The sequence below is a fragment of the Chenopodium quinoa genome, unplaced genomic scaffold (genome assembly GCF_001683475.1).
Source record: "Chenopodium quinoa cultivar QQ74 unplaced genomic scaffold, ASM168347v1, whole genome shotgun sequence".
In the NCBI taxonomy this organism is placed as follows: Eukaryota; Viridiplantae; Streptophyta; class Magnoliopsida; order Caryophyllales; family Amaranthaceae; genus Chenopodium; species Chenopodium quinoa.
Genome location: NW_018744239.1, coordinates 3779022 through 3923200, shown reverse-complemented (window position 1 = coordinate 3923200; position 144179 = coordinate 3779022). Strand labels below are relative to the sequence as shown.

Below are 144179 nucleotides of genomic sequence, written 5' to 3'. Positions count from 1 at the left end.
AAGTTGTTGATCCATCTAGACAAATTCGAGATGATGCCCTGCAGATGCTTGAAACGCTTTCTGTCCGTACATGGGCAGAAGATGGAATGGAGGGCACAGGAAGTTATAGAGCTGCTGTTGTTGGCAATCTCCCTGATTCTTACCAACAATTCCAGTATAAGCTTTCCTGCAAACTTGCCAAGGATCATCCTGAGCTGAGTCAGCTTCTTTGCGAGGAAATTATGCAAAGGCAGCTTGATGCTGTTGACATAATTGCTCAACATCAAGTCTTAACCTGCATGGCACCCTGGATTGAAAATCTTAATTTCTGGAAACTGAAGGATGGCTGGACTGAACGCTTGTTAAAAAGTCTGTACTATGTTACTTGGCGGCACGGTGATCAGTTTCCTGATGAAATTGAGAAGCTTTGGAGTACAATTGCTAGCAAATATAGGAACATTAGTCCAGTTCTGGACTTCTTAATCACCAAAGGTATAGAAGATTGTGATTCCAATGCTTCTGCAGAAATAAGTGGTGCTTTTGCTACATATTTCTCAGTTGCAAAAAGGGTGAGCTTATACCTGGCAAGGATTTGTCCACAGCGAACAATAGATCATCTTGTTTATCAGTTGGCGCAGCGGATGCTTGAGGATAGTGTTGAGCCTCTTAGGCCTAGCACCAGCAAGGCTGATGTCAATGGGAATGTTATATTGGAGTTTTCTCAAGGCCCTGCAGCTCCACAGATTGCATCTAATGTTGACAGCCAACCACATATGTCACCTTTGCTTGTTCGAGGCTCTCTTGATGTCCCTCTGAGGAGCACTAGTGGGAGCCTGAGCTGGCGCACTGCTGGTGTGGCTGGGCGCAGTGCCTCAGGTCCCCTGAGTCCTATGCCCTCAGAGATGAATGTTGTGCCTGTAACTCCTGCTGGCCGTTCAGGTCAGCTTCTTCCATCTTTAGTAAACATGTCAGGGCCTTTGATGGGGGTGCGAAGCTCTACTGGAAGCATACGCAGTCGTCATGTGTCCAGGGACAGTGGAGATTACTTCATTGACACCCCAAACTCTGGTGACGATGGCTTGCATTTCAGTGTCTCTGGAATGCATGGTGTCAATGCAAAAGAGCTTCAGTCAGCTTTGCAGGGTCACCAACAGCATTCGCTTACTCAAGCAGACATTGCTTTGATTCTACTTGCTGAAATTGCCTATGAAAATGATGAAGATTTTAGGGAGCACTTGCCTTTGTTGTTTCATGTTACTTTTGTTTCAATGGACAGTTCAGAAGATATTGTTCTTGAGCACTGCCAACACCTTCTAGTTAATTTGTTGTACTCACTGGCTGGAAGGCATTTAGAGCTGTATGAAGTTGAAAACAGTGATGGAGAGAACAAACAGCAGGTTGTCAGCTTAATTAAGTATGTGCAGTCTAAGCGTGGAAGCATGATGTGGGAAAATGAGGACCCTAGTGTTGTAAGGCCTGATGTCCCTAGTTCAGCACTTTTGTCTGCCCTAGTTCAAAGCATGGTTGATGCTATTTTTTTCCAAGGAGACCTTCGGGAGACTTGGGGAACAGAAGCGTCAAAATGGGCCATGGAGTGTACTTCAAGGCACCTTGCATGCCGGTCCCACCAGATATACCGAGCACTGAGGCCAAAGGTAACTAGTGATGCTTGTGTTTCACTTCTTCGTTGCTTGCACAGGTGTTTAACTAATCCTCAGCCTGAAGTTCTGGGCTTTATTATGGAGATTCTGTTAACACTGCAAGTGATGGTAGAGAACATGGAACCTGAAAAGGTCATACTTTTCCCCCAGCTTTTTTGGGGCTGTGTTGCGATGATGCACACAGACTTTGTGCATGTTTATTGCCAGGTGCTCGAGCTTTTCTTGCGTGTGATAGATCGTTTGTCCTTTTGGGAAAGAACATCGGAAAATGTTCTCCTATCTAGCATGCCTCGTGATGAGCTGGATACTAGTGTATCTGAGGTGGGGGATTTCCAGCACATGGAGTCAAGGACAGGTGTTGATCTCGGTGGGAAGGTTCCTGCTTTTGAAGGTGTGCAGCCTCTTGTTCTGAAAGGGCTCATGTCAACTGTTAGCCATGGCGTTTCTATTGAGGTCCTCTCACGCATCACATTCCCGTCATGTGATTCTATTTTTGGGGATCCAGGAACGAGGCTTCTCATGCATATTACTGGCTTGCTACCCTGGCTGTGTTTACAGCTCAGCAAGGATCCCATTGGGCTCGCCTCACCTCTCCATCAGCAGTATCAGAAAGCTTGCTCTGTTGCTGCCAACATCGCTCACTGGTGTCGGGTAAAATCCCTTGAGGGGTTGGCCACAGTATTTTTGGCATACTCGCAAGGTGAGTTCAAGACTATAAACAATTTACTTGCCTGCATAGCTCCATTATTGTGCAATGAGTGGTTCCCAAAACACTCGGCATTAGCTTTTGGTCATCTGCTAAGATTACTAGAGAGAGGCCGTGTTGAATATCAACGTGTGATTCTGCTTTTGCTGAAAGAACTACTACAGCATACTCCAGTTGATGCTGCCCAAAATCCGCATATGTATGCAATTGTGTCCCAGTTGGTGGAAAGCTCTTTGGGGTGTGACGCACTTAGTGTATTGGAAGCCCTTTTGCAAAGTTGCAGCTCTTTAAGTGGTTCCCATTTGCACGAGCCTGGTGGTTATGAGAATGGCCAAGTTGGGGCTGAAGAAAAGCAGCTTGCACCTCAAACCTCATTTAAGGCTCGTAGTGGACCCCTACCATATCTGCTGGGTTCAGGATATGGAACAGCTTTAATGTCTCATGGGCAAGGGGGAGCAGTAGAATCAGGAATGCCCCCTAAGGAAGTTGCCTTGCAGAATACACGGTTGATTATGGGAAGGGTTCTGGATAACTGTGCTATTGGAAGGAAGAAGGATCACAAAAGGCTGGTGCCTTTTGTGTCAAATGCGGGAAATCCCTGAGCGTCTTATTCACTGTATATAACACCATTTTTGCTGCATCTCGTGTATGTAGTATGTATGCTGCTTGTACGTCACGTATAATATTTTTTGTTAGCATTGCTCTTGAAGATGCAAGGATAGTTAGAACGTAATTTCTGTATATAGCAGTAGACTACTAATCAGCATGTATGTATCTGGATCGGATATGTACAGATTCCCGCTTACTTGCAAGGCTTTGTAATTCGTGTTAGAAGTATAATTGCATTTGACAACCTTTCACATTTTAAATACTTGAATACACTAATTTTCGAGTGAGGGAGATGACAAAAAGTCTTGTTATTAAAATCTGTAACTCAAATACTCCGTTAAATCACTCTAAAAAATTAAGTTCTTTACTTTTTTGTAACCCAAAAATTTATGACCTTAAGCGGATTTTTAATTCAAAAATTATGTATAATACTTAGAGTTGTCAAAAGCTGACCCGACCCGAAAATTTTACCCGAATTCGATCATGACCTGACCTATTTGAACCCGAAAAATTGGTGACCCGAACCCGATATGACCCGACTTGAAACCAACCCGAGACTAGAGTTAACCTTGTGATTCATGACTCAAACCCGAACATGACCTGACCTGAGATGACCTGATACCCGAACATAACCCGTCAATTATTGACCTAAACCGAACCCGACCCGAACTCATGATTGACCCAAACCCGTTGAAACCCGAAATCAACCCGACCTGTTACTAATCTCACCCGAATTCAACCTGACCTGGATTCAACCCGACCTGTTACTAATCCGACTCGAATTCAACCCGACCTGTTTTTAACCCGACCAAAACCTGATGTAACCTGACCTGAATAGTAATGCAATTAACTCAAATTGATCCGAACTGAGCTAACTCGACCCAAACACTCAAATTGACAAATCTATCTTTAACATTGCTTACACATTGATTCCTTAAATCAACTTTCCCACACCACACACATATCTTAACTCTTAACTCTTAACTCTTATCTAATATAGATACTAATGTAGTTTAGCACATTAATGCTTTAAAATGTTTCCCTCAATGAAGCTAGTTAATTGAGAAGGATTGTAATCCGAATCATCACAAAGCTAATAATAAAGAATTCTGAACAAGCATCTAAACAAAGTTAAGAGCTTAAACTAGAATTCTAAAAAAGACAGTAATATAAAAAAAAAATTAATTAAAAAAAAAAAAAAATTTGAGGCAGGCAGCACACTTGAACGTTTTTGAGGTCTTATCTTAAATTTATATGAACTCATTAGTTCGAACCAAAACTTATATGAAATTATTATCCTAAAATAAGTAAGAAAAAAAAAACATGTAGTTTAAACTTATTAGCCCGTATATGAACTTATCTGAAATTATTTCTCTTATAATAAATGAAGAAATTGATAATGATTAAACGTGAACGTCAATACATGAACTGTTAACAAACCAACCTAAAAAAAGTACCCGAACTCGATATGACTCGACCTGAAATCAACCCAAGACTCGGATTAACCCAATATTTGAGACCCAAACCTGAATATGACCCGACTTGATTATAACCCGCAAATTATTGACTTGAACCGAACCCGACTCGAACCCGAGAATGACTCTAACTCGCTTTAATCCGTTAAAACCCGAATTAACCCGACCTATTATTCACCCAACCCGAATGTAACCCAACTTGTTATTGACCCGACTTAAACCTGACCCAAACCCGAAAAGATGTATGACCCGGCATGACCTGACTCGAGTATGACCCGACCCACATAGGTTACGACATTAACCTGAATTGACCCGACCCGAACTGACCTAACCCATACTAACCCGACCTGTTTACCTGAATTGACAGCTCTAATAACACTCATTTTAGGACACCTATATGCACTGTTTTATACTTTTATTGACGATGTTTTAATTATTTATAATTATACTAGATTAATACTCATGCGATACACGATTTAAAATTAAAAAATCAAAGTTTTTCAATAAAATATTGGAAAAATTGTCAAAAATAATACGACCTTTCAGCGGTCCACCAATAATAAGTCAACCTTTTGATTATTTCTGAATAATACGACCTTTGGGGCTTATCCTCTATAACAAGTTATAACCGGTTAGTGACCTATTTAACAAGTTGTATAGGACACGTGCCATTATCTTATTCGTTAGAAATTTAATTTTTTTTTATTTTTATTTTAAATAAAAAAACTCCCTTCCCTTTCTCTTTCCCCTTCCCCCTTCCATAATTTCCGGCAGGAGTACCACCAAGCTGCACCCACCAACCGCCATTTTTTGCCCAGCTCAACTAAAAACCACCAATTTGGCCGCCTTCACATCACCGTCTGCCAGCCTTCATCACCACAAAAACGACATCCCTCCTTCCTCCAGCGTTGTTCGCTGCCACCAAACCCTTTCTTCACCTCCCACCTCCACTTTATCCCTCGCTTTTACTCCTTTGCCGATCTCCCATCTCTCTCTTATGGTGCCCAAACTCCTACTCTCTTCCCTGACAACTCTTTTTACATTACTTCCTTTAATTTCGATGACGATGTCGCCATTAATGGTGTCAAGCTCAACAACTCCCATGTCCTCGACGATGGTACGTTTCTTTGTCATCTTCCAAATCGATCTCACTGTGGCCGGCATCAGAAACGTCGATAGCCCACGCCGGCAGTCCTCCCCCATCCAGTAAAACTCCCACAACCCTCGATTCCAGCCACCTCCTCCCTTCCCTCACTTGAATTCATTTTTTCGATCCCAAATTTCGCAAAATCCCTAGGGTTTACAGTTGCACCAATTTGTAAAATTATGTCGCAAATTATCATCAAATGGCGGAGGAAGATGGCGAGGAGAGAGAAATTCCGGTGAAAGCGGATTCAATGGAGTCTCGTTGGAAGATGATGGAGATGATTCAGAATAAGGGAGGGGGTGGCTGGAATCAGGGGATGCGGTTAGGGGAGAGGGGAGTTTTACGTGATGGTGGAAGGGTTGCCGGCGTTTTCTGCGGGCGGGGGAACGGCGAGATGGTGCTCAGGAGTTTCTGGCGGAGGAAAGGGAGGGGATGTGGGTGTTTTCTGGTGGAGGTTGAGCTGATGGTGGTTTTTTTCATTTTTTATTTTTAAGAATTTTTTTTAAAATTATTAATTATTAATAATTGATAATTAAAGTTGTTATTAAGAGTTAATTACATTATTAAATTAATTTATTACCGGTTATTCAGGTTGTAGGTAAAATAACTTGTTTAAAGCGGACACCATTAAAAGGTCGTATTATTCAGAAATAATCAAAAGGTTGACTTATTTTTGGCGGACCGCTGAAAGGTCGTATTATTTTTGAAAATTTTTCCTAAAATATTTTGACCTATTTTGTTAATTGAGTTTTCATAAATTCTTATATGTGGCTCTTATCATTCCGTATATACGAGAACATTTAAATAAAAACTCAATAATTTCGTATATACGAGTACATTAAAAAGAAAAATTATGGACTTTAGATACGGAGTATATTTCCATTTTTGCAACTTCGTCGTCAAAATTAAAGATGCCCTATAGACTGAATTAAAATTAGGGGAATAATTAACTCAAATGAGAAACTATTTAATTTATTGACTTTTGAAAGTTTTAAATGTGAAGAGATTATATATCTACTTATCTACTTTTTTTTTAAACCATCTACTTATCTACTTCATTGGTGAAGAGATTATCTATTCTAATTTTAGGACCCGTGCCACGCACGGTAAGTTCAAAAACAATAACTTATTAATTTTTAAATATAAAAAAAAAAAAAAATTGCTATGTATATGTATCAAAAATCAAACATAAAAAATAAATTTTGATACCTATTCTAATTTGAGATATAAAACAACATCTAATACATAAAATTCATAAAAAAAAAATAAGATTAAATTATAATACATAAAATAAATAAGATAATAAAATAGAATTTTATTAAATAATACATAAGATCAATAAGATAATAAAATAGAATTTTTTTTATAGATAAAAAAATTGCTAACTATTAGAGGTTTTATCAAATTTTGCTTTTACATTTTTTTTACGAAGTATCTAAGCATTAAAAACCGAGGGAGCCCAGGTTAATCTCTTAGATTAACATTTTAATTTATCTCCTCTCACAACTTTATGCATTGATTTCTGCACCACTTTATTATTTCACTTTTATTATTTAAAAAAGGGATATTCTCAACGGTGACCCCCAACTTCTGCTACGCACCAACGGTAACCCCCTTTTTTTGGATTATACAAAATGACATTACTTATCTTTTTTCTCCTAATGATGACATTAATGATGGTGTTTTAACATAAATATCATAAATAAAGTTAACCATGGTTAACTTTTTCCCCCCAAAAGTTAGACAACAGGTTATAAAAACCCTTTATCCCTTAATTCCCCCAACTTCCTCCATTGTTGTCTTCTTCGTCATCCAATTTTACGCAGCCACCATGGGAAGAGCTCGAGCAATCAAGCTTTGCTACTGCGACTGTTCATTTAAGCGATTTCTAGATGTGCGTTTTTCTGACACACGCTCTAATCCAGACAGGCCCTACTACAAATGCAGTAGCTGTCACTTTTTTGCATGGGTTTCTGAAGAAAATATTGTGAGGATTGTTGATGAGGTCAATGATGAAGGTTATTTCGATGGCTTTGGCAAGTAGATGATATCGATGAAGATTACAATTGGATGTTTTTAATTTGATTTAATTAAGTGAATGAATTGGTAAACCCTAGAAAGATAATTTGGGGGAAATTAGTTGAAATTAGGGTTTCATGTAAGGGCAATTGGGATGTTTGTACTTAGTCCTTAACAATCTAAGTAGTTGAATAATGTACTGATCATCTGGATTAAATAAAAATCAGAACTTTGTTCAAATTCAATTTCTTTTGTTTTGTTGCTCTGTTATTCAACTGTATCAATGAACTATAATAAATCATGGCTGGACACAGTATAAACATAAAGGAACAATACTTGGAGATTAAAACTTAAGCAATTGTTCACAATCCAAATTGATAATTCCCAAAAAAAATCAGTTTCTAGTGCTATTTCCATAAGATGCCCTGTTCCCCCCAAAATACCCAAAATAAACTAATTCAAATACCCAAAAAAATCAGTTTTTAGTGCTATTTACTTATGCTAATTACAACCAACACATTCATCTACTGAGGCTGGGTTGAGAACCCAATTCCACTAAGCTTCCTCATTTTTGGAGCAGGCAGTGAATAAGACATGGGTCCTTTGCCTTTAGCCTTTGCAGAAGCTAAAGCAGTAGAGCCTTTATCCTTTGCAGCAGCAGAAGCAACAACAGCTTGCTTCTCTTTACCCTTTGTAGAGGAAAAAGCAGCAGCAACTTGTTTTGCAGTAGGGCCTCCTTTACATGTTGTTGAGTTGTGCCCATAGAATTGACAGTTGCTGCACTTAATGGTTTTGCTTCTCTTGCCCTTCCTTTCTTCATCTTCATCCCTTCTTCTCTCTTTACAAGGCCTGCCAACTCCTCTTTTCATGGCAGGAGGTTCAATTTTAGGCATGTCAAAGTCTGACCATTGATCACTGTTAGGGATAGAGTTGATTCCACCAGCATATGCAGCTTTGTACCTTCTCACAGAGTACCATTCATGTACAAACTGTTTTGGATCAAGCCTTGCATGCAGGATGGCTCTCATGCCATGCCTGCAAGGAATTCCAAAAATCTTCCATACCCAACATAGGCACCCTTTTTTAGCAAAACTGACAAGGAGCACTGATTTTCCATCAGTGACCTCATACCCATCAGCATTAGGGTATGCCTTGCAACACCTGGACTCTTGAGTTATCACTTTAAGTCTAGCCTTGATGCTTGGACATATATCATCATCTATCCAGTTTGCAGAAGCTTGCTTACTAGTTCACATCCTAACCATTGTTGTTCTCCTAAATCCTAACATTAATCACCACAAATGTTAATGCTACATTCACCAATATAGACACATTACATGTACATAACAAAGAATATGTTACCTTCTAAGAAAGTCAAAATAGGTCTTGCTCTGTCCGTACCCAATGTGGCATTAAAGCTTTCCACAAAGTTGCTTTTGTTTACATCACATTTGATAGCCTCATTGAATTTGTGCTTGGTCCATGTTGATTGGTCCCCAACTTTAAACAAGCATATCAAAGCAACTGGATTAACCTTCTGCAGCTGTTCCATGGCTTTCTTGAATGTGAACTTAGAATAGGCCCCACAAGCCCACCAGAACAGGCTAAACATCAAAGGACCAGGGAATGGTTTCTTCCAATTCTTTACCAAGTGCTTGTAGCAATATCTTCTTCAAGCCTTTGGCCATAATTCAGTTAATGCAGCATCAATACCCTACACAAAAAAAGATAGATGTAAGACAAAGAAATGCTCAAGGAAGTTAAATAATAAAATTGAGGCTAAGTTTCATACCTTCTGTCTGTCTGAGATAATGCACCACTCATCACCTCTCCCACTGTCTTTGAGAAAGTTCTTCAAATGCCACACAAAGAGGTTCCAATTATCTGTGTCCTCAACTGATACAATTGCCCAAGCAAAGGGGAATAGCTCATTGTTTGCATCCAATGCTACTGTAGATAATAGGACACCACCATAATTCCCCTTTAAGTGAGCCCCATCCACACCTATGAAGCTCCTATAGCCAGCTAGCAACCCATCTATACAACCTTTGAATGATATGAAGATACTTAGGAACTGTGGAATCATGTCAATATGATCTTGAGGTGTCCAAGCATAGAATGCAGAAGAACCTAGGTTTGTTGATCTCACCATTTCACAATAGTCAGGAAGCTGGGCATATAAGATGTCATGACCCCCATTAGAATCCCTTAGAGCCTTTGACCTCATCCTGTATAGAGTACTTGCAGACATTTGTACTCCATATCTTTGCCAGAGTAACTGATTCAATGATTTGGCAGGGATATCATTGTTGGCTCTGATATCTTCCAACAACACTCTTGTAGCCCACTTGGTAGACACCATAGGATTCTTCACCTCTAAACCAGAACAAGTGTGCTCCATGTTCTGTATGGACTTGATTTCCCATGTGACACCATTAGGAAGCCTAGATGCATGCAGCCTCCACTCACAGTTACTTGCAGAACATTTAACTGTCCACCTCAAATTAGATGCCTTGAGCACAACTACTAAAAACCCACTTTGTATGCAGTAATCCCTCACAACATCTCTCAAATGTTGTTTATTTGTTAATAATTGCCATGGTTTGATGACAATTTTGCCAAACTCCTCATCATTGTACAACTCTCCATTTTTGTACATTTTTTCAAAGTAATATTCTATAACACCCCAATAATTCTCTCTTTAAAAACCTGTAAATACCTTTAACAATCTGCAAGAGAATTACTGACGTGCTACCGCCATGTGTTCAAACGTTAAGGCTAGTTCATAATTTAGCAGCGGAAAACTAACTCAGTTATAAATAATTTTCCAAAACCAATAATCAAAACAAAATTTAGTCTTACTAGCTGGAACCATTACGGCCCTGATTCAAACCCAATCAAAAGTAGTAAATAAACCAAATCAGAGTTAAAATAAATCCAACTTAAGAGTTGCAATAAACTGTGAAAATATTTAACACTCCACTCAAAATCCCACCACCTTGATGCAAGTTCTGATTATGTATAAACCTGTGATTAATCTACTCCCTAATATTACAAGTGTAAAAATTGGATCATTACAGGGTCATTGAAAAGGCAAAGACCATGACCAAGAAAAAGACATACAAAAGCACGCAATCAGCAACACTGAGTACATACAAGTTACGAAATATAACAAAGAATTCCTAGCATACTACTAATAAGCAATCAACACACAAAATTTAATTACTTACTCAGGCACATGTCTCAACTATTAACATTACTAAGACTTCCCCAATTAATAATAAATAATTCATTTCATTCACTGATTGGATTAAGCAATAGACCAGGTTGTCCCCCTTATGCTCCATTTCAGAACATTAATAAAAGAAAACCCTATGCCTCCTTTCGGAAACATTAATAAACATCCAATGGCAGACGGGCGCGACTCCGTGGCCATAGCTAGTATGAGATCTCATCTAACTCCTTATAATTTAAAGAAAACATTTGTAAACAAGACGGATAAGACAGCCTCTACAAAGTACACAGCTAATACCCCGTGAACCCCAACCATTGATTGTCAATAATCCAGATGTGCACAAATCCAGAGTTTTATTGCTCATCCTTCTTGCACTTTACGTGATTTTCCAGTTTAAACTTGGTGATGACTCAATGCAAAACAATACAACCAACATACATCAATCATTCAAACAATTCAAATTTCTAATTCAATTCTTGATTTATTAGTGACAAACAATATTTAGTATTGAATCCTTTAACTACCTCGGTGTATAAACACCTTAAGTGGATAAGGCACCTCAAATCCTCGACCTCGTCTTATAAGACTTTAAATCTCCCTTTACTCATTCCATTTCATTAATCATGAACGAGTAATAAAATAATTTATTCCACATATTCACGTACCTTTTCTTCTAAGCTCATCTTGCAAGTTAATGCATAAATAATGCTTACAAGATAAATTAATACGCAATTCTCATACATGAAACAAAAACAATCATCACATTATTCACCAATCAAACTTACTACCATACAATTCCAACCAATCCACAAGTTTCCTAACATGATTCTAAGGTTTTCCAAGTCCTTAAACATGCTTCTAAAGTCAAGGTTTTCGTATCCTTGTACGTACCTTGAGTAAACGAGTTGGTTGGCCACTTTAGGAACTAAAAATTGTCTTCTACAAAGTCCTCTCCTAAACCAAACAATAATAATCCAATCAATACCCAAGCGATATAATTTACAGCAATACTAACTTACTTTAAAACCCCTTAAACCTTTGAAATAATGCTTTTAAATTACTCACAATAGTCAAAGTTAATAATTCAATAGTTCAACTATAAGTCTATATGTTAAAATCATGAAAATCTAGTTTATAACATAAAATTCCAGCAACTTTAAAGTAAGGATTATAATTTGAAATTTTAGTTTAAGATTATAAAACAACCTCATAAACATCTCTACTTGAAATAATCATTATATAGTAGGTTAGTATGTTAAAAACCTAAAAATCCATCATAAAACCATGATTTAAAACCTTTAAAACCAAGATTAAAAATCTGAAAATTTAATTTAATAGTAGAATGACCACTGAGCTACTGAGGAACAACGGGAGACTCGATCTGATAGAGTTCCATTCCCGTTCTCAAACCATGACCAATATGAGCTCGAAGCTTCTTTCGTAACTCCCGGAACTTCTTCGTAGTGGCTCCCTTCCATGCCTCATTTAATAGGGAACCTCAAAGTGGCTCTATTTCATTATATTCCATCCATATCCCAATTCCATTCATTTAATATCCCTTTGGTGTCATCAACATAAGAGATGTGGGTTCTAGTCTATCTCTTTCCTATATATGGAAAGTTAAAAAATCATCATATAATAATCCAGAAATTGCAATACAAAAGAAAAAGGGAGGTTTGTGATGATTTTTCAATCTTTTCTACTAGGTAATCTAGTATCCTTATGCATGAAGATAATCAATTCGGTCGTTGTGGTCGGACTCTATTATGGATTTCTGACCACATTCTCCATAGGGCCCTCTTATCTCTTCCTTCTCCGAACTCAGGTTATGGAAGAAGGAGAAGAAGGAATCGAGAAGAAGGTATCAGCAACAACTGGTTTTATTATGGGACAGCTCATGATGTTCATATCGATCTATTATACGCCCCTGCATCTAGCATTGGGTAGACCTCATACAATAACTGTCCTAGCTCTACCCTATCTTTTGTTTCATTTCTTCTGGAACAATCACAAACACTTTTTTGATTATGGATCGACTAGCAGAAATTCAATGCGTAATCTCAGCATTCAATGTGTATTCCTGAATAATCTCATTTTTCAATTATTCAACTATTTCATTTTACCAAGTTCAATGTTAGCCCGATTAGTCAACATTTATATGTTTCGATGCAACAACAAGATGCTATTTGTAACAAGTAGTTTTGTTGGTTGGTTAATTGGTCACATTTTATTCATGAAATGGGTTGGATTGGTATTAGTCTGGATACAGCAAAATCATTCTATTAGATCTAATAAGTACCTTGTGTCAGAATTGAGAAATTCTATGGCTCGAATCTTTAGTATTCTCTTCTTTATTACCTGTGTCTACTATTTAGGCAGAATGCCGTCACCTATTTTTACTAAGAAACTGAACGAAACTCCAGAAACGAAAGAAAGTGAGGAAGAAACAGATGTAGAAATAGAAAAAACTTCCGAAACGAAGGAGACTAAACAGGAAGAAGAGGGATTCACCGAAGAAGATCCTTCTCCTTCCCTTTTTTCGGAAGAAAAGAAGGATCCGGACAAAATAAAAATGGATGAAATGGGAAAGATCCGAGTGAATGGAAAGGACAAAACAAAGGATGAATTTCACTTGCACTTAAAAGAAGCATACTATAAAAATAACCCAACTTCTTATTCTGGGAATCAAGATATTTCGAAGTTCGAAATACTTAAAGAAGAAAATAAAAACCTATTCTGGTTTCAAAAACCCCTTCTTTTTCTTCTTTTCGACTATAAACGTTGGAATCGTCCAACGCGATATATAAAAAGCAATCGGTTTGAAAATGCGGTAAGAAATGAAATGTCACAATATTTTTTTTATACATGTCAAAATGATGGAAAACAAAGAATTTCTTTTACATATCCACCTAGTTTATCCATTTTCTGGGAAATGATAAAAAGAAAGATTTCTTTGGCTACAACAGAAAAATTCTTATATGATGATGAACTATACAATTATTGGATTTATACGAACGAACAAAAAAAAAACAGCTTAAGCAATGAATTTGCTAATAGAATTACAGTTCTAGACAAAGGACTTTTTTATATAGATGTACTCGATAAAAAAACTAGATTATGCAATGATAAAACTAAAAATAAAATTGAATATTTGCAAAAAAAAGAAATAAAATTGATACATAAAAAAAATACCAAAAAAGATAAGAGGAGATTCGCCCGCCCCCTACATATTTGATACCCTCACCTACAAAAAAGCTTGTAACACCAAAACCATTCGGAATTCCATCAATTATTCGTCTATCAAAAAATGAAACTAGTTCAGCCAAACCTCTTACACCCTTAATTAAAAATTTTGCGTAAAAAGCATCGATATAACCACGGTTAGCAGACCAATTATATATAATATTTATCAGCTTGTCCCCCAAAATTCTTTTTTGCCCTCTTTTATCAAATAAATTAATTAAGTCAAAATTTTTTAACGATGAATAAGCGGGTTTATAAAACAAAAAAGCTATAAATATTCCAAAAAAAGCTATACTAACAGACAAAGTTGCATTTATCAAAAATTCATACGAGTCAACAGAATTTTCGGAATTTGAATCTAAAAGATTCATAGATGAGGTTAACCATTTCGTTAATATATCCAAAGCTATTCCTTCTTGATTGAATGGAATTCCTATGATTCCAATGAAGAAAGTAAACAGAATCAATAAAATCAGAGGAAATAACATAGTATTATCGGATTCATGAGGATAGGCAGAAATATTCTTATTGTCAAAATCAATAATAGTAATAAAAGATCGAAGCATTTTTCTTAAATTTCCATTAATTTGATTTTGATATGGTTTTTTCGAAAAAAAAGAAACCCTTTCCTTCTTATTCATTGTTAATAAGGTTAATAAAAGAAATTTTTGATTAATGCTTTTCAATCCTTCTTGACCCCATAAAGATATTGAATAAAAAGAACTGCTTTTTTTTCCACTATAATTTTTTAAAAAAGCGTTTAAATGCCCTTCAAACGTAAGTAAATAGATTCTAAACATATAAAAAGCGGTTAATCCGGCTGTGAAATAAGCTATTATTGCAAAAATTGGTGAATATATCCAACTATCATTAAGAATTTCGTCTTTGGACCAAAAACAAGCAAGAGGCGGAATACCACAAAGCGAAAGTGTACCTATTAAAAAAGAGGTTTTTGTAATTGGTACATGTTTTGTTAAACCCCCCATAAGAACCATATTCTGACTTTTATTCGGAGAATATCCAACAACAGTTTCCATTGAATGAATAAGAGATCCAGATCCTAAAAACAATAATGCTTTTGAATAAGCATGAGTAATCAAATGAAATAAAGCAGCTCGATAAGAACCCATACCTAGAGCTAACATCATATAACCCAACTGAGACATTGTAGAATAAGCTAAACTTATCTTAATGTCTTTTTGAGCAAGAGCTAAGGTTCCTCCTAGTAGTACTGTTATTATACCTATAAAAGAAATTCCATACATTATGGAAGGTAGAATTAGGAAAAGAGGCAGCAGTCGAGCAACTAAAAAAATTCCCGCGGCGACCATGGTAGCAGCATGGATGAGAGCTGAAATAGGAGTAGGCCCCTCCATAGCATCAGGTAACCATACATGAAGGGGAAATTGGGCCGATTTAGCAACTGCACCGGCAAATAACAAGAAAGCACATAAAATACAAAATAAGGAATTCACCTCGTTATTATTAATTAAATTTTTAAATATTTCAAACAAATCTCGAAACTCGAAACTGCCTGTTATCCAATAAAAACCTAAAATTCCTAATAATAAGCCAAAATCTCCTACACGATTAGTCACAAACGCTTTTTGACAAGCATTTGCGGCAATAGGGCGTGTGAACCAAAAACCTATTAATAGATATGAGCACATTCCAACTAATTCCCAAAAAATATAAATTTGGATTAAATTCGAACTAGTAACTAATCCCAGCATAGAAGTATTGAAAAAACTCATATACGCAAAAAATCTCAAATATCCTTGATCATGAGACATATAATTATCACTATAAATAAGAACCAGAATTGCAACAGTAGTTATTAACATTGACATAATAGAAGTAAGTGGATCTATTAAGTAGCCAAATTCTAAAGAAAAATCATTATTAATCGTCCAAGACCATAAATATTGATAAATAGAATTATTATTTATTTGTTGAATAGCCAGCTTCATGGAAAAAAGCATAACTATACTTAATAACAAAATACTCGAAAAAGCCCATATACGTCGAAGATTTTTTGTTGCCATCGGAAAAAATAAAAGTCCAGATCCTATTAACAAAGGAACTAGAAGTGGAAGGAAAGGTATAATCCATGCATATTGGTATATATGTTCCATAATATACTAGAATAGAAAATTTTTCTATTTAATTAATTTAAATTATTTTGTTTACCATTCACTGGCTCTTGTCTCTTTTGAAAGAAGTCGGTCAATAAACAGAACTTTTCGAAGCCTATGAAGTAGGAAACTAAAAAAAATTTCCCTTTTATTTCCATTTAAGTTATTTCAAATATATATTTAAAACATTCAAATTCGACTAAAAAAGACTATGAATCAGAAAATCGACTAAATATCTACTAAAGTCAATAATGAAAAAAATAAATTAATTATTAATTAAATTAAAATAATTTATTTATTCTGTAGTTTATTTCGAATTATTACCTGATTTTTTGCAAAATGGTTTAATTGTCTTTCATTCCAACCAAAACTGTAGAAAAAAGTCTTTTTAGTAATTATTTCTTTTTTTCGATATTCTTTTTTAGAATATCTGTTACTTTACTTTTTAGTTTCTATAACATAGAATAAAAAAATGCCTCAAATTATAGATCTTTTAAACAAATTCATTTATTGGGATCATTTCACTTTGCAAAGAAATAAATAAAAGTTTTTCAATTAAGATAGGGGTGCATCAAATTTTGAATGTGATTTATCACGTACATCGAAATTGAATCCAACACATGAAAAATAAACAGGGATATAACTCGAAATTAGTATTCATTATTAAATTTTAATTAATCTTACTCGATTTCATACGAATTTTTTTATGGACATTCTAGGCAGGAGAATTTTTAGTTTCTCCTAATCAAATATTTTCGATTAGTTCTATCGAAATATAGAAAATTTATTTCTAGTTTCTATTTATAGTTATCCTTGTCAATTTTTTTATTAAAAAAAAGATATCACCTAGAATCTAAATACATAGATAATTAATAGAAAATACGAATTCATTTGAACAATAGATGTCTTTCACATCCAACTATAACACTGAATAATGAATTTTTTCAATTTTAAATGGCAGTTCCAAAAAAACGTACTTCAATTTACAAAAAGCGTATTCGTAAAAATATTTGGAAAAAAGGGGGGTATTGGGCGGCATTAAGAGCCTTTTCGTTAGCAAAATCTCTTTCTACCGGGAATTCGAAAAGTTTTTTTGTACGAAAAATAAGTAATCAAACCTTGGAATAATCGAAATCGACCTGACTAAAAAAAATGGTATAACAAATTCGAAAAAATTCCATTTTTCGTTTAGAATCAAAAAATCGAAAATAAAGGATTTAGGGAGGTTTGTATTTATAAATTACTATTTTTTTGAACTAGAAAATTTTGTAACTTTTTCTTATGATATGGAGAATAAGAAATCTTATTGACAACACTAACATAGTACTTTATGTTTTTTGTTGAAAAACTATCGATATATAGATTATATATCGAAGATTTCATCAACTTCTTTTTTTATTTTAGTTTATTATTTAAAAGATAAAAGATGGGGATTTTTTTCCCCATCAACCTCATTTTTTTGACAAAAAAATGAAAAGTTTTCTCGACTTATAGAATTTGTAGATTTTATAAAAAAGGGCAAATCAAAAACGGTTAAACGTTAACTTACAGAAGCATTATTTCTCGAAATTGCTTTATTATATATTCGTCCGGTTTAAATCAATCAAAAAATCCTTTCGTTTTTTTAGACGCAAATTTTTTTTAATACGTTTCCATAGGGATCAAAACTTTTTTATATGAAATATTCAGTTCAATACTTAAGAAGAAAAATTCTACCGATTAATTGCTTTTTTTGGATAAAAAACTATCTATTTACAGAAAAGAAAGTCCCTCGATCTCGTGTTGAAATTGAGAGCTAAAATATTCGATTTTTATGTATTGAAAGGGTCTATATATTTGTTATTTTTGAAATCCGCTAAAAAATTTAATTTATCTCATTACTAACTGAAAAGAAAATGAGAAAGAACTTTGTTGAGGTCTATCCTGGAATGCAAGGAAGAATTTTCTAGTTAGAGAGGTTTCAGTTCATGAAAACATAAACTACATGAGAGTCCATTGACAGATTAAAGCAGTCTTATGAAAAAAAATTCACGAAAAATAACAAAAAACCTTAAGTAATATATAATTATTACTATGAATATGAACCATTTCAATTCGTGAATAAAAAAGAATTTGCAAACCGAACTGGTTCGAAAAAAATGTTGGATTGAATTAATCTCGACGATTGACTAAAAACGGGTTATTATGATTTCAAACAAGCCGCTATGGTGAAATCGGTAGACACGCTGCTCTTAGGAAGCAGTGCGAGAGCATCTCGGTTCGAGTCCGAGTGGCGGCATGCCATCTTACAAATTCTCACAAAATTTCAGAAGTCCTATAACCTAAAATAAATAATGAAAATGAAATAATTTTTTTTCTTAATTTCCGTTTCATAATTTGTAATTGAAGGATTTTTTTATTTATATATTCTATATGATATTATCGACTTTAGAGCAGATTTTAACTCATATTTCCTTTTCGATGGTTTCCGCAGTAATTATACTCCATTTGATAACTTTATTCGTCAATGAAATAGTAGGACTATATAATTCATTAGAAAAAGGCATGATAGTTACTTTTTTCTCTATAACAGGGTTATTAGTTACTCGTTGGGTTTATTGGAAGCATTTGCCATTAAGTGATCTATATGAATCATTAATATTCCTTTCTTGGAGTTTATACCTTATTTATATGATTCCCCTTTTTTTAAAAAAAGAGAAAAACTCTTTAAGTACAATAACCGCACCAAGTGCTATTTTTACCCAAGGATTCGCTACATCGGGTCTCTTAACTGAAATGCATCAATCCGGAATATTAGTACCCGCTCTCCAATCCCAGTGGTTGATGATGCATGTAAGTATGATGGTATTGGGTTATGCAGCTCTTTTATTCGGATCATTATTATCTGTAACACTTCTAATCATTCTATTTCAAAAAGATATTATAAGGGTTTTTGATAAACGAAACCTTTTATTAAATGAGTCATTTTTCTTCAGTGAGGTTCAATACATAAATGAAAAAGGCAATATTGTACAAAATGTTTCGCCCTCCTCTGTTCGAAATTATTACAGGTCCCAATTGATTGAACAACTGGATCATTGGAGTTATCGTGTTATTAGTCTAGGATTTATCTTTTTAACCATAGGTATTCTTTCAGGAGCAGTATGGGCCAATGAGGCATGGGGATCATATTGGAATTGGGACCCAAAGGAAACTTGGGCATTTATTACTTGGACCATATTTGCAATTTATTTACATATTCGAACAAATAAAAATTTTCGAGGTGCAAATTCTGCAATTGTGGCTTTTATAGGCTTTCTTATAATTTGGATATGCTATTTTGGGGTTAATCTATTAGGAATAGGGCTACATAGTTATGGCTCATTTACATTAACGCTTAATTAAATGGAAGAAAGGACCTTATGAATACAGATTATAGTACAAGTCATAAGCAAGTTTCTTAGAAACAGGTGAGAACCATTTAAATCATGATTTAAATGGTTCTCACAAACATCAAAAATGACTGATTAGAATTCCAATTTTGTCTTCCTTCGTCTTATGTAAAGAAGACTGCTTTTTTCATTTCATTAAATGAAAGGAAATCTATCTATAAAAATAATTGGATAAAATAGCTTCTACTTTTTCAACTGATAGTGAGAGAACGAAATCCGGGTAAATCCCAATACCTATTACTGGTAAAAAGATAGCAGTCGAAACAAACAACTCTCGCGGCCCAGAATCAAAAAAAAAAGAGTTGGAAATGTTAAATAATTTATATCCATAGAACATTTGACGTGACATAGATAATGAATAAATAGGAGTTAATATGATTCCAATTGCCATTCCAAAAGTAATTAGTATTTTTGGTATTAAAAGATATTTTTGGCTGGTAATTAGTCCAAAAAATACTATTAATTCCGCAATGAAACCACTCATGCCGGGTAATGCAAGAGATGCCATTGAAAAGCTACTGAAGAGTGTGAATATTTTTGGCATTGGAATCGCTATTCCACCCATTTCATCGAGAAAAACAAGGCGTATTCTATCGTAACTAGTTCCTGCTAAGAAAAAAAGCGCAGCACCAATAAATCCATGCGAAATTATTTGTAAAATGGCCCCATTAAGGCCGGTATCGGTTATAGAACTAATTCCTATAATTATGAAACCCATGTGAGATACGGAAGAATAGGCTATTCTTTTTTTTTAAATTACGTTGCCCAGGAGATGTTGAAGCTGCATAGATTATTTGTATTGTGCCTATTATCATCAACGAAGGAGAAAATATAGAATGAGCGTGAGGTAATAATTCCATATTGATCCGAACCAACCCATACGCTCCCATTTTTAATAAGATTCCGGCTAGCAGCATACAAGTACTATAATGTGCTTCTCCGTGGGTATCGGGTAACCATGTATGTAAAGGTATAATCGGTAATTTGACAGCAAACGCAATAAAAAATCCAATATAGAATATTATTTCTAATGACACAGGATACGATTGATTAACTAATGTTTCTAAATTTAATGTTGGTTCATTGGAACCATATAAACCAACACCCAGAACTCCCATTAATAGAAAAATAGAACCCCCCGCAGTATACAAAATAAATTTCGTAGCGGAGTAGAGACGTTTCTTTCCCCCCCACATGGAATACAACAATTTAAACTTGAAATATATATTTAGAATTCAATTAGTTTCATAAAAACTCAATCAAACCTTCAAAATTCAATTAAATTATATTTTAAAACCTTCCTTTTTGCTAGAATTAAAAGCTTATATATTATTCTTAAAATTTTCTACATAAAAACATTAAAATACATACTTATTCATAAAATTACAACAAGTTTAGAGCTTTATAAAAATCTGAAAATTTATTTTAAACATTAAACTTTCGTTAAAAATCAAAAACTGCCCGAAAACCATATTTAGAGGCTGAATTTGGCCATGAGAGAGTGGTTTTCACTACCAAAGGTGGTGAGTTTTGATTAAAACGTCGTTCACACACGAAAAACACTATTTTTTGTAAAAATCGGACGAGTTAAAATCTAAACGTGATTAAAAAAAATTAAGAACGGAGATCAAAGTTGATTACGGAAAACTGAAAATTTATTTTTATGCTTAATTAATCATTAGAAATTCAATAGGAACAAAAGCCACAAATTAATTGATCATTAGAACCCTAAAATCCCAATTTAACTAAATTAAAACCCTAGGTTTAAAATTACAAAATCTGAAAATTAAAACAACAATTATAATCTGAAATTTATTAGTTTAAAACATCAAAAACATGATTTTGATACTAAATAAACTAATTTCAAGCAATAAAAACCAAAACTCAAAAATCAATTGCATAAGCTTTATGAAAATAATAAGAAATAAAGGAGGAAGAAAATAAGACTAACCTTTTTGTGTGGGGAAAATTTGGGGGTTCATGGGGTATTTATAGGAGAGCATTGTAGGGTAGAATTGGGCCTCATGAAAATAATGGGCCAATTAAATAAACAAATGGGTTAGGCTTTGTTTTTTTATAATAATGGATTGTAGAATATAGGTTCATCAAAATAATTTAGCCTAGAATAATTTTTGACCGAAATTAATAATTTGAAAATTAAATTCTGGAAAAATACAAATAAATATTATAAATAAAATAAAATTTCATTTATAAAATATTTAAAAATACGGGGGATTACATCTTCAGCTTCATTGTCATTCTCCTACACAGGGCCTTCCCAAGGAACAAAGTTGTCAACAACTGGTCCTACATCATCTTCATCCATTTCATCTTCATTTTCATTTTCCTGATCTACATTATCATCTTCCTGATCTTCAACTTCTTTAGAATCAAATTCACCACCATCCCCTTCATCCCCTTCATCACTCATAATAGCTTCATCTTCACCCAAACTCACAGTAAGTTGGTTTGATGGCTCAATTGCTTCATCATAACTTGTTCTGATAATTAATCCCCTCCTCTTAGCTGTAGTCCTTGGAATTCTTTTACCAAATGTGTTAGATGTCTTGGAAGATTTAGAAGATGTCACTATCTCCCCAGAGGGCCCTGAAGCTTGCCTTGTGATAACATTCATCTCAGACAATGGTGGTGCAATCACATCTATCCTAGCTTCTGTCTGACCCTCACTTTGGAACCTTTTTCTTGGACTTCTTCTAAGTACCTGGACTGGTTTGGCTTGTTCTATAGGTGGTAACCCTAATTCTTTCCTCATCTCTTCTTCTCTCTTCTCATACCTCTGCCTAGCCAACCTCTCAGCCTCAGTCTCTACATTCTCCAGTTGCTTCCAATACCATGCCTTCAAGTCTTTTCCAGGTCCACTATGCCATATCCTACCTTCTATCAGCTTGACAGGTGCTTCTTCCCCCTTAGCTCTACCCCCACCTCTCCCTCTAGGTATCCCCCTCCCTCTTCCTCTCCCCCTACTCATGTATTCTTTTTCTTTTTCCATTTCCCTCATCAAATGACCCCAGGTATCATCACTAGGTACTGCATTATATATTTCAACTATATGGTTTTCAACAGGTCCACCATCACTTTCATCATCAGCTTCATTATCTCCCTCATTAACAAGTTCAGGAATAGGGTCTGGAACTGAGTCTACAAGTTCTCTGACATTGGATGAAGTGTTTCTCCTACGGGTTATTTTCTTATGTCTCTCAACATCTATCACAAGTTGACTTGAGCTACCCTCTAGCTTCCTTAGACTTCTCCTAGGGATTCCCTTTTCAGGATCACATTCTGCCTGACCCAACTGTCCCACACTTTGTTTCAACTCAGCAGCTATCCTACTTGCCCTCAAAGTCCTAGCAGCCTTCAGTAACTCATTTGGTGAATTAGCCTCACCCACCTATATATATATAAGGTCTTTTCCATTTAAGTTAGTAAACATTTTCATCAAGTCTTGATCATTAATCAAGTCCACATGTTTCATTTTGTGAACATAAGCAAAACTAGCATGTTTTGGAATTGGTTTCTTACTCTCAACAGCCTTATCCCAATACTCTATCACTAGTTCAACTAGATTAACTGTGTCAATATCCTCAACTACCACATCAACCTCAACACCCTTATAGTGAAACCTCAACACCACCGCATCACTCATTCTAACACCATACCATATTCCAAGCACAAACACAGACAAGCAAGTCCATAACACAAAATCAGTAAACAAGACAACAAAAGATTTCATTTTAGGGCATAATACTTCAATACAACCACATAAAACATGCAACAAAACGATCATGCCAAAAAAGAGTACATAACATGCACAACTCAAACATTATATAAAAATCAGGGTTTTGGATGCATACTTGAACTACTTTTTAGCAAGATGATGCAAAAAGATTCGATCTTTCACCAAGCACCCCCGATTCTTAGCCCAAACTTGAATAACCTAGTCGCAATTTTTGAAATCAAAAAAGTTTGAATCCCCCTTTACTTCAACCCAGAAGAAAAATGGCTATCACCGTCTATTTTTGATGGTATTATAGAGTTCGCATTCAATGCTCTGCGTTTTTTTTTTGTCTCGATGAACCTTTTGATGGGAAAGCTACCAAAAGAAAGAAGATGAAGAGTAATGAAGAAGGAGAAAGAAGGAGATAGGGATAAATGGAGGGAATTAAAATCGGATGGTTGGGTGAAATAAAAAGGGGGCATTTCTGTCATTTCGCTATTTTGGTTAACCATGGTTTAATTTTATGTTAAAACACCATAACTAATGTCGTCATTTGGGGAAAAAAAAGATAAGTAATGTCATTTTGTATAATCCAAAAAAAGGGGGTTACCGTTGGTGCGTAGTAGAAGTTGGGGGTCACTGTTGAGAATATCCCTTTAAAACATAAAAGAAAAACATTATATTGTGAGAGGAGATATATTTACGGATTTATCTCATAGATCAACTTAGATTTTCCCAAACCCTTTATACTACCTCCGGTTACTTTTATATGCAACTTTGGAGTATTATTTAAGAGATGTAAAATATTCCAAAGTTGCATATAAAAGTAATCAGAGGTAGTATTAGAAAAATACTTGAAGATTAGTTCAACCTAGAGAAAGTTGCAACCGTGTACACTATTATAAAAAGTCAAAATCTAGTTTCCTTCTAAGTAAGCCTATGTTTAGTTCATCTTATTATACTATTTTACTTATTCAAACCTGATCAGAAAAAATAAGTTCAAATTAGAAATATAAAGTTTTGGATCATACTTAATAGTTAACCTAATATGTGCGATTTTTGTCTCTAAAATATCTTTAAGTTAACAATGAAAATTGTAATAACACTATTTTGCATAGTGTGCGATTATTCTCAGCAATTTACAAAATTGAATGTTTACTATCTCTTAAAAATATTTTAACTTATATAAGATATTTATAGGACAATTTTGCAATAACCACACAATGATAAAGTTGTTATCTAATGAAAAATGAAATGTATTCAATATACATTCCAAAAAAAAAAAAAAAAAAATATTGCTCAATGTTCTTTCCATAATTTGGTAAATTAAAATTGTCCAAATTATATCATGATTTGGTAATTACTTGAAGTACAATGTGAATCTTGTGTAATAATCTTTATATGGTAATTGACATTAAAAAGAAATTAAAAAAAAAAAAAAAGTAAATTTGGAGGGAAAAACAGCACCTTTTCGGTGTCTGTTTTAGTATTATGTTATTGATGATATGGTAAATATATTTGAAGAATATTTGACAAATAAAAAAAAAAAAAAAAAGGTAGTTTTGGAGGGAAAAAAACCGGCTATTTCATAAAATGCCACCGAGTACTTAAAAAATTCACCAAATGCTATCGCGTTTTTCAGAATTCACCAAATGCCACTGAGGTTTAATATAATATCACCAAATGTCATTTCCGTTAGTTGACCCCACCACTTGCCACGTGTCACCTTTTGATTGGTCCGTTTTAAAAAAAATATACAAATATTAATTTTTTTTTAAAAAAACCAAAAAAATTTACAAAAATTAAAAAAAAAAAAGAAAAAGAAAAACCCAAACCCCATCCACCACCCTAGCAGCCACTAGACCAGCCATCCCTTGCCGCCAAAGCCAACACCAAAAGGCGCGCCGGCGACCCCCACCCCTTTCCCCGTCGCGCCACCCACCCTAGCTCAAACCCCTAACCCGCGAAACCCCACCCCCTTTCCTCCACCACCCCGAAACCCCACCCCCCTTCCTCTCCCTTTTAGATTTCCGGCCACTCCACCCCAAACACCCTTCCCCTCCCCTTTTCGTTTTCGTCCACCCACCCACACAACCCGAAACCCCTTTTCGATTCGTGGGTGCTCGTTATTTGGCTCGAATTTCGCTGGTTTTCTTTGCAATTTGTGTGTAATTTCTTCTTCTCATTGCAATGTAAGTATTTCCATGTATAATCCTTGCTTCATTGTTGAATTTCATGCAAATTTGTGAAAAATTCGAAAACCCTCTTTGAAAAATCGATTTGGGCTTTCTCGTGTGTTGCTTGTTTGATGAAATTGTTTGTCCCATGTTATTACATTCTTGATTGTGAGCATTTTGATAGTAATTTTGTAGAAAATGGTGAATAAATGAGCAAGTTGTGTTCTTGCCTTCGAGCTTGAACGTGGGTTTTAATGGTGGTGGAAAGATGACGTAGAGGGAATGAGGTAGGGGCAGGGCCGCCGGCACGCCTTCCAGTGCGGGACGCCGACGGCAGGGGCTTCGGTATTCAGCGGCAGGGAGGGGCTTAGGGTGGGATGGGCGGCCTGCCGGTGAGGGTGGTAGAAGGGGTGGTGGGTGGGGATTTGGTGTTTTTTTTATTATTAATATTATTTTTTATAATTTTTTTAAATATTTTTGGTTTTTTTTTTTAATTTTTGTTTAAATATTTATTTTTTTAAAAACGGACTAATCAGAAGGTGACACGTGACAAGTAGTGTGGTCAACTAACGGACACTGACGGTCAACTAACGGAAATGACATTTGGTGATATTATACTAAACCTAAGTGACATTTGGTGAATTCTGAAAAACGCGATGGCATTTGGTGAATTTTTTAAGTACTCGGTGGCATTTGGTGAAATAGCCGGAAAAAAAAAAACACTAGAAAGTGACATGTGTCATTCCTGGTATCTGTTTTAGTATTATGTTATTGATATTGATGATGATTGTTACAATAAAAAGTCAAGTGAAAATAATGAAATCTTAATGTAATTTATTAAATAGTGTTCAAGAAAATAATTTAAAACAAATAAGGAAAATATTTAATGCTTTAAAGTAAAGTGAAGATATAATACAGAATATCTTCAAAATTTATTTTAATAAAGAATGTTGTAATTTTTTTAAATCATTTGATTATCGAAAGGATATTTTAGTTGAAATCAGTCAAAAGAACTACAAAAAAATTATTAAAATGATTAGCGTGCGATGAAAGTTATTCAGGAAAATGCCTGGAAAAAATAAAAAAGAATAACATTATAGTGTTGGCTACTTTTGAAAAGAATATTAAAACTTGGATATTAATTTAATATATACAATCTTGAATTAAAAGAAGTAATATTATAAGCAAAAATTTAAAACAATTACAAAAGAGATAAAAGGAAATAATAAGATTCTAGACAAATACAATAAAAACTTTCCTAGAAAACACACACACACAAAAAAAAGAAAAAAAAAATTGATTTGGAGGGAAAAAAACAGCACCAGGAAGTGACGTATGTCATTCCTAGTGTATATTTTAATATTATGTTATTGATGATTAGCAAAAAAGATTTGTATTAGGAGAACATAACATATAACATATTAACAGGCTTGGGTCACACTGTCATGGGTGTCCATTTTATAAGTCTAAGGTTTCACCTCAAAATCGTATAACAATAATAAGCCCCTTAGGCTTAAAGAGTAGACACTACTTTCTTTCTTTTTTCTTTAATGTCGGATATAGTGGAATACACCTCAACACTCCTCACTCTTATCATTCATTATAAATCTTTTAATGTATGACAACACTTCCATATAATTGAAACGTAACCGAAAACGTTTATAATGATAAATGTAACTCTCTTTTAGGGACATAGAGAGAATTATTTTATTATATTTTTTTAACATGTACAATTTGCCAATTATTATCCCAGTTGAAAAGGAATCATCACAACTTTTGATTTTCTATTTGTTCTTTATATCTTTACAGTATTTATTAATCTAATTTATGTCAGTGTTGCTGACTCCACATTGACTGTTTATGAGCCTACCACCATAACACGACGTCAACCAAAATTATCATCCATTAATTAATAATTTTAATTTAACATGTTTGACACGTGAAAATCTCTACGATTAACAGAAAAATATAAAATGTTTAATGTTAAAACACAATTTTCCAAAACAATAAAGCAAGAAAAACCCTATGCCCACTTGCCCACTTTTCATATTTGTTACGAGTAGTTCCTTTTAGTTATATACTCCGTATATACTTTACTACTTCATATTTTAATTTATTGTAGACATTCTTTTACTTTCTTTTTTGTTATACCAAGTATGAGAAATGCTCAACCTCTAGGCTCTAGCTTAAGTCTTCTTTGAATTAAATAATGTGTTAGGAAATAGATAAAGATCGATTAGTTTAGGTCATGTGTTTGATATGCGCGGAACATAGACAACAATTTATAAAACATAAATTTGAGAAATAAAGTAGAAAAATAAATGAGATGAATACACAAATATACGTAGTTCGGTCAACAAGACCTACGTCCACAAGGTAAGGGATATTATTTTCTTATTAGCTTTCATGGAGGATAAAGAAGAGATAACAAAGGAGATACAACACTCTCCATCTCACAAAATATCTCAATGGAGTTACATATTGGCTTGAATTGGTTAGGCTAATAAACTTTTAGCACTTCTAATTGTCCACCCAACAGCTCCTTATATAACATAAGAAAACCCTAAAGAAACTCTAAATTATTCCCCAAGGAATATCATTAGTAGCCGTCATAAGCGCACCCGAAAAAGGAAGCAAAATCGCCTTCACTCACCGGGCACAGGTGTGCTATGTAGGGCACGTCCGTGTCCCTTCCCCAGCTTTGACAGTCCTTCGTAAAATGGTCATAACTTTCTCGTTTCTTATCGGAATTGGGTATATGACCTATCGTTGGAAAGCTCTTGAAACAAGCTATAACATCCAATTTGAATCACTTCTGGATTGAGAGATATGTGCGTTTGAAGTTGACCCTTTGCCATTGTATTAGATTTCAAGTTATAATTAACAAATCTCCACCTTGAATTGAAATCTATCAACAAACCAAAAAACATGAAAGCATCTATCCATAACATAAATCAAATTACCAAAGAAGTCCCGGAAGGAACGGACTCCACCTAAAACAAATAATTTGAGCAGTAGTCTAAAGTTAAGAGACATCCAACAGGTAAACCAATAACATGTGAACCGGCGTATCTCCGATCACACAATCCCGTAACGCTAATATACGGTCTAATGAGAGCATAATGTCACAACACGTCAAACATACTCGAGATATGCATACAAAATTGAGCCATCTCTCTCCAAACCACCTTTCATCAAACATGTCTCTAGGAAGAACATAAAAAAAAATCCTAAGCACGCAATAGATACAAGGTGAGCACTTTTCCTTCATTGTGCATCTAATAATAATCAAGATTGCAAATTAAATCAAAAGCAATCATCAACCAAAAAAATCTCCAATCCTAAATATGGTTTCCCAAAATTCATCAACATCTCCAAAAAAATAATTCAACCAAAAAAGATCATTGAGAATTTGAAACCATGGCCAATCATCAAGTCTTCAATAACCATAAAGCAAATGAGACATAATCGAATTACCTTCAAGATCACAAAGATTATTCATCACCATAGTCTCTAAACCTGGGCACCGTGCCGGGCCGGGCCTGGCGGGCCACGGGCTGGTTCGTGTCGTGCCGTCGTGCCGGCGGGCCCAGGATTTCGTGCCGTGCCGTGCCGACCATTTTCACAGGCCAGCCCACGGCACGGCACGGCCCTCGTGCCTGGCGGGCTCGTGCCGTGCCGGCCACGTGCCGGCCTGCGGGCTGGCAGCGGGCTGGTGTAGTTTTCAAATAATATTTTTTTTATTTTTTATGACAACATTATAAATTAATAAGTTTATAATGTATATAAGTTATAAAATTATAATTATAAGTTTTATAAGGTTATAACTTATAAGTTTATAACTTATAAGTTATAAGTTATTAAGTTATGAATTTTATAATTATAAGTTGAATATTTATGTTTTATAATTTGTATATTCAATATTTATATTTATATATTTACTTTATACTATTACTTTAAAATTTAATGTTTATGATTTATTAGTAATTGGTATAATTTTATTTTTTTTTAATATGAATTTACAAATTGTAACAAAACGGGGAAAAAAGGCAAATTGGACTTTGGACGTGAATAATGCGTACTTTATATTATTATTACTTGAGTTGAGAAAATTGTACAATGATAACAATGATAAAAATCATACAATGATGGTATTAAACAAAAATTGAAAAATGATAAAATTGATATTTTTAAAATCGTACAATATACAATAATTGTCTATTCTTCTTCTCCTTCTTCTTGCTCGTCTTCGTCTTCGTCTTCGCCTTCGCCTTCAAGGTCATCGGCTAGTTGCATTGATTGGGAACTAGCCGAACCCGAACCGGAAGCGGAGGTTCCTTCTTCGTTGTCGTTGTGGTCGTAAGAACGGTCTTGTGAGCGATTTTCCGCATCCAACCAATCTTTGAAACACACGCACATTTCTAGTGTTTCGGGTTTTAGACTTGTTCTTCTATCGTCTAAAACCCTTCCGGATGCGCTGAAAGCTCGTTCGGAGGCGACGGAGGAAACTTGGATAGCAAGAATGTCTCGTGCCATTGCCGCCAAAGTTGGATGCTTCGAGCTTTGTTGTTTCCACCATGCAAGGAGGTCGAGCTAATAATTAATAACAACAATTTTAACAATAAAAATATCAATAATATTAATTAATAACAACAACTATAACAATAACAATAACAACAAAAATAAATAATAACAACAATTGTAACAATAATAATAATTAATAACAACAATTATAACAACAACAATAACAATTAACAACAATAATAATTAAACAAGATTATTCTAATAATAACAATAAAACAATAATAAATTTAAGATTAGTTTAGATCTTACAACCGTGCTTCAACGCTCCACTAATTACGATTACGAACTTTTTAATTTTTTTCGATATTAGGAAAATAATTAGAGAATTTAAGAGAATAATTAGAGAATTTAAGAAAATAAGGATTATTAGAGATTTAGAGAATATAAGAGATAAGAAGAAGAGATTGTGATTTTGTGATTTGGGAATGAAATGGAGGTGAGTATTTATAGAATTTTTGGGGAGCAAATTGGCAAAAAATAGCCGTTTTTTAGCCGTTTTTTTTTGCTTATTAAGGAGCTAGAAGAAACGGTAACATTACCGTTGGCCCGCGGGCCGTGCCTGCGGGCCGGCACGACGGGCCATGCCCGTGCTCGAGCCTGGGAATTCTCAACCCTGTCCGTGGCACGGGAGTTGAACTTCGTGCCGTGCCGTGCTTGAATTCGGGCCGTGCCGGGCGGCACGCGGGCCAACCCGGCCCGTGCCCAGGTTTAATAGTCTCCCAAACTATCCCCTTCAAAATCTGGAATAATATTATATTCAAACACCAAAATTCGAAACATTGACAAACCAAAATTTCTCAAAAAATAATCTGAATTTTGTTGTCAAACAAAATATCATACACTCCATAAAACTTAAAACTTAAAATTTCTATAACCAAGCTCTTGATACCAATTTGTTAGGAAATAGATGAGGATTGATTGATTGATTTAGGTCATGTGTTTGATATGCGCGGAACGCATAGACAACCATATATAAAACATAAATTTGAGAAATAAAGTAGAAAATAAATGAGATGAACACACAAATATACGTAGTTCGGTCAACACGACCTACGTCCACATGGTAAGGGATAATATTTTCTTATTAGCTTTCATGGAGGATAAAGAAGAGATAAAACAAAGGAGATACAACACTCTCCATCTCACAAAATATCTCAATGGAGTTACATATTAGCTTGAATCAGCTAGGCTTATTAATTTTTAGCACTTCTAATTGTCCACCCAACAGCTCCTTATATAACATAAGAAAACCTTAAAGAAACCCTAAATTATTCCCCAAGGAATATCATTAGTAGCCATCATAAGCGCACCCGAAAAAGGATGCAAAATCGCCATCAATCTCTCAGGCACGGGCGTGCTATGTAGGGCACGTCCGTGTCCCATCCCCAGCTTCGACAGTGCTTCATAAAACGGCCATAACTTTCTTGTTTCTTATCAGAATTGTGCATATGACCTATCGTTACAAAGCTCTTGAAACAAGATATAACCTCCAACTTGAATCACCTCATGATCACTTTTGGATTGATAGATATGTACGTTTGAAGTTGACCATTCGATTGTATTAGATTTCAAGTCATAATTAACATAATGTTTATTGTTATTACCCTAATATCAAAATAGTTCTTTATTAGCCAACAATTGTAAAAGTAGAATTTTAACTTTGGTTGGTATGAATAAAATTCTTTATTGGTATTAAAATGATAAAATTTAAGCGCAATATTTAATATCAACAAGTGTTAATAGAGTTATTGCTGACTCAAGTTAATTTATATATGTGAATTTCTCACCTAATTACTTATAATTATTTTTATTTTTTTTATTTTATACATTCTCATAGTTTCTTACATATATCCGTCTTTTTACATATTCCCCCCCCCCCCCCTATTTTAAGACATATAGTCTCTCACCTTTTATTTTCGAAATCCCTAAAATTACAAATATAAAGTAACCAAGTAGACATAAAAAATAAAAATAAATTAATAAATAAAAATAAAATTATAGGTATTATATTCTCTCCGTCCAAAATTATACATGTGCACCACTTTCTTTATGAAAGTCATTCTAATTTACTTGCATTAGGACATTTCAAAAGAGCATGATACACATTTTTTTCTCTCACATTGGGATCACATTACTATCTTATAAAAAAAAAAAAAAAATAGGGTTTTTCTACATAGTAACCTCGTTTTTTTCACTTTTCTACGATGTGACCTAACATATATGACTTTCTACGCTGTAACCCTAAAATACGAAAAGTCACTATATTGTGACCTTGCCGTTAAACTGCCGTTAGTTGCTTCCGTTAACTATTACTATTTCCGTTAATGGGGCCCAACCACCGTCCAGCCACCTTCCAACCACCCTACTGCCACCCCCTCCGTCAGCCACCCCTCCCCTAGCTGGCAGCCGGCACCCAAAGCTTCGGCCGGAGTCAGTGACCCCACCCCCCCTTTTCCCCCACCTACGCAGCCCCCACCGGCATCGACATTACCCTCAGCGGCATCAGCCCCCTCTCCATGAATTCAGCCCCTCCATTTCCGGCCAGCTCACCTCCCCGCTTGTACTTCCCTGTCCGGCCGCCCTTCCCCTGCTAACTTTTTTTCACCGCTCCCCCTTCACCTCATTCCTTCTTAATTTCCAGCCACCCCCAATAAGACCATTACTCATACAAATCTGAGCAACTCTTCTCAAAATTTGAGATTAAAAATTTAATAAATCAATGTGGAAATTCAGCAAACAATGGTTGCAGCGACATATAAGTGATATCTCTCAATTCAACATGTAACATCATCAAAGGTTAACACAATTGAAGCTAGAAAGGGGAGTAGTTGTTGCGCGCTTAGGTTGAAGGAAAGGCTGAGAGGAGATGGTGGCACGCAGCAGGTCGAACGGTTCGCCGGAGGCGATGGCGGCACGATGCAGCTGGTCGAACGGGAAAGAGGAGGGAGAGGATTCGGCAACCCAAAACGTCAGCGGTGAATGGCGGGAGGGGGCTAGCTATTGAGGGTAGTCGCGATTGATCTGCTCTGGTGGTTATGGAGGGAAGAAGGGAAGGGAAATGAAAAAAAAAATTTAATTTTTTCATTTTAACGGAAGCAACTAACGGCAATTTAACGGCAAGGTTATAATATAGTGACTTTTTGTACTTTAGGGTTACTGCGTAGAAAGTCGTAATGTTAGGTCATAATGTAGAAAAGTAAAAAAAAACGAGGTTACCACGTAGAAAAACCCAAGAAAATAACATAACATTAAAAAAATTATCACTAAAACTCTTTAAATTGTCAGTGACTTGTCAAAGTTCTGAAACTAAGTTATTTTTTTTTATTTTTTATTTATTTATTTTTAATATATAGTGTGACTAAGGTCTAAGTAGAATTTGAGTCTTATGGGTCAATGGGTATTGGGTAGAGTTTGGGTAGGGTAGAGTATAGGTCTGTATACTCAGACTTGTACCCTACTCTAATTCTCTCAGATCTCTCCCTTATCCAAACCCATACAATCTAAAAAAAATAAGACTCATCCTGGTATTTTAGGGTAGGGTCCTAGAACCATTGTCATCTCTTACGGTACTATGTATTTTTACTGTTTTTTTTGGTCCAGTTTTCATGGGCTAAGTACTTGAGAGTAGAGGGAAGGGTAAGGAAACCCCTATCCCCAAATACCCTCACTTAGTAGGATTCGAAACCCAAACCTCTAGAATCAGTTATGATAGTATGTATGGGACAGGGAAATATTAAACAAATAACATACTCCATACTCCGTATGATGTCCGCTCCTTAACTAATTGTTTCTCTCTAGTTGAAATCTTTTTGAGAGACAAAGATCTTTAAAAAAAAACGTGTCAATGATTTATAAGATATTTCGAAGCTACCTGCTACCGTATCAACCAAATCAAATCGCACGTTCTACTCTTAGCTAACTTTATTAAATATTTAACTATATCGAACAAGTTGCAGCCATACATTATTTAATGCCCCAAAATTATGGTGCATAACATTTACAATTCAAACTCTTTTTATTGAGAGAAAATTTGAGATTTTTTTGGTTGAAGTTGAGCAAATGGATTCAATTGATGTTCAAAACCAACCCCTTTTGAGCACTCAAAAATCAGCAATGTCCGATGACAATCTGCTGCAACAGTTGGGTTACAAGCAAGAGCTTAATCGAAGCCTCTCGTATGTTTCTTACTATCTAACTTATTATTCTTATTACAATGTCATTGTTTTGGTGTAAAAGTCATTAGCTCATAGAGGGGTGTAGACGAGATTCGTGATTTGATCCCGAGTCTTGAGTATCATTCCCCGAGACTTCACCAACTAACCTTACCTGACATTCTTTCTTTTGTTTATTTTTTTTTTCAATACTCCGTATTTCTTTTACAGTCTTACTATGCCAGCTAGTCAACTGGTGGAATTAAACTTTGTTTAAGGCTTACTTTTCTATATAAATACTAGGAAATGATTTATCACTTTTAATCTTAATTAGTTGGTACTCTATAAATTAATAAAATTTGATTAGTGCTTTTATTTTTAGTATAAGCAATAAAACATTCAAGATGTAATCATTCTCTGGCTAGTTTGATGATCATTTAGGTGAATGTTATGATGATTTATGAGAAGGTAAGTTAGATGGATTTACTGTCATTATAATTGTTGTTGTTTAGAGGATACTTGTTAAGTGTTTGGGGAGAAACTTTTAAGTTTTAATGCTTCTGAGGTAAACTGAATGTTATTTTGTGTTTTAATTATGGGAGTTGCAAAGAGATCGAATTAATAATGTAGACGAGATTAAAATTAAGGTCTTGGGTACCAAATCATTGAATGACCACATAATAAAACATGTTAATTAGTCCCTTGCTAACCATTTTGGTGATCCGAATTAGTATATAGTCATAGTGTTCAAATTCAATCTAACAATGCTATCATTTAATTTGGTAATGCAGGGCAATTGCAAATTTTGCAGTGACATTCTCCATCATATCAGTATTAACAGGTTTAACAACAATGTTTAATATGGGGTTAACATACGGCGGACCTGTAACCATGGTGTATGGCTGGCCTATTGTTGGTATTATGACTATGATGGTGGGTTTGTCCATGGCGGAGATTTGCTCCGCCTTCCCAACATCTGGTGGCCTTTACTTTTGGAGTGCCAAACTTTGTGGGAATCACTGGGGTCCCTTTGCTTCATGGCTCACTGGCTGGTACTTACCCCAACTGATCGCCCCTAGAGATCCTCTATTCCATTCCGTGTCTCATCTTATGTCCATTATCTCTTATGGCCGCGATTCCTCGATGTAATAAATGTTTTTTATCCACTTTTGCAGGTTCAATATAGTTGGTCAGGTAATGTTATGCTCTGAATTCACTAGTAAGAGCTGAGGGTTTTCTGTTTGTGTATATCTGATTAAATCTTCTGTAATTCGCAGTGGGCTGTTACAACTAGTGTAGACTACTCTCTGGCACAGTTGATACAAGTGATCATTCTACTCAGTACAGGTGGGAAAAATGGTGGTGGTTATGAAGCATCCAAATATGTCGTGATGGGTCTTCATGGCGGCCTACTTCTTATACATGCATTGTTGAATAGTCTCCCAATTTCATGGCTATCCTTCTTAGGACAGCTTTCTGCAGCTTGGAATGTTGCAGGTACTTCGAATTTCTTGGGCTCTGTTATGCTAGCTGTGAATTTTAGTCAATAATACCTGGCTTTGTATCTGACTGTTGTTCTTTTAGGTGTCTTTGTGCTTATGATACTTGTCCCCCTCGTTGCCAAGGAAAGAGCTAGTGCTGAGTTTGTATTTACTCACTTCAACACTGATAACGGCGAAGGGATCAAAAGTATAGTTTACATCTTTGTTCTTGGACTTCTAATGAGCCAATACACTATCCTTGGCTACGATGCATCTGCTCACATGGTAAGAACTAAGTAGATTTTCTAACTTTGTTAATCACATTGTTAGGCATCAAAACCAATAAATACCATCATTATGTGTTTTGTTAACTTTCAATGACAGACAGAGGAAACGAAGGATGCAGCCAAGAATGGACCGAAAGGAATAATTAGTGCCATTGTTATATCAATAATTGTTGGTTGGGGTTACATTGTTGGAATCACGTTTTCTGTCACTGATATCCCATACCTATTGAGTAGCGAAAATGATGCTGGTGGTTATGCTATAGCGGAAGTATTTTATCTAGCATTCAAGAGTAGATATGGGAGTGGGACTGGTGGAATCATATGCTTGTGTGTTGTTGCTGTTGCTGTATTTTTCTGTGGCATGAGTTCAATGACCAGCAACTCTAGGTGATTAACATTCTTAATCTTTTTCATAATCATAACCTTTTATACTTTGTATATATAAATATGTTTGATCTCTGACTTTACCTACATCATTTTTTCTTATACATAAGGATGGCTTATGCTTTCTCAAGAGACGGCGCCATGCCATTTTTCATCTGTTTGGCAAAAAGTGAATGATCAAGAAATTCCTATTTATTCAGTTTGGATGTCTGCCTTCATATCCTTTTCCATGGCATTAACGGTATACATCAGTTTATTACGATAGATTAGTCTATATTGTCCAACTCCTGCTCTTCCTTACAAAATTGTCTCTTTTTGTAGTCTCTTGGAAGCTTAGTAGCATTTGAAGCCATGGTATCAATAGCAACAATCGGATTGTACATATCATATGCGTTGCCCATATTCTTCAGAGTGACTATAGCTCGAAAATCCTTCGTGCCAGGACCCTTCAACTTGGGGCGATATGGGATACTTGTTGGATGGATTGCAGTGGTTTGGGTGATCGCGATCTCATTGCTGTTCTCACTGCCTGTTGCCTATCCTATCAACACCGAGACTCTCAATTATACACCCGTTGCTGTTGGTGGTCTATTGATTCTTATATTATCTTATTGGATTCTTAGTGCTAAAAACTGGTTCAAAGGTCCTCTAAAGAATGTAATTTTTTGAGCCGTACGTGAGATAATCATAAACATTGTGGCATGTAGAGGATTCTTTTACCCCATTTCACCATTTGTGACTGACCAATATATTGAAGAGAATTGATAGTTCCTGAAAACTGGCATCATTTGCTTATGTATAAGTGAAGTAATTAAGTATATGACTATAAACTTGTGCAATTTTGTGTCGGGTAAAAGTTATAACAAAAATTAATACTTTAAATAAATACCACGAAACTAATCCAGTTGATATTTAAAAAGTTATAATGGAAAGGAATTTTTATCAAATTACACCTATTAAAAATAAAACTAGTATGTGGTGTGAGCGATGCAGAACACTTGTAATTACATAGATATGTTCAATCTCTCTCTCTCTCTTTTTTTTTTTTTTGAAAGAAGTCCAAAAGGATACTAAATTTCATTAATTAATGTCCTACGACATCTACAATTGATAAATAACAATAATAAAAACAGATTTAACAAAATCAAACAAGAATTAATCGGAAAAGTGCTAAGAATCCAAATACATAGATATAACAATTCGGCATATTCTCGATTCGTTGTATCATATAACTTTTTGAGTGCATCCGCCGACGCTTCAATATTTTGTGAGGAAGAAATTTCTTGTGATGATTTTGTAACCCCAATTCGAGCAATAATCAATCGTAGCCCCGTAAAACTGGAGACTTTATCAAACGCAAATAACATCTGTCTTTTGAAGGAGTTCGAAAAACCTTTTCTTTTTAAGGAGATCGAAAAAATCTTGTCTTTCGAAGGAGATAAACCCTTCTTTCGAGGGAGACATTATTATAACCTAAAAATTAAAAAAACTTAAAAAAAAACAGTGATTAGGGGCTTTCCACCGGTGAAATATGATGGAAGCCCCTTCAAAATTTACAATGAAGGCTAAAGTTTAGCTAAGAGAAGAGAGAGAAAGGAGGCTAGGTTTTTTTTTTAGGTTTTTTTTTTTTTTTTTTTTTTTTTTTTTTTTTTTTTTTTTTTTTTGTAAGACAAGCATTAGTAACTTAGATATGTTCATTCTTCATTCTTTAGTATTTATTAACTCATTATTTGTTTATTTATAATAATTTTTCATAAAGCCTTTGAATAAATTAGTTATAGAAAGACTATGTACTAATTATATAAACATGTCATTCGTATGTAATTTATAATATAATAAAAAACAAAGACATGATTATTATCAAATTAAGGAAAAATTCGTAAATAAACTACCCTTCAGTATTACATATTAAGTATATTTTCACCTATAATCGATTAATTAGGGCTTGTTACTTCACCTTATAAAAATAAGGTCTAACAAGTTCGGATAAGTTACAAAAAGGTCCAATAAGTTTAATAAGGTCTAATAAGTTCAATAAGATCTAATAAATTCAATAAGATTTAAATAAGTTTCAATAAGTTCAATAAGATCTAATAAGTTCTAATCAATTCTAATAATAAGGTCCAATAAGTTCTAATAAGTTCATAAGGTCTAATAAGTTCAATAAGTTCTGTTAAGTTTAGATAAATTTAGTTCAAATATGTTCAGGTCCAATAAGATGAAAAAAACACACCCTTAATCAAGCCAGTTGACCAGATTGGTAAAAAAAAAAAGGCCCCTAGTGACAATTTGGTAAAAATAATTACTCTGGCGACAATTTGGTAAAAACAATAAACTCCGGCGACATTTACCCCAAAAAATCTAATTTTTTCCGACAAATTCTTCAAAAATCCTAATTTAATTTGTTTTTGTGTTTTAAAATTTATTTTTCCTTGTAAAATTTTGAATTAATATGTCATACCGGTTTTATTTTGCTAAATCCTGATACCAAATTTATTTCTAACCCCCTTTTTTTAAAAAAACTTCGTTAATAAGGGGTATGAAACTTAATTGAAATTTGATAAAACATTATTTTTTTCTTCAAATTGTTATTTCCATAAAAATAATGGTAAAAAAAAACCCGCAAAAACAAACTAAATTAAGCATTTGCATGTAATTTGTCGGAAATTTTTGTATTTTTTGGGTTAATTGATGCTTGAGATTATTTTATTTACCAAATTGTCACTTAGGGTTAGCTTTTTTTATTTTTCTATACCAAATTATCGTCGGAGTTATTTTTTTTACCAAATTGTCGCTAAGGGTCTTTTTATTTACCAATTTGGTCAATTGACCCCTTAATCATCTTATCTAACACGGCGTTTATTAGATTTTGCTTATCTATACTAATATTTTAAAACAAGAACTTTTGCAAGTCATACAAAGTGCCACGTGGCATCTCCCTAATATCCATTTGTAGTTACATATTTTTATATTTTTTTTTATTAATTTAAATGAAACCTTTTCATTTTTGTTTTTTCATCGTATAGTTAATTAGTTTTCTATTTCCTTGGATAAATGTACTTTCAATGTTTTTAGATATACTCTTTCAATGTTTATTATAAATCTTAATAACCTCCAATAATAGTTACTGAAAACTTCAGTTTCCAACTCTCATCCCAAATGATAGTCATTATAACTTAGAAATTCTCTTCTTTCTCCCCATTTTTGCATGTCAAAAATTTATTTTCCTTCCTATTTTTCTAATTTGAATTATGCAACCTTACACTGCAATTGAGTTGATTTCCTTTCTTCCAACGAAATATTTCTCTAATTTGAATTATACAACCTTACGTCGCAATTGAGTCGATTAATTTTGTAAGACAATTTGGCCAAATTTTGCATTGATCAGTTTCACACTTTCATCAAATTTGTCACAAAAAGGTTTGTTTTCTCTATGTTTAACTCCCTTTTTTCATTCAATTTGCTATTTCACTAATCTCAATTATAAATATTGTGATAAATTAAATTATTTGTATGAAGTATAAACCCTTTGTGTGTTTTTTAATATTATTTTTGCTAAAATTTGAAATAAATAGGCAAAACCAAATTTTATTTGTTGGCAGAGTTACTGTTTTTTGCTTAATGCAATTTGTATAACTTAATGTTACATATGATATGATGTATTTTTTTTTTTTTTTTTCCGTTAAGAATATATTGCATTACATTTATGTACGTATTATTACATTTTAATTTACTAAAAAAGTGTGATTTGTATTTACAAATGTTTTTGATTATCTTTTTTTTTAAAATTTTTTTTTGGTTTATAAAAGTCTAAATACATATATTTAGATAAAAAGATAATTTCGTGCATAGCATGAGCTAAGTACTAATTTTATCTTAAAATGCTGTTTCAAATGTCAAAACTCTCCATTCATAAATTCAAAACAAATTTAAAATTCAAAGTGCTATTCGACGTAGGATAGAGAAAGGGTTGCGCACTTGCGTTTTTAAGTTTCGGCGGGACTTGAAACTCATACAGTCATAACTCCAATTCCAAAAATCCCAGACCTAGATTTTTACCCTAATATGGTGAGTAATTTTCTTCTCCAAAACTCTTATTTTACAATTTCAATTTCAATCTCAATTTAATTTTGAATTCGATATCAATTTGATGTTTGATTATTCTCAATTTAATTTTGAATTCGATTTCAATTTGATTTTTGATTAATCATATAAAAAGGGGGATTCATATGAAGAGCTTGAACCATTGTTCGATTATCGCCGAGTTCAACCCGTTACTTTCGTCAACCTTGAAGGTTTCCGACCCTCATTCTCTCTCCTCTTCCTTTATTATTTTTCCTTAATATTTTTTTAATTTTTTATTTTTAAGTTATTTTTTTTGTTGAACAGATGATTCTGATTCTGATTCTGAGCCTTCCGTTTTGTCGAAGCGGAGAAAGATTTCTACTAATGGGGTATTTTTTGATGATTTTTTAATAATTTTTTTGGTACTTTGAGCTTTAATTTTAATTGGGGTTGCTTATTTAATTGTGAATTTTTGTGGGTATTGTAGAAAAACAAGGAAGACAACAGTAGTGATAAAGGGAAATCAGTTCAAGTAATTGACTGCGATGATGAAGATGAGGAAAAGGAGAATTTGTTGCCGCCGCCTCCAAAGAATGTAGCTGCTCCTCCAAAGGATTTTGAAGATCCCACTTACAAGAAATTGAGGTATAATTACTATAATTGCTGTAGATGTTTTCCTTCAGTTCAATTATTTGCTCATGCTTATTTTTTAATTTGAAAGTGTTTTTAGGGGATTTTGTTTCATGTTTGAAGTGGTTATGGATGGTTTTTGAAGGATGGTTTCTAGTTATTGTGAGTGGTCTGAGTAAGAATCCTAGACTATTTTGTAATACCTCATCTTAAGGGAATACCTTTTGCTATCCATGATTGACTGTTCTACAGGTGCATTCAATTCACCTGATATTAATCGTCAGTTTCCTTGGCAATGTCACATGTTGTATGTTAGTTAATTAACTGTATATGTGCTAATGTACATGGTCTTCAACAAACTTCCTATGCCGCTTATACTTTGTGAAGCAGAATGCAATCAGTGCTTTTGAATCGAAGGGTTTATTGAAAGCTTTGTGTGTGGTGGGAAGGCAGTGTAATTTACACCTGTTTTCTTTGGCTTGATGAATGGAACATGTGTAGATGGGATTTGTAATTATGTTTATGTTTATGCCACCCAAGGAGTTGTTTGGTATACAATTATAAAGGAACAAAATGGGTTAAGCTACTTGCGTAATAGTAGGTGAATGGACTGCAGTCAACAAAAGATCTTTCTGCATATTCTAGCTATTGAAACTCCTTGGGTTTGGAAATATACTGGAAACGTAACTTTCTTTTGTGACTAAGGCTTTGATATTGTTGTTATTTGCTGTTGTGGTGATTGGGAAATGTAACTCTCTAGGTACTAAGTGTGAGCAAGCTTTGTCTACAATTATTTTTCTTCTTCGTCTCTAAAGGGTCTCAAAGCTATAGATGAACGATTAGAAATCATGCCATTCTGGTACCACATTTATTTTTGAAGGATCTTTTGGACTTGGAATTGCAAGCAAAAATTGAATTTAGAAAATGAGCTGATTGTAATCAGTAAGATAGACGCGTGTAATTGGTGTTAGATATGTTGTAAAATTCAGGATATGTTTGTTTGTTTTAGATGTTTGTATCTTATCATCAAATTTGAGTATGTATCCTTTATACACTTGAAATCTTGTTTTGAAATTAATATGCAAAATTTGCTTCAACTAGACTGTGGCTCTCTAACTGTATCGATATGCAGGTTTTTTTTTTTTTTTTTGTTTTTTTTTCCCTTTCTGTAATGGTCTATTAGCCTATGTTGCTTGGCTAGGGTACTTAAGTGCAGGCGTGTAGCAGTATCAATAGCATCTATAAGAGGCTTCAAATGATATGTCTACCCTTAGCTTTAGTTGCCTCTTCCTCTTTTTTATATCTTTGACTAATTGTAGTTCCATTTAGTGTGGATTGTGGAACTTCTTCAGGTACATATCTTCAACAAGTGAGACAAATATAGTATTGCTTGAAATTGAAAGAGATTATCTGAGAGCAAGATATTTAACACTGTGTTTGGATAGAGAAAGAGGAAGGAAAAGAAGGGGAGGGAGGGGAAGGGGAGGGAGGGGAAGGGGTGGGAAAGGAAAAGGAGGGGAGGGAAGAATGATGAGTTTCCCATCCAAATCTCTCCATTGTTGGAGAGATCAATTTCTTACATTTTAATCCTTCCATTTCTCTCCCCTCCAATTCCCTTCCTTCCTCATATGCTATCCAAATGAAAGATACTCCATCCCTCCATTTCCTTTCCCTCCCTTTCCTTCAATCCAAACAATGAGCTCTTGTTATTAACTCCTGCTCAATAGTCGCCATGAAGCAGTGTTCTCACTTCTCCGATAGTTTTCTCTATTAATTTATAGTACCTAACTTAGGGTGCCTTAAGGATTGGGTCATCTAATTTTCTTATCTTTATGTTTTATATGACGGTTTTTTTTATATTTTATTTTATTTTTTTTGTTTTTAAAATCTTATGTGGGATTCTATTTCCATGGCAGATTAAAAAAGCAGGAGTATGAGTCATTCCTCCAGTCAACTGGACATGTTATACAAGCTGCTGATGAACCATTTACCTCTTTATCTCACTCTGTTGAAGAGGAAACTGCCGAGGAAGCACCAAAGCCTGCGGCTGATCGAACGAAGATAGTCATATCTATGCAAGATAAGGCTGGATCTAAACAATATCGAATATTTGCGGTACGTTTTATTACCTTTGATTATTTGACATAAGACTGCACGCAATTCATCAATTGTCTTAATATGTTGCGTCACCTAGTGTTTCATTATAAATTAATAGCTGCCAATTAGAGTTTCTTAGCTGCGTTGAAGATGAACATTATTCGGATTTTGTTTGAAACTTTGCTTTCACGTTTTAGTAGTCACTAATCAGAAGTTTGGCTAAAGGAAAATGCAATAGTAAAACTGGTAATATAGGAACTCTTCTTTAATTTGTAACGATCCTGGTTTTTATGGATTATCTGTGGCCTGATATAGTGTGGCTTGATAATGATGTTATGTTAGTGTCAATGTAGCTGTTAACCATTCAATATACCGGTCACTTTATGCTGCTAGTTGTATTGTTTGTCAATTAATGGTAGATTATGCACAGCTGACTATGCTTACTACACTGGTACGGTTTGATGTCCTAATTGTTTAGGAAAAAATTAGTTCAAATAAGGTTTTTAAGGGCTACGCAATTTATTCACTATTAAAAATAAGTTCTAATGTTTCAAAAAAAAAAGTTATAATAAGGATAAGTTCAGATAAGTGTAGGTAGGTTAAAATAAGTTACATTAAGTTCATTTAATTCAAGTAAAAATTTGGTAATGGAACGCATTCTTAGTTGTAAATCAAACTTGGGTAACCTTTTTTTAATCTTAATGTATCCTTAGTTGTATATTGAACTTGGGCAACCTTTTTTAACCTTTTTGAAAATTTATTAATTGAATGTGTATTATCTGAACTAATTTACCCTATTTGAACTTTTTTTTGAAAGAAGCATAGTCTAAAAGGTGAATGCAGTCATGACCTTGATAACAGTCATATTGTTGTGGAAACGGCTTGTAATAGACAATTAGAACAAAACGCAACCGTGTTGTGAATTATTTCAAAAAAAAAAAAAAAAAAATCACATTGATGAGTTTAAGCCTTGTTTAAAAAATATTCCTTTAACATAATATAACCAAACTTTACTTAAAATATCATGATTTATCAACTACCTAACTGTTTACTAATATATTTTTGTAACTTAAATAGAAAATGGATGTAATTGGTAAAATAAACGTTCTGTCACAACAAGTCACCTTTACGTAACGGATGACGCAGGGAAAAAGACGTGTTATTTATTGCAGCGTTATGTTAAGGAGTTTAGCGGAACGGCTAATCCACATTTGTTACATAATGGCCATTCTAAGGGCTGAGTTTTTATACCATAGAAATAAGGGGAAATAAGGTGAACAAAACAGGGCATAAGTAGTTTGTAAGGTACTTGCCTATAATTGCTGCTCAATGGTGACTTTTATCATGCGATAACCAAGTGTTCAGTACTATTTGTTTAGTTGTTGGCTGAGAGCTTGAGACTTCTAGGAAACTTTGTTGAAGAGTGATGCTGCTCACTGTTAATTCTGTGGGGTTTGAGAGTCCTCGCACAAGTCTCGACTAGATTTTATGCCATCCAAAAGGCTAATTCCAGTCATTGAAAGCCTCAGTTAATTCCTCTATATATATGGAACAACATAACTAAGTTTTTTGTTAGCGGTTTTGACTGAAGTCAGAGAAGCTAGTTGTATGAGGCATTTGGTTTAAATTGAACTCAAAATCAGTTATATATATATATATATTAAGCCCTGGAGCATGATGGGTTCCTTCAAACTGTTAAAATCCTGCCTTCTATATAACTTTGTATCAAGCTACATCTGCTGAAGAAGTAAGTCTATGAAGCTGAGAGATTATTAGTTAATAGCTATAAAGCTGCAGCTACATGTTAAATTTCGATTTCAAGGAGTGAGAAATACAGAGTAGACACCAGGGGATTGGGGACCTAAGGCTGTAGAGTTATAGAACCTTTGTTGTAACTCTTGTAGTAAGTGTACCTTTTTGAAATCATTAAACATTCTTAATTTACAAGGTTTAGGACAATGTGGACTACTTCAGGATATTTTTTTTTATTTATTTTTTGACAGCGGACTACTTCAGGATATCTGTTTGCTTTACTTTGCCATCTATACGATTTTTCAGCCATTTATACTTTGTTTATCTTTTTCCTTGGTATAGGATGAGAAATTTGAGCAGCTGTTCACAAAGTATGCGCAGAAGGTGAAGACTGATGTACATAACCTAGTATTTACTTTCGATGGTGACAAAATTAATCCAGCATCAACGCCTCAGACCCTTGGGATGGAGGATGATGATCTTATTGAAGTGCATGTGAAGTCGAGCTGACAAGATGATTTTTTTTTTTTTTTGAATTCCTTTGTTCATGTTTTGTGGTAAACTACAAAGTTTGGCATCCGCTTGGTGCTTTAATCAGTAGAGGAATTTGCAAAGCAAGTAGTGGAAAAGAAAAACAAAATCTTTTCTTTTTCCTTTCTATTTTGGAAATATTTTTGCTCAATTGTATTCCTCTTGTCCTGCGCAAATGATCCGCTTGCAGAAAAATCTGCTCCATCTGTATTTATACTGATTTTGTGCTTCTGAGTTTCACTGCACTCTTATATTTGCCAGGAAATGTGGATCAGCTAAAGTTATTCTTCCCTATCTGATGCTTAGGTTTAACGAGCTTTTCTGGTCTGATGGATGAAGTGAGAACCTCATAGTTCCGAACTGTACGGGACGAACAAATTTTGTTCATTATTCTAATAAAAACTTTTTCCCATGTTCCTCAAATTTTTAGGTACATGGCTGCATGCAAAGTGCTTTCCCAAAAAAAAAAAAAAAAAAAAAAAACAAAACCATGAATGATGAATAAAGCCTTTTCTAATTAATTTTTGTAAAATTGTATATAGGCGTGGAAAAGTGACAATCCTAAATATTAGGATATAGCATATGTTTTAATAATGTCAACAATGATCCAATTCAATCAAACTAAGAGTGATCCTATCTGATCATTAACTTGATTAAACCCGATATTTCCTGATTTCAATGTGATCTAATCCATCTATAACAACCAAACCTAAACTCGATTTGACAATGTTGCTTGCGCCCAACTAAAACTAGTGCTTATTACAAACGCCATCAATTTCCAAAAATGCTAAATTTTGACTAGCAATAAGATAGGACAACGTGATTGGGTAAGGAAGTGAACTTTTGGATGACATGAAAAGATTTTCCAATAAAACAGGATAACGTAAAATGGGACCCACATTTGCCAAGTGGGTCGACCCACGTCGGCATGGCTCTTGCCCATAACCCACATTCCACATCACCCTACAAAGTTGCAAAAAAGGGATAGATTTTAGATAAAAAGTGGACTCACCAAACCAAACACACCCCTATATTTTTATTTTTTATTTTTCAAAATATCAAAAAAAAAAATAAAAAAAGTTTCTTGTTTGCTGATAAATCACCTTGACTGTCTTTCAATGGCAGAAGTACAACACTCAAATCTTTGTTAGATTTTATCAAGATTCTTCTTCACTCTCAGGTTGGATTTTTCTTTGTCTGTTTCTATAACATGATATTTATTTTAATTTATTTTTTATCATATGATTCTTTGTTATTCATGTAAATGAATGGAACATGTTTAATAGCATAAGATGAAGTTTGTCTTTTATTAATACTCTGAATTCATTTTAGTTTGGATCGCGGTTATAAACAACACGCGAGTACAATAGTAGTAAATAATTGTACCCAAGTCTCGAGATTGAATTCTGTACATTTTTCATTGTGGTGTTGAATGGATCATTAGATCTAACCAAAATAAGTTTAGAAACTAGTGGGTCCTAAGTTAAATTTAAGTTCACCCTAAAAAGAAGTTACTAATGCTCATTATTTTATATTTTATATAATGAAAACAGAGATAGGATATCTTTTTATTCCCTCTATTAATTTGACTTATGTTTATTATCATTTAAAATATTAGTAAATAATAGTTGACATGATAGATAGTTATAAATTGTTTGTCAAGAGAAATTATGCAATCATATGAGTAGTTTTAGTTGGTTAAAGATATTCAAAATGTTTATGAGTTTATTAACCTATGAAGTTTAACTTGTATCGACAATCAACTCTGGATGAAATTAAATAGTAAGTTTGAAACTCGAGTTGTTCATTGGTTCCAAATTGGTCAAATGTAACCAAACTAAATGGAACTGAAATTCAAAACATTTAAAAGTTGCTAGATGACTAGACCAATTTAAAAATACTAAATCGATCGTTTGTGGCAAGACTAGGGACGGTTGAGGCAAACTACAACATTGTATTGACCTATATTAATATCAATGGTTATATACTATCTATAGACATTGTGGTTCTAATGTGTAGAGTCTTGTAAGAAGTAAGTCTTGTTTTAGATACTAAAGCTAATGTCAAAATTTTCATTTGGGACAATGTGACTATTAAAATGTGGACGAAGGAATACAATTAAAGGTTTGACAATCTATATATAATTTTCAGCCAATGAATAAAGGGACTCGAAAATGGAAAAAACATGTGAATTTTGTGGAGCGCCAGGGCCAGTTGTATACTGCCAAGCAGATGCAGCACTACTCTGCCTCTCCTGTGATGCTAAGGTGCATTCAGCTAATGCACTCTTTGGTCGTCACTCAAGGAGTCTTCTGTGTGATTCTTGCAAGGAAAATCCGGCCAGCGTTCGATGCTTAGACCATCTGATGCTGTTATGTCAGGATTGTGATTCATTCCTGCACAAGTGTTTCGCTCACCATAAGAAGCTGATGATTGGCAGTTTTACTGGATGTCCTTCAGTGAAGCAGTTTGCAGAATTATGGGGCTTTGATGTCAATGATCTCCATCAGTTTTCGACTGTAGAGTCTGCGACTTCTACTGCTAGTTTAGATACTGAACGAGGTTCTTGCAGCCAGCAACATAAGGTAACCTGAAATTTTCTGTCATTTCAGCTGATGTTATAACCGAATATGGACTAATTCACATCCTTATCTTTTCCTGCTTACCTGTAGAAGTTAACAGTTGATAAGTGCTAACCTATAAAAAAACCTATCTTTCAGAAGCCTAAAGTCCTCGAGTATCAATGACTAAATTAAAAGCCTCACCCATTTCGTAACAACGGCTTTTTGATTACATCTCCTGTCATTCAGTGATATGAGTTTGTCAGATTCTCCCTCCCCTGCAGTACAGATGATTCTGTTTTTTTTTTCCCTATATATATTTTTTTCTCATAGAGGCCGATCCATTTGATTAGTAAAATTTAAGAACTGTGGAGTCCATTATTGTTCTGAGTCGCAGAACTTGGTATAACTTATTCCGGTGTAGACTTTTAGGCACTCTGACATACATTACAAGGACCGGAATTCCCATTGTATGCTAATGCTAATGCTAATTATGCGTCAAATACAGTTCAGGTCTTCAAAAACTCAGAAGTGAAAACTTTGGAATGACAAAGTGCAAAACATAATTTCTATGAAGTGGATCAACACTTATATTAGATTATTTGCTATGCAGAAACTCAGCAATCATCAACGCGAGCAAAACAATGGTTTAATCCTGCATCAGCTTCTCGAGTTGAAAAATCTACAGCTTACTGAAGGAGATAATCAGAAAAAATCACTGCGTCATACTGGAGAGTATGTCACATCCTCCTCCATCAACAGTAATTCAGGAACAATATTGCTCAATGAAAGACTCAAACAACAGTCCAAGGAGTTCAATAAAATCACTAATGAACTTCAGAGCTTAGACAAATCAAATCAAGTGCTAAATGGAGAACATTTTCCTTCGCCTATTTCTCAGCTAGATATATCTTCATCTGTAGCAGACCCCTTTTGGCAGCACAATAAAAGTCCGGTAGACAACGATCAGGTTTGTAGATCCTGATAGCTTTTGCAAAATCTGGTTTACATTCTCAAAGAATATTTGGATGTGGCACTGCAGTTTTGGTCGCAAAATTTGCAAGATCTTGGAATATGTCAAGAATTCGGATCCATTGATGACTTCAACATGCCAGACGTTGATGTAACATTCCGCAACTTTGAAGACTTACTCACAGGTGATCCTGACCTAACCCGAGCTTTAATTGAAGACGATGATCCTATGAGTTCAGATACTGAGAAGGCATCGATGAATAAGTTAGACAATAGTCTTATTGAAACAACACAGGTTTTTATTATTTTTTTTATCATCCATTTATGTGTGTCATTATATATTCTGATGTATATATGAATGATTTATCTTATGTTTTACTAATGCATTGCCTTTTCAGGAAACGGCTGCTACATTAGAGTCCATCAATAAGCATGTTACTTTCATGAAAGAAGCAAATCCATCGGACCATGTTATTCGCGGGCTATCCAGAAGTGTGGGGAATTCACCACATCCTTTTAAATACTCACGGTCAGCTACATTTACTTGTTCACGGCTCTGTGCTGAAAGCTGTCGCAGTGACTTTCTAAACTCCGAAAGTTCAGGGAATTTCAGAAGAAGTGAATCATCAAACAATGTGGAAGAGTTACATGATTTAGAAATAATGGAAGGTTTGGAAAGTTCAATCAGAATATCAAAAGACAAAAAGAAGACTCAAATGTAAGTGAACAAATAGATTAAGAACATGCCACAAATCATTTGTTAAGTACTTTCTCCATTGGGAACAAATAGTCACATAATGTCTAAAATAGTGATAAACTTTCTGTAAATTCATTTTCAACCTCTGCTACTGGTGACCATCTGATTTACAGGTTTTCTGAATCAATAGTCGCGCAGCTTCTTTATCATTTTCACGCTATATTACACATATGACTACATTTCGACATATTGGATACTGTATTATATAATCCAAGATCTTGAGTGCACAACTTCACAACTTATAACTTTTTTTTTTTTTTTTTTTTTTTTGTTTGTTTTAACCTTTCCTGCCTTTTCGAGTTAGCGGGTCTCAATAAGCCCGAGATTCAGTAAAATCTTCTTCTGAATGCCTGCTATAGAACTAAGATTTCAGATTCCTCATCCCAGTGTTCTTCTAGGAGGAAAACAATATGTGGTGAATGTTGTGAATGCGTTTTCTTGCAGTGAATGTTGTGGTGAAATAATTCAGATTGGCAACGAGTTGTGATTATGCAGCCTCCCATAGTGCAAGATTGCTAAAGGACTGACTGATGTGATTTTGTATTACAGGCATGGTAAAAAAACTCAACTTGCACCACGTAAGGCTAGAACCGATTTGCATAAGAAGAACAAAAGCCGGTATGCTAAGTTACAAGGCTATGATTCCGATCAGTAACTGTAACAAAGAGCTGCTGAACTGAACTGAACTCGTCGACTTCCCTTGTTTTGATCTTTCCATGTTTATTTACAAGCCTGTACACTTACAAGTTTCAACTTATTCTTTTAGCATTGTCATAAGCCGAAGCCAGATTTGTTAACATTCGAGCTCCAGCATTTTCTTCATTTATTTCTGGTAATCAATTGCAAATTTATACCAAATTGAGAGTATTTACATCATGTCAACAGAATTAAAAGTAAGCTATAAGCATAATGACTGCAGGATGGATAAGAAGAAAAAAAATAAACTCTTTTAATTGTTTCAAATAAAAAAAAAATAAAAATAAAAATAATTGTTTATAGCAATGTATCGATCTTATGAATTATCATTCGAAACCACAAACAATATATCGACACATGTCACAATTAACCTACTTGTATTAAATAGGTTACTAACTGGTTATATTCTATTTTGGAAAAATATTAAAAGGTCTTTATATTTTTGGAAGACTGACAAGGTTTTTGATAATTTTTTTTCTAATTAATAGCCAAAATATTATTTGTCCCAATAATCTTAGGGTAAAAGCACAAAGTAATTAAGCTTATTTATACAAGTTCACAACAGTTAGGCCACGTTCTTTTGAGTTGTTATGTTCTGCTCAACTGAAATCTGTTCTGTTCTGCTGTGCTTAAATCCGCTCTGCTCTGCTTAAAATAATAATTAATAATAATAATAATTAATATTTAATAATAATAATAATGTGGTAATATTAATAATAACAATAATAATAAAAATAATAATAATAATAATAATAATAATAATAATTAGTAAATAACAATAATAATAAAAATAATAATAATAATAATAATAATAATAATAATAATAATAATAATTAGTAAATAAAGATAATAATAATAATAATAATAATAATAATAATAATAATAATAATAATAATGAAATCTGCTGTGCTCTGCTGAAATCTGCTCTGCTTTGTTGACCCCTGCTCTGCTCTGCTCTACTCTGCCCAGAAGCTCAAAAGAACAGGGTCTTATGAGCCTTGCATAACAAGCTAAACCTACAAAATTTTTGGAAACTAGTCAAAACCACTTAGCATTATAATCTTATCCTTTAATATCCCATATTATATTTATTATATCCTACTAATTCATAAGATCGGCACATATATTGCACTCTTATTATAAAAACCACCAAAAGCTTACCTTTATTATTCCATCAATTCTCTTTCAATATCACCAAAAAATTATTTTCGAGACTATAGTATTCTGGTACGGACATTGCACAACACAAACCACTTTCGATCATTAGCATAATTAGTTAAACAATGTCATCAATAAGCCATGATTATCAACAACTCGGTGAGCCATATTTTGATAATAATCCTGCCTTGGAAGATTTTCTCGTGTACATGGAAGATTTTATGGAAATCAGGTACAACAGAGTGTACCTTATGTCCTTGAGCGAGACGAGAAGAATTGCCACCACAAGTCGCTTCTTAGAGTTACACACATTTATCATAGATGGCCTCGGAGACATGCTTGAAGATAGAGTAATGATACCGACGGGTGTGGTGCCTGCGGACGAGTCATTCGTGGCAAGTTTGGAGATCAAGAAAGCTAGTGAAGAGTTGGCTAATAGCGGTGAAGTTTGTTCGGTTTGTCTTGAAGGGTGGAAAATAGGAGACGATGTTAAGTACTCGCCTTGTAAACATTGTTTTCATCCTGGTTGCGTTGATAAGTGGTTCAAAATCAATCACTTCTGTCCACTTTGTCGATTCGAGTTGCCGGCGGCGAAAAATGTTGAAGGTGTTTGATCTTAGAAACTTTGTACGTACAAAGACATACGAGTTAAACTAGTAGTACGTGGTCATTAATATTGTTTCTTTTCTTGTATTCGTCGATAAAACTTTTAATAGTAATTAGGTTTTACTCTTTCTTTAGTCCTAGCTTATTTAAGATAGATAAATTAAACTTTGTATTATTCATTTATATCATTAATGTGAAACCCAAAGCAAGCTTTCATTAAGCTTGAAGTAAACCGTTTCGGATGTAATATATCTCCAATTAATCTTTTTTTTTTTTTTTTTTTTTTTTTTTTTTTTTTTTTTTTTTTTGGGACAAGAACTCCAATTAGTCTTAGTATATGCTATGTATTTTTCAATCGATGTTACGAGTCAAATTATTGAATTGAAACAATAATTTTTATCGATGTTTTTCGTAAATTAATTGTGGCTATTCTCTTTCGGTAGAGGTTAACTTGTTATCCTTACTAATAGAATTTATTGTGTAATTAATCATATTCATATTATAAAATCAATTATTATAACATTAAATATTTATTTAAAAAATAATAATTGTGATTTTCTGACGTGTGCAATGTCCATAGACACAAATAATTCTACTCTTAAAATTTTCCTTATTATTAATAAAATTAATTTATTTTACAAATGAAATGAGAAGCTTTCCGTAATTAATCCAAGCTAGAGAGTACTCTTGCTAACGCAAGGGATATGTAATTCGCGAAATAAAATAACACAAAGTGAAATGCTGGTACATATTAGAGTCTCTTGAAAAAAAATAAAAGAAAATTAGTGGATAAGGTAATTATTAGTAATTTATTAAAAAAAATAATAATAAAAAAAGTGAAATGCATAAGAGTTGAGTATTGGGGTATTGGAAGATGGTGGTGAAGTGTTGTAAAAGAAATACTGTTAAATTATACTCCCTCCTTTTCAACTTGATAGTCTCATTTTGACTTTGCATAGTGTTTAAAATGCTCCTTTGACCATAAATATCTTTATTTATATATGTTAACAAAAATTATAAAAATTTGTTATTATAATTTTACGCATTCTATTCACCCGATTATTACTTATCTGAACTTATCTGAACTTATTTTAGTTATAAATTGAATTTGGGTAGCCTTGATTAACCCTTATCACAACTTATCTGAACTTAGTTTTTCTGAACTTATCTTATCTGAACTTAGTTTTTCTGAACTTATCTTATCTGAACTAATTAACCTTTATATGAACTTATTTTTCCTGAAATAAGTGGAAATAAGGTGAACAGAACAGGGTCTTAATGTATTAGGGTGCGTTCTATTCACCCGATTTTTACTTATCTGAACTTATCTGATCTTATCAGAACTTATTATCCCTTATTAGAACTTATTTTAGTTATAAATTGAACTTGGGTAACCTGATTAACCCTTATCACAACTTATCTGAACTTATTTTTCCTGAACTTATCTTATCTGAATTTATTAACCCTAATATGAACTTATTTTTTCTGAAATAAGTGGAAATAAGTTGAACAGAACATGACCTTAATGTGAGTTTTTGGTCAAAGTTTTAAAAGTTTGACTATAAACAAAAAAGTAAAAATAGGACTATCTTATTGAAACAAAGGTGTTTTTTTAAAAAAAAAAAAAAATATTAATACTCGAAAAGAATGTGCCGAAAACTATTTATTTTTGTAACTTACCATAATTTACAATAGGGGTCCTTTAGAAACAAAGATTTTCCTACCTTTACCCTTATCCTTAAAGATGTTGGCCAGGAATACTAAATTTGCATTAACAGTATTGATAAAATTGGGGAAATAAACGTATTTTTATGTAAGAAGAATTGTAAACATCCGAGCTCCATTATTTTTTTCATTTATTTTTGGTAAACATTAATCAATTGCAATTATACCAAATTGAGAGTAATTGCATCATGTCAACTGAAATAAAAGTAAACTATAAGCAAATTGAGTGAAGGGTGGATAATTAAAAAGAATATCTGTTTAAACAGGTTACCAATTGGTCACATTCTGTGTTGAGCAGGTTTGTTAAAGGTTATTTTATTTTGGAACAATATTAAAAGATCGTTTTATTTTTGAAAGAACGGTCCAAGGTCATTTTATTTTTCACAATTTTTTATTATTAAAATCTAAAATTATATTTGTAATATCCCATTAATCTTAAGATAAAAGCAAATAAGCATATTTATACAAGCCTTGCATATCAAGCTAAACCTACACAAATTTAGGAAACTAATTAATCAAAACTACTTAACATAATCCTATCATTTAATATCCTAAAATATACTATACCCTATCATAATCCACAAGATCGATACATTGTTTTCTTATTAATTTATTATTATATAAACCACCAAAAAAAAAGTGTATGCTCATTACTTTTAATTGCGAGACTATATAGTATTTTGATACGCACATCGTTCAACAAAAGACTTTAAACAATGTCATCATTAAGCCAAGATTATCAACAACTGGGTGACCCAATTCTTGATATTCCTGCCTTGGAGGATTTTATCATGGACATGGAAGATCTTACGGAACTCTGGTACGACGACAGTGAGGACCTTGTGTCCTTGAGCGAGACGAGAAGAATTGCCACCACAGCAAGCCGCATCTTAGAGATAATATATACATTACTCATAGATGGCCTCGAAGACGTGATTCGAGTTGCCGGCTGCGAGAGATGTTAGAGGTGTTTGATCTTTGAATCTTTGTAAGAACAAAGACATAGTAGTAACGTAATACTAGTAGTACGTGGTCATTTTATTGATTGTTTTCTTCTATTCGTCGTATAAACTTAGAGACAAAGAATATTTATTAGGTTAGTTTTAGCCGGTTTACTCTTTCTTTACTTAGCTGCTGTAATTAGCTTCTTCTTTACTCCGTAGCTTAAAATAAATTACAGTTTGTATTATTAGTTTATCTTATTAATGAGAAATCCAAAGCAAGTTTTCATTAAGCTTATAGTATATGCGTCACATATTATATAACTCTTATTAAAATTAGCCTTGTTATGCATTCTTTTTTCTTTCGTTCGAGTATTATTACTTGTCCCTTTTATCATTGTTTTTCATTAATTCCGGCAATTATCTTTTGGTAGAGGTTAACGAGTTATCGATATATACTAAATATAATTTTTTGATGTGTAATTAATTATATTCATAAAATGATCTAATATTATGATACTGATTGTATTTGTGATTTTCTAATGTGTGTACATGAACACTTAAAATAAAATACTCATAAAACATTTCTTATTAATTTAATTATTTAACCGAGTAACAAATAAAATGAGGATGCTTTCCAATATTATTATATTAATGAATTTTAAAAAGTGTCTTTAGGTTTCGTCATTCTCATAGTTTTTTTTTTTAGATTTTTTTATTTCTTTTTTTTCTTTTAATTGGCAGCTAATGTGCCAAAATATATATTTGTAACATAATATGAATCCATAATTTTTTAAATAATTTCTATACATTAACACCATGTATGTAATACCTTATTTATTGGTAAGAATTGTATGTATCTGTCGAAATTATTGAGACTAGTCCACACTTAGGGCCTTTTAGAAATAAATTACCTTTGAAATTGTTGGAATTTTGAAATTGAGAGTTTTCCTTCTAAAAGAAAGGTAGGCGTTGTAGTAATGGTTTTGATGGAATTTAGAAAATACAGAAATTAATTGTGTAAGAAGAATTGTGGCCCTAGAATTAACAACCGTTGACATTATTAACTAATATCATGAAATTTGGAAGACCTAAAAGAGATCAATGGACCATGCATGTTACCAAACACTTCCATTGTTTGTTATAGTTGTCATAGACAAGCAATTTACCCCCAAAACACATCAATATATACTCTTTCTGTCTTTCACGTACGTTGATCATTTGTCACAGTCAATCAATATATTCGATCGATGACTAATCAAGACAATATTTTTTGGTAGTTCCTTCGTAAATTAAACATACCATTGCTAAACCTTTTTTTTTTTTTTGGGCCGGGGGGGGGGGGGGTAGGGTTTTGGAATAGATAGAGTTTAAGTTATTTTAGCTAATTCGAGGTGAAGAGTTAATTGGATCAACAGATTATATAGGACATCGATCTTTAATATATAAGTAAGTTTTTTATGTCAACGTGATGAGTTAAGTCCTTGAATTATACTGTGAAGGTTTAAGGAATAAAGGAAATAAGAGATTCAATAAGAAAAATAGCCAAAAAAAAAAATGTCTTACATAGGAAATGTTTTTATATATATTGGTAAACCAACAACATTTACAATATTATACTCAATTATAGGTTTACCAAATAATGATTAACATTATTGTATAATTGTATTGATTCAATATTTACCAAGTCTAATCCAAATTATCATTTAAACAATAGAGAAAACGAAGAGGATCAAAGGTAGGGAAGTTATCCTTGTTAGAAACTTGGGTACAAATAAGCGTTTGGAATGGAGGATACATTGTAATTAATTATTAGAGAGACCTATCTTTGCAAAACACATCGAAGCACCGAGTAACCATATAATTATCATCTAACTTATTCGGTTACATAATTTACAATCATCACTCTTTACCGCTCGGAAAAAAAAAAAAAGTTATAATACCTCCTTAAGTTGACTTCCAAAGAAAGACAAGGACAATGCGGTAAAATTAAATCAAGAAAATTACAGTCTCGCTCATTAATTCACCATTGGCGGTAATTCTCATTCCGGCGTTGACAAATTGACTGAGGTCATAACAACCGACAAAATTCGGATTTTTCCCTTCTTTATATTTATATTCTTCCCGCCCATTTCCTTCTCTCTCATTCACCGCCACTCTCTTTCTCTCTCTTCCCTCGCCTCTTTCTCTCTCTAAAAATTTTCCTTCATTTTCTGAGAAGAAACTCTTCTCGCTACTCTTCATCTTAATTTCGAAGTAGATTATCAAGAATTTCATCCTGTAAGTGATCCTCTGCTACTTTTTTATTGTGATTTTCATAATCGTCGTTGAAATTTGTTGTTTAAGGTTGCTGAGAGTGCTTAATTCATTCTACCGTAGCAAATTTTTACGATAACTGAAACTTTTCGCTTATTTATGTATTGTTTTTATTGAATTTGATCACAATTTCAATTGTTTATGAATTTCAACGTGTAAGTGAGCCTCTGCTAATTACTGATTGTTAATTTCCTTTATCTTCGTTGAAATTCGAGGTTTTAGGTTATTAAGAGTATATAAATTTTAAAAAATGTATATGATAATTCAAGTATTTCGTTAAGTTTTGAATTCGTTTTTGTTGAATTTTATCACAATTTCAGATGTTCTATGATTTCGAGTTTTTGATTTTCCTACTAGCTCAGAATTCGCAATGTTGTAATTTTCTAGCTAAATTCGATCAATTAGTTTCTGATTACAATAATTAAATGCGAAATTGTGAATTTGTGATCATTTTTTTTGTGATTCGATCATCTGCATTGTGAAAAACCCTAAGAATTAATCACTGAAACATTTTTGCTCTGTTTTTTCTTCAATTTTTCCAGCAAATATCGGAAAATGCAGCAAGACACTTCCTCCTCTGCAAATATGATGTCATCGGCCGGAGATATCTTCACTCCACCGCCGTACTCCATTTTCTTCCACTCCGCTACTTCTCCGACAAGCTTCAACTCATCTCCAGTCAATTCCGACGGAAACTCCGGCAGAAACACAGACAACATCAGCGCTATGGCTTTGAGAAGCTTCCCTCGGATAGTGGCGGACCACAAGGAGCTGCTCAGTCGCCACTCTCTCTGCCTCGCTCAGCTTTGTAAGACGTTCAATGAAGCAGAGACTCTCCGGCAAGAGAACACTAACCTCCGACTCGAAAATCTTGACCTTAGCAACCAACTTAATCTCCTCATCCAGGATAATCTCCAGAGCCGATACCTAGCTATGTCGTTTTCTGATTATCCGGAGCAGCTCGGCTCTTCGTCTCTCTCCGCGGCTGCTGAGAAGTTAGGCGGCGGCAGTGGCAGCAGCGGCGGAAGCTTCCAGAAGGAGAGAGTAAGTGGAGATTGGGATGAAGGATTCTGCAGTAATAATCAGAATCGATCAACCGTGAATGAGAAGAGTCAAGAGGAGGATCACAAGGAGGAGAATGCTCGTGTTGCTCTGCCTAAGAGTATCTCAGTCAGGTCTAATGGATTCGTTAAGATGAATCAGATTGCTGCTGCTTCAGCTCAGAACAATTCGACTCCAACTCGGTCTGTGACTCCGCTTCAATCTTCAGGCAATGTGTCTGGACCGGTATGCTTCTAAACTCGATAATTACTTTTTAATTTCTGGATTATTTGTTTCTTTAATTATAATTATATTTGTTAAGTATTATTATATGGTTAATGCTCATGATTAATTGTTTGAAGTTGTGTAATGGTTGTTTGGTGCATGAATGGTTAAGTTGAATTTACATTGGTTGATTGTTGCTATGGTGGTTACGTGACCAAATTAGCTTTAGAATTGGTGATATGATTACATGATTTCGAATGTCCTGTCAAAAGAAAGAAAAAAGAAAAATATCAATTTCAATGTTAGGCAGTGGCTGTTGGTAACTTTATTTGTTGTTAAGGTGACTAAAAGTTGATACATTTATCTTGTTGCTGCTGTGATGGTGTTACTGTGACAAAACTAGGAATTTTTGTTGTTATAGTTGCTGTTGCTGTGCCTCGTTGCAAAAGGCCGCAAGTGAATGTCAAAATTTGAGATTTTGGATCAAATAACACAGGAATCACCTTTGTTATATACGGAGTATTTGATTGGCTAAGCGTTCATGCTAGTCAGTTCAAATTTTTTAACTAGCACACATCATTAGATGAACTTATGGTGTTAATTGTTGAATGAACTTATGGAGTATTCTATTTTACAAGTAGCAAAACATGTAAAGATTAGCTTAGTAGTTGACTAGTTTGTGATTTGCAGTTTAAGTTCTTGTGTGTGAAAGCCAGTTGGATGTCTTAAATCTAAATACGAAGTATTAATTTGTAAGCAATCATCAATTTGTACTTGATGATGCAGTACTTGTACTACTCATGCTTCTGAACTTGATAAACACAGAGCTTAGACTATTATACTTACAGTTCTGAAATGTAAATATCAAGTAAAATAATAAATATAGTTCACCAGTCCTTTTCTTTGATTTAACTGGCTTAAGTAGATATGTTAAGATCAGCTTTAGGTTGAAGTAAGTTATATAATTTACTAGCTCAAATTTATTTGTCTTTGGACCTCAAAGATAGTAGTGTTAGTCATTTTATACTGATTTTGAATTACTCTTTGTCATATTGCTTCAAAAGTCCAGTATTTTTAAGGACTGCATCCTGTGCATTACCCGTGTTTTGTAAAGTGTATACGATTAGCAACCAAATTCTTGTGCTGAACATTGTTGTTAAATTTACTCAAGTAGTATTGGCCCGAGGGCTGGGGTTATGATCCAAGCATCGCTTGAGAATTTTCAAGTAGTTGCAGGATTTCACTAAACTAAATTGATAATTTTAGTTATAAGAAAGAACATAGTAAGTCTGGTGATTAATTAGCATGCTGAAGATCTTCAGTTTGATTTTAAGACTCACCAAAAAGCTTTAATTAGTTGTAATTTGCTGTTGTTGCTGGGATAAGAGTATTTCTGAAGTTCTTACTGGATTTCAATTCTGCTTCTCATTTTGTCTTGAAACTATTGAGATTAAGTTGTTTGGCCCGAAAACTTTACCTTCCTAGATTATCAATTGTTATCTTGTACTTCTAGACTTCAGATCAGTATATAGCAGTAAAACACTTGCCTTTTAGATACCATCCGATTTATGTAAAACTCTAATTCCTGCATTATATTATAGATCTCATGACTGCAATATTTTGCTTAATTAACTTGTTCTGTGTGACAGCAAAAGGTATATGTGCGAGGAGGGAGCAACAAAAACGGACCAATTGAGCTGGAAGTTTACAATCAAGGCATGTTCAAGACTGAGCTATGCAACAAATGGCAAGAGACTAAGACCTGCCCTTATGGTGATCATTGCCAATTTGCTCATGGCATTGAGGAGCTTCGTCCTGTCATCCGTCACCCTCGCTACAAGACTGAGGTCTGTCGCATGGTCCTTGCTGGTGATCCCTGCCCTTATGGTCATCGCTGCCACTTCCGCCATGCCCTCACTGATGAGGAGAAGCTCATGCATTCACCCAGGCTTAACTAGCCAACTCTTTCCATGGTTGTCTAATTCCTCATTTGCTGGAATCTAGTTGAGGTATGATGACTTACAATATACCATAATGGGAGACTGAATGTTTATAGTTCCGTATGATAATACCTATGAGTGAAATATACTATATAGCATAAAATACATAAAAAGATATAAAAATTACATAATCAGGATTCAATTAGTAAGTATAGTGTCTGTAATTACCAAAAATTTAAGAAACAGGAAAGTAGATATCATTGTGGCTGAGAGAAGATGCTGATGGTTTGCTAGCTTTTTCTGATGCTGAAAGCGTCAGTCAAGACTCAAAGGAAAACTGAACTAGATTTTGTAATAAGTTCTATTAGTTCATGCTTCGTTCCACTAGCAACGTTTTGCCAGAGCTTGTTTGTAAATAAGTCATTGAGAATCTGAAACTGCAGAGGTTTTTGATTCATAGTATTGAATCTATTACTTTGTATATTGTGCATGGTTTAATTGCATAATATTCTAAGGATAATTGTATATAAGAGTACTTTTCAGTAGTGGTATCAAACAAGCCCTGTAACGGTTTGATTGCTTCCAAACATTCATCATTCATGTTTGAATTCTGAAGAGTCCTCACATTTTAAGTGGGGGGAAGAGGAGGGAAACGGGAGTAATCTAATGCCGTATAAGTAAGATTGTGTCATTATGTTGATGACTGATATGGTAACCTGAAAATTAGAATTCGGTCTGCTTAGTTCAAAAGTCACAGAAGCTAAACAATAATAGTTTGCCAGGATGACATTATAATGCCATTGTACCTCAGGATCAACCAAACAATTTCAAGACTAAGGAAGCTAAATATTCTAGCTACATATGAACAATGAACGCCACATTAATACACAGAGTGTCTGCTTCACCTTAGAGTCAGAGAATCAAGATAAAGGCCTGCTACTCAGAAAACTAGATTGCCATCCCCCAGTCAACTACTCGTAGCATTTTCTTTCATTCAATATTCCCGAAAGCATATCCACAACAATCAACAATAATGGCTGGTGAAGAAAAAGGACTTAGTTGTATTACAATACTTATATAGGTAAATCAGATCACATAGCAAAATCAAATACAATGCTGCACTTTTTTGATAACAAATATAGTATCGTGAATTACCCACAGAATAATATCGATATGAATTTATTATTTACAATCATACAAAAAGAGAGCTTTTTTTTTTTTTTTTTTTTTTTAAATATCTATAAGGACATGATTTGTGCTCAGCAACCTCAACTTTTAAATTATATATGTTGGACACTAATTCAATTGTACACTTTGACCAGAGTCCAATCATTGGAATAGGTTAAACATCTTAACTGAAGAAATCAGACAAATATACCTGATTCAACTGTGAATGCCAGTTGGGAAAATCCCAAACCAAGGCTATTTCCTGATAATTATCTCTTTGCTATAGCATCGTTCTTCAAAGTAAAATCCCAGAGTTCTCCGTATTTTTCATTAAAGTCCCAAATGTCCATAGTATTATAATCAGCGATCAACTTGTCACGAGCTCCTCTCTCCATGTTGTATATTTGGGGCTCAAAGTTGTGAGGTTTGTCTGGTTTATCCATCTCAATTATGCAAAATACGATTGTAAATAGACCTGCTCCGATGTACAGATACTCCCCCTACAAGTTGGACAAAACTTTAAGCTTAGTTTATCTATGAATATATCACTGTATGTGAGCTTTAATTGTAGGTAGTGAATTATCATTGCAGACAGTTTAGTACCGGAACATTGAAATACATCCCAGCAGCAACTGCTGGAAGGAACAGCCACGATATAAGACCTGCCAATCAAGATAAGTGTGAAGTTAACAGTTTATCATAAATCATATATAGAGAGTTGGATAATTAAAACAAACCTTGGAAACCAGTAGGTGGTTCCATGGAATTATATTCTTCAGCCACTGCTCCCCAAAATGTTCCTGAAATAGATCGCCAGGAAGTGCATTTATATGATCTTGTTAACTGGAATCAAAGTGGGTGTAAATATATGACACTTTGCTTAGGCAGCATGCAATTTATACATAAAACATGAAGTAAATTCATCCGTGAACTCTTGCAATTTGTACATATCCTCATGTTTTTAGGAAATGATGTCTAGTATTTCCTGTATAATTATCCCTGAAATTCTATTTCCAACTGCAACTTCCTGTATGAACTGATAACTCCATATTAGACAAACACTGATGCACATATCAATCCACATGTAACAACAAAATTTTGACATAACTGATACCTAAGCGCTATACAAGTATGTATTAGATAATTAGATGTGCTTTATAGAAAAACTGATATCTGTGATCTAAAGAATCTATACACTGCGACAAATATTTGCTTCGAAAAACAAGCAGTAAAGTCAACTTACAAGAGGAGATCAATCAACCAAGTGTTCCCTACCTTTCTCTGAAGTTTCAAAATATGTATGATGTCCATCATATTCTCCATATATAAAATCTTCCTACAGACAGCAGTAAAAACCAAATTCAACCAACATATTTTCTTACAGTAGTAAGAAACAAATCCAGTTAAAGACAATTTATACCTTCAACAAGTTAGTTTAAATAGGTTCCATAACTATCGTTAATACTATAATTGGGGCGGAGGATTGGAGCTACATTGATGTTAGTGAACCCACTTAGTCAAGAGTAAAAATGTAAAATCCCTTTTTCTCACTATACATTTATGTTATAATGCTTTGATAATCAAGTTTAGTGAACCCTCTAAATGACATCCCTACTTTTGCCACAATCACGGTATCTTAAACAAGATCATAGTACATACTACTCCACTGATTCGGATCATAATAAGAACTGCATTTGAGATTATAACAACTTTCTAGTCATGTAACATGCATATTGTATTCATATGCAGTAGTCACATTATATCATTTTCTCTGTTTTTCCTGATTTAATACTCAGTTTATCCCAAACACCTAATATCAAAGAATCACCACAATTTCACTATAGCACCCTTTCTTCTCTTCACCGCTTCTTTTAACTAGAGTTGTTCATGTATCGAACTGTATCTAGATCTGTTTTAGGAAACGCAACGACTGTTTTTCCAGACATACTCTATGTGGCTATTGATTTGGATATCAAAATACCCACATTTGTTCAATTAGTCCTTAACCTCTAATCAGTCAATCATCATACATCATACAATTTTAATGAAAATTAAAGAAGTAAGAGAGAAAGAGAGACAAACAGCATCAACTCCATTCGTAGCCCACCGGTCACCAGGATCTTCATTGAGGTCGGGTTCGATATCCGTTAAACCGGCTGCTCTCAACTTTGTAGACAACCTTGTTGTTGCTCTTGGATTATTGCTGCTAATCAAGACCTTATTATTACTATGATAAGGTGTTGGGGTTAAATTCATGCTGATTTTGGATGATGGATATCTGCAAATCACTGATGCAGCTGCAGTTGCAGGTAGCCAAGTAGAAGTACAAGTAGCTGCCATAGCTTTTGTCTTCAGATCAGTAACAATTGTTAAGAGTGGTGGAGGGTGTATATTTAATTTAACAATTTTAACAGATTGTACTCATATTGCCTATGGTGTTGCCACGTCAGCTTGTTCTATATCCAATCAATTCTATATCCTAAATGTTGGGGTATTATAAATTTTAATGTAATGGGTTATTGAACACATAAAAGAGAAATATACTTTACATTGTATGTAGAGTTGGGCATGGAGCGGGCTGACATAAGGGCCGACCAAGCATGAGATGCAAATGGCCTAATCCAGTGGAATCCCATTACAAGCACGACATGCAAATGATGGCCACTGGTCCACTGCACGCATGGGCATCATGTTCAAATTTTGGCACAAGTTCAAATTTTGGCACAAGCAAACCTATTAGGAGGGGCTACTAAACAGCATGACCCGATATGACACGACATATCGGTGAAAAGATACATTCGTTTAATACATAATTTTATTGAGACACACGACGTACTAGCTCGAAACGTTGGTTTACACGACCCGACTAATGCCTAGCTCTAGTTACATAAGAAATTAGTTAGAATAAATAAAATTATGGAAATTTTGTTAATAACTAACGTCTTTGTTGTTAATTATGAAAATAACTAACCTCGAAAAAAATTTATAAAACTACCAACTTTCCTTCAAAAGTTTTGGTAACACTACCTTACATAAATTTTTGTCCAAAAATTTGACAGTGCACGTTATAGGGCATCACATATTTGACATCCTGAAAAAAATGTCAGATGAATTCCCTTTATACCCTCATTTAATGTCATCACCCACCTCTATCCTTTTCTCTCTCCTCCCTCATTTCATCGTACCATGCAACCTTAATCACCATTTTAGCGCAAGAAAGCTACTTATAAAAATTGAAATGAAAACCCGAAAATCTTCTACAAAACTGAAATTGAAGAAATTTTAGGGTTCTTGTTGGAATCATTTCAATGAATAGATTATTAATTTTCAATTGTTATAATTTATAATTATTGATAATTAAAGATATTACTCCCTTCGTATTTTATTACTTACTCCACTTTTCTTTTGCACCCGTATTTTATTAGAACTCCATTTCCTTTTTGGAAAACCCTTCATAATATTTTACTAATTTCTTCTCTCCTAGTGGACCCCATAATACCATACTTTGATATTTCCAAATTCTCCCTCCTCCCAACTATCATAGTTTATTCTTCCACCAACCCCACTTCCTTCATACTCCATTTGTTCCCTTTTATTTTTTACGTTCTGAATCATGCGTGGTTATTAAGAAATTATCCCAAATCGAGGTATATTGATATAAATTCAATCATTGAAGGTACCATTTTAGTTTTTGAAAAAAAAAATGTTGTACATGTTAGGTAAAGAAAGTAGGAAGAAAGTAGAAGAGAGAAGAGAGAGAAATTAATAATGAGTATTGAAAACCCATTAAAATATTATAAATGGTACAATTTACATGAAAAGTGGAGAGCAATTGAGTATTTAAATTGCAAAGAAAGGGTAATTTCGTCCAAAATTAATGACTTAAAAAGGAAATATTCTAAATGTAAAAAATAAAAAGGAACAAATGGAAACATAAAAAACAAAAGGGAACGGAGGGTTTACGAAGTATTTTATTACTTTCTACTATTTCTCCTAAAACTTCGCGCATGGAAAAATGACACAAGTAATAAAATACGAAGGGAGTATTGATCAAATTTTTGCATCGACATATATGTCAAGGAGAAATGGAACAAGTAATAACATATGGATAGAGTACTAATGAGATTTAAAAGTTCTTATAGGGTCAAAACTTAAAAGCCCACACTTGAGGCATTTAAAAAAGAATCGGGAAGATTAAAATAGGAAGAAGGCACATTTGATATTAAGTTTTGGGGGATAATACTCAAGATTTGGGATGAAATTTCGTCTACATCATTGTCCTTGTTACTCTTTGTTGCCCTTATTATTTTGATGAACAAACTGACAAATTTGACTAATGAATGTTTTAAGTCTTTGGTAAATTGAAGGTTCACGCAACAAAAATCGTTCCGGAGTAGGAGCACTAAATCAGGAATGCGGAGTAGCATTCACACAAGTACAACGTGCAAACCCAGATTCTAGAATATTTAAAGTATTTAAAATATAAGTTGGCTTTTGGAACTCAGTGAGATACGTTATTATAAAGGTTAAAATAAAACGTTCAATTGGAATAAATAATGTTTTAATAAGGTTGTTTAATAAAAAAAATAGGATATTTTACATTATTGTTTTATAAATAAATTAATCAAATTAATTTATATATTAAATTATCTTTTTAAACAAAAAATATCTTTTTCTTAAACTAACCGTTATTTTTATCAAATATATCACAAACTTCATTCAGTTTTATCATGGCTAAAATATAGGATTATTGTTTAGGTAGTTGTGGATTGGTGAGCAAGCTTAGGAAGCTTCCCACGTTCACCACTTGTCATGATACTCCACAACATGTTAACATGTGTTAGTAGGAGTGATGACATGTGTACGTGCATATGATGGAAAGCTAATGATTAAGCTGCCACTCTATAAATACATGCAATTGATCTCAGCAAGAAATACACCTTGAACATTATTATTCCATTGAGCAAATTATCTAATAGCGTGAGAGAGTTCCTAAAATACTTCTTATATTCTCTTGTACGTTAGGTCTTGTATTACTTACTGTAATTGGGACTTTGGGGTATTTGTGAGAGTTGTAATTTGTGAGGTAAAGAAAGTTTCGGTGTTGAAATTTTTGAGAGAGTTGGGAACAAGTTCCGTTCTTGTGGAACATAGTCCGGGTTGATTATTCACATTGTAAAAGAGTTTGATTTACTTAGTGGAAATTTCAAAAAACTCATATCATTTCTCTTTATTGTTTTACATTATCTTAATTCCGCAAAAAAGTTTACTACTTCACCCACACTACAATTCACCCCCCCTCTTGTAGTAGCTATCTAGGATTTCATTTGGTATCAGAGCGGAAACTCAGAAATATCAGGCAACCCTGTTAAGCAAGTTCCTGGGAGGAAGGCACACAAAGAGGAAAGAGAATTTGGAAGTACATCAATTCAAAGGCCTCCATATTTTAATGGTAAGTAATACTCTTATTGGAAGGACAAGATGGAGATCTTCGCGCAGTCACAGAACTACTTGGTATGGAGAGTTATTCAATTAGGAGATACGAAGTTACTAAGACAAATGCCAACAATGAGGTAATCCCTAAACCTGTAGATGAATATGAAAGATCAGATTTCGAAAAACTTAATTTAAATGCTACAACCAAAAAGTATCTAATATGGGGACTTGGTCCTGATGAACATACACGTGTTAAAGGGTGCAAGACCGCCAAGGAAATCTGGGATTTACTGGAAGTAACACATGAAGGAACCTCTGATGTTAAACGTTCTAAAATTAATATTCTGTTATCACAATATGAACGTTTTGAAATGGGTAATAAAGAATCAATTAAAGATATGTTTACAAGATTCAAAAATATTACAAACGAGCTAACTACTCTTGGTAAGATCATTCCCATAGATGAACAGGTTCGTAAAGTCTTAAGGAGTCTTCCAGAAAATGAAAGATGGAGAGCAAGGTGGCAGCGGTTCAGGAATCCAAGGATTTCACTAAATTCAACCTTGAACAACTTGTTGGTTCACTGATAACCCATGAGATTCAAATGAACAATAGAACCCAAGAAACTGTCAAGAGTTAAGGACTAGCTTTAAGGGTTGATGAAGAATCCGAGGAGATCTCTGATATCGATGAAGAGGAAGCTGCTATGTTGGTGAGAAGGCTGAAGAAATTCTACCATAATAGTAAATTTGTAGATAAGAAGAAATTGAATATCAAGAAAAATCAAGATTGAAGAGACAAACCTTCTTGTCACAAGTGTGGTAGCACAAATCACTTCATCAAGGAGTGTCCCTTATGGGAATCTAAGAAAAGCAAAGGCAAGGAAATTGACCAAAGTAAAAACTTTAAGCCTAACTTTTCTAAAACCAATTTCAGGAAAGCTATGATTTCCACTTGGGATGACTCGTGTTCCGAAGGAGAGGAAGAGGAACAAATTAATGAAGAAACTGCCAATCTCTGTCTAATGGCAAAGCATGATGAAGAGGTAAGAATTCAACCTAGTAATTTGAAATCACTTTCAAAGGAAAAAGTAATCTCCCTACTATTAGAAACTTTAGATGACTATAAAGATATATGCCAAAAGCTAAGACAAGCCGAAAAGGCCACTGGAATATGTAGAGACCATGTCAAATATTTAAATAACTCAATAAATGATTTACAAGGTTGATTCTTTGATTTATTGGATAAAAACATTATGTTAAAAGAGTCTCTTGAAAGAGTCAAAAGTGAGAACATAATGCTAAATGTTGAATTGACTCAATCAATGTTGTTAAAATCGCGATCCGGATCGTAGGATCGTACGATCCTTATATCATCCAACGACTTGGTGAAAATTACCTATGAATTCTCTCAATCAAACCATAGAAAAGAAATCGTGAAGGAAGGGCTTATGGCTCAGGATTGGCTTAGGGTGGGTTATAATATTCAAGCAGGTTACATCTGGCTCATAGGTCCCTTACCCAACACATAGTGGATTGCTGTAATATGGAACATACTCACTATCCCCAAGCATAGGTTTGTTTTGTGGATTGTTATGCAGAACATACTCCAGACTAGAGGCAGATTGAAAAAACTTGATATTACAGCTAAAGACAGGTGCTTCTTGTGTGGAGATAAGGAGGAAAACCTTGATCATCTCTTATAAAATCAAAACAGTTTTGTAAAAATCTGATTGTGGAAAAACGTGGATTTTAAGTAAAAGTTGTTGAGAGATTTTAGGAACAAAAAAATCTACTTTTACTGGCTTGTTAAAAAGAGAATGTGGGATAATTGGAAGCATAACTCGTGCTACAAGCTTGCACTCTAAGTACCACTTATACATTATCTCCTATATTTGGGGAAATCATGTTAAGTGGGTGCTCTAATTTTATCTCACGCATAACTTAATCAATAAATACAAGTCTCAAGCATCATTACAAAATACACTTGAGCATCTTAACATTAAGCATCCACTGAGTCTTTACCTTACGCTCGAGTGCCAAATCTTAGAGTTGATCCAATTGAGTTGTAACTTCTTCTTTGAGTTAGAGTGTCAAGGGAGGTTTTGGGTTAGAGTCCCAAAATGGGCTTGTGAGTCTAAGAGAATTCATAAGTAAGGAATTTTAAGTGAAAGCTGTAAAGGAGAAAGTGAGTGCAATCGATAGTGGGATTGATTGCGGGGTTCTTAAGTTCGTGGAGGAACTTGAGAGCAGTCTTAGATTGTATTAGGTTCGAGTCCTTTTATAATATAAGATGAAATCATGTTCAAGTCAGGTCAGTTTTATCCCTTGACTGGGTCAAGGAGAGTTTCTGTGTTTTGGAAATCATTCATTCTTAGCTTTTCATTTGATTGGGTTTCGTTTCCGCTAAAAATGGGTCAAGTTCCCTCAATACAATTCACCCCTCTTGTATTGTCTAGTCAATCCAACACTAACAATTCTATTCAGCTTCTTATCAAGAGAATAAAATAATCCAATAGAACCAACAAATAAATTTTTTTCCTTAACGTGAAACATACAAATCCTTCCTTTACATCAACTTTTAGACATTGTGAAAAATTCAGATTCATACCAAATGATTTTAAGACCTGCAGCAGAAGAGATGGTTTTATCACTTCTATAATGCGCTTCTTAGAATCCTGAAAGTCGTTCCGGGCATTGCACACTGTACTAGAAATCCTCATTGGCTAACCTTGGATTTATTATCCTACAACCTGATTGTAATCTAAGCAAAAGATTCAAGTCAGCAACCATTATTCAGAAAGCCTTTTAGATAGAAACATCAAATTTTAGTTTTGACTTTATCAGCTGGAAACATCAAAGGCGAAAAAAAAGGGAATTAAGCACCATCAAAACCTTTTGCAGTTAAGCTAAAGTAAAATGTAGATTTCATTTTTCCAAGTCATTATGCAAGTTACATTAGTTGGGTCATAGCATTAAGAAAAAGATCTTAACAATTGCCTCATGATCATCAATAACAAATTGCTTTGGCATATATCAAGTTTTATTATTTGGTTCATGCTCATGGGATGTTACAAAGTTTTACAACCATCTTTTTATCCAAGTTTGGTATTCTAAGATAACTAAGTGATTGGATTTATATACAAGTTTTATTATTTTAAGCTTTAGAGAGATCAAGCCAAAAAAGATGCTAAGATGTCTCTCTCACACGCACACGCGCGGGCACACACACAAACAACCTGTTGAGGGTAGAAAGAAGCTTCAATTCGGAGCATCAAATAGCATCACACGAGAACTTCAAAAATTAATGTCCTTCTACTTAATAGGGTAAAAAAAAGAAGCATTTACTAGAAGCACACTAAGAAACAAAAAAAGTTAATAAAAAACTGACACAATTGGTAAGAATTATTTGGTTTCTCTCAGACTTTTCAGGAAACAATGACAGCAGGCAGATAGGAAGCACCAAAACACAATGAAAGTGCAAGAGTTTATATAAATAAAAAAAATGGAGAATATATCATCCCTATATTTAGGGGAAAAACGATTTGTAATGAACAATCTAAAAGAAAATTTTTGATTCAAAAGAAAAAAACGCTTGAAAAAAAATTAAACCGACTAACTGACTTGTTACCGAAGCAAGCGGGTTTTGAACAAGAAAATTCGACCCTTGACCAAAAAATTATTGACATGAAAAAGAATGAAACTCGTCTCAGACCGGTCGCAACTGACCCGACCGACCGATTTGCCAAGCCTACTTCTAATATAGTGAAATGGTGAGGAATTTGTTGTATTAGAGTATGTAAACAATTTAGTCAACGTTAACAAATTCACATTTACTGCATAATTTTTTCGGATTTTTCACCAAATACCACTGAGTTATTTCGTAATTCATCATATACCCCACAAAATTTTCTAATACACCAAATACCACTGAGTTTTTGGTAGATGTCACAACATACCATTAATGGCTAACGGACGTTAACACCGTTAGTCATTAAGGTTAATAATGCCACGTGGCAGCTTGTGATTGGTTCCCTTCTAAATTATTTAATTTTAGAATAATTATTTAATTAATTATCAGATAAAAAAAATAAAAACCAAAAAATAACAAAAAATAATAAAAAGTAACAAAAATTAATTAAAAAAAACAAAACCTGCTGCCACCAGCCTATTCCGGCCACCTTACCGCCAAACCCTTGCCGCCGAGGACAAAACCGACAGGCGCGCCGGTGGCCTCCCACCCCTTCCCTCCCCTTTTCGATTCTAGCCACCCCACCCAAAACCCCCTTCCCCATCCCTTTTCGATTTCCGGCCACCCCACCCAAAACCCTCTTCCCCTTCCCTTTCCGATTTTGGGGGCCACCCTACCCAAAACCCCCTTCCCCATCCCTTTTCGACTATTTCCGGCCAACCCACCATCCCAGGAAACCCTTCCCCTTCCTATTTCTGGCTGCCGAAACCCCCAAAATCCTCTCTAAAGCCTCTATCTTCTTTCTTGCGAAACAGAGCAGTTATCCACTCCTCCATTTCCAAAGATTCAATGAATTCTTCCGCCATGGATTTAGACGATGAACTTGAAGATCATCACCAGCAGCAACAAGACGACATCGATCCATTTATCAAATTCATCAATTAGGTAAACTCTATGGGTGGGGTTTCGAGGTGGTGGAGGAAGGGGGGAGGGGTTTCGGCCGGATTTTGGGTTTAAATGGGTGAGTGGGTCGCGACGGGAAATAGGAGGGGAAGGGGATGGTCGCCGGCCGGCCGGGAAGTGGACCAGGCGGCAAGCCGGGGGTTGAGGTTAGGGCTGGGCTGGTGGCAAAAGTGGCTGAGTTGGCAGTGTTTTATTTTTTTTATTTTTTATTTTTTTTGACGTTAGTTAATTAAATAAATAACAGTAATAATCACCAATTACAAGCCGTCATGTGGCATAATTAACGTTAATGACTAACACCGTTAACGAAAATGGTATGTTGTGACATTTACTAAAAACTCAGTGGTATTTGGTGTATTAGAAAATTTTGTGTGGTATATGATGAATTACGAAATAACTTAGTGATATTTGGTGAAAAATTCGTAATTTTTTTTATTTTTACAATTATTGTTCACTCTTTTAACCAAATTACCACTATCTATCCCTAATTTCCCAACTAAATGCAAGTATTCAGTCATTCTTGTACTCGTATTTCTATTAGGGAATTGTGCCTTCTCAATATTCTACACTTGTAATAAGAGGAAAAAAAAAAGTAAACAACCCTTTCAAAATACCCTTTCCATATTTGAAACTTCAGACCTCTTCTTCTTCCCGCCAATTTCCTCTAAGATTTGAAAATGGCAGATCCAAAATCCAATGATGGTGGAGAATCTTGTTTGATCGAATTACTTAGGAAGAAGATGACAAGCAGGGATCTCAGTCATAGTCGTTTCTAATATTTTCGTGGCCTAGGGAAAAATGATAATACTTTTGTTGAATAAATTATTTGTTTTTATAATTATAAATATTTATATAATTTGTTAATTCATAAATAATTTTATGTAATTTGTTAATTCATAAATAGTTTTATGTAATTTGTTAATTATTTCACCCATTATTTTAATTGCATTATTTACACTTTTCCACTATTCACTCACCTCTTTTGAATTTCTTTTGTGATTTATCCATTAAAATATTATATTTTTAAATTTCATATTTTTAAATATTTATATGTAATAATTTATTGCATTTTCCCATTAATTTCATGATTAATCAATTTATTATATGGTTATGACCAATGTTGTTAAAACGCGATCCAGATCGTAGGATCATACGATCCTACGATCCTTATATCATCCAACGACTTGGATCGTGCTTAAGATCGGATTTGCAAAGAATCGGCTATAGGATCGTTAGAATTGTATAGGATCAGTGGGATCGCGATTCTATGTCGATTCCAACGATCCTACCCAAAAGTCTAACAATGTGTGTTTGGTCAGCCAAACAAACTATGGGCTGGCCCCATTAATGTTAAAAACTAAAAACCCTTTTCCTACCCACCTTTTCCCATCCACTTTCAACCTCACTTTCACGACGTTCAACATTATTCAACCCCATTTTCACCATTTTTGCTATTTTCACTTTGCACGACATTCATCTCCTACTCCAAATCCCCTTTTTCACCATTATCATATTTAAGCACAAGCATAAACTTATCTTTTTGCTACAAGCTTGCAAATAACTATCTGCAAATCGGTATGTCGTATGTTTCTAAAGTATATCCTAAATTATGAATTTTTCAATTTTTCTTTTTTTTTGCTTGGTAATTTAGGGATTGTTTTTGGTAAATTTGCATGTTGTTTGTTCGATTTTCTATTGCTATTCTATGTCAATATTTTGTTTAGACTTTAGATTTTGTATCGAATTCTTTTTTGTACTGCTATTCAATTTAGGGATTTTCTAGTTTCTACTGCTATTCAATTTAGCCAATTTTGGGGTTTTCTAATTTCTACTGCATACTGCTACTCAATTCTTTTTTGTATCGAATTTTCCCTTTATATTTGTAGGTTGGTATTATTTATGCGCCTCTGTTAAATTGATCCTTCGAATTATGTCAACCACTGCAAGCTCTGTTAAAAAGAAAAGAAAAAATTCTCCTGGTAATAGAACTGACCCAGGCTGGGAACATGGTACTGAGATAGATAGTGAAAGTAAGAAAGTAAGATGCAAATATTGTGGTGTTGTGCGTGCTGGTGGTGTTTATAGGCTTAAACATCACCTTGCTGGGACTGGTTGTAATGTTGAGAGATGTTTGCAAGTTCCGGATGATGTGAAACATAAATTTAGAGACCTATTACAAGCTAATGCAGAACAATCTAGTAGAAAAAAAGAAAAAATTTAATGATATAGGTGAGGATGATGATACTTATGAATATCAACAAAGTATTAATTTGAACAGGAGGGGGGAATGGATGCTTTTGTGAGTAGAAACAAACCTGGAGTTCAAACAACACTTAATCAGAAATATAAAAAGGAAGAAAGAGAAGAAGTTTGTCAACAAATAGCTCATTTTTTTTACACTAGTGCAATTCCATTCAATGTCGTTAACAATCCCGAATTTCCTATCATGGTTGAAAAAATTGCAAAGTATGGGATTGGACTTAAACCACCAAGCTATCATGAAATAAGGGTGAGATTTTTGAGTAAAGAAGTGAAAAATGTAGTGACCATGCTTGAGGAGTTCAAAGAAGAATGGAAAAAAACAGGTTGCACCATTATGTCAGATGGATGGAGTGATAGAAAAAGACGCTCCATTTGTAATTTCTTAGTGAATAGCCCTAAGGGGTCTGTGTTCTTATCTTCAATTGATACATCTGAGATCTCTAAAACAGCTGACAAAGTTCTTGAAATGTTAGATGCGGTTGTAGAAAAGGTTGGTGAAGAGAATGTTGTGGAAGTTGTCATAGATAATGCTGCAAACTACAAAGCTGCTGGAGAAAAATTGATGGAGAAAAGGACTAAATTATTTTGGACGCCATGTGCTGCTCACTATATTGATCTAATGCTTGAGGATTTTGATAAGAAGATTAAGGTCCATAGTGTTACCATCGGTAAGGCTAGGAAGATAACAACTTACATATACTCTAGAATCATACTCCTCACTTGGATGAAAGAGTTTACCAAAGATAGAGAGCTTATTAGACCTGGTGTCACACGATTTGCTACATCTTACCTGACATTGAGGTGCTTAAATGAGCATAAAGGATCATTACTTGCTTGTTTTCATCTAATAAATGGATATCAAGTAAGTTTTCTAAATCTGTTGAAGGGAAAAAAGTTTAGAGAATTGTCTTGGATACCAGGGGATTTTGGCAGAGTGTTATAATGTGTTTGAAAGCTGCATTGCCACTTGTAAAAGTTCTACAAATGGTGGTTTCTGATGAGAACCCGACTATGGGATTTATCTATGAATTGATGGCCCAAGATAAAAACCAAATCAAGGAAAATTTTAACAATGTTGAAAGAAAGTAAGTAAGCTGTTAAGTTTCTTATAATTCATTTTGTTTTATGTTGTTACATGTTACTTGTTACTTTGTTAGTGACTAATTTTAAATATATACAAACCAATCTTAGATATTGTTGATGAGCGTTGGGAGAATCAACTTCATAAGCCTCTCCATGCAGCAGCTTATTTTTTATATCCACAATTTCAATATAAGCCTGTTTTCAAGCCAATGCTGACATTAAAATAGGCTTATATAATTGTCTGCAAAGAATGGTTTCTGATCCGGACGAAAGAATGATGATTGATTTACAAATGGATGCCTTTAAAAATGCCAGAGGGCTTTTTGGGTTGCCTACTGCTGTTATGACAAGAACAAAAAAAACTCCAGGTTTGTATTTTTGGGTATAAAATTACATATTATTTTTATTACATTCCTAACATACTATTCTGATTTCTAAATGTGCCTTAATTCATGAAGCTGACTGGTGGGATTCATATGGGGATGAATGTCCAGAGCTTAAAAACTTTGCCATAAGAATTTTAAGCCTCACTTGTAGTTCCTCGGGCTGTGAACGAAATTGGAGTGCCTTTGAAACGGTAAAATACTATTGAATTTTTTGGTACTTTATATTATACAATTTTGGGTAATTTGACGTCTTCTAAATTTTTTATTTATATGTAATTTAAACAGGTTCATACAAAGAAAAGAAATCGATTGCATCAACAAAAAATGAACGATTTGGTTTTTGTGATGTATAATTTGAAATTAAAGCGAAGGCATGAGAAACGAGCAAGCAAGCCAATCAAACAACCAATATTTTTGGAAGAGTTGCCGTCTGATGATGAGTCGATAGCAGAGGTAGAAGAACTTGTTCTTCCAACAAATGATGCATGGTTCACTAATCTTGATAGAGCAGCTAGGAGATTTGCTAGAGAAGCTACAAGAAAGGGAGATGAAATTCATGAAGACCATGATGGTGAGCAACTGAGCACAATCTTTTTAGTTTCCTTTTCATTCAATTTTCAGTACTTATAAAATCTTATCTTCTCCTCTTTCACCTTTTTAATTATTTTTGCCACATATTGTGTAGATGAAATCGATGAAGTAACAAATTTGAGCGACAATGATGATGAGAATCATGAGATTGCAGCAACTTATATAGGCTCAAATGATTTTAATGATGATGATGATTTTGGTGATGTCAACAACTTTGAAAATGAGCCAGCTAGTACAGGAGGAACTGATGTTAGAAGTGATGATGTTGATTATGGTAATTTGAGTTTTGGATATGATGATTGATGAATATATTTTAATTAAAACTAAGATCTAAGTGTTTTGTAATCAAAACTATTTTATGTCATTATGTGTATTATTTTGTCATTGAACTCATAAGTATAAATTTATTGAGAAAAATGTCGATATATTAGCTATAATTAGCTTTTTAATGAAGTATCGCCTTTTTAATGAGTAAATCACCAAATATTTGCATTATTAGTCTTTTTTTAACAAAAAATATGATCCCACAACAATTTTATACATGTACTATGTCTTAAAATTGAAAATTGGTAGGATCGTACGATCCCACGATTCGATCCTGATAGGCCTTTTTGATCCAAAGTAGAATCCCGATCCTGATAACGTTGGACTCAATACAAAATGTTGTGCACCAATATCGATTCTTGTCACCAACACCCACTATCAACCCCACTTTTATTTCACCTTTTAATTCTCCTCTTCAACACTCCACCATAAATCCACTACTTCAAAACCGTCATCTCTCCTCCATAAACCATCACTTCCTAAAACCGTGTTCCCTCTCTAAAATCACCCATCTCCCTCCTTCACCCCAACAACCATGAAAAGGAATTTAAACACACAACCCAAACCCAAAACTTCATCCACTCATAAAAAACACATTGGCACCAATGGAGAAGGATCCCTCACCGGAACCAGTTCTTGTTTTTATCCTTTCCCTTGTTTTTTTTCATCGATATCCCTTTTTTCCTCTTTTCTTTTTCTTTTTGACGATCTAATAATGTCTAGGAGACTCGAGATACAGAATAAGGAGACATGGAATTTTAGAGGCTAACAGGTCATCAACCAGGTTATGGTTTTTTGGTTGTTACATTCTTTACACGTGATGCTCAAGTCATGCTCCAATTTTTTATTTGCTGTGGATTATAGCCATATTAATTTATTATTATATAAACTAGGGAGTATACATAAATTTTATGTATTTATTGATAGTGATATGAGAAAAAGAATGTTGCAAAGCTTAATCATGCATTTAGAATACACAGTTAATTCATATTTCGTACATATGGTTGTTCTCTAATTAATTGAACAGTTTCACATCACATTATTATTTTACGGTTATTCATCCTACTTCAACACCGAAAAAGAAGGCAACCACCACAAGAGACGGAGAACAGAAACGACGAAAGGCATCCTCTGCTCAGCAATGGAATTACTCTCTGGGCTACCATATAAATTATGAATGGTGCAGTGAAAGTAAGTTCTCTGAATTCCTCAATTTGGTTAAATGTCAAAATTGGGTATATTTGCTCCACAAATGTTCAAAATCTCCTGTTTATCCCAAATTGTTGTTTGATTTCAAGAAAACCTTTAAGTATAATGATGGTGTGTGTTCTGCTACGAAGAAGGGAAAGAGAATTCAATTTGATGCCCAGTATTTAGGAAATCTGTTTCAAGTTCCTAACCATGGCCATTGTTCTTATATTAAGCATAAACAATCAATTAATTAAAGTAGGTAAGTACAATGAGTCACATTTCCTACAATTCATTGGGGGAAATCCAAGAGTTGTTACTTCACACCACAAAATTCTATCTCCACTTCATAAATTACTTTTCACTTTTACTTGGAAAGTTATTATTCCTAGGTTGCAAAAGCGTAGCACGGCTTCACTTCTTGATGCAACAATTATCTTTTGCCTTGCTAAGAAAATTCAAATTAATTTTCCACAGTTAATGATAGAACATCTTATCTTTTATGACGAAAAGGCCACAATTCCCTATGGTTCTCTCCTTACTGTTATTTTTCAATCTTTTGGCATGAATGTTGAATCCGAAGCTTCCTTACTTAGACTAAGTTTGGAAATTGTTAATGGGAAAATTCAATTTATACCCCGTTCAAATACACATAATTAAGAAAGATGGAAAGGGGAAAATGAAAAATAAGGGGAAAGCAAAAGTTGATGAGAGTGAAGAGGCTACTTTTAAAACAATTAAGTTTGACACAACTGAGGGAGATGAGGGGGAAGAAAGCAGTGAGGACTCTATGAATGAAAAAGAAAAAACCCCTTCTCCTGTTGCTAGGAGAGGTATAAGAAAGAGTGCCACATTAGTCTCCCAAGAAAAATCAACTACCCCTTCCTTTCCTTCTAAGCCTATACATGTTGAGGATACAAGCTCCTCTAAAGACACTGCCTCAAATATTCCCACTGAGTAGGTTCCCTTTGTAACATCCTAGAAATTCCTTTCCTTTAAAATACCAAATTTGCCCTTTTAAAATACGAAATAGGAAAATCTAAGACATTACCGCCACCGTGAAAACGGTTAAGGCAAATATCGAAGACTCACTCACAGAAGATCATCTTAAAAACCATTTAAAAACAAGTCATCTTAAAAAGTCAAACCAAATGAAAGTAAAGTCAAACTAAGTCAAAAAAAGTCAACCTACAACTCGAAACCACTGTAGGCCCTTAAAACCAAACGATATTAAAACCCTTTGCGTAAGTCTCATGAGCAGAATAAAATATATAATATACAAAGCAAATAAAACACATCATATTCCTATGAGAACTAAGCATGATTCGCTCTTCACTCATGCCCTTCATGAAAATGCTTCATCACCTGAAAAACTTCTCTCTACTTGTCCCAACTACTCGTCATTAGAAATGGGTCGTCGTAGGGCCAAGGTAAAGACAAGGTCAAATAAACATACAAACACACAATCAGCAACCCTGAGTACATAAGCGTAATAAAACACACTAACATGCTTTCATCCTACAATCACACAACTTACCGTGCTGCACCTGTTTACAAGAATACAATACATTCAACACCTAACTAGACCAATACCAATATTCATTTAATTTTGATTACACATCGAACGGGTTTCCAACCAAATCTCTACCTCAAATAAATTGAGGTAAACTACACCGGGAGCTAACCGGGTAGGCAAATGTCACATGAAGTGACTGGACGTCCTGCGCATGAGATAAATATAAAGAAAAATATTGCGTCCTGTACTCCCAGTAGAAGTCATGGTTAAATAAAAAACCCCATAACTCCCATCATATATTCATACTCAAGGTATATACGTTCCAAGAGTTTTGGTGTGTATTCTCTTTTACTTTACGTTGTTTACATATTATTATACTTGGTGATGACTCTCAATCATAATACAATCAAACATTATAATTCATTCGAGCAATCAAACACACCAATTTAATTCTTGAACAATTAGTGACCACATAAATTTAATAGTTGAACCCTTTTTAATCTACCTCAGTGTCAAAGACACCTTAAACGCATAATGCGTCGCAATCCTATCCCTCGGTGTTAGAAACACCTTAAGTGCACATAAGCACCGCAATATTGTGTACTAAGACACTTAAATAGCTCAAATCCCATGCTTAAAGCATTAATAAAAATTATATGAACCATAAAAAAATTCTCTTTTCATATTCCAAACCAAATTAGACATTTAGTTTAATTAAACATGCTCTCTAACATGCCAGTAATAAAAGTGTGGTTCATAACCAACATGCCAACATAATTAATTCCAATCACCAAATAATCATAAATAATTCACACATCACAAATTATTTACCAACATCAATCCAATCAACAAATTCCAACTAACACCTATCATGATACTACTTGGAATTAATTAAGCAAAGCCTAGCATGCTTCTACATATTCAAATAAATACCAAATACGCGAACCTACCTTGAATATGATCTCAAAATTGCCACGGCTAAATAAAATCACTCACATGAAAGTCTCCTACAAACCAAAATTACAAAGAAGTATTCATTCCTCTTCCACACAAATTTCCAGCAATATATACACTCTTTAAATCACTAATAAGCCATATAAAACAAGTTGAAATTTAATTTAAAACCCTTACTTTTATTCCCAATTAATGGGTAATTAAAAATCCTTTCAAAAAACATAATTATAGCTTATATATAAAAATTCCAGCATTATTAAAACTTGTAAAATTGCTGTAATTATTTTTAAAAACATTTATTTCAATAGTTTTAATCAACCACAATCAAATTTCATCTTTAAACATTAATTTAGAAACCTTGGGTTTTCAATTTGGGGCTTTTTAATTCAAAACCAAATCTGAAAATTTATATATTAAATACTTATTATCAAACATCATAAAATCATACCAAAACCTAAAAACAGTAATTAGATTAAGGCTAGATTAAATTAAAAACAAAAGAACAAATAATTTTTTTTAAAACATGGCGCACGAACCACCATGGCTGGGCGGCTGCCGCGTGCCCGCCGCTGATGGTGTGCGTCGGTGGTGGCGTTTGGTGGTGGCGTCGGCCGTGTGTGGTGGTGTTTGAAAACCATTAAAATTAAGGGGAAGAGGAAAAATTAAGGGGAAAAGAAAATAAGAGGAGAGAGAGTCTACCTTTGGGTGCACTCCACATTAGGCATATGATGGATATTTATACCCCCTCTCAATATCCCTCCTACTTAAAATTCCTTTACTACCCTTAATGATCCCTTTACTAATCAAACAAGTATTTTGACTTTCCTTAAATACCATTGACTTTAAAAATTTATCTTTCTATAAAATAATATGCCCCAATATTTCCAAATCATAAAATAAAATATTTTCAAGATTATTAAATAATTAAACATAAACTTTTTAATTAAAATAATTCTTTTTAAATTACTAAAAACCATAAATAATTCATCTCGAATTATTTAAATACTTTAAGAAATACTTACTTAAATAAAATACGTATAAAAAATATGAGGTATTACACCCTTGAATCAGAACCTTCCCCAGTTCCCAAACAGACTCCTAAACAGACTCCTCCACCTTCTCAACCTTTTGGTTTTGCTTCCTTTAGTGGAACAAATGCCCCTCTTTTTGATATTCAACAGGTGAAAGAAGATCTTGAAAAATTATTCAACAATGTGATGGTGAAACTTGATACAATGACTCGCATAATGAGGGCTCTTGGAATCAGATAAGGGATGATATGAATACAATGATTGAAGCACAAGATAATCGAATTGAGGCCACTGAAGCACGGATAGAAAAGAGTCACAAGGTGATCCTTGAGACTATTCACCAGGTTGCATTTGAAGCAGTGGAAGCAAAGGATGATCCGCCTGCACCCCCTGCCCCATAAACCTTCTATATTTGATTGCACTTTGAACTTGAACTATTTTTCTTTGGTATGTAATATTTTTAATTTTTGTTACCTAATTTTTCGCTTTCTTACTGTTTAAGGAACTTGGCTCTTTAAAATGAATGTTTGATTATGTGCATACTGTTGCTTGTTTGGTATACAAACTGCCTTCAACTTGCTATATTTGAGCTTACTACCCCCTACTTAGCATAGTGGGAGTGTAGTAAAATGTTCTTTTGTTCTTTTGATAATGCCATAAAGGGGAAAAGGATAAACTTCATGGAGCTCACAGTATTGCCAGGTTAAACATGAAAATGAAACAGTATTGCCAGGCTAAACATGAAAATGAAAACATAAGGTAAATTTTTCTAAGAGTTTAAGTTTCCTAATATTTATAAGTGTCTAAGTTTTTCGTATGTCTAAGTCTTTGTCTTTCGTTTACTCTGTTTTTACGTGTCTTTAGTCTTGTTTGGGGTAAAATACCATATGCCACGTGGCCTAATAGCAAGCTGACACGTGTCAACCCTAGAGATGCCCAATGGAATCTAATCGGATGCTGACACGTGGCACTGTAACCCTAATAGGGGAGCAGATCTTCCTCTACTATTATTCATTCAGAAACACTCATAAATACAAACACAAAAACCGAGAAATATTAATTGCAGAATTCTCATTGAATTAGAGAGAAAATCCATTTACTTTCCGCACTTTATTACATTCGGAGACGTTCTAACTTGATCGTCGGAGGCGGAACTCCACCCAACCGGAGTTTCGTGGTTTTGCAGGTACAGAAGGTCGGCGCGCATTCCCAGAATTGTAACTCTCCTGAGGGACTCCAAAAACCCCAAAACATTTGGCGCCATCTGTGGGGAGAGTACTTTTGAGATGGCATCCGATTCTGTATTGCCTGGTGAGGGCAAGCGGCCTACGGCTGAGCCTGAGGTCCATACGGACCAGGATAGTGGTGATGACTATGAGGTCGACACCTATGTGGCCCTAGACGGGTCATTCCGAACAAGGCGCACCCATTCCAAAGAAACAAGTGAACGGAGCGAAGACAAAGCTGGCCCCAACAACCCAGCCGGCAAGCCTACTGGGCAACCCTAGGCAGCGGAGGGCACAACCCCCGTCACTAGAGACGAGCTCATGAAAATCATGACGAGTTTCAAGGGGGAAATCAAGGATATAATAAAGAAGTCAGCTGGCTCCAACAAGGGTTAGTCGACCAAGAAGCCTTCTCCCTCCAGGAAGAAGCACATCAAAGACCGGGTGCCTACTCCTCACCCGAAACCAAAGGGGACGGATGTGCCCCTGATCGACCTCTCCAAACTATGACGCCCGGATGTTCATCTAGGAGAAGAGAAGTCAACAAATGTCTGAGTCGGCCTCAACGTCAACTTACCCAGACAGTTTCCGCAATACTTCAATCAAGTATTCGAAGACAAACCGAGATAGTCAGTTACGCGGCATGTCCGCACGTACTGGCCCTCAGATTATCCAGCCGGCTCCGTATGTGCCTTAACAGCCATACATGTCGTATGGATCACCATACATGGAGCCGGCCCTCTTCGGGGGTCAAGCGGCACATCAGATCCAACCTATGGACTGGCAACTCCGGCTGCTAAACCTTGGGAACAGTCGTCGGCGTTCTCCAGGGAGGTAACCGAGGCGGTTTAACCGGCCAAGGTTAAGAATGTGTTGGTCGGTACCTACGACGGTACCACCAACCCAGAAGACCACCTAATGGCTTACACCAACCTCATGTACCTACAGGGGTTGGAAGACGTCGCCTGGTGCCGATATTTCCCGGAAACGTTGAAGGGTATAGCCCAACGATGGTTTGGCAATCTGCCAGCCGGGTGCATCAACAATTTTAAGACACTTGCGTCCAAAGTCTCAACCTAGGGGCTATTCAGCAGGGAGACAAGGAGGGACTACAGTCCTATGTCAGGCGGTTCAATCTAATGAGAATTCAGATTCAGGGGCTGTCTGACAAAGTTGCATACACAGACTTCTTCAAGGGACTGAAGGACGGGTCGACCTTTAAGTTCGACCTGGTCTGCAAGAGGGTTGCTACCCTCCAAGAGGCATTGATGGAAGCCGAAGCCTATATACAGGCGACGAAGCTCTGCACCATCAAACACTTGTCAGAACCTAAGAGGTCCGACAGGAAAGAGAGCCGGTCTGCTTAGCCGACCAAAAAAGAAGAAAGTAAGAAAAGAAAAGAAGTTTGGGCGGCGGATCGTCTAGTCAGCCGTCCCAGAAGAAACAGAGAAAGTTGGAGCCGTACGTCCCTAAGTACGAGTTCAAAAAGGACTGCTCCTCCATCCTCATGGAGATCAAAGACCGGTTAACCATTGAAAAACCTGCAGCAATGAAGAGTCCCATCAAGAGCCGGGACAAGAGCAAGTACTGTCAGTTCCATGAGGATGTCGGCCATGACACCAATGGTTACTATAGCCTCAGAAGGCTATTGGACCGTCTGGCTGATGAAGGGGCTTTAAAGTCCTACATGGTGAAGTCCAAGGGTAACCCCAAAACCAACAATGGACAACCGTCCAAGAAGTCGGTTGTGAGCTTGGACATTGATGAAGAGCACATCTTCACCATAGCAGGCGGTTTTGCGGGCGGTGGTCCTACCATCCGAGGTACCAAGGACAACATCCGGAAGCTGGTCAACTCAGTGGATGAGGGCCAGGCGTCGAAAGACACCTTCCTTGAGGTCCTCATTTCTGAGAAGGACCAGGGCAAGGTCAGGCGGCCTTATGATGACCCAATTGTCATCGAATGCAAGGTTGCCAACCAACGAGTAGGCCAGATCCTCATTGATACCGGGAGCTCGTCTGACCTGATCAGCTACCAGTGCTAGGCAAACCTCAAGTACAAGCCTAGCAGCATGCACAAGGCTTCTCACCCCCTAGTCGGCTTTGGGGGAGGAGTAGTGCATCCGGTAGGGAGGATTGATCTACCCATCCGGCTAGGAGAGAAGGGGGAAGGACGGCACATGGTCGTCAAGTTTTCGGTGGTCGAGGAATTGACCGCCTACAATCTTATTTTGGGTCGTCCAACCCTCAACGAGTCCAAAGCAGTCATCATCCCATCCCTCATGCTGATCAAGTTTGAGAGGGATGACGGGTTAGTGGGCTCCCTGAACGGGGATCAAAAGGCAGCTATGGAGTGTTATCTCTCATAGGGGTGTTCAAAAAAACCCGACCCGGTTGTCCCGTCCCGAATTCCTGATGACCCGCAAAATACCCGACGGGAAATTTTCAAAATTTTCTGTTTTTTTCGGGCCGGGTACCTGTCCCGTTAAAATATTAATTTCGTGGGCCGGGACATGGGACAAGATGTGCTACTTGCGAGTACCCAAATACCGGGTAAAAAAAAAATCGTATAAAACAATAAACTTACTATACTGCCCGGTTTTAATTAAGGCCCAACCCACTTACTCACTAAGATAGTTAGATGGCCATGCTTAGATCTAGGGTTCAATAAGGATATCACTCCCAAAAAACCAAAAATTCACAGCAGTTTTTCTTCATCCTCAAACTTCAGAAGTTCAGAACACTTCTTCTTCTCTCTTTATATTTTAATTTCAGATTTTAATTTCTTGTATTTTTCTTTATATAATTGTAATTTTAAATTATATTGAGTGTATAATTTTTGTTGTAAGATTTTGTATATTTTGATGTAGTTAATGTTGGCTACTAGCTACTAGAACATTCTCTTCAATGGCTGTATTTTTTTTCACTCATAGTTAGGTATGTAATTTGGGTTTTTAGCTTTTAAGAAATGGGCTGGGCAAGGATTTGACGAATCCGTGCATCACTAATTTGTATAATGCGAATATGAATAACATATTGTATGGTATAACATTCTTATGACTACTACTACACTTTCTGCATTGTAAGTTTCATTCAAACCCAATTTATGTTTTGCAATTGCCAGAAAATCTTATTTCAGTTGTTTGTTGATAGTGAAATTTGATTTTGGTTATGACTTTATGATTATTCGGGTACCCGTGTCCATCTCGGATAATTCGGGTACCCGAATTATCCGGGACGGGACACGGGCCGACTTATCAACTACCCTAAGATCCGGGTACCGGATCTGAACATCCCTAATCTCTCAGACGTCAAGCCTATTGTGGCCGCAGCCGGCCAAGGCGAGGAGCCCATTGACCTTGAAGACTTCAAGGAAGTGGCGCTTGCTCCCAAAGCATCCGGCAGAAAGAGAAAGGCGGACCATCTGGTGGTCATAAAAAAAGAGAAGCAATAGCAATCAATGATTGGGGAACGATAAGAGGATCTCCGTCCCCAGCCGGCTGGTGATAATATTGACATTATTCTAGATGACATCCGTCCGGAACGAACCGTAAAAGTGGGGACGGTTTCTTTTGCAAAGTTGGGTGCAGACTTGCACCAACTACTAAAGGAATTCAAAGACATCTTTGCCTTTGAAGAGGAGGAGATGCCAGGCGTCAGCCCGGATCTTGCTGTCCACAAACTTGCCGTGGATCCAAAAATGAAGCCGGTTAGGCAAAAGAAGAGGAACCACGACGAGGAAAGATCTCAGGCGGCAACCGCCGAGGTCAAGAAGCTACTGGATGCCGGGTTCATTCGGCAATGCTACTACCCGGATTGGGTATCCAATATTTTCCTTGTCAAAAAGCCAAATGGGACCTGGAGGATGTGTGTTGATTACACATATCTGAACAAGGCATGTCTGAAGGATAACTATCCACTTCCAAAGATCGACACTCTGGTCGACTCTACAGCCGGTCTTGCCTTGATGAGCTTCATGGACGCCTACTCAGGTTTCCATCAGATACCCTTGTGGAAAAAGATCAAGAAAAGATGGCATTCGTCACTGATCAAGGGTTGTTCTGTTATACGGTGATGCCATTTGGGTAGAAGAATGCGCCTGTTACATTCCAACGGATGATTAATACGGTCTTCATTAATCAGATTGGGAGGAATGTAGAGGCGTACATTGATGACATGATAGTCAAATCCAAGCTCCAGACGGATCACCTTGCTGACCTCCGAGAAACCTTCACCACCCTCAGGCGGCACAAGGTCATGCTTAACCCCAAAAAGTGTGTCTTTGGTGTTGAGTCTGGGAAGTTTCTCGGATTCTTGATTGATCAAAGGGGAATAGAGGCCAATCCGGAAAAGGTACAGGCGGTGATTGACATGAAGTCACCCGACACTATCAAGGAAGTCCAAAAACTTACCGGTTGTCTGGCGGCATTGGGGAGATTCCTCAGCCAGTCAGGTGACAAGTGCCTCTACTTCTTCTAGGCAATCAAGAAGAAGACTAGATTTGAATGGGGGGAGAATGTTGAGGCGGCATTCCAGAAATTGAAGGAGCACCTTCACTATTTGCCTCGGCTGGTCAGCCCCTCTAGCAGGATAGGTTCTCTACATGTATTTGGCCGCCTCAGATCATGCCCTCAGTGTCGTTCTCCTAGCTGAGAGAGACGACATACAGCTCCCGGTCTATTTTATTAGCCATGTTCTCCAAAATGTTGAGCTGTGGTACCCCTTGGTTGAAAAATTTGGTCTCGCCCTGTTCATGGTAGTCAAGAAGTTGAAGCCATACTTCTTGGCACATCCGGTGGTGGTCTACACATATCAACCCTTCAAGCGGCCAAGGACAACCTTGGAGTCATCCGGCAGAATGCTTAAGTGGGCTATTGAAATGTAAAGTCTGGAAATCACCTTTGAACCTAGAAAGGCAGTGAAGGGTCAGGTGTTCGTCGACTTCATTGTTGAAATGACAAGGCCGGCTCAGCCAGACAATGTTGATAAGGTTTGGAAGGTGTATGTAGATGGGAGCTCTACAATGAACGGTTGTGGTGCAGGCGTAATTTGCAAATCTACGCAAGGGGACAAATATGAATATGCACTACGGTTCAAGTTCCAAGCCTCAAATAATGAGGCGGAGTACGAGGCCCTACTAGCCAATATACACATGTGTAAGGCGGCAGGGGTAAGAAAAGTTGACGCCTGCTTAGACTCTCAACTTATTCTTAGCCAATACCATGGTGACTATGAGGCCACCCATCCGGCGATGATCAAGTATCTGCAGGCGGTCAAAGATGAGGCCGGGACACTTGAAGAATTCCATCTAAGTCAAGTGCCCAGGTCAGAAAACAATCAGGTAAATGCCCTGTCCAAATTGGCATCATCCGCCAATTGTGATGCGCCTAGGTCAGTCTTTTGGGAAGTCATGGAAAAAAGAAGTATTGAACATGATCTCATTGGAGTTCTTAACCGAAGCTCTACTTGGATGGATCCCATCCGGGATTATTTGGCAGACAACACCTTGCCGGATGCCCCTTCAGAAGCGGCAGCATTGAAAAAGCGAGCTTTGAGCTTCGAGATCTACAAGGGGGAACTCTTCAGAAAAGGTTACCTCCAGCAGTTACTGAAGTGTGTTACCCCTGAAAGGGGCAAAGAAGTTCTAGAGGATCTGCACTCGAGCTTTTGTGCATCACATATAGGCAGCAGAACTCTAGCAAAAAGGGCCAGACGGCAGGGCTACTTTTGGCCCACTCTTGAGGCAGATGCCATGGAAATGGTGAAGAAGTGTTACAAGTGCCAAAGATTTGGTCGGCTCATACACCGTCTAGCCACAAACTTGACGGCTATTTACAGCCCGGTTCCATTTGCAAAATGGGGCACGGACATCTAAGGTCCATATATGCTTGGCACAGGCGGGCGAAGGTACATCCTGGTGGTTGTAGATTACTTCACCAAATGGGTTGAGGTAGAGGCGATCAAGGGCATTAAGCCAAAGGATGTCATCTCCTTCATCCGAAGGAACATCATCACCCGGTTTGGGGTTCCTATGTCTATGGTCTTTGACAATGGCACTCAGTTCGAAACGCCTACCCTCAAGAGCTGGTTGGGAGATCAAGGGATCTCACATTGCTTTGCATCCGTTGGCCGCCCCCAAGCAAACGGCCAAGTTGAAGCCTTCAACAAGCTCATCTCAGACGACATTAAGAAGAAAATTGAAAAGGCTAGTGGTCTGTGGGCGGATGAATTTCCTCACGTCCTTTGGGCCATCAGAACAACTGAAAAAGTGGCAACCGGTGAAATCCCGTTTCTCATGACATATGGCACTGAAGCCATCCTACCAATTGAACTTTATAAGCCAACACTCCGAGTCATGCTCTATGATGAAGAGGCTAATTGGGAGGACATGCGTCTAGCATTGGATTCACTCCTAGAGTGCAGGGGAAATGCCGCCTTGCGTCATGAGATATACCGTCTGAGAATGACGAGGGCCTACAACAAAAGAGTACACAAACGGCCCCTCAAAGTGGGGGACTTTGTGCTACGAAAAATAGAGGCAACCGGTAGGGAAAATGAGCAAGGGAAGCTAACCCCAAATTGGGAGGTTTATCGGAGTTTTGAAGAAGTTAGAGGTGGCACCTACCGCTTGGAAACACCAGACGGCAAGCAGCTAGCCAGAACCTGGAATGTAGATAACTTGAGAAACTACTACTTCTAAGGATTTGTAAATATTTTGTAAATAAAGTATATTAATGAAAGAGTACTTTATTTTTATTATCTTTTGTATGAAGTCCCATATGTGCAATACACAACCGGGCAACTACCAAGTTCCATCTGTGTAATGCACAACCAGGCAACCGTTTGCTCTAATTGAGTAGAAGGCTAAGTATCGAACTTAGTTATTCAAAAGGCCAACGGCCAACACATTTTTTACCGCCTGCTCCAACATGAGCAGGCATCCGATGACGCCCATTTGGGTGAATTTGTCGAAGAGAACATCTCCTTTCCGGGTGGTACATTGTTCTACAGGTCATAAACTCAAACGACTTTAACCGGTTAGGTTAAATATAACTCATGGTCGTTCGAATGATCTATCGAAATCGAGATACACCTGGTCATTGCCTCAAGTCAATACAGACGGTGAATTAAATCTTGGTCTGCAGCCGGCTTTTGCCAAAAAGCACTACAGCCGGCTACAATTTTCATAAACAAGGTCAAAACCTTGTCGCTTAATCCGCAATTGGTTAAAATGCATACGTCCGGCCACGGGCCGGCTGCATACCAATCAACGGCACTGTCGGATACCTAAAGGGTAATCCGCAGCCAGTTAAACGAGTATTCCAGGTGGGGTTTAGCCGGAACAGCTAGCAGATACCACTAAGGAATAATTCAATTAAAAAATGGTCAAGGACCGCCTATTTATTCATCTCGACGCTTATATGGACGGCTGCCTGCTTAGAGTTGGATTAACTATAAGTAAACAACCATCTAGGGGAAGACAGAGCCAATGCGTCCGGCATACCGCATGTATCAATTCAAATTGCAACAAAGATATTTCATTCAAGGAAAAAATGTCAGTCGGACCCTTGTCCGGGGAAAATATACAGAAATACGCGGCACACAGGCCGGATAAAAGCAGGAAGTTTATAAAATGTTAAGCTACTGCTGCTGCTGCTGTTGTTGTCCTGACGGCTGGTCCTGACCGGCAGGGTGGGCTTCTTAAGTTTGCTTGGTTTGGGCTTCTCCAGCCTCACCTGGAACAGTCTCTTCCGCGTGCTCCTCTTCCTCGATGCCGGCCCATTCTTCAAAGGGCGCCGACTTCTCAGTCCCGAGAACTTGAGCGTCAAATACTTCTGTAGCGTATTTGTACCTCAAGTCGAAGAAGACATAGTCGGTGTCCGAATGGATCATGGACCATGCCATCTTCAAGTGCTCCTCGCAGTCGCGCTCGTTCTCAGCGACCAGCCAGTCCTGCTCAGCCGCCAATTCGTCCTTGTGCTCCTTTTGGGTCTTGGCCAGCTCATCCTTCAGCCGAGTGACCTCAGCCTTCAACCCGGTGTTCTCCTTTTCAACCTCCCCTAAGGCTTTGACGTCAGCCTTGAGTTTGTTAACTTGGAGTTCACAGTCGGCAGCCTTTTTGTTGGTTGTATCAGCAGCAGCTGTGAGCTCCCGAATCAGCTCCTCCAGTTTCATCTCCCGGGCTTTAGTTTGGATTTCAAGCATAAGGGAATTATATTGAGAGACATCTATTAATTTGGCTGCCCGTCTCTGGGCATCCCTTACCTCCTCTTGCTTCTTCCGCAAGGGGGCTTTCATCCCATCAACCCTCAACATCACCTGCAAAGTCAGCCGGAAAAGAAGTTAGCTTCTCAGTTATATTACAACCGGCAATTAACAAAATTGCACAAAGGTACCCCAACCGGTATATTACCTCAGCCAGCAGTGATTTGATGCGGTCAATGTTGACCTGGTTGATACCCGGTACCGCCTCCTTTTCGGACCGGGTGAGAGTCTTTAGCATTCTCTTGGCGTAGTTTTGCAGATCCGACCAACGAGAAGAGGCATCTGCATCATGAGATTTATCTGTTAGGTATTGAGCATATGCAGCGCCTATATTCTGCCGGCTGCATGAAGAATCCCCTGACTGGGTAGCTTGGGACTTGACTCGAACAGGCCCAAGCGGCCAGCGGGGGTCAAAAGTGAGATCCGTACCCTGGTTTTCAGGCTGAGGGGTGACACCACCCCCAGCCGCATTAGAGCTGGATGTAACAGTAAGCACCCGACTGGAAGGAACCTCAAGCTCCCTAACTTTGGCCTCAGCCGGCCTTGAGCCTAGGCCCAGATCACGCAGACTTTTGCCTGCGGAAGTAGGTCTTTCGGGAGCCAGCTGTCTTCCGGCTGAAGTAGGGGCAGGGGCAGGCGGGACCCTCCGCCTTTGTGAAGAAGGTTGGGTGGGCTCCTCTTCCGGCCTCTTCAGCATTTGCCTTAGAGACCGAGGGACGTTCTGGCTCTCCGTCTGCAAAAGAAAGCACAACAACCGGTTAGTATTAAAATGGGCTGCAAGCCATACAAACGGTAAAAAGATCAACCGATGCTTACCTCATCGCCTTTGGCCGCCAATTGGGACTTCTTTTTCTCAAGCTGCTCCTTCCGGATTTCAGCAGCTAACTTAGCCGGCGTTTTTTCAGGAGGAACCATCTCGAGTCCTTTCTCTGCAAAAAGAAAAAAAAAATAAAGTTAGAGATCATTCAAACACCATACAGGCGGCATAAGACGTCGGTTAAGCAATAAACGTACGTTTGCTCCAAAAAGTGCTAAGATCGCAGGCGGAAAGGAACGCCTCGTCTTTGAACCAGTCCGGATGAGGGACCCAAAACTTAGGGACAATGACTTGTGTCCATCATCCAGTGACAGGGTAGTCTTCTTAAAAAGGCCCGGCTCCATTATTTGATCCCAAGACCTCTCTGGTATCTTGAGGAGGGCGCATTTCTTTCCCAATAGAGTCGGGTGCTTATTGTAGCGACGCAGCCGGTAGTTCACAGCCGGAGATGGGGAAGAGACCATATAAAATCTTCTCTTCCAACTAGTCCACTTAGACGGCTTCTCCAGCGTCATCATGTACTCCAGATGCGTGGTCAATGTGTACCACGCATTCCAACCGCCTAGGGCACGGCTAAGATATTGCATATGTGCAAACGCCTCCCAGCTAGGCGTAATGTCCTGCTTTTCACAGGCGACTATGTACCCTAAAATGTTCACCCAAGAGTTGGGTGTGAGCTGATAGACGCCAAGGTCGTAACCCTTAGAATGGCTTTGAATGTCGCCTCGTAGCAGCCGAAGTAATTATCGGCGTGATCCAAGTCATCATCCCAGACGATGGATGCATCTACGGGTGGAACGACGACCTCCCATCCGGCCCCTACCGGACGCTTCTCCAAAAATACCGGGAAGGTCGCCTTTAAAGTCACAACGTCCAGGGCGCTCATGTGCGTCTCTATCGGGTTAATTATTAAAGGCCAATTGTATGCCTCCTCATCCTCTTGAGGAGCATCCGGCTCCATCATAAACTCAGTGGAGTCGATTTGCTGGACAGTCTCCTCACCGTCTGAGCTCCCGGAGTCCTCAAGAATCTCATCTCCGGGCGTGCTAGGTACGCCCGGTTGGTCATAAAGAGAATCATCAACCGGAGTTCTGGCAACTAGTACTCGGGGTCAACAACCGTTTTCCTTGTCCGAGCCATTCTGTCCTGCACATGAACAGAGACGGTCGGATTCGTAGAAGAGTAAGGGTGGTCCAAACACCCCCAGACGGCATCCCCAGTCCTAGATTCAGCTGTGTCCGGTCACGGTTGACAACTGCCCTAGGCTGTGCCGTGTGTGTGTTGGGTGAGTCCATTATTCTCTAACAACCTATATAGCCAGGAAAAACTCAAAAAGTTACAAGGGGCAGAGACGGTACCTTGAAGTTGTGAAAAACTTGGAAGGAGGTTGACTCCTTTAAGCTAGCAGGCGGATCTTTGATTTGTTGCTTGAAGATACCCCTTACGGCGCCCGGATGTATCCCTTTGAAGAGCAACTGAAGTTTGTAAAAGACTCAACCGTTTTCTCAGAATGTGACTTGAAGATACCACAGGCGGAAGAGACCGGCTGTGTGTTTTGGAAGCTAGACAAAAACAAAATAAAAAAAAAATAATACGAATGGTCAGACATTTTTAAAGAAAATTGCTCAAAGATGCCCCAGACGGTATAAGACCAGCTGTGGGTCTATTGAATGCAGTTTTTGAAGATTGCTTAAAGATGCCCTAGGCGGTATAAGACCGGCTGTGGGTCTATTGAATGCAATTTTTGAAGATTGCTTAAAGATGCCCCATGCGGTGTAAGACCGGCTGTGGTTCTATTGAAATCAAGAAGAGAAAATTGACTAAATCAGACGGTACCTTAGTGAGTTGATCAAAGAAGCACTCAACCGGTATCCGGACGTGTCTGAATCAAAGGAGCTGGTTGAACGCAAGAGCAGCCGGTGTCAGAGCTTTTTTCTCTTAAGGAACTTTTTTGTTAAAAATTTTCAAAGTATGGAATGAGAGGAGGAAGCCTCCCATTTATAGGAGAGGAGGCAGAAGGCGAATCGTCACCTCCCCCTCCAATTCAAATTTGAAATTCGAATTCAAAAAAAAATGGAGGAAAGGAGACGAACAATCACCTTCCTAGAATGTGACACATGTCACAGGTGCCACGTGGCAAGCCACATCAAACCTGTGAGGGGCAAATGTTTGGGGTAAAATACCCTATGCCACGTGGCCTAATAGCAAGCTGACACGTGTCAGCCCTAGAGAGGTCCAATGGGATCCAATCGGATGCTGACACGTGGCATTGTAACCCTAATAGGGGAGCAGATCTTCCTCTACTATAAATAAGGAAACTCCTCATTTATTATTCATTCAGAAACACTCATAAATACAAACACAAAAATCGAGCAATATTAATTGCAGAATTCTCTCTGAATCAGAGAGAAAATCCATTTACTTTCCGCACTTTATTACATCCGGAGACGTTCTAACTTGATCGTCAGAGGCGGAACTCCACCCAACCGGAGTTTCGTGGTTTTGCAGATACAGACGGTCGGCTCACATTCCCAGAATTGTAACTCTCCTGAGGGACTCCAAAAACCCCGAAACAAGTCTATTTTACAGTGGTCAAAATTCAATTCAAGAATTACACACTTGGTTGAATTGGGACTCATTTATTTATATTAAGCCTCTGTTTCTCGTATGCTTGTTTTATTTTTTGTTTTTAAAGTTTTAGATTCATGCTTGGACGATGTTTATTTACCTAAGTTTGTTGGTGTTTGTCATCATCAAAAAGGGGGAATATTGTTGACCCTTATGGTTTTGATGAACAAACTGACAAACTTGACTTATGAATGTTTTAAGTCTTTGGTAAATGAAAGGTTCACGCAACAAGAATCGTTCCGAAGTAAGAACACTAAATCAAGAATGCGGAGTAGCATTCACACAAGTACAACGTGCAAACCCAGATTCTAGATTATTTGTAAGTACTTAGAATATAAGTTGGCTTTTGGAACTTAGTGAGGCACGTTATTATAAAGGTTAAAATAAAACGTTCAATTGGAATATAAAACTGAGGAATGTAATAAAATAAATAATGTTTTAATAAGGTTGTTTAAAAATAAATAGAATATTCTACATTATTGTTTTATAAATAAATTAATCAAATTAATTTATTTATTTAATTATCTTTGTAAACAAAAAAATATCTTTTTCTTAAACTAACCGTTATTTTTATCAAATATATCACAAAGTTCATTCGGTTTTATCATGGCTAAAATATAGGAATATTGTTGAGGTAGTTGTGGATTGGTGAGCAAGCTTAGGAAGCTTGCCACGTTCACCACTTGTCATGATACTCCACAACATATTAACATTTGTTAGTGGGAGTGATGACATGTGTACGTGCATATGATGTGATGCTAATGATTAAGCTGTCACTCTATAAATACATGCAATTGATCTCAGCAAGAAATACACTTCTTGAGCATTATTAATCCAGTGAGCAAATTATCTAATAGCGTGAGAGAGTTCCTAAAATACTTCTTATATTCTTTTGTACGTTAGGTCTTGTATTACTTATTGTAATTGGGACTTTGGGGTATTTGTGAGAGTTGTAATTTGTGAGGAAAAGAAAGTTTTAGAGTTGAAACTTTTGAGAGAGTTGGGAACAAGTTCCGTTCTTGTGGAACATAGTCCGGGTTGATTATTCACTTTGTAAAAGAGTTTGATTTAGTTAGTGGAAATTTTGAAAATCCCATATCATTTCTTTCTATTGTTTTACAATGTCTTAATTCCGCAAAAAGTTTACTACTTCACCCATACTACAATTCACCCCCCTCTTGTAATAGCTATCTAGGATTTCACTCTTTCCACAGCCGAAAAAAAAAATTATAATTTAAACAAAATATACTACTAGATAAATCGGGTGTCAATTAATAATACTAGGTTAAATCCCGTGCCATGCACGGTAATTTTTAATAACTATTTTAAAACAAACATTACTATAATGAATTTATTATAAAGAGCCTGCAATGCATTGATTATAAAAGAGCCCATTAGCCTGATAGCTATTTTAACATGCATTTGACAATCTGTATATTATTTTTATATATTTAATTCACCAACAAATTGGTACCAGGCCATTTTCTTCTTGTTAACCAAATGAATTTCTTGAAACGTCGTGTATTACACTCCACATTACACAAATTATGTTAAGAACCTGTTTTTTTTTTTCCCTTAAATTTTATTTTTTTGTAAAGGATACATCAAATCTGTTATTATAAGTATGATTTTTAATATTTGATATTCGAATTACTTTCTTTCAGCTTTTAATATATCATATATAATTAAATAAATTCTTATAGTAATAATTGTAGTACATGGTTTAAATAAAAAAAATAAAAAATAATTGTAGTACATAACATTCTGGCACACTTCATGTTAAAAATCTTTATTATTTTTTTTACTTAAGTTTATATACTACGTAGTTGTTAATGTATATATTAGGGAAGGATAAATCCCTTCTTTTATTTATGTATAAATTGTTATCTTTTTATTTATGTATAAGAATATTTTTTTTTTTTTTCATTTCACATAATGTATAAGATTTGTTTCCAAAAGATAATAAAAAAAATAAAAAATAAAAAAAATAAAAAAAAAAACTGAGGGACAAACCAGAAAATAACACGTGTCATTGCGGGTGTATCTTTTAGTATATAAGTTATTGATTGTGCGTCTGTATATTGCATTGAAGTTACCTTAAATTGATAAAAAAAAAAAATTATCTTGACATAATTTAAAGTAATGAAGTAAGAGTATCATTTTTTTTTTTACTTTTTTATTATTAATAAAATTGCTTTTTTTTAACTAAAATAATAAAAAAATCAAATTTCAATGTGTAACCTTTTTATAATAATAAAGTGACTTTAGTTTTTACCTAATAACCTTTGTTTTAACATAGTCGTCATACAGTGGTCTTTTTTATTAATAAAACGACTATAGTGTCTCTAATATTGTGGTTCATAATAAACTAATGTGAACCAAGTTCAATTAAGAGTTTGTATTTATGATGTTGGTTTGTGTAGTAATGTTGTAAAAAACATGTAATGATTTTGTTATCAAAAGTCTAATATATATATTCTTGTTTTGTAACGATTTAGGAAAGCTTAGGTCTTTAGTGGTTAGTTACTTGTTTTTTTTGTTTTTTTTTGAAGACTAGTGATTAGTTACTTTTTTGTCGTAAGTTAAGGGCCTCAAACTAATCATGAGGTGTATTCTTACAGGAAAGGATAAATAAATAAATAAAAATAATAATAAATAAATAAATAAATAAGAGGAATGAGTAAATGGTAAAGCTAAGAAGATAATTTGCTTGGAAACCTAGCCTTTGCATTTACAAATTACAAGCAACCACAATTCCACAAAGTTATCAACAACTCTGCACGTAATCCACGAATCTCAGTTGATCCAGATTTCTAACCAAAAATAATTCACATCACTGTCAAATGCTTATGTAGGAAGATAACTAAGCAAGGCTATTACATACTATAATAATAAAAGATCAAACAATAAAACAGAGTTTTTGATATTAATTTTGAATTAAAAGTATTTACAACTGATGAATCAAGTTATCCACATATCCAAATGTATTTACAAAGGCGGTCGAAACAAAGAATTCACACTAGCAGTAATTCAGGGCATTTTTTTTTTAATTGTTTTTTTCCCCCTATTATTTATGTTTTTTTTCTTTTTAAAAAAGATTCAAGATTTTATTAACAAACCTACATGATAAAAATAATTAAATACGAGTAAACCGTTTGATTTATAAGCCGTATCAAAGAAGTTGAAATACATCAACTGATAAAAACCCCATTTTAAGGTTCATGTAATTCCCAAACTACACAGCAGCAGAAAGAGCATGGCAGGGAGCAATCTGGCTAGTTCAGTTATGCTGTAGAGAAGAAAGCCACCGTTCCATGTACTTTTCGCCATCTGCGAATAACGAAGAAAAAAATACATAACAAGATCAGAAAAAATTCCTCACATCCTAAATTGGTAATGGATAACCCAAAATTTGCAGCGTATGCATTTTGAACATGCACATACATAATCAACTTGATATGAACCTACTAAAGCAAAGACGTACACAACTTCTACATACGAGTAGATAAGGAAGACAATCTATCTGCACAATACCCTATAATAATAAAATAGTATCCCGTAGAAAAGTTGCAAAGAATGTAACACTAGCGATAAAATAGTATTTCGGCAGGAAAAATAGTAATTAGTATTACATTATCAACACCCCCCCCCCCCCCCAAAAAAACAAAAAAAAAAAAAATTCTGTACCAGTGACTGAACTTGAGTTCATCCTAATGGCAAAATTTTACTGTACACACTGTACCGGTAGTGGACTGATTTGAATAAAATCAGGAGAGTGAAACTTACTGAAACTGCCCACCTTAATTAGTCTGTAATATACTCAGATAAATTGGTTCACTTGCTAGCGAATAAACAGACAAGAGCTCTACTACCCAAAGATAACAGCAACTAGAGAAAAAAAAAAAAGGACACAGGAAAGTTATGAAAAGGCAAAAGCAGATAAGCCGATGGCTGTAACCTGTACATGCCTCAAAAAAGCAATTGACTTGGCAACGGAGTTGAATCTTCAAGTCCTCTTTTTTTTTGGTTCTAGGCAAGGCAATTTCAAAGAGATGCAGGCCAAAGCACAAAACTTTTCATTTTTCACAAAAATCGTTACTGCAACACACTTAAATGAGGCACACTAGAAAGATACCCATCGCCTCAATACACCTTGAGCCATTTCATATATTTGCTCTCAGCAACCAAATGTAACCTAAAAGATGTGCATCTATTTATCCAATAGGACAATCATATAATCATGGAAAATTACCGAGAACCTTGATAATGGACTTTTTTTAAAGAAAAAAAAAAAAAAAACAGTAGCTTATTGCCGGATTCCATGAGAAAAATGAGGCATCGACTTTTTTTACCTCCTATTTTCAGACATGGATGGCATTTTCCTTTTGTGTACTTTCCCTCACACGCATTTTGATTCACTTCTGTGTTACCTTTCGTACAGCAAATCCTCACACCCACTACGATTCTCTTCTTCCTTCCTCAAATTTTTCTATCACCGCCGACATGCATTATGAATTTATGATAAGAAGAATAATAGAGGGGGAAAGAGAGAGTAAAGAGGAGGGGGCTGAGGAGGGTAGAAGCAGGTCTTCCATGACCGGCGCAAGAAGAAAAGGAGGAAAGAGTATAGCTTTATACAAAAGAGTGTGTTACTCGAGCACACAGACAAGGAAAAAAAGACCAGAAAGTTGAAAAAGTCCACCAGAAAAGACAATACAAGCCACAAGGTGTTGCTTTTAAAAGAGAGAAATTTTTAAGATTCTAATTGACAAACAAAAAACAAAATAAAAAAAAAAAAATCAATAAAGGTACTAGTTAAAAAAACTAAAGTGTAAAACAAGTTAATTTCGGACACAATGTCCTAAATTTTACTAATTTTCCAGATACTAAAAGTTCGAGCTTCCACTGCCTGTTGGAATATCTCCCATGCAACAGAAAGATGACTAATAAACCATCAAATGTACATAAGCAAAGGAACACAGCACAAAACATCTATCATGGATAAACGAAAGATATAGTTCTAAACCATATGGTTTTTTTTTCAGCATTAATATCTCTTGAAACTTCACTATCAAAGAATGCTATAATGTGTACTATTTTCTGAGTTTCAAAGCCAAGCGGTTCAATCAGTTAGGACTTTGCTACAAATCTAAGATTGCCGCTGAATTGCTGATCATTACCATCATCTACGTTCAACAAATCAATGAACAATATACATGCTCGCATTAAATCACCTCATTTTCTACAGCCAGAAACTATAAACTGCTGCAACATCAAACCAATTAAGATGTCAATATTAGAATGTTCAGACTAATTGCATGACTTTCTAAATCAAATCTAGTAACTTCTAAGAGCAGTATTAAGTGGTGTGATATTAAACCAAATCTAGTAACTTCTAAGGAGCAGTATTAAGTGGTGTGATATTAAGCCCAAGATATTGTCGTTCACTCTAAGTCATCCATTACTACCCTCTGTTCTATAGGCCATTTTCCTCCAAACCAAACTATTTTCATCCACATCAACAACTATCACATATCTAACTGATGCCCAGAATTCCAATCCCACCCATATAAATCTGCCACTCTTCCTCTGGAGCTGGAAACCAAAAACAAATTCCATAATCTCAGACATTCTCAGGGGGAACAATGCCTACACCAACCACTTATTGATAATTTGTTGGCTCATGACAGGGTTATAGGTGTGTTCTGTTCACCACTTCACCTAATTACGAACTTACTAGGGCTAATTGTAGTAGTGAGCTTGTCGGAACTTCACCAAACCTGTAGGAACTTATGTGAGGTTAATTTTCTTGAAAAGAAATATTTAATATGAAAAGAAAACACTCTATTTGTATTTTTTAAAGTGTTAGGCTACCAACTTGTTATCATCATTAACAACTTAACTACCATGATAGAATCCTAAGAGTAATTATACAAAATTAGATTTCACAGAAGAGCAAGAGGGTAAAATCTAGTTGATTACTATGCTCTAAAGTCTAAAGTCATTAACCCACAAGCTTGTTGAACAAAAGAAAGTAAGTATGGTAACAATGGTCACTCCTATTGTAGAATAGCATACCACAAAGGGTAATCAAGTAGTTTTGTGCCAAAGATTAAGGCATAGAATGCAGGCTAACAGGAGAAAACAACTACGAGCCTAGAAGAGGGCAGATGACTAACCATGCTCCAAGCTTTTTGGGCAACTATGTAAGCCCTTCATTCTTGAAAACCAAAGTCTAGAGAGGAGGGATAAAAAGAGCTTTGCAATTTTGATCCCCTCATATATCAAAGTACAAATAAGACCAACATGAACCGTTCAATACCTGAAAATCAAAGGTATCTTCAATTTCTAAAGGGTGATGGTTTCAGACAATAACAACCCTTTCTTGTCAATTTTTCATTTCCAATAGTGACTGGAGAACTTAGAGAATCTCTAAACAGGCAACAAGTAAAATACTATAACACAATGTGGATGTATTATGAGTACAATAATCAAGGACAAACATTTTGTCAAATGAGAAATTCTAGCTTTAAATTCAGCAACAGTTCAAGCTTATAAAGAACAAGATTGCATAAATGAAAAAACATGATTGATGATTTGATAAGATGAACAAGCAACACAAATGAAATCTAAGGAGTAATGATATCCACTTCCAAAAGAAATAAAAAGCAGCTTCTGAAACCAAATCAAGGACTTACCAGCAGAATAAAGCTCTGGTACATTGGCATTATTGACCACACTGTTCTTTCTACGGTCTTGATTCCCTCCAGAACCACGCCCATAGCAGCGGACAAGAACACCAAATCCCCCATCAATTTCATCCTCACTCAAGAACCCCGAGGCATGTGGCTCCGACCATCCTATCGACCAATCTGAAGCATCCGATTCATTATCAGACGTACCACCTCCATCTGAAGGCACAAGGACAACATCATGCTCCTTATCAACCTTCCCACCCTCTTGAGCCCGCCCTTTTCGCCTCCCCCTCCTCGAGTTAGAACCTAAATTACCCCCAGTCCCACTAATAGCAGGGAACTTCAATACATCCACATTCAATTCGGACGACGAATCAAGAGAAGACTCTTTCTTCAATTTAGCATCTTTTTTTTTACCACTCCACAACCACCAAGATAGGTTGGGAAATGTCAGAGACATAAATCAATCAGATAATCTTGCCTCCTCTTTATTTCCCCCCTAATTTTTATTTTGCAAAATCAAATACCCTTTTACAGAATAATTCCCACAATTTTGAAAACTGCAATTAAAAACAATTAAAACCTATAATCAGACGGCAATTTACTAAGCTAATGACAAATCAAATTCACATCAACTAACATAAACAGCAATAATATTAATCTCAACTAAATCAAGAATTCGCTTAAAACCAACTAAACATCCATGATTACTATGAATTCAACTGTAATTCCAAAATTAGAACTTTCCATTATCAGATTACAATCACAAAAAAAAAAAAAAAAAAAGAAAAAAAACAAGAACAGAAATCAACACCTTAATAATCTCTTATATCATCAAGAAAGATAAACAAAAACCCATAAATTATTCAATAAAAAAACTTGAATATATGATAAATTCAACAGGAAAATTGAGAAAAGAAAGAAGCAATAAAATTGGGTACCTTGGAAATCGTAAATAAAGTTGATGGAAGGAAGGAAGAAATTTGATTTTGGGTGAAAAAATCAGAAATCTTGTCTTAGACGCCAGTAAAACTCCAAAAAGGAGGTTCCAAGAAGAATTACGCCATTATTTAAGGAGGAAGAAGAAGAAACAAGGAAGTTGTGTCAAAGGAGGAAAGCTTAGGTGGTTACTTGGTTCATTGAATTTATCCTATTATTATATTCATAATTGGATATTTTTATGATTTGTACTTTTATTCTTTTCCGTACTTTTTTCGCTGATTTATGAAGTATTTTTTTTTTTTTTTTTGGTGCAAATGAGGGGTTTTCGGTGCAAATGAGGGGCTAAGCCCTGAAAAAGAAGAACAAAGCAAAAATAAAACTGAGGAGGAATGAAGCGGGGCATAGAGGCGAGACTTGAATCAACTCAAATTTGTTGTTTTGAGTAACTTCTTGATTAGCTAGCCAATCTGCGGTCCTATTAGCTTCACGATAAATGTGCTTCACTTGTACTTCCCATTCCATTCTTGCAGGCAGATTTTTACAGTGTTGGATGTCATGCACACACTCACCATTGTAATCATTCGAGCTGGTAAAGATTTGTACAAGGGCTTAGTTGTTAATTTGGACTTGAAGCTCCTTTATTCCCATTTTCTTTGCTAGCTCCAATCCATACTCAGCTGCCAGTACCTCGGCTTTAAAAGCCAAGCAATTTCAAGTTTTAGAGAGTATGCATAGTAAATCCTCCCTGTGTGATCTCGAATAATACCCCCACCCCTAGCTGGACCTGGGGTACCCTTCGCTGCACCATCAAAGTTCAAGGCGAACCATCCCTCAAGCGGGGCAGACCACTTAATGAAGGCTTCTCGACGAGCTATAGGTGCTTCTGAGCTGCTAACAACATCATCCCCCATAACCCTCCAAACTTCTTCAAACCGATCAAGCAAAAATTGCTTAACGTCTATTGGAATCTCATTCAATTTCCTATAGACCACGGCATTTCTCCACCTCCAAGTCCACCACAAAACTATAGCAAAATACGTAGGCCATATTTCAGGAGACATATCATTGTGTTTTTGTACCTTAATATTGCGAATTATCCACTGTTGAAGAGTACCAGTATGAAAATTCGAAGCATTTGCAGGTCCTCCCACTTGACGCCATATCTCTTGAGCTGCTTTGCAATCTCTAAGTATATGCAGGATATTTTCTTCAACATTGGTGCATAAATTGCAACAAGGATCCTCGTCAATGATCTTTTGAATCAATTTGCATTACTCATTATTCTGTCATGAAGAACAAGCCACAAGAACACCTTAACTCTCTGCTGAACATGTAGCCTCCAGATCAACTCCCATGATCCATCATTTTGATCTTCATTATCCTGCCTAATGATCTAAAGTGCAGACTTTATGGAAAATTTTCCTTTTGAACCTTTGTTCCAGTAGAGCAGATCACCCTTCTCTAGGTTTTTAATTAAGGAATGAGCTTCAATTACTCGCAAAGTATCTTGAGGTAATAAGTCAACAAAGAAAGACCACTTCCATCCTGCCTCCTCATCTCACATCTCAGCCACAGTTGCACCTTCTATGTCTAAACGGATATTGGAGGTGCAAAGCTCCCTAAGAGTCTTCTCAAACACCCATCAATGATCCCAAATTAAAGCTATGGAACCATCACTAACAGCCGTTCTAGCACCCTTTGCAATCACAATCGCATTTTCAGTTATTCCTTTCCACACATTTGACATATTAGCTTTAGCTTCGAACATATCAACATCGCATTGACCCTTACAATACTTATTGCGAAGGACTCTTGACTATAAGGCATTCGGTTCAGTAAGAACCCTCCAACCAAGCTTTGTTAAAAAATCCGAGTTAGCTTGCCTTGAAGAACGAATCCCCAATCCTCCCATCCCTTGGTTTTTGAAGATTTTCCCAAGAAATTAAATGAATCTTGCGTTTCTCCTCATCTCCACCCCATATAAATCTTCTAGTTCGTTTGTCTATATCATCACATATTGACCTTGGTATCCTTGTTGTTTGCATAGCATATGAAGCCATTATGGTGATGGTTGATTTAGCAAGAGTTATCCTTCCTGCCAAAGAAAGGTACTTGGACTTCCATCTTGACAACCGGCGGTCTATCTTCTCACAAAGGTAACCAAAGGTATCACGAGTCACTCGGCTAGTCAGCGTAGGCATACCCAAATAAGTTCCCAAGTCATCCATCTCTTCCATACTCAAGAAGTCAGTCACCTCTTTTCTCTTTATAACATCCGTATTTCTAGAAAAATAAATTCTGGATTTAGGATAGCTTATTTTTTGCCCCGATGCACCACAAAAGCGATCCGAACAGGACTTCACCCAAGCTGCTTGCTCATAATTAGCCTCGGCAAACAAGATTATGTCGTCTACAAAGGCTAAATTTGTTAATCTTGGACCATTTCTGCTTGCCCTTATCGGTTTCCACCTATTCAAAATAACTGATTCTTCAATAATTTGATTCAATCTCTCCATACATAAAACAAAAATGTATGGGGACAAAGGATCTCCTTGACAGATGCCACGTTTAGGAGTAAAAGCTTGAGTCGGCTCTCCATTCCATAGAACTCGCATCGATGAAGTTGTGATGCATTCCATAATAATATCAATTAGAAAGATAGGAAATCGAATTTCCATCAAATTATCCCAAAGAAAGTCCCACCTAAGCCGATGGCACGCCTTCTCAAAGTCGATTTTTATTGCCACGAATCCTGTAGCTCCTTTTTTGTTCCTCATAGTATGAACCACCTCTTGCACAATAACTATAATATCAGTAATTTGCCTCCCGGGAACAAAACTAGTTTAAGTACAAGAAGTAAGATGCGGCATCATTGGTTTTATTCGATTATCTATAGCTTTTGTGATTATTTAATAAACCACATTACACAAGCTAATTGAACGAAATTGGGACACGAGTTCCGGATTATCAATTTTTGGAATCAAAACCAAAAAAGTGTCGTTTAATTTTTGAGGAAGCCCTTTTCGCAGTCAAAGCATTCAAGACAAGATCATATACATTCTTTGACACCATATTCCAATTCTTTTAAAAGAAAAGAGCTTGAAACCCATCCGGCCCCGAGGCCTTAAGAGCTCCCATCTCGTGCACCACCTTATCAATTTCGCACTTTAGAAACGGCCTTGTTAGATTATTCCAGTCCCTATTGATGAACTCGGGAAAAATATCATGGGGCAGCTCATCACCCAATGGCAAATCTTCCTCATTGTCAAATAAATTTTTAAAGTAGTTGACTATATGATTTTGAACTTCCTGCTTCTTAGTCAACCACTCACCATCTGCCCCATCTTTAATTGTCGAGATTTTGTTGCGCCACCTATGGGTTATAGTACTCAAATGGAAGTAGGTGGTATTACGATCTCCATCCCTAATCCACTCCACCCTGGACTTTTGATACCATAGTAATTCTCCTTGCGCAAGAACATCATCGAGCTCTGCCCTTAATTTGGTCTCTTGCTTTTTGAAGCGCTAAAGCACGTTGCACACCAGCTATGCGAGCAAGAAGGTTCCTTTTTTTTCTTGAAAATATTATGAAAAGCGGTTTTGTTCCAATTTTGTAATTCCTCGGCTATGTAGTGGAGATGGGGGATAAAAGGGGCATCTTTGTTCCATTTTGATTCCACAAAGTCTTTAAAGTTCTCATGCGTCATCCAAGCGGCTTGGAATCGGAAAGGTTTGTTAACATCAAAGATATCGGGGCAAACCCATTAGGAGCTATGATTATCGGATAATGATTCGATTGAACAGCCGGCAAATTCTTCATCGAAACATTAGGGAACCTTAGACTCCATTCTCCATTACATAAGGCTCGATCCAATCTTGCACTCTGCCAAATTTGAACACTATTGCCTCTAGACCAAGTGTGGGAAGCTCCACTAAATTCAATCTCCATCAAACCCACATCTTCAACCCATTCACTAAAACATGCTACTCGTCAAGAAGTTTCAGTACAACTAGAACTCTTCTCCCATTGAAATCTTGTTTCATTAAAATCCCCTGCTAGCATCCAAGGGTGATTATTGGAAGTAGAAAAATCTTTCAACTATCTCCACAAATCTTGTCTTTTTGTAGGATCCGAACTAGCATAGACAACGGTGAAATACCAAGGGATACCATCAACTCTTTTTATTTCCATGGTAATAAAATGGTTATGTTTATAAATAGGTTCAACAGGAACAAGTTCCCTTCTCTGGTAAATCCATATGCCACCACTAAAGCCTTGAGCATCAACTTTAGTGTGACCATTGTAGCCAATTGCATCAGCCACTCTATCCGCCTGTGCGCCTCCTATGTGAGTCTCAACGAGGGCTACAACTTCGGTTTATTTATTCTAATTATTTCTTTTAGAGCTAACAAAAAATCTCGACTTCCTGCTCCCTGTACGTTCCAAATCATACAAGAGATAGGCAGTTGGCTTGCGGCCAAATTTGCAAGGTTTGCATTCATCATATTAATTGAGGAGAAAGGAGTACTCAAATATGCTTCTTCAATTAATCTAATAACTCGATTAATTTCCACTGGAATATGTAAATACACCACCACTCCAATGGCTCTGGCATCGGTTCTACCCATGTCTCCATACGGACCTCCATTACATGGGTCATGGGGGTTTGCTGTGGTCAAGTAATAAGACATCTCCATTGGATGTCCTACAAATATTGTTTTCTCCGATGGGATCCGGAGCGATATCACATCTTGTGGGTACATTTCCATTGCTATACAAATCAATGATATCCTCTACTTCCTCTGTTTCTGCTTGAGAATTATCTTTGGAAAGGACTTTTTGTGATACGGCTGTTGTGGTCTTTTTTGCGGAAAAAGTAATATTTTCTTTGCCTAGTTGTTGACTTTTTTGGTTTAAAATAGGAGATGGCGTGGGTAATACATTCTCAATAGGCTTCTAAGGGCTAATTTTTTGGTTTCCTAATTTTTGAGAACTAGATGAAAGCCCGTGCGATGCACGATTTCTCATACATATATCTCAAGAAAAGATATTTTCCTATATACTCTAAGTTTTTTTTTTTTATAATTATTTGATTTATTTTACAATTTAATAATTTCAGACAAAAAAAAACAAATAATAATTCAATTAAAATGATATTGCCAATTACAAAAGTATAATTTTTTTAATGTAATTTATAATGTGACTTAATTTATTGTTGTTTTGTATTTTATTCGTTGTTGTTAGTTATATGACAATAATATGATATCTTTAAAAAAAAAATGGAAACATGATATTTCATTGATTACATATTAGGATAAGATCTTTAATATGAATATATAGTAATTTTATATCTTTAAAATAATTTAAATCCTAAATCATTATTCGTTGCCTTTTACACTTGAAATTAAACTCTCAAATCTATATATCATTTTGTCTTGTGATCTCTTGATCTCTAACAAATTATCTGTCTTTTCAATTTTTTAGACATAAAATGTTTAAAGAATGTAAAGTTTTTTATTGCGAAAAGTTTTTAAATTTTTTTTGTGAAAAAAATATCTTATTAATCGGGTATTTAGATAAAACCATTAATTTCATAAGATAATTTTTTTTTAATAATTTAAATCCTAATATCCCACGGTTTTTTATACATAAAATCTCATAAAAATAATTTTTGTAATTAGATCATACTCATAATATTTTTGATTACTTTGCTATTGTTTGTTAAGGATAAGTTTTTAGTAATTTATTTAATTAATACCCCGAATAAATATTTTAATAAGAACATTAAAAATAATAGTTATTAGATGTATTAATTCGATGTAAAAAAATTTGTAAAAAAAATTCGATAGGATCACCAATTTTGTTCACACCCGTATCTCTTCCATCTAATAAAAGTGGATAAATTGAACATGTTAGCAAAAATAAAATTTATATAAAATTAATCTTTGTAGTCTTATAAAACAAATTAAAAATTTACCAAAAAGTGAATAATTGTTGTGAAATTAATTTTAAAATGGTAATTATACAAAATTAAATCTATGCATTGGAATTTTTTCATCGTCCCCAATCGCCCAAACAATAATATTTTGGAAAATTGAATCATTATTTTGTTGTCGCTGACAATGCGTGTGATATTGCTTCTTATTTGTAACGACTGAAAAGTATTTAATGGAGTAAACTTTTCCTTCAATCAATTTTGAACAAAATTGTAGAACAAAGTTGATTTTAATTGAGGCATGAATGTAATCACCCTGTAATTAAATATTAAGTTAATATTATGACTTAATTAAGCTACCTAAATCACAAAAAAAAATTGTTTTAATCATAAAATTAATTGACAAAAACTAAAAGGTTCATTAAAAGATTTAATAAATGTAAATGATTTATAAATATATAATACCTCCTCATCCAATAGGATCATCAGGCGAGAAACTCATACTTTGATATTCCAAAGAGTTTTGCTCGAATATAATTCTCTGATTAAATTAGATCTGCATGTAAAAACAAAATTCAATAAACAAAACATAAACATAAACATATAATCATTAAGTATCCTAAATAAACACAATTTAGGCAATAATCACAAATATACATTTAAACATAGGTTTTAAAAATTAGGCTAAGAATTACCCAGCTATTGATGACCTAATAAAACTGACACAAAATTAATGACACAAAATTTGCTTGGTTTGGTTTTGTATTGATACGAAATTTTGTTGGTGTCATATGATACGTCAATTTATAATGGTAGATATCACAAATTTTAATTTAATTATAATTAAAGAATAATTTTTATTTCTTATCATAAACACTATCAAAATTTATCTTATGATTGTAGGTATATAAATCCTATATCTAAAGATGATTATTTTAAAAGCTAATTTTTAGTTTTTTAAATAAATTAAATCCTAATAAATCAATATTCGTTGTTTTAACTTATGTGGCAAAATACTTAAATCTCATTCGTCACTTTTGTTTAGGTGGCAAACGAATTTTTTAATTCCAAAATAAAATAAAAATCTAATTTTAAATTGGTCAAAAATATACCTTTGCTAATATGGCGCGCCAAATGCTCTTGAAAAATGCCTATTTTATTTAGATATATTAGATTAGATTATTATTTCCACCTTTTTTATTTTTGGTATGATGAGTAATACCAGAATCTGTAGCTCCTACACGGAAATTAAAATTCTTGGAAATCCCTTGAGAATCTTCTCCCAAATGGACGATCAAATCCTTAGCAATATCTTCGGGTAACGATTGGTTCGATATATTTGCCATATCTTTTGAATGAATATCTTCTAGAGAAATATCTTTTTGTTGCATATCATGTACTACCTCCGGTTTTTTTTATGTGCAACTTTTGTGGTTTTTTTTTTATGTGCAACTTTTGCCATTTTAGTCCGCTCACTATTATGTGCAACTTTCTCTTTTATATCCATTTTGGGTTGAAAAAATACTGAAAATTACTATATTACCCTTAATTAAAAATTCAGATTTTTAATCTTTTACCCCTTATTACCCATAACCCCCACTTAACTCCATTAACTTACATTACCCTAATCTAATCACTCCCTCCATTTATTCCTCCCAACTGACACAACTCTTCATCTTCCCAACCACCTGATTAAAAGCGATCTAGACTCTTCTTCTGAAGAACCCTAGATCTGGTTCTTCATCTTCCTCCTTTCTTTCGCCTTCCTCCTTTCCTCCTTTATGTCGCCTTCCTCATTTCTTTTGCCTTCCTCTCCAGTTTACATCATGACATCTCTCAATTCCTCACCTTTAGTTCGGAAACCAGATGACACCATTCCCCTAAGAGACCTTGATCCACTAATTAACGCCTACATTGGCACCGACGACAACAGCGAGGCCACTCTTATCAAGTGCCTCATCAATGATCTTAACAGAGGCGATGATTTTCCCCGTCACCTATACGCGCATGAAGATGGGCCAAGCTTATGTTCGCTGACCACTTTCAAGGCGTTAGGGGAAGTTCTGAAGAATATTGATGAGGCTGAGCAGAAAACGAAGGAGGAGGGTGTAGGCGAGTCCCGTGGCCACAAAAAGCTTGATTTTGATGTTGTTCGTGTAGATCTGGGGTCCCAAAGTGAGGATGGCAGTGCTGCGCCCCCTCCCAAGGCCCGATCTGAGCCTTCCAGGCCACCGAAGAAGATTAAGCCACGTCGGAAGGCGGCCTGGGTGGCTCTGAGCCGTATTCGGGGTTTGTCGGAGCGAGAATTCGTCGTTCTTTCCTCTGATGAGGAGGATGAGCACTGACCCTTGCGTAACTGTTCCTAACCCTAACTCTTTAAATTTTTTTTTGTTTTTTAAAAATTCACCTTAATTTTTTTAATTTTTGCCATAGTGTATTGGTTTGCTGTGTTGTTTGGTTGTTGTTAGGGGAATGTTTGACTAGATTTGGTTGCATGATGGGTTGATTTGGTTATGTTGCCCTTGGTTATGTTATTTTGCTGTGTACTACTGGTAATTTGATGGGTTCATGCATGTGTGGATACTATGGTTGGTTGAGTTGGGTTAATGATGTTGCATGAATTGCCTGTTCTCTTCTGTTGTTGGAATGTACTAGGTTTCAAATACTCCAATTCGTAGTGATTTTTATGTTGATGATTTGGATGTGAGTTGATTTGCATGGACTATGTTGGCTTATGTATTGTGTTGTGTTGGGTGTGTGTAGGTGATTGTGTTGTTGTTGACTGCCATGGACTTCATTGGGTTATGTTTGAGGTTGGCTGTGTTGAGTTTATTGTGTTGTTGTTGGCTGGGATGTATGATGTTGGCAGAGTGGATTTGATTGATGAATGATGAGGCTGGTATCTTCTACATGTAACATTTCTGCCTAGTCAGTCCCTTACAATGAGTCCCCTGTTAATAGGTCCTGGTTTGTTTTGAGTCCCATAATCTGATTTGTCATTCACCTTACCCAAATCCACATGATGAAGGGACTCCATTGAATTTGACTAAGCACAAGTGAATTGCTCCAACAACATGCATAATGTTGTTGTTGTTGAGGTATCCTTGTGCATTAGTGTAGTATTCAACAATGACTATTAACCCCTCTGATGGATTGAATGGCCACAACAATTGTCTGTCTTTGTCATTCATTGATACCATTTAAAATGTGGGTACAAAAGACATAACATTGAGTAATTAAGAAAGTACATTACAAAAGACCCTACCATAATCTAAAGACTTTACAACATACTGCCTTACATGTTTTGATAATTGTAATCAACAAAATACACTTAACCACTTGGTACTTCAACATTTGAAATAAAACACAAATAAACAAATTTACATAGGTAAGTGGTTATGTGTGGCAGTACATGTGTTGTCTTTTTCTTGTATTGAGTCCCCTAATCTGCATCCACCTCCAATTCTTCTGTGACTTCTTCATTGCCCTGATTAGCTGGCCTAAACATGGTGTTTAGATACTCCATAGCCCCCACTACTACCTCCTGCTGGACTACAACTATTTCTGGTAGAATGCCAATATTCTCAAGCTTTTTCTTGTTCATATGTGGAATCTTGTACTTGTTACCACCTTCTGCCTTCAGTATTTTAATCATGCAGTTTTGCAAAGTAACCTAGATGTACTTGTTAACCTCTCTGGATTGAATGTGTCATAAGAGTCTTTCACCTTTTGGACTAGCTCATCTAAGTCTTTAGGAAAAGTCTGATATTGCAATGATTGTATAGACCTAAACAGCCCCAAATCAAGCACATTCAAATCAGGTGATTGTGCTTGCTAAAAACAAATTGAATGTTGAAGCCATTGTGGTAGTAGCTTCAATGAACTCCGCATCCCTTGGAACTTGGTGAGGCCTAGCATTGTCCCATTGGATTACCACATCCTTGGCCAGACTTTCTGGCCACTTTGACTTGATGGCTGGGATAACTTTTGTGAGCAACATCTCCCTGATTAGTTCTGTGTTTATATTCTGTAGTGCCTTTGTTTCCAAAGTCCCTCTTGGCCTTTTCTTGCTTGATTTCTGTGCTAATTGCTGCACAGTGAATGGGAAGATGACATACTTTCCATCATGTAACATTTCTCCATCTATGCCATATAATGGCTTCCCTATAATTGCCATGAACATGGCCTTCAGCTTGAATCTTCTTGACTGAACTGCCATGTAAGGATCCTCCTCACTTGGCAGTAGATAAAACCTCCTTTTATCAGGGTTCAAGTAGAACCACTTCTCATCACAGTGAATGACATTCCTCATGTCAACAAATGTGGGGTCCTGATTTTCTGTAAATGGATTTATGTGTGACAAAATCCATCTAAGTCTGGCCACCTTATGGTCTGATGACAGTGCTGGCTTGTTGCAGGTTGTGTGTGTTCTTAGCCTTCCTTTCCTCTTCAAATTGTGAACTGTGCTGTGACTGATCTTCAGTGCTCCTGCATAGCTCCTTTCAGTCTGCCTTAAATGTAATGGGACTGACTGTAGAATTTCATCAGAAATTTTCATTGGCTTTCTCCCTGTTCTGCCAATTTTTTTTAGTCTTGACATCAATCAAGTCCCCTTCTGCAAGTTGTTTCTTTATATCTGTGAATATTCTTGTTATTGTTGATTTGTGTACGTTGAATTGAGTTGATAACTGCTTCAAGTGACCCCTAGGTAATATGCCATTGTTCATTTTTGTAAATCTTTGAACAGAGTAGTTAGTGTGTAATTAACCTAACCGTAGGGGTGAACTAGAAATCTGTAATTTTTTGGGATGAAACTCTGTTTTTTGCTGGAATGTTTCACCCAGCTGCTAACATTAATGCTGTAATGAATTCTATGACAATGGAGGCTGCCTTTATAGCCTCATTTAATGTTATGATTTTGGGGGCAAAATCGAAATGGAGGCTGATTTTATAGCCTCTAGTGAAATTTAAAAAAATTTCAGTTTGCCAGATTTTTTTGAAAAATTGGGGGGAAACAAATTTTACATGGAAAATTTGGCTTTGAACTTTTTGGCAGATTTAATTAATTGAGGGGGAAAATTTGACTTTGTACTTATGGCCAGATTTTCCCACCAAAATACTATGTGGGTGGCCACACTTTCTCTCTCCTTCTCCTTTAATTAAACCCACACACTTTTATTAATCTTTGCCCTTCAATCTTTTGCTTCGTGAACCGCAAAATGCTTGAAAGTTGCACATAAAAAAACCCGGAGGTAGTATATCCGTTTCCATATTAAGAGCCTCAAATCTCGATCCGGATTCTTCCAAATTGTTCTGATTTGAATTTTGAATAGGCGCCCCATTTCTTCTAGAAAATCTTTGAGGTTGATTTCCTTCTCGACCAGCTCCCGGAGGTGCCTTGTCTTGCCGGATATTGCGTTTCCTCACCGGTTTCTTTACGAGCATCCATGAACCAAAGTCAGCTTCTTCCTCCGATCTTGGTTGCTTGTCGTGAGAATTACCGTTGTCTGGCCCATTGTGATTAGTCACTACATTATTGACTTGATCCACTATCATGTCATTCGAATGGCTTGATGTGCATTGTTCTTCAACATGCCCCAGCTTACCACACTTGTAGCAAATTAATTTTATACCTTCATATTGTATTCTCCATACTTTTGACAACAATGGCTTAGAGAGATCAATTTCAACACTTAATCTAGTAAATTGACCTCGCTCCGCATAGGCATTGGACTTATCAACTCTAATTACTTTGCCAATTTTCGTACCAATTTTCCGTAAAAAATCTTTGTCAAAATATTCAACAGATAAATTTGGTATTCTTTGTCAAAATATTCAACAATAAAATGACCGGACATCTCTCGGTATCCTCAATATCGTCCGGCGGTGTATCATCGTCATCAAACACATGTACAGTCTTATCAGCCATAGACTGTAACTGAGTGTCCCTTAAGGGCTGCGTACCAGGCAGAGCACCTGGTGTCATATTCATTTCATTCCCTGTATTTCCATTGTTAGGTTGCGCAAGCTTAGAAATGTCAGAATCAATTTCCATGCTAGGTTGTAATTCGTTTCCAGCATTATCAAAAATCATATGCGTGATTTTTCGTTTTGGTTTTTTATTAGATCTGACCACCTGGTCGGTGACTTCCGGCGGCATTGGGGGTGGCTGAGGGTTTGGCGTGGAGTTAAGCATTAGAGAGAATTATAGCTTAATTCACCGAGTATTATTGCAAGATTTTTTTAATTAATGATATAATTTGCAATTTACTCCGTATTTTTTTTTATTTTTTTTTTAAAATCAAATATCAAAGTATATATTCTTTCATAAAAAAAAGAAATATTCCCTATATCTATTCAAATTATTAAGTGCATCTTATTTACGCAATTTTAACTTATCTATACTTACAAGAAATTGACTTTACTTTAAAATAAACTAGTAGTTTAAAATTATACTCATATATAACATTGAAGATCCATACCGATTTTAGCAACCCCAATTATGTAAAAAAGGAAGAAATGAGAGAAATTAACCAACAAATCACTGTCGCAAATGTAAATTTATATTAAAAAAGGTTAGGTATTCAGTTATTTGATAAAATTTTATACAACTAACATCATGTATAATGCTACAAGATATCACAAGACCATAAAAGTAATTCAAGTAACTTATAATTTTTGTAGGATAAATAATAACTTATAAACCGCCCGTGCGTTGAATAAGCTAAAATGCTATTTAATCAATTAAAATGAGACGATTATATTTGACATTCAAAGTTTTCACAGTATGTTGCACTACATAGACAACAAATATTGATGAACTATTAAGTTAGCAAATTTGGAATTGGTCTTTTGGGCTTTTTCTTAGGTATTATTGATCCATGGACTTAGTTATACTTTGGGTCTTTTCTATGTTACTACCTCTATTTTAAGGGTTGGGCCTCCTTTTAATATAGACTTAAGAAAATTAAAAACTAAGTCCAAACATCTAATAATCGGAATAACCCACTATTACTTTATACGTAGTATAATTGCATCATTTGTATGATAGGACTAGTAAAGGTGATTGTACAGCTAATATTGTATTATTGATGCATTCCATCAATACCTATACTCGTGAATTGAACTTTTATTTAATTAATAGACCAAATTAAAATTAATCTCATGTAATTAGATATATAAAGAGAAATATTTTTTTAAAAAAAATAATAATAAAAAAAAATAAAATAAAGAGACATGTTCTCAATTCGATTCAATTGAGGAGAACGATCCTTTAAGTCGTATAAGTTGGTTTTTGGGATCACAGTACGCTTTGCTAGGATATATTTATATAAATAAAAATATTATTGTGTTTATTCTTTTGGTAAGTTAGGGTACATGTTTTATGCCTATATGTTGGTGGTTATGATAAAGGCTCAAGCAATATTCTCCTGATACGCTTCCGAAATCATGGAAAGTACATGTATTAATGATCATATTCCAGAAGACATAATTCTCCAGATTCTATCAAGACTCCCCTCGAAATCCTTGGTGCGATTCCGAAGCGTTTGCAAGTCTTGGAACACTCTCATTACCCACAACCATGAATTTCAGCTTTGTCACCTGAATTCAAATAACACTCATCCTCGTCGTTTCATTGATTTTAAGCCTCGAGAATCATTTCCACTATACACCACAGATTGTTTCTGGGTTTTAGATGAATCCCTCACTTCTAAAGAGCCTTTACCTTGCCGTCTTCCTCTGAAAAAGCGAAAACCCGGAAACTTCTGGCTTACGGAAATAATTGGATCATCCCATGGAGTCTTATGTCTTTATCATCCCGACGAAAAATATTATCTTTCCAAAGGCAGATATAGGCGGGAAAAATATTTCATGTTTCTGTGGAACCCTTCTATTAGGACCATCCGTTACAGGTCCCTTCAAGGGAGAGGCAGGAGTTGTACTACATCAATTTGCTACACTTTGTGTTTTGCTTTGGATTCTGCTCTATTCATCATGGTTTTTTTTTTTTTATAGTTTTTGTAATTAGTTTTCTTCTTCACTGACAGTTTTAACGAAAGTCTATAACTCTATATTAAAGTAAAACTTTTTTCCCCCTCCTAAATCCCTTAAAACCCCACCCATTTTCTATTTGTTTTTTTTTTTTTTTTTTTTTTTTTTTTTTTTGTACCTGAAAAACTACCTTTACAATTATTTAGGGAGAGAGTTATTGATGACATATTATTTGATTTGGTCTTGATATTTATCCAACAAATATAATTGAACTAGATATGCACGGTTTTTTAAAATAAATCACATGAAAAAATAATTTTTTTATAAAATTTTGATTAAAAATTATTATTATTTGTTAAAGATAATTTCTATTAATTTTATGTAATTTATAATGTCCGCGTGATTTTTTTTGTTTTTAAATAATATAAAAACCTCAAGTCTTAGCTCATGTGATGATTATTAGGATAAAAAATTTAATTTAAAAAGATGATTTTTTTTTTAATTTTATAAATAATTTAAATGCTAAATCACTATTTATAGATTTTTTTTTAACCTAAGTGGCGTGTAAAATTAAATATATCAAATCTCATTCTATAATTTTGGTGTTTTTTTTATAACATATAACTTTATATAATATTTAGTTTTTAAAATAATTTAAAATTTTAATATTTAAAGATATATTTTAGTTTTTAAAAGAAAGATAATTTTTATTTTTTAAATATATTTGTTGTTTTTAATTATCTATGTGGACAAATTCTTAAATCTATCTCATAAGTCACTTTTGCTTTGGTGGCAAGTGATTTTTTAATTCTAAAATAAAATATACAAATCTAATTTTTAATTGGTCAAAATAATACTAATAATACCTTTGCTTATGTGGTGCGCCGAATGGTAAAAAAAATGTCTACTTTAAATATAGGTAAGAAATATTATTAAAAAATAATAATAAATAAAGCATGTATACCATTTAAACATAGAATCATCAACTTCGTTCACAACCATACCTACTACATCTAACTAGCAAAAGTGGATAAATAGAACACAAAAATGTTAGGATGTTAGCAAAAGTAAAATTGATATAAAATTAGTCTTTATAATTTTATAAAATAAATTTATATATTTATCAGGAAGAGAAAAATCGTTACGAAATTGATCTATTTCAATCAATCTTGGAAGAAAATGTTGAACAAAGTTGGCTTTAATTGACGCATGAACGTAATCACCCTATAATTAAAAATAATAAATTAAGTTAATTTAATAACTTAATTAAGCCATCTTAATCACAAAGTTTTTGTTTTTTTTTTTCATGAAATTAATTAATAAAAAACTACAAAGGTTTATAAACAAATTTAATAAATGTAAACAATTTATAAAAATATAATACCTCCTCGTCCAATAGGATCATATCCTAACTTATTAAGCTATATTGTTTGAAGAAGTTTTGTACGTTAGGTGAGAGACTCACACTTTGATTTTCTAATCACTTTTGCTTTTAATTCTTTAATCAAATTAGATCCATATGTAAAAACAAAATTTAATAAATAAACCATAAACATATAATTGTTAAGTACGCAAATAAATACAATATAAGTAATAATTGCAAATATAAATTTAAACATGAATTTTAAAAATTAAGCTAAAAATTACCTAGCCATTGATAACCTAAAAATGACACAAAATTACTAACACAAAATTCGTTTGATTTGGTTTTGTATTCATTTGCAATTTAGTTGGTGTCGTATGATGCGTCAATTTATAATGGCAGGTATCACAAATTTTAATTTAATTATAATTAAGTAACAATTTATATTTTTATCCTAAACACTATCAAAATTTATCTTATAATGGTAAGTATCAAACTTTATTGTATTTGTTTATCAGTTAAATATAATATTTTATTAAATATATGATTTTAATCTAATATTTAATTATCATCTCAGTCATTGGATGTTTAAATAAAATCATTAATATCAAAAGATAATTTAAATTTTTTTTAATAATTTAAATTCTAATATTAAAATATAATTTATACAATTGTTTTTATATAATTTAAAATCCTTATATCTAAAGATGATTTTTAGTTTTTTTTTTGTAAGATAATTTTTTGTTTTTTGAATAATTTAAATTCTAATAAATCACTATTAGTTGTTTTTAGCCACGTGACAAAATTCTTAAATCTTATTCGTCAATTTTTCTTAGGTAAAATAAAATACAAATCTAATTTTTAATTGGTCGAAATAATACCTTTGCTTATGTGGCGCGCCGAATACTATCCAAAAATGCCTACTTTATATATATATATATATATATATATATATATATATATATATATATATATATATATATATATATATTAAATTTAAGTTTTTTTTTTTCAAAAAAGTTACATTTACCATAAACATAAAGTAATTCGGTTGGATGATGATAATTTGCCCAACAAGTATATTAAACTTAATATAAATTTTTTTCTTTCTTTCGAAAATTAAATAGATTTTCAATATATGCTTTGTTCTTTATATTTAAATATGTTTATAGAATTGTATGAGGTTAAATTATGAAAGTGTTCCCTCTAGGTTTTCTCCTTGGGAGGATTTTTAACTCTAGGGTTTTTCCCATAGGAGGGTTTTTCTAGCCTCCATTGCTAGATTTTTTTCTAATTTTTTAAAGGTTTTCTTTCACTCTTCTCCTTTGCTCTCTTTCTCTTTCATCTCTTTTCTTCTGATCTCAATTATAAACTTTTATAGGGGCTTCACCAGTGGTTAGCCCCAAAAAAATTTTTAATTGCTTTTAAAAAAAAAAAGGAAAAATTGTCCAAAATAATCCGACATTTGCTTCATCTGTCCAAGTATTTTTTTTAAGTTTAATTTACACTTGTCACCACTTGATTGGTTAAATTTTTTTTTAAAAAATAATAATAATAAAAAACCATCACCACCATATCCCCACCACTACCCAAACCCTACAACCCCAAAACCACCGCCACCCAGACACTAACCCGGAATGCCACCCCAACCAACCCAACCTCAAAACCCCCTTCAAAAAATCCAAACCCCATTAACCCAAGACCATTTGAAAACAACTAAACCAAATCTCAGGAAACGGGTTGGGGAGTACGTTGCGCACAGACTTGGGGATAGGGGAGGTCATCGCAGCCTGTAATACCCCGTATTTTTATACGTATTTTAACTTAAATAAATATTTCTCAAAAGTATTTAAATAATTCAAAATGAAATATTTATGGTGTTTCATCAATTTAAAAAAAAATTACTTTAATTAAAAGTTTATTTTTAATTATTTAATAATCTTATAAATATTTTATTTCATGATTTAAAAATATTTTATTTCATGAGTCAAAATACTAGTTTGACTAGGAAAGGGATCATTAAGGGTAGTAAAGGAAATTTAAGTAGGAGGGTTGAGAGAGGGTATAAATACCCATCATATGCCTAGGGTGGAGTGCACCCAAAGGTAAATTCTCTCTCTCCTCTTATTTTCTTTTCCCCTTAATTTTTCCCCTTCCCCTTTATTTTTATTTTGTTTCAATCACCACCCACACACACCACCACCACCGGCCGACCACACCACACGCCACCACCAGCCTTCGCTGGCAGCAGCAGCCACCAGGTGGGGGCAGCAGCCGGCCTTGGTGGTTGTGCGCCGGAGGCCGAACAAAAAAAAAAAAAAAAAAAAAACTTTCTTTTTGATTTTTGATTAAATCTACCTTAAATCTAATTATTGTTTTTGGGTTTTGTGATGATTTTTATGATGTTTAATTATAAGTATTTTGTATATAAAATTTCAGATTTTGGTTTTGAATTAAAAAGCCCCAAATTGAAAACCCTAGATTTCTAAATTAAATGTTCATTGATGGGGTTTGATTGTAGGTGATTTAAGTTATTAAATTAGATGTTTTTAAACATAATTACAGCAATTTTACTTGGTTTAATAAAGCTGGAATTTTTATATAGTAGCTATAATTATGTTTATTGAAAGGATTTTTAATTACCCATTAATTGGGAATAAAAGTAAGGATTTTAAATTAAATTTCAGATTATTTTGGAGGGTTTATGAGTGATTTAAAGAGTGTATATATTGCTGGAAATTTGTGTGGAAGAGGTATTAATACTTCTTTGTAATTTTGGTTTGTGGGAGACTTTCAAGTGAGTGATTTTATTTATTTGTGGCGATTTTGAGATCATATTCAAGGTACGTTCACGTAATTGGTAATTAATTGGATATGTAGAAGTAGGGGTGGCAAACAGATCAGGTCAGGTTGAGTTCGTGTTCGGGTTTTCGGGTTTCGGGTCAGCTAAACCCCAACCTAAACCTGATCCATTTAAGTTTTCGGATTGAAAACCCCAACCTGAACCTGATATTTTCAGGTTCGGGTCAACCCGAAAACGACCAAATTTTTTTTTTTTTACCTGAATAACCTGATTTTTTAGCTTGATTTTAAGTTTTTTACTACTAATAACAGTTAACAAAACCTGATTTTTTTTTTTACCTAATGTTTTCAAACATGATTTCCAAACTTAAAGTTTTCAAGAAAACCAAATAAAGTCTAACAAGTCTAAATGCCTAATTAACTATTACATAATAAAATAAAGTCTTAAACAAATTACAAACCACAATTTAAAAGAAATAAATGTTTTTAAATAAACTTCATAGTCTTCATGAGTCAAACAATGTTCGAAGAAACATTCTCATCAAATTGTTCAAGTTCGGGCAAGGTACGTAGTGTGTCATCGTTGTCCCCCACCTTAAGCTTCATAACTGATCGACATAGCATTTCCATTTGAGGATCCATATTTGCTACAAGAAAAAAAATAGCAAATTACAATCAATAATATATGACATGTACTAAAAATAAAAGTTAGAAGTATTGTATTACTTCATTACTTGTATATTAAATCATTTATTACCTTCCTCGAAGGCCCAATCCCTTAAGAAAATGATAGCCTCTACTGTTTCCGATTTTAAAGAACTTCGATCTATAACAATCAAGCACCCGACTTCCAGTACTAAAAGCTGATTCGGACGCCACGGTTGATACGGGGACAACAAGAACATCGTTAGCAATTTTAGCTAATATAGGATAACGAACCAGACAAGTTCTCCAATAAGACAAAATATCAAGGTTGGTGCCTCGAGGGATAAGTGGATCCTCATAATACATATCAATTTCAAATTTGATTGCCACACTTGATTGCTCCAGAGAGAAACTATCAAAATCCTATATACCAAGATTAGATTACATGAGTAGCATGACACAAAAAATCAGAAAATAAAAATCAGATTATAATACAATAAATTCAGATAATACAATAAAGATGCAAACTAAAAGTTGCTGAGTTATATCAGGATTTGCTACTCAATCATTAAAACTTGGCATTTGTTTCACTTGCAATAAAGGTCAATGCATCAGAAAGTTGTTTACCATCATAAAATCATCAGAAGTTTCATTGGCAGCATTGGAAGCATTAGTAGTGGGAATAGCTTAGCTTGATGAAGAATGAGAGGATTCATATATAAGCCTCGTACAACCTCCGTAGAGCATCCTTAACCTTAGAGAACTCAAGCTCATATTCAATACTATGCTGACCATATATCCTAATGTAACCCCAATTGACACATTGTAACTTATATCGTGGATCCAACACCACAACAACAACCATAAATGTACTAAATTCTGACCAATATTTTCCAAATTTCTCATACATCTTACAAGCCATTCTTTGCATAAAAAGATCTGAACTTTTCATTTCATTTTGTAACAGCAACCTAACCTGCAAGACTCGATGAAAGTAGAGATTGGAAGTTGGATATTTGGTCCCGGAAAAGGCAAGTGTGACATCATGGAAAACTTTCAAAAACTTGCATATTTTCTCAACTCTACCCCATTCTTCCGCAGAAGGACAATGCACATAATTGGCATTAACTTTGTAAAAGTGAATTAATGCTTTTTTAAAATACAAAGCACAATCAAGCATCATGTAAGTTGAATTCCATCTAGTAGGAATATCTTGTTATAAAATTCTAGTAGATTGAATTTCAACACATGTGATACACAACTTAAAAACCTTTGTTTTCTAGCTTGTAAACTTACAATACTTGGCACTCTCTCTAATCTTATACACAGCCTCATCAATCTCTTTTAAACCATCTTGAACAATTAAATTAAGAATGTGAGCACAACACCTTACATGAAAAAATTCCCCACCACTAATCAACTCAAGTTCCCCTTTTAGGTTTTCAGCAAAAATATCAATTGAAGAAGCATTATCTAACATAATTGAAAAAATATTTTTCTGAATACCCCATTCCTTTAACAAACCATACACATGATCACATAAATGAATTCCTGTATGGGGAGGACCAATGTAAGAAAAGTTCAAGATAATGAGCTGTTAATGAAATATAACCATCGGTGGGTATAAAAGTCCAACAATCAGAAGTCAATGCAATTCTACTACAAGTTGAGCCCAAAACTGCTTTTAATTTCTCTTTCTCTCTTTTTTAGATCTTAAGCACATAATTAAAACATCTTCTAAAACCCTTGAGCTCTACAAACTGAAATGGCATATCATGCTCCACAATAGCAACAGACAATAATTCACGGAAATAATCAACATCAAAATCAGGCAATCTATTTCCTAAACTAGAGAATGTTTTCTCTAATATCATTTGACCAACATCCCTAATAGACCTTCGTTTACAATTTTTCAAATGACGATGAAGATTCCCAGTTCCATTCTTACTATCACCATTAAAACGCAAACCATTGCACACTTTTTACATTTGCAAATCAGATTACCATTTTCATCAGGCTCGTCTAAAAACTCAAAATGCACCCAAACACCAGAAGAAAGACGACGTTGACGTTTCTTACCAGTAAGAATCACACGAGGTTTATCAGAAGAAGTGTTCTGGTTTTTACCCTTTCCTTTGTCTTTTATTGAAGAGTCAATCTCCTCCTCTTCCCTGGAAGAAAGTTGTTGAACATGGGTGTCCATAATTACTGCCAAAAATTATAACAAAATAAAACATTTAAAACAAGATAACAACTGATCTAGTAATTAGTAAATGACCAGTAATACAAATATACAATAATTACATTCTCACAAACTTGCAAAATATACTACAGAAATAAAGTAATAATCTACATAAATGAACAACATGAAAAAATATGCTCACAAATTGTACGCACTATAAATTAAACAACAAGTCAACAACAACAAGCTAGGCTTTTATATGAACAAGAACAACAATATAAATTAAAAATTAAACCTAAAAATCGAGAATGGAGAACAGAAATTATATGAACAATATAAATTAAACCTAAAAATCAGAAATGATATGAACAAGAACAACAATATAAATTAAAAATTACATGAACAACTAGGGGTGGCAAAAACTGACCCGACCCGAAAACCCGACCCGAACCCGACCTGAAAATAGCGGGTTTGGGTTGAGATTTTCGACCCGAAAACTTAAATGGGTTGACACGAACCCGACCCGAAATTAAATAGGTTAGGTTAAGGTTGAAAATCTCAACCCGAAAATGACCCACTTAACCCGAAATTATTTTCGGGTCAAAATCAGGTCGGGTTCAGGTCGGGTCAATCCGAACCCAACCTTAAAAAAAAGTCTTACAAAAAAAAATAAAAAATAAAAAAGAAACTAAAACTACTACTAGGCCAAGGCCCCAAACCCCAAGCCCAAATCTTTAAACAAAAACCGTAAGTGCCTTATATTGAGCTTGAAACCCTAACACTCACTCTTACTCTCATTCTCTCAGCCTCTTATCTCATCTCAGCCGTTTTCACATTTCCCTCTCTTAAAAAATTTCATTCTCAATTTCTCTGTTTCTCCTCAAAACCCTAACCCTAAATCGGTTCAAGCAATCAAGCTTAACGTCTCAGCTCTTAATAGATCAAAGGTAATTTTTAACTTTTAGTTAATTGTTTTTGTTTTCGTTTCGGTTGTTTTTTTCGATCTCAAGTTCTCTATATTCGATTTTTTTTGAATGATCTCCAGTTCTCCAACTTCTCCTCCAAGCCGTCATCTTAATATGCCTAAGATTTTTGTTCTTAATTTCTATTTTTGATTTGTTTTTTTTATGGGAAAGGGTAGATCCGTAGATCGATAGATTTGTTGTTGACTTGTTGTTTAATTTATATTTCTGTTTTCTTTTTCTAACATTTGCAAATCAGATATTAAGATTAACATTTTCTGTTGTTGATTTGTTGTTCATATCCTCAACTACACTTTTCGGTTGATCTGCAATTCTCCATCTTCAAATCTTTCACCTTCATCTTCAAATCTTCCTCTACTTCTAAGGTAATTTTCTGTTTTACTTTTTCGTTGTTTTTTTTTAAATTTTTTTTTTATTTCAGTTTTTGTATTCGATTGTGTTGATGTTCTTGGTTAATAATTGTAATATGATAAATTTTTTGTTGATTTGTTGTTTGACGAGAAAAAGTATAGTGCATGTCTTTTTAATTTTTGTTTTTTTCTGATTTGTTGTTCTTGATTTTTGCTGATTTGTTGTTGATTTCTTGCTAATTTTTATTGCTTTCTTACTGATTTGTTCTTGCTGTTTTGGTTGTTTTTCCTGAGATGTTGCTAATTTGTTGTTCTTGCTAATTTGGTTGTTCTTGAGTTGTCTTTTTAATTGTTTTATTTTGTTATATTTTTTTGCAGCAGTTATGGACACCCATCAACCCCTTGTACAACAGCTTTCTTCTGGGAATATGAGAAGATTCAGGAGATTGTAACTTTAAATACATTTGTTTCTTTTTAATTATGGTTTGTAATTTGTTAAGACTTTATTTTGGTATGTAATAGTTAATTAGGCATTTAGACTTCTTATACTTTATTTGGTTTTTATTGAAAATTTAAGTTTGAAAATTAAGTTTGAAGACATTAGGTAAAAAAAAATCAGGTTTTATTAACGGTTAAGTAGTCAATCAGGCTAAAAAATCAGGTTATTCAAGTAAAAAATAAATAAATAAAAAATCATGTCAAATCAGGTCGTTTTCAGGTTGACCCGAACCTGAAAATATCAGGTTCAGGTTGGGGTTTTCAACCCAAAAACTTAAATGGATCAGGTTCAGGTTGGGGGTTAGCTGACCCGAAACCCGAAAACCCGAACACGAACCCGACCTGACCTGATCCGTTTGCCACCCCTATGAACAACAATATAAATCAAAAATTATATGAACAACAATATAAATCAGAACTAAAAATCAAAAAAAAAATTCACATGCAAAATACCTTTTCCCGTCAAACAACAAATCAACAACAGATGGTCTTACAGATCTACCCTTTAGGCATATTTTAGGCATATTAAGACTATTATCAAGCAAGAACAACAACAGAAATCAAATACAAAAATTATATTAAAAAAAATAACGAAACGAAAAAAAAACAATTAACAGAAAATTACCTTTGAGCTTTGACGACTTGAAGGAGAGGAAGATTTGAAGATGGAGAACTAGAGATCAAAAGCAAAAATCGAGAATGGAGAACTTCGGAACTTGAGATCGAAAAAAACAGAAATGAAAACAAAAAAAGATTAACAAAAAATTACCTTTGAGCTTGAGAGTATGAGACGTTGAGCAGCTAATGAGCTTGAGAGTTCAGATGAGATGAGAATGGAGAATTCATAGAAGCTCAGAACTTCAGAAGACAGAAGCAGAGAAGTGAGAGAACAAAAGATTTGAGGAGAGAGAAAATGTGAAAAGATGAAAATGATAGGAAACGGCTAATTAGGTTTTTAGGGTTTTAAGTTTTCCCTCAGCTTTCTATTTGGGCTTGGGCCAAGTAATTTTTTTTTTTAAAAAAGATTTTTTTCGGGTTATAAGGTCGGGTTCGGGTTGACCCGACCTGATTTTGACCCGAATAATTTTTTGGGTTACGTGGGTCATTCTCGGGTTGAAATTTTCAATCTTAACCTAACCCATTTAATTTTGGGGCAGGTTCATGTCAACCCATTTAAGTTTTTGTGTCAAAATCCTCAACCCTAACCCGCTATTTTCGGGTCAGGTTCGGGTCGGGTTTTCGGATTGGGTCAGTTTTTGCCACCCCTATTTAGAAGTATGCTAGGCTTTGATAAATTAATTCCAAGTAGTATCATGATTGATGATGATTGGAATTTGTTGATTGGATTGATGTTGGTGAATAATTTGTGTTGTATGAATTATTTATGGTGAATCGGTGATTGAAATTAATTATATTGGCATGTTGTTTGTGTACTACACTTTTATTATTGGCATGTTAGAGAGCATGTTTTATTACACTATATATTTAATTTGGTTTGGAATATTGAAAAGGAATTTTATTGTGGTTCATATTATTTTTATTGATGCTTTAAGCATGGGAATTGAGTTATTCAAGTGTCTTAGTACACAAGAATAAATTATATTGTGGTGCCTATGCGCACATAAGGTGTTTCTAACATCGAGAGATAGGATTTGTGGTGCTTTATGCGCTTAAGGTGTTATTTAAAACCGAGGTAGTTTAAAAAGGGTTCAACATTACATTTATGTGGTCACTAATTATTCAAGAATTAAATTGGATGTTTGATTGCTTGAATGAGTTATATAATGTTTGATTGTGATATGGTTTGAGAGTCATCACTAAGTCTAATAATGTGTAAATAACGTAAAGTGAAAGAGATTACGCACCAAAACTCTTGGAACGCATATACCTTGAGTATGAACATATGTGGGGAGTTATGGGGTTTTATATTTAACCATAACTTCTACTGGGAGTACAAGATACTGTATTTTCCTTTTTTTTTATTCTATGCGCAGAACGTTCAGTCACTTCATGTGACATTTGCCTACCCGATTAGCTCCCAGTGTAGTTTACCTCAATTTATTTGGGGCAGGGATTTGGTGGGAAACTCGTTCGATGCGTAATCAAATAAAATAAGCAATTCATTTATTTATTGGTTAGTCGTTTTGTATGTTGTATGCTTGTAACAGGTGCAACTCAGTAAGTTGTGTGATGATAGGGTGAAAGCATGTTAGTGTGTTTTTATTACGCTTATGTACTAAACATTGCTGATTATGTGTTGTATGTTTGTTTGGCCTTGTCTTTACCTTGGCCCTACGACGACCCATTTCTAATGGCAAGTAGTGGGGACAAGTAGAGAGAAGCTTTTCAGGTGATGAAACATTTTCATGAGAGGCATGAGTAAAGAGCGAATCACGCTTAGTTCTCATAGGAATATGATGTGTTTAATTGCTTTGAATATTATTTATTTTAATACGCTCATGAGACTAACACAAAGGTTTTAATATTGTTTGGTTTTAAGGGCCTACAATGGCTCCAAGTTGTAGGTTGACTTAGTTTGACTTTTACTTTCGTTTGGTTTGACTTTTAAGTTGACTTGTTTTTAAATGGTTTTCAAAGATAGTCTTCCACTGTGTATCTTTGATAACTGCCTTAGCTGTTTTCACGGTGGCGGTTGATTAGGGGGATTTTCCCTTAATCACCTCTCGCCATGTGGACCAATCAGGCCCTGACAAGTGTCACCCAGTTGGACTTATCGGGACCTGCCACGTGGCGCGCTTCAGCTGGTCCACCATGGACCTCCTATGCTATGCCATGTGGCTCTTTCAGCCTTGCCTAAACAAGTAACAGATTGGGCTTAAATCCCAAGAAAGCCCAGTCAGTCCTAGGGTTGGCCAAAAACCCTAGAACCTGGCACGCTTTCCAAGGCTATAAATACGGTCATAAATGCTCATTTATGACAAAGACTGTTCACAAGAAACACACGGATTGCACAAATCCCAAGACAATCACACACCACTCGGTACCGCCTGCTAGACCCGTCCTAGCATCCGGCACCTATTTACATTCCGCATTATAACTCCTTCATTCACTAACTTGATCGTTGGAGGCGGAGCTCCCTACCCAAGGAGTCTCCGTTATCTTGCAGGTACAGGCGCGTGGTTCCAGCCTCAAAGTTGTAACTCTCCCAAGGGACACAGAAAACCCCGAAACATTTTGGCGCCGTCTGTGGGGAGAGTACCTTTGAGATGGCGTCACAATCTGTACCGAATAATAGTGACAAGCGTCCCGAGGACGACTACCAAGAAGACGAGCCTCATGTTTCTTCTGATCAGGACACTGAGCCTGAAGTTGAGACTCGCACGGCCCCAGACGGGTCCTTGAGGGCTCGATGCACTACCCCTCGTGAAAGGCAGGAACGGCAAGACCAGGCTGGTCCAGGCCAAACAGTCGGACCTTCGGCCGACTCTCATCAAGCGGTCGATTGGACAACTCCTGTCTCAAGGAATGATCTTATGACCATCATGAGAAGTTTCAAGGGTGAGATTAAAGATCTCATCAACAAAAAGGCGGCTGTCTCCCAAAAAGGGCAGTCGAGCAAAAAGCCTTCCTATTTTGGAAAGAAGAAGTCATTAAAGGACCGTGAGGCAACCCCCCACCCTCGCCAAGAGGAGAGGCGAGTACCTCTGGTCAATTTGTCCAAGCACCGTATCCCTGCCTCATTGGGAAGGAAACCAATCCGCCTGGTTCAACCAGACGATTCAAAGAAATCCTACTTAGACACCCGGCTGCTGATTCAGCAGAAAAGGAGCCAACAACAGTCTGAGTCGGCCTCCACTTTTGATTTTCTTGACAGTATACAAAACGCTTCTATGAATCATTCAAGGTCAAACTATGAGATCCGGACAGGCAGTACACACTCCGGTTCTAGCTCTCATCAACAACAGTCGGCACCATATGTCACTCAGCCGCCATATGTGCCGCAAACTCACTACTTTTTGCCGCCTTCTCCTTTTGGAGGTCAGATGGCTAAGAATGTCCAGCCTTTGGACTGGCAATTACGGTTGCTCCAACTAGGAGAATAGCCAACCGCCTTCTCCAAGGAAATTTTACAAGCCGCCCAGCCGGCTAAAGTGAAAAATGTGTTAATAAGCGCCTATGATGGCACCACTAACCCAGAGGATCACCTAATGGCATTCACCAATCTAATGTACCTACAAGGATTGGACGATGCCACATGGTGTAGGTGTTTTCCTGCCACTCTGAAGGGAGTCGCCCAACATTGGTTCGGCAACCTACCAGCCAGCTGTGTTAACAACTTCAGAACATTGGCTTATTTGTTTGCATCAAACTTTTCCATGAACATACCTGCCAGGAAGATGACTCTTGATTTAGGAGTCGTCCAGCAGGGAGAAAAGGAGGGATTACGCTCCTACATAAAGAGATTCAATCTGATGAGGATACAAATACCCAACCTGCCGGATGAAGTATCCTATACTGATTTCTTCAAGGGATTGAAGGACGGTCGAACTTCAAATTCGATTTAGTCAGAAAAAGAGTGGCTACTCTCCAAGAGGCAATGATGGAGGCCGAGAACTACATACAGGCAGTCGACCTCTATCACATGGGAAAGCAAGGGGACCAGAAAAGGTCCGAGAAAAAGGAGGGTCGTTCACAGAAAGCGGCCCCCAAGGAAGAGAAAAAGAGAAAAGATGTTTGGATGGCCGACTCTGCTAGTCAGCCGCCCAGTAAGAAGAGAAAAGAATTCACTCCACACTCCCCCAAGTATGAGTTCAACAGAGATAATCATACCATTTTCAAAGTAGTTAAGAGCCGACTCTCACTTGAGAAGCCGACACCTATGAAGGGTGATCCTAGCAAGCGCAACCAAGGAAAGCATTGCCATTTTCATGATGACGTTGGGCATGAGACCAACGAATGCATTCGCCTCAAGCGTCTGCTAGATCAGTTAGCTGAAAAGGGTGATCTGGACTCTTATGTCAAGAAACCTAAAGGAAAACAACCCCCAAACAAAATCAGTCGGCCAGGCAAAAAAGACAGAAGCCGGCCGACAGCTCTGACACTGACGAAGCTGCCATCTATACAATAGCAGGCGGCTATGCAGGGGGAGGCCTGACTGTTCGGGGAAACAAGGATAACATCAGGCAATTGGATGTTAACTCTGTAAATCGGGGTGAGACCTCTGGTACCTTGTTTCTTGAGGTTGTTATTTCTGAGAAAGATTCTGGTGGCGTCCGACGGCCGCATGACGACCCGATTGTCATCGAGTGTAAAGTGGCCAACCAAAGAGTTGGCAGGATACTTATTGATACAGGGAGTTCGTCGGACCTCATCAGCCATAAGTGCTTGACCAAGCTCAAGTACAGGCCTGAGAATATGCAGCCTGTCTCCCATCCTCTCGTAGGATTTGGAGGGGGAGTCGTCCATTCGATTGGTCAAGTTGACTTGCCCGTCCGTCTAGGTGAGAGAGGCGAGGGCCGCCACATGGTCATTCGTTTCCTGGTGGTAGAAGAACTTACTGCCTACAACATGATACTTGGGCGCCCCACCCTTAATGACTCTAAAGCAGTTATCATTCCATCCCTTATGTTGCTTAAGTTTGAGAGGGACGACAAAACAGTCGGCTCCATAAGGGGGGACCAGAGAATGGCCAGAGAATGTTACCTCACTGACATCAAAACAACGGTAACTTCAGACGGCCCAACTCACAAAGCCATAGAAGACGCGTCTTCCCAAGAGGCAGGCGGCATGAAGAGAAAAGCCTTTGAGGCAGAGGTCCAGAAAAAGCATAAGCAATAGCAATCACTGGCTGAGGAGCGGTCGGATGAATTCTTCCCTCAGCCAGCTGGGGAGCACGTAGATGTCGCCCTCGATGACAGTCGGCCAGACCTAACTGATAAGGTGGGGACGACTGCTCTGACTGAACTTGGCAATGGTCTTCGCCAACTGCTGAAAGAGTTCCAAGATATTTTTGCATTTGAGGTGCATGAGATGCCAGGTATTAGTCCAGACCTGGCGGTACACAAGCTAGCTGTTGACCCAAAAAAGAAACTGGTACAACATAAGAAAAGGCATCATGGTGAAGAAAGAATCCAGGCGGCCGCCGCCGAGGTAAAGAAATTACTTGATGCGGGATACATTCGGCAGTGTTTCTACCCAGAATGGGTTGCAAATGTTGTGCTAGTCAAGAAGCCGAATGGTTCCTGGCGCATGTGTGTGGACTACACTGATTTAAACAAGGAATGTCCGAAAGACAACTATCCTTTGCCAAAGATCGACAGCTTGGTCGACTCAACAGCCGGCCATGCCTTGATGAGTTTCATGGACGCCTACTCAGGCTTTCACTAGATCCCTCTATGGAAAAAAGATCAAGAGAAAACTGCCTTTGTTACAGAGCAGGGACTCTATTGTTACACGGTCATGCCGTTTGGTCTGAAGAACGCCCCGAGAACCTTCTAAAGAATGATAAACACTGTGTTTTTTGAACAAATTGGAAGAAATGTGGAGGCGTATATTGATGACATGATTGTAAAATCAAAATTACAAACGGACCATCTGGAAGACCTCCGAGAAACATTCGCCACACTCAGGCGACACCGAGTCATGCTTAATCCAAAAAAGTGTGTCTTTGGAGTTGATTCTGGGAAGTTTCTCGGATTCCTCATAAATCAAAGGGGAATAGAGGAAAATCCTGACAAGGTGCAGGCGGTCATTGACATGCAGTCGCCTTGCACCGTCCGAGAGGTACAAAAGCTAACAGGCTGCCTCGCAGCCCTCGGAAGGTTTCTCAGTCGGGCAGGCGACAAGTGCCTCTACTTTTTCCAGGCAATCAGAAAGAAAGCAAAGTTTGACCGGATGCTAAGTCGGCCCTCCAAAAGCTGAAAGAACATCTGCATTCCCTGCCGAGACTCGTCAGTCCTTTGCCAAAAGAAGTGCTTTACATGTATCTCGCAGTATCATATCATGCTTTAAGTGCCGTCCTCTTAGCTGAAAGAGACGGCTGCCAACTCCCAGTCTATTTTTTCAGTCATGTCTTGAAGAATGCAGAGTTAAGGTACCCACTGGTGGAGAAATTTGGACTCGCCCTGTACATGGCAGTGAAGAAATTGAAGCCTTAATTCCTGGCACATCCGGTGGTTGTCTACACAGACCAGCCAATCAAACGGCCCCTGACGACCATGGAGTCGTCAGGACGGATGATAAAGTGGGCAATTGAGATCCAAAGCCTCGAGGTCACGTTCGAGCCCAGAAAAGCTGTGAAGGGGCAAGCCTTTGCAGACTTTATAGTTGAGATGACCCGGCCACCAGAATGTGAAAAAATTGACCAACTCTGGAAAGTTTATGTTGATGGGAGTTCCACAGCAAATGGTTGTGGGGCAGGTATTGTATGTCAGTCTCCAGAGGGTGACAGGTATGAATATGCTCTTCGTTTCAAGTTTCAAACGTCAAACAACGAAGTTGAGTATGAAGCCCTTTTGGCTGGTATCCGCATGTGCAAAGCAGCCGGGGCAAGAAAGATAGCCGCCTGTTCAGATTCACAACTCATAGTCAGCCAGTACAATGGGGATTATGAAGCTACTCATCCGGCTATGGTCAAGTACCTAGGGGCCGTGAAGTAGGCGACAAGCTCGCTCGAAGATTTCCAGTTAACTTAGGTCCCAAGGTCCGAGAATAACCAGGCGGACGCCTTGTCCAAACTGGCATCCTCAGCCTCATGCGACACCCCTAGAACTGTATTTTGGGAAGTAATGGAAAAACAGAGTATTGAGGAAAGAAACATTGCAGTCCTTGATAGAAGCTCAACATGGATGGACCCAATCAGGGCGTACCTAACAGACGGTACCTTACCGAATGATCATCATCAGGCGGCCTCACTAAAGAAGCGAGCGTCCAGTTTTGAAATGATAAAGGGGGAACTCTACAAGAGAGGGTACCTTCAATCCTTCTTGAAATGTGTTACCCTAGAAAAAGGGTGAGAGGTCTTAGAAGACCTACACTCTGGATATTGCGCCTCTCACATAGGCGGTAGGTCGCTTGCTCAAAGAGTGAGGCGGCAAGGATACTTCTGGCCGACTCTGGAGGCAGACCCATGGATCTGGTTAAAAAGTGTGACAAGTGCCAGAGGTTTGGAAAATTGATTCATCGTCCAGCTACAGATCTAACGGCTATCCACAGCCCAATACCATTTTCTAAGTGGGGCATGGATATTCTAGGACCCTATACGCCTGCATCAGGTGGCAGAAGGTACATCCTAGTAGCAGTCGACTACTTCACCAAATGGGTGGAGGCCGACGCAGTCAGGGGCATCAAGACCAAGGATGTAATCTCCTTCATTTGGAGGAATGTGATCACTAGTTTTAGGGTTCCTATGTCCATGGTTTTTGACAACGGTCCCTAGTTTGAGACGCCCGTTCTCAAAACTTGGCTGAGAGATCAAGGCATTACCTACTGCTTTGCATCAGTCGGACGGCCGCAAGCAAACGACTAGGTCGAAGCATTTAACAAAATCATCTCAGACGGTATAAAGAAGAAGATTGAGAAAGCAGGCGGCCTATGGGCAGACGAACTACCACATGTTCTCTAGGCCATAAGGACGACTGAAAAAGGAGCGACTGGAGAAACACCTTTCCTCCTAACATATGGGGCAGAAGCTGTCCTACCCATTGAGCACTATGATCAGACTCTCCGAGTTATGTTGTATAGTGAAGATGCAAATTGGGAAGCAATGCGCCTGGCATTGAATTCCCTCCCAGAACGTAGGGGCAATGCTACCCTACGCCATGAAATATACCGCCTGAGAAAGACTCGAATCTACAACAAAAGAGTACACAAGCGCCCACTCAAAGTAGGGGACTTTGTACTAAGGAAAACGGAATCAGTCGGCAGGGCCAACGAGTTGGGAAAGCTAAATCATAACTGGGAAGGACCCTACCGAATCTATGAGGAGGTCAGGGACGGAACCTACCACATGGAAACTCCAGAGGGCCGACCCCTACCTAGGACTTGGAATGTAGACAATCTGAAAAAATATTACTTTTGATGTAACTATTTGAAGTTTATTAATGAAAGTTCCAAGCTTACCTTCTTCTCATATGTTTCAAAAAAGGAGTACAATTCGTCTGTCCCAAGAAAGGTAGATAGCCTCCAACACCTATTTACTAAAGGGCACGCCTGTTTTCCCACCACACAGCTAATCAACCCAGGCACCAAGCCGCTTGATTACGCTTAATTTTTAAATAAATACGACCTGTCCCAATAAATAGCAGGCGTCCGACGACATGCCATTTGGATGAGATTCGTCGCAGAGAGTAGCTCCCATTTGGGTGGAATAATGCTCTATAAACTACTTACACGGCCCCTATACGACTGTCCCCGAGGACAACGTATCCGTTTTGAGACAAGGATAACTCAACAATTTTATAAGTGTCAGCAGTTGACATCTGCGTCGGATAGCCGCCTGTATTACTTGGGATAAATACAGGAGGTGCCCTCTGAGTTAATAGTCAACAAAAAATTGACGAATCAAGGGGGTTAGTCGGCCTTTGACGGCTGATACTTCTACTACTCATGATTAGGAGCAGCCACGATTAGTTAACACCACAGTTAAACCATAGTTGTTCTTCCATACTTGGTTCGGAATCCTAGAAGTTTGAGCAGTCCGCCTGGTCCTTGGCAAAAAGGCACTCAAACAAACATTCCCACTAAGAAATACTAAATGAATCTGAACAATCTAAAAGGACCTCTCGGTGTCCGACTGGATGTGATAACGACTAATACACCGATCTGAATTAATAGTCGTTCAAACAACAAGCATCCTGCTATGTTTCCTATAAGCATACCAAGGAACTTACGACAATCTATAAAACAACGACTAGCCGACTGTTCTCTAAGAACTAGGCGACCCCTGTGTCTTGAAATGCACTATAAGTTAACTAATTCAATCGGTACCTTACCACTGTGACTAAGTACATTTCACTCAAGACTGGTTATGTTTGCTACTGAGGTCCGACTGTTTATGACCGACTAGTTACTCTCTATTCAAGAAGTAACCTAGTCGTCCAGGGGCAAGGGCAGTCGACATCAAGATTCAACAAGTTAGCTAAAAAGTTTAACATGGATACGCCATACAAGCGGCTATTAAGTTGCGACATGCAAAATGTTTGGCAAATTCAACAAAAACAAAAATCAAAAGACAACTCAACAATCGCCAATTCATATCAGATTAAAGCCAGACAAGCTGGCAAGGTTAAGTTAAAACTAGACAAGCTTGCAAAATATTCAGAAGCCCCGGCCCCCTGCCCGGGTAAAGATACACGAATACACGGCACGCAGGCCGGATCAAGTTTGAATAAAGAAAAGCTTAAACAGTTGGAGGGACCTCGCCTTCAGCAGCCGCCTTCTCTTGCTGGAGAGGGGACACTTGATTGCTCTGAACAGTCTCCTGTTCAGGCGCCTTCTTTGAAGATTCCCCTTCAGCCCCAACAACCGCCACTTCCTCTTCAGAAGAAGAAGAAGACTCGGACTCCTCCTGGCCGTCGCCTCCACCCATGACCGCCTCGTCATGCTCTCGAGTGCAGGCGACAAACTGGCTTTCCCATGTTGAGTAGTCGGTGTCTGGGTAAAGGCGGTCCCAGGTCATTTTCATGATGGCGCTACAGTCTTCCATTATGTCAGCGACCAGGGCTTTCTTCTCCTCTTCAAACCTCGACTTATACTTTTGGGCGAGCTGCCTTTCCTGGTTGGCTAGGCGCTGCTTCAGGCGGGCATTACTGCTTTTCAGGCCCTTCGCCGCCTTCACAGCCTCGTCATGGGCGTCGGCCTTCCCTTGGTTCTCGGAGACGTTGAGCTTGAGCTCCTTTATTTTTTCTTTGGCCGCCTCCAGGTCGTCCTTGACTTGCTGATTCGCAGCCGCCTGTGCTAGCAATATGCCATTCATCAAGACTTCATTTTGAAAAATAGAAAACATGGCCTTGTCCATGGTGGAGGCGGCGTGCTCTTTGGCAAACTTTACCTCTTTGTTCTTTTCTTGGATGGGCCAACGGAGACCGTGCACTCGCAGCATCGACTAATCAAAAACAAAAAAACAGTCGGTCAGCTAAAGGTTCGTCTCTCAAAAATGAAGTAGAGTTTGTGAGGGCTTAAAGATACCTCGGCCAACAAGGCGACAATGCCATCTAGGTTAAGGGTGCCGAACCCTCTAACCGTTTCCTTCTCTTGAGAAGGGACCGCCTGCAACATAGTCTTTTCTATGGCAGCAAGGTCTGGCCGAGGAGGATAAGCGTCTGCAAAAGTGGCGGATGGTTAATATCCGACTGGCAAAGTTGAAGAAGTTCTCAAAGAATTTGTGAAAACAAAGTTACCATCAAGCGTCTTCTCCTTGTTTTTCTCTGTAGGACGTTTGTCCTTTTCCTGTTGCTGATTCTTCTCTAAGGGGAAGTTGGCCGCAGGGGACGACCCAAGTTTGGACGCCACATGTTTTCGAGGGCGAAGGGGGGTGCTCGTGTCCCCTCCCGCCTGCTTCCTGGCCTTCTCAGGAGGCGGTTGAGGGGTCGACTGGCCCTACAAGCAAGCATCACAGTCAGTCAGTAGGGTTTACTGAAAAACAAGAGATAAGGAGATTGGATTCAATCATGAAGTCTTGCCCCAGCCGACTGGTTGGCTGGCGACTCCGCGGTTGGGCGCTTGCCCAAAACCGCCGAGCGGTACTGCGTTGCCGCCTTTTTTGAAGCAGAGACTTTCTCCATTGCTTCAGTTGCATCAAGAAATCAAGAGTTAGAAAAATCAACAAGTGACAAAGTCAGTATGAAAAACAGGCGGACAACTACCTTCAGGCATTTCGGTACTAAGCCCACAGGCGGCCAAGTACGTCCTATCATACAACCAATTGTATTTGGGAATATATTGTTGGGGAACAAAAACCTTCTTCCCAGATTCAAGGTCCGCCTGAATGTCAACTTTAAACAAGCCAGCATCTAAACTCTCGCGCTTGGCCTTGGAGGGAACAGGCGGCAGGTCTTTGCCGGCTAGGAAGGGTGGATCCCTATTCCACCTGTTGTATTTGGCATTCTTGGCCTTGTCAGGGCAAGTGATAATGTAGAAGGTGGTCCGCCAGTCCGTCCACTTGTTCTCCTTACCCTGTGCCATTACATATCCCCTATGGGATGTCAACTGATACCAGCCGGACCCTGTTGCCTTTGGAGTCCGACTAAGATAGTTCATTTGAGCAAACGCCTCGAAACTGGCGTCTACTTCATGCATTTTGCACCTGGCCACATAGCCAAGTATGTTGAACCAAGAGTTGGGGGCCAGCTGCCACAGCCCAATCTGGTATCCGTCTAAAATGGCCTCGACGGCCAGGTGAAGAGGAAATCGAAGGCTGGCCTTAATAGCCGCCTCGTAACAACCAAAGCACTGGTCCCCATAGCTGGAACCAGTCAACCAAACTACCGTATCCTCTCTATCGGGGACCGACACTAAGTAGTCGTCCCCCATTACATGCTTGGAGATGAACTCTCCAAATCTCTCTATCATGACCTTCCGCCTCCCTTCAGGTACATGGTGAAAGTAAGGGGCGTAAAAGTCTCGGTAGGAAGCCATGGGCTCGGCCCAGTTCTCCCCCATTGACACACTTAAGGACTCTCTAGCTGTGTGAATCCTAGAATACAACTCTTCAGAGTCGAGAGAGTTCTGGCTCTCGCTACTGGCGTCCGACTCGTCGCTAGAGTCCGACGAGTCATTTGGTTGTAAAGGTTCGGTAGGTGCCGCCTCTGTTCCAGAAGGCGACTCCTCAGTTTCGTTTGGGGGATGAGAGGGTCCAGCAGGGACCGCCTCCTTCTTAGGAGACGACTTCCCAGAGTCATTTAAGATTGAGTCGCCAGGTGTACTTGGGGTACCCGACTTGTGATCAGGAAGGTCATAATGTGTATAAGAGCCGTCTGAGTTAGTTATCCGGCCAGTAGTCTTGATTCTTTCCATGACGTCCTGCACAGACATGGAAACAGTCGGATGCTGTGCAAAGGACAAGGGTGGTCCTAGAAAAGTGGAGTCGGCACTCCTAGTCCTGGATTCAGCCGTCCCCGGTGACCGACTAATCGACAACCTAGGTCGTGCCGAGTGTCTTTGAGACACCATACTTTGTAAAATAAAAGAGGAAAAAGATTCAAAGAATGGATGTTTACCTGAAGTTGAAGTAGACTGGAAGTAAGCGTCCGAGAAGAAAGTAAGCGGTGGGGTACGACTACTCCGTAAAATCGCAAAAGCTGGGGTCCGAGAGATCTCTTTCTGGAAATAATGTGAACAAATGTGAACAAAATACTTGTTGACCAACCCTATTTATAGGGAGAGAATGAGCAGAAGAGCATTCAAATTCAAAAACTTGGGCGGGAAAATACTCGGCCAAGCTATCCGTCGACACCTGTTGCCCTCCCCATTGGGCGACGCTTTTCACAGGTCACACGTGCCACCTGTGAGGGGCAAATGATTAGAGGGATTTTCCCTTAATCACCTTTCGCCATGTGGACCAATCAGTCCCTGACAAGTGTCACCCAGTTGGACTTATCGAGACCTTCCACGTGGCGCGCTTCAGCTGGTCCACCATGGACCTCCTATGCTATGCCATGTGGCTCTTTCAGCCTTGCCTAAACAAGTAACAGATTGGGCTTAAATCCCAAGAAAGCCCAGTCAGTCCTAGGGTTGGCCAAAAACCCTAGAACTTGGCACGCTTCCCAAGGCTATAAATACGGTCATAAATGCTCATTTATGACAGAGACTGTTCACAAGAAACACACGGATTGCACAAATCCCAAGACAATCACACACCACTCGGTACCGCCTGCTAGACCCGTCCTAGCATCCGGCACCTATTTACATTCCGCATTATAACTCCTTCATTCACTAACTTGATCGTTGGAGGCGGAGCTCCCTACCCAAGGAGTCTCCGTTATCTTGCAGGTACAGGCGCGTGGTTCCAGCCTCGAAGTTGTAACTCTCCCAATACACAGAAAACCCCGAAACAGCGGTAATGTCTTAGATTTTCATATTTCGTATTTTAAAAGGAAAAACAGGTATTTTAAAGGAAAGGAATTTCTAGGGTGTTACACAGCCGGAATCGAAGGACAAGGGAGGTTAGCATGGCTTGAAACGGGGGCGGGGGAGGTCGGCGAGGCCGGAATCGGGGGATGGGGGAGGTCAGCGAGGCTGGAATCGGGGGCAGGGGTTGTCAGCAAGGTCGGCATTGGGGGACGGGGGAGGTCAGCGTAGCCGGATTCGGGGGACAAGGGAGGTCGGCACAGCGAGCTACGGTGGAAGGGGTGGTCGGCGTAGCAAGGTAGGTGGTTTAGCTGGTGGGTAGTTTTTAGAATTAATCAATTGAGTTTTTTTAACTTTTTTGTTCTATTAATTTTCGTTTAAATTTTATTTGAACCAATTAGGTGCCGAGGCACATGTCAAGTAAATTGTTATAACAAGTTAACTGATCGGTTGGGACCATTTAAAGAAGATTGTCATTAAAGGTCGGATTATTTAAAAATAATCAAAAGGTGGGATTATTTTGGGCGGATGAGGCAAAGGTCGGATTATTTTCGGCAATTTTTCCATATTTAAATATATTTGTATGTTTTTTGGGGTGATGGTGTTATTGGTTTATATATAAATCCAAAAAATAATTTAACATTAAAAAAAACACTTAAAGCAGTTAAACATCTTATATACTTCTTCATTAAAGTTTTTCAAACATTGATAATTATTTTATGTTAATCATAAAAGATAATATAAGTAAGACTTTGTTTACAAAAATATTATTCTTAGTATTTATTTTACATTTTGAAAATTTGTAAGATAAATCACTTAGTAATTTTTAAAATGCATGTACTAAGTTAAAACACCGGGCATCACGAGTATTACTTAGTGCAAACTTAAACCCTTTTCAGCGATTGTTATCTTTTATTATGGTACTCATTTCGTTCCCTTCAAAAGTTGATATTATGAAATTTTACATTAATACCTACTATTTAATAATCTATTAACTATTACTAAAACAGAGTATATAGACGTAATCACTGTCCACATGTCGCTTTCTTAATAATTTTTGTCCCGTCTAAATACAACAATGATGTCATTTTTTTTCTTTTTTTTGTGGTGGAGCTATCTTATTTTGCATTTTTTAAATTAGAATATTAGAATCTTCCGCATTATAATTGTAACTTATCCATTTATCTTAGGGAATCGAAACAATTTTAAATAGTACAATAATAAAAGACTTCCTAGGGCTCCTACATTGATATACAACTATGCAAGTATATCTTTAAATAATAACAGGTCAGATCAATTCAGATTTTGAATCATTAGTTTCACCCATTGTTCAAATAAAAGTCGCATACAAATCATAAAAATTCAATTCGGGTTCCAGATTTGGTCATTTGATACCATCATACCAAAGTACTCCTATATGAGTAACACCACATACTACAAAAGATGGAAGGAAGGGGGTATTAGTCGTATTATGTTTGTAGGTTTCATCATAACATTAGTGCAAAAGAGAATCTCCAAACGCTGACTTATAACAACAGCTTTTACCTTTAACTTTTTCAAGTGATTTGTCTACTAGTAAAGTCATTTTCAAGCCCAAAATTTCTTTACTTTATACATTAAGTTGCATAGTTAGGAATCTGCTTGAATTAATCAAATCAAAACATGAAAATAAAGACTGTTTTTTCGTGTCTAAATATTGAGTAATCTTTAAACTGACACAAACAAGAGTGGACTATGACAAATTGCAATTATTACGTCTAATCCAAAGCAATTTCAATTCCTGACCCACTTCCGTTTTGACAAAATTTTCACACTGTCGATTTGAATTCTGTAATGGTCACTGTCATTTTTGCTTTTGTCTCACTAATTTCTTGACCTTTAATGCTTGATCCGTTGATCGGCCTTTACTTTTGCTTCATTATTATACATGCGTTTACATGGTTGCATCACTTGCACATATGCTCAATAATTGGGTTGTTAATTTGCTATAATATCGCGGGATGTTTAGTCCGTACTCCCATCGTCTCTAAATAAAGTCCCTTGTCCATTTTTTAGTTGATAATTTTAGTTGAATGGAATTGATAAGAGATAAAAGTGATGAGGCTAAAAGTATTCTATGTGAGCTAAGAGTAAAGATGTGATCCCCATGAAAAAAAGGATGACACAGTCTTTAAAAACATCCATTTTTTATATATATGGGGCAAATATTTAGAGATAGAGGGAGTAGAAATGAGAATTTGAGGATTAAACAGTGGGATCGATAGAGATTGAAAATTAATTGTTGGAGATACATGAAAATATCTCAATATCTTAGAGGGGTGTTTGGTATGTGGCAGTTTAGGGTAGGAATGAGACTATTAATCTCAATTAGAAGGAATGAACTCCCATATTTGTTTCTTGAGTTTAGGAATAGAGGTTGGGAATAGGCTTGAGAATATATGTCCTCTAATCCCAAGCCGAGAAGCATTGTTATTAAAATAGTAATCCTAATAATAGAATCTTACGATTCTACGATCCTGATCCACCAAAATGATTTGAATCGTAGTCAAAATTGTTCCCTACTAGAATCGGTGGTAGGATTGTTAGGATCAGACTGATCTTGCCAATCCTACACCAATTCTAAAGATTCTAGCTTTTCTGTAAAAAAAAAAAAGATTGATTTTCTGAAATTCATAACTTTAATTTTGATTTTGAAGTTGAATTTAGGCTTATAATATCCATTGGAAAGATCTTAAAGTCTATTTTTTGTCGTTTTTGATCCAATTGGTTTAACACCCATATCATTTTTATAATTTATGTTATGGCCTAAAGAATGCAATGGTGTCAAAAATTTAAACCTAATTTCTAGTCAATTGCTCAAAAAATTTTCAATAATCGAAATTAAGCTTATGAAATACCAATTTAAAGCGCTTTCAAAATATTATCTAATCTTTTTAATTTCATGAACAAAATCATAGATTCAAGAGTCTTATGAGCTAATCTTTGGGCATAAAAAAAAAAAAAAAAAAAAAAAAAAAACCTTATATATCACAATTTTATTGTGGTTGTCATTCTTTAATTTTCTCCTTGAACCGAACAATTTGACAATTAGTATTCCATTTGTTAGGAAATAAGGGCGTAGTTGTGTTTGATTAATGCGAAACAAGTTAATGAAAATTAAGAACATGAAAAACAATAAAGAAGATAAACAAAGAACACAAGGATTTATGTGGTTCAATCAAATTAGACCTATATCCATGAGTGGGGGATTCGAGAGATTTTTCACTATAATGGAGAAATAACGAGATAATTTACAAGGAGTCCTAAATATAATGGCTTAAAAGGTATGATCTAATTGATGATCAACTAAAGGGTCCTTTTATATAACACAAGGAATAAAAATCCTAAATTGTTCCCAAAAATACTTCAATAGCTGTCATAAAAGATAAAATTTTAGGAAATATTCCATAAAACAATCGCTCTTAGAACCGGACCAAAAAAATGAAATTCCGACTAGGCACGGACGTGCCTCGTCGAGTGCTTCGTCAACAAATTTCCAGCATCGTCAGTTCTTTGTAAAACGGCCATAACTTTCTCGTTTCTTATCGGAATTAGGCATATGACCTACCGTTGGAAAGATCTTGAAACAAGATATCACCTACAACTTGAATCAACTCAAAATCACTTATAGTTTGAGAGATATCTGCATTCAAATTCATCCCTACTAGATTTTGAGTCACAATTTAACAAATCTCTACCTTGACTTGAAATCGACCAAACAAGGTAACTCCACCTTGAACCAAAGAACCAAGAAGTAATGCTCATAAGAAAAAATATAACCTCCACCTTAAACAAAACTCCATAAGCCTGCTCACATTAGAAAATCAACAAAACGGACATCTTTCATAACTTCTGAACTGGTGCGTCTTCGAACACAAAATTCCGTACACAAAACCATCACATGGCCTAGATTGAGAGTATAATGTCACAACGCCAAGCATGCTTATCAAAATTGACCAAACTCTCTTCAAACACTTCTTCATCTTCAAATCAAACTAAAACTTAAGCAATCTAGAAAATAAAATTACATTAAGAATTTCTAAATTGCGATTGGACTTAAAAAATAATAAAAGTACCAAAATTGAGATAAGAAATAGCATAACTAGAACAAATTTAATGCATAACCAAGATTGCTACTTTATTACAAACGAAAATAAAAAACAATCTATCATTGACTCCATAACAAAATCCACACAATTTCTCGTTTCACTAAGAGATCTCAAAAGGACGCTTATTGTGAAGAGATCATAGAAACGCAGCCCCGAAACTCGTAACCCTAAAGTACATAATCATCATCATCGTCGGTGTTGGCAATATTTGTGGATTTGTCCTCATTAGACTTCTCCTCATTCTTCTTCTTCAATTTCCAACACTCGGCTTTGATATAACCCTTCAAATGACAATAGTTACAAACTTTTCCCTTACCAAAATTCTTATTACCACCATGAGCAATCAAAGCATTATTTTAAGCCAGATTATTAGATTTATTAACCAATTTATTGTCAATCAAATCTTTCTGGGTTAAGGCATCCTTAACATCCTCCAAACTCAAATCATCTCTATCATACAATAAAGTATCTTGAAAGAGCTTATACGGAGGCGATAAAGAACACATCAACCTAATAGCCATATCTTCATCATCGATCTCAACATCGATGTTTTGCAAATCAAACTTAAGCACAAATCATCTAAATAAGACTTAAGCCGTTTACCTTCTTCTAGATGAGATCATGAAGTCTAGATTTGAGTAGTAGACGGTTGGTCACGCTCTTTGTCATATAAAGTGACTCCAACTTTAACCACAAACCCGCAGTAGTCGTCTCTTTAGCAACCTCTCTCAAAACATCATTAGAGAGACATAATTGAATTGCCGAAAGAGCCTTCAAATCAATCTCCTCCCACTTATCCATCGTCATGCCTGAAGGCTTTTTGGATAAATTTTCAAGAGCCTTGTGACAACCACTTTGAACCAAGATGGCTTTAATCTTCAATTGCCATAGGCCAAAATTCACTTGCCTATCGAATTTCTCAATGTCGAATTTCATTAGCATAATTTAATCAAACTAATTTATAAACACCTAAAACCTAAGATCTTAAAACCTGGCTCTAGATACCAATTTGTTAGAAAATAAGGGCATAGTTGTGTTTGATTAATGCGGAATAAGTCAATGAAAATTAAGAACAAGAATAACAATAAAGAAGATAAACAAAGAACACAAGGATTTACGTGGTTCAGTTAAATTAGACCTACATCCACGGGTGGGTGATTCAAGAGATTTTTCACTATAATGGAGAAAGAACGAGAGAATAACAAGGAGTCCTAAATCTAATGGCTCAAAAGGTTTGGTCTAATTGATCAACTAAAGGGTCCTTTTATAACACAAGGAAACCCTAATAAAAAACCCTAAATTGTTACCCAAGTATACTTAAATAGCTGTCATAGAAAAGATAGGTAGAATTTTAGGAAATATTCCATAAAACAATCACTCTTAGAATCGGCCAAAAAAAACTGAAATTTTAACTAGGCACGGATGTGCCTCTTGTAGGCACAGACGTGCCTCATCAAGTGCCTTGTCAGCAAATTTTCAACATCGTCAATTCTTTGTAAAACGGTCATAACTTTCTCATTTCTTATCGAAATTGGGCATATGACTTACCGTTGGAAAGATCTTGAAACAAGCTATCACCTCCAACTTGAATCACTTCAAAATAACTTATAATTTGAGAGATATCTGCATTCAAAGT

The 144179-nt window shown here is 36.0% G+C and overlaps 11 protein-coding genes and 1 pseudogene across 14 annotated transcripts in view; 8 read left to right on the top strand and 4 right to left on the bottom strand.

Annotated features, from left to right (window-relative positions):
* LOC110694213 overlaps positions 1-3248 on the top strand; it is a 17330-nt gene extending 14082 nt beyond the window's left edge. The window contains exon 17 of the mRNA XM_021871395.1: positions 1-3248. This exon is cut by the window's left edge and continues 118 nt beyond it. Coding sequence (XP_021727087.1) covers positions 1-2948 — 2948 coding nt within the window. The 3' untranslated portion in view covers positions 2949-3248.
* A 6020-nt stretch (positions 3249-9268) lies between these two features.
* On the bottom strand, positions 9269-10255 carry LOC110694279. The gene is made up of 2 exons (XM_021871459.1): positions 9389-10255; positions 9269-9310 (listed from the first exon to the last, which is right to left on the bottom strand). The coding sequence occupies exons 1-2, from the start codon at positions 10253-10255 to the stop codon at positions 9269-9271; spliced, it is 909 nt and encodes a 302-aa protein (XP_021727151.1).
* Positions 10256-33990: 23735 nt separating this feature from the next.
* On the top strand, positions 33991-37218 carry LOC110694212 (annotated as a pseudogene).
* A 3130-nt stretch (positions 37219-40348) lies between these two features.
* LOC110694211 lies at positions 40349-45998 on the top strand. Its single transcript, XM_021871393.1, has 6 exons — positions 40349-40508; positions 40660-40735; positions 40830-40894; positions 40993-41150; positions 43052-43250; positions 45327-45998. The coding sequence occupies exons 1-6, from the start codon at positions 40506-40508 to the stop codon at positions 45492-45494; spliced, it is 669 nt and encodes a 222-aa protein (XP_021727085.1). The 5' UTR covers positions 40349-40505; the 3' UTR covers positions 45495-45998.
* Positions 45999-46505: 507 nt separating this feature from the next.
* LOC110694210 (putative zinc finger protein At1g68190) lies at positions 46506-50663 on the top strand. Of its 2 annotated transcripts, none has more exons than XM_021871392.1 (6): positions 46506-46695; positions 47667-48100; positions 48690-49031; positions 49119-49343; positions 49447-49766; positions 50355-50663. In XM_021871392.1, the coding sequence occupies exons 2-6, from the start codon at positions 47690-47692 to the stop codon at positions 50458-50460; spliced, it is 1404 nt and encodes a 467-aa protein (XP_021727084.1). In that variant the 5' UTR covers positions 46506-46695; positions 47667-47689; the 3' UTR covers positions 50461-50663. The 2 variants fall into 2 exon arrangements, with proteins under 2 accessions (XP_021727084.1, XP_021727083.1); XM_021871391.1 differs by having other exon boundaries at positions 46508-46695; positions 48690-49046.
* A 1121-nt stretch (positions 50664-51784) lies between these two features.
* On the top strand, positions 51785-52273 carry LOC110694278 (uncharacterized RING finger protein P32A8.03c-like). Its single transcript, XM_021871458.1, has one exon. The coding sequence runs from the start codon at positions 51785-51787 to the stop codon at positions 52271-52273; it is 489 nt and encodes a 162-aa protein (XP_021727150.1).
* A 4001-nt stretch (positions 52274-56274) lies between these two features.
* LOC110694208 (zinc finger CCCH domain-containing protein 15-like) lies at positions 56275-61134 on the top strand. Its single transcript, XM_021871389.1, has 3 exons — positions 56275-57211; positions 57790-58534; positions 60163-61134. Exons 2-3 carry the CDS (start codon positions 57803-57805, stop codon positions 60469-60471), a joined length of 1041 nt encoding a protein of 346 aa, XP_021727081.1. The 5' UTR covers positions 56275-57211; positions 57790-57802; the 3' UTR covers positions 60472-61134.
* On the bottom strand, positions 61124-64013 carry LOC110694209 (photosynthetic NDH subunit of subcomplex B 5, chloroplastic-like). Of its 2 annotated transcripts, XR_002505795.1 has the most exons (6): positions 63703-64013; positions 62896-62956; positions 62358-62420; positions 62224-62282; positions 61832-62120; positions 61124-61490 (listed from the first exon to the last, which is right to left on the bottom strand). XR_002505795.1 is itself a non-coding variant. In XM_021871390.1 (5 exons), the coding sequence occupies exons 1-5, from the start codon at positions 63958-63960 to the stop codon at positions 61890-61892; spliced, it is 672 nt and encodes a 223-aa protein (XP_021727082.1). In that variant the 5' UTR covers positions 63961-64012; the 3' UTR covers positions 61558-61889. The 2 variants fall into 2 exon arrangements, 1 of the variants encoding a protein (XP_021727082.1); XM_021871390.1 differs by lacking the exon at positions 61124-61490 and having other exon boundaries at positions 61558-62120; positions 63703-64012.
* Positions 64014-73996: 9983 nt separating this feature from the next.
* On the top strand, positions 73997-74914 carry LOC110694277. The gene has a single exon (XM_021871457.1). It carries the CDS (start codon positions 73997-73999, stop codon positions 74912-74914), a length of 918 nt encoding a protein of 305 aa, XP_021727149.1.
* Positions 74915-96528: 21614 nt separating this feature from the next.
* LOC110694207 lies at positions 96529-101803 on the bottom strand. Of its 2 annotated transcripts, XR_002505794.1 has the most exons (4): positions 101616-101803; positions 100678-101234; positions 100159-100301; positions 96529-97309 (listed from the first exon to the last, which is right to left on the bottom strand). XR_002505794.1 is itself a non-coding variant. In XM_021871387.1 (3 exons), exons 2-3 carry the CDS (start codon positions 101132-101134, stop codon positions 97260-97262), a joined length of 507 nt encoding a protein of 168 aa, XP_021727079.1. In that variant the 5' UTR covers positions 101135-101234; positions 101616-101802; the 3' UTR covers positions 96872-97259. The 2 variants fall into 2 exon arrangements, 1 of the variants encoding a protein (XP_021727079.1); XM_021871387.1 differs by lacking the exon at positions 100159-100301 and having other exon boundaries at positions 96872-97309; positions 101616-101802.
* Positions 101804-110994: 9191 nt separating this feature from the next.
* Positions 110995-112110, bottom strand: LOC110694276. Its single transcript, XM_021871456.1, has 3 exons — positions 111487-112110; positions 111279-111386; positions 110995-111189 (listed from the first exon to the last, which is right to left on the bottom strand). The coding sequence occupies exons 1-3, from the start codon at positions 112108-112110 to the stop codon at positions 110995-110997; spliced, it is 927 nt and encodes a 308-aa protein (XP_021727148.1).
* A 16818-nt stretch (positions 112111-128928) lies between these two features.
* LOC110694275 lies at positions 128929-130166 on the top strand. The gene is made up of 2 exons (XM_021871455.1): positions 128929-129328; positions 129460-130166. Exons 1-2 carry the CDS (start codon positions 128929-128931, stop codon positions 130164-130166), a joined length of 1107 nt encoding a protein of 368 aa, XP_021727147.1.
* Positions 130167-144179: the final 14013 nt, after the last annotated feature.

Bases quoted from the DNA above. Each gene is read 5' to 3' on its own strand.
- LOC110694207 (XM_021871387.1), bottom strand. From the start codon at position 101,134: ATGTCTCTGACATTTCCCAACCTATCTTGGTGGTTGTGGAGTGGTAAA. The intron at 97,310-100,677 runs GTAAGTCCTTGA...CGTTATTCGCAG, and splicing joins ACCAGAGCTTTATTCTGCTG to ATGGCGAAAAGTACATGGAA.
- LOC110694276 (XM_021871456.1), bottom strand. From the start codon at position 112,110: ATGAAAATTTCTGATGAAATTCTACAGTCAGTCCCATTACATTTAAGG. The intron at 111,387-111,486 runs GTAATCCAATGG...ATTTGTTTTTAG, and splicing joins AAAGTCTGGCCAAGGATGTG to CAAGCACAATCACCTGATTT. The intron at 111,190-111,278 runs GTGAAAGACTCT...AAAATACTGAAG, and splicing joins TAGATGAGCTAGTCCAAAAG to GCAGAAGGTGGTAACAAGTA.
- LOC110694277 (XM_021871457.1), top strand. From the start codon at position 73,997: ATGGATGCTTTTGTGAGTAGAAACAAACCTGGAGTTCAAACAACACTT.
- LOC110694209 (XM_021871390.1), bottom strand. From the start codon at position 63,960: ATGGCAGCTACTTGTACTTCTACTTGGCTACCTGCAACTGCAGCTGCA. The intron at 62,283-62,357 runs GTTTGTTTTAAT...CTTGATTGGCAG, and splicing joins ACCACCTACTGGTTTCCAAG to GTCTTATATCGTGGCTGTTC. The intron at 62,121-62,223 runs GTACTAAACTGT...TCCAACTTGTAG, and splicing joins GGATGTATTTCAATGTTCCG to GGGGAGTATCTGTACATCGG.
- LOC110694278 (XM_021871458.1), top strand. From the start codon at position 51,785: ATGTCATCAATAAGCCATGATTATCAACAACTCGGTGAGCCATATTTT.
- LOC110694210 (XM_021871391.1), top strand. From the start codon at position 47,690: ATGGAAAAAACATGTGAATTTTGTGGAGCGCCAGGGCCAGTTGTATAC. The intron at 49,047-49,118 runs GTTTGTAGATCC...GTGGCACTGCAG, and splicing joins GTCCGGTAGACAACGATCAG to TTTTGGTCGCAAAATTTGCA. The intron at 49,344-49,446 runs GTTTTTATTATT...TTGCCTTTTCAG, and splicing joins GTCTTATTGAAACAACACAG to GAAACGGCTGCTACATTAGA.
- LOC110694208 (XM_021871389.1), top strand. From the start codon at position 57,803: ATGCAGCAAGACACTTCCTCCTCTGCAAATATGATGTCATCGGCCGGA. The intron at 58,535-60,162 runs GTATGCTTCTAA...TCTGTGTGACAG, and splicing joins CAGGCAATGTGTCTGGACCG to CAAAAGGTATATGTGCGAGG.
- LOC110694211 (XM_021871393.1), top strand. The intron at 40,736-40,829 runs GTTTCCGACCCT...TTTGTTGAACAG, and splicing joins TACTTTCGTCAACCTTGAAG to ATGATTCTGATTCTGATTCT. The intron at 40,895-40,992 runs GTATTTTTTGAT...TGGGTATTGTAG, and splicing joins GAAAGATTTCTACTAATGGG to AAAAACAAGGAAGACAACAG.
- LOC110694279 (XM_021871459.1), bottom strand. From the start codon at position 10,255: ATGTACAAAAATGGAGAGTTGTACAATGATGAGGAGTTTGGCAAAATT. The intron at 9,311-9,388 runs GTATGAAACTTA...TTTTTTGTGTAG, and splicing joins TTATCTCAGACAGACAGAAG to GGTATTGATGCTGCATTAAC.
- LOC110694275 (XM_021871455.1), top strand. From the start codon at position 128,929: ATGGAGGCCGAGAACTACATACAGGCAGTCGACCTCTATCACATGGGA. The intron at 129,329-129,459 runs GTGATCTGGACT...ATACAATAGCAG, and splicing joins AGATCAGTTAGCTGAAAAGG to GCGGCTATGCAGGGGGAGGC.